Here is a 144,179-nt window from a genome sequence, read left to right as displayed (position 1 = left end):
CCTGACACTAAAAACGATGATCAGGTAAAAATACTGACTGAAAAATATGATGAATTGGCCAGTCGTATTGACGTTATTGAAAATAATAATGACAACAAATCAGACGATACTTCACCGATTTCGTTTAATCAAATACCTGAATTCCAAAATTTACAGCAGACGATCAGTGAGGTAGATTCGTCTAATGATACATTACGTAGAAAATTGTCAAGTTTACGGCAAGAGGTAACAGAGATAAAAAAATATTTCAGTTAATAACACGTCACAGCATACGGGGAATTCCGAACATTTCTCACACTCACACAGCCAGTATAATTTAGGTAATCTACAGAGAGTACGTGAGTTAGATACCGAACAGTCACAGTCAAACAGATTCTCATACAATCCTGAACCTGTTCCGTCATACAGAGACGATATTTTTGATTACAAACATTTTCTATCAGTGAGAAAATTTAAAGTATTTAAAAATGACAGAACAGAAATTAACCCCTTGGATTGGATACAACAATTTAGCTTTGATTTTCCACCGACTTGGCCTGTAACGCACAAACTTGAATTTAATTGCAGTTTTTTGGAAGGCGAACCGGCAACTCGTATGAGACCGATCGCGAGACAATGATATTCGGTAGAAGAGTTTCAGAATGCTTTTCTGCCAGCGTATTGGTCGAAGACGACACAGCGCGGAATTAAGGATCAACTAATTAGTTTACCGAATTATGAGAACTCAAATTTTCCCAGTGTCACGCAATTTTTTGAGCACATGGTCCAAAAAATCAGTACTTAAGTGAACCATACAGTGAATCTGCACTTATATAATTATGCATTTCTAAATTACATCGGTCATTAAGAGTGTCACTTTTAACGGGTCAGCAGAAGGAAAACATTTCGGCATTCAGAGATCTGTTACAGCTTCTGGAAGTGCAGCAAGTGTAACCTCCCCACAAAAATTAAAGAATAGAAATGCAAAATGGAGCCACACTTAAACTCCCCACAAAATTGATAAATGAAAATTGACCAAAAACCGCAATAATATCAATTAAATAGTGAACCACGAATGAAATGTAACCTCCTAACAGAAATAATAATATCTGGTAAATTTTATAAGGACAGCAGCGCTGACCTTCGGCCCTGTGAAATAATTAAACCTGATAAATTTTATAAGGACAGCAGCGCTGACCTTCGGTCCTGTATTCTGAATAAAAAAAGCAAAAATTCTTACCTCAATAAAAACTGCATCTATATCTGCTCTTCTCTATCGACACAGCTTCGTGCAATGCTGGGCTATATATTATTTGTATTATTGGAAGGAGTGATGATGCATTAAAAATGTTCTTTAAATTGAAATGACTGCTTTTCTTTAAAAGAGTTGCTTTATATTATAAAATTATTATTGGGGCATTTCTTTGAACAAATTAATTACAATTAACATTACGTCATTAGATGTGCGCAATGCTGCTTCATTACCTTCTACAACAATACTCATCGTCCACCAGAATCCTGACCAGAGTCACAAGAAGAGCACGCCGTCGACGCATGCCGACGCCCGCTCAGTACAACCGTCCACTCACTACTACTACTGCCGACTGACTACTACTACTACTGCCGACTCGCTACACACTACTGTACCAGACTGCTACTACTATCCAACTGTCGACTCGCGCGGTCAAGCGCAGACTAGGAACGATAAATAACTCTCTGGTCAGAGATTCTGTCATGCCTCACCATCGCTGGTAATGAATACAAACGTGTTTCATACATTTTACTTTTACATCTAGAGGATTCAGTCATCGCAAGATTGTTTTCTTGATAGACGAATCAGTCACCGATGAATTCTTTAATTAATAATTTAGTTCGATTTTCAATTGCTTCTTCCGAAAGCATAATGGGTCTATCAAAAACGCCATTTCAAGTTTGAAAACTCATGTATATTTATTTATTTAACTTAGAGGCATGGCTTTTTTTTAATTTTAAAGTACTTCAATTTTTTTTTATAATACCTGAACAGATCCAAAGTGACTTCCACTCGTTATGTGGCACTCATCCCAATAGAAGTCCATTTCCTGCCAAACTCATTGCAGCATGTCAGGCATGACTGGTTCTATAGGGAGGTAGATTACAGCTCTTAGCTCAGGTAGAGAAGGTTGGAACACACACGGTGGCGAATCCCCAAAGCAAAATATCAAGAGGCAGAAGGCCCAGTGAACGTGGGGAACATGGAATTGTATTATCTTGGCCCGTCCATTTGCCTGGAAAGTAAACATGCAGGAAATTCCGGACGTTAGAGAGGTACTGTGGTATTGCGTCATTTTGCATAAACTGCACCCTGCGATCTTGGTCAGCAACGTCAGTCTTCATCAATTCTGTAGGACTGTTCAGGAAGCTTTCTGTCACTTGCTCTACGACCCGCGTAATTGTTGCGTCTTACTGAACATCCAGTTTCAATAATACACTTACGCCACTCATAATTAATAGGCCTAATGGGAGGATTTTTACCATATTCCGTGCGAAAATTGTACTGAACAATTGTCACATACCTAACCTCTTCAAACCAAAACACACAGTGAGCACGCTCGGAACTGGTAAATGCAGCCATCTTTGCTGCAACTGCAGCTAGCGTTTGCAGTGGCGCCATTCTGTACTAGCGTACCACGTCAGTCAAAACTTGATATATTTTCCTTCAAGATGACACCAAGACTAAGTCCGTAGCTAGTATGAATAAGTTTGTAAGAATTTTCAGAGTCGTAAACTTCTTTATGATACACCTTATGTACTTTTTTGGCAATACACATCGACCTACTTATTGATAACTTTGTATCGAAATTTAATTTCGTTGTTTACCACCAGGAATAGTTAGTAAGGACTTGTTACTAGGCGTTTCAATGTGTGTTTCTATTGTACTTTAAATGGAAAATAATTTAGGTGCAAACGTTGTTAAACTTATGACCAAACTAGCGGATCTAGCACTGTTTCACAACTGATAAGTATGTATGGGAACTGGACATGCGTCCTAATCTAGGGTGTCCGGAGGAATTGTTTCAGGTCGTAAAGTTCGGCTCTCCATTCGAAATTCACTCACTTTGAAGGAACAGCACTAGAAATTACAATTAATATTAGAAAATGTGAATGACAGAGTCTCCCTGGTTTATGTATTTTTCATTGTTGTGTATAAGGTATTTTTTAAATTAAATTAGCTAAAAGAAACAATTTTTTAGCCTTGTTTCACAATATTTATTATTATTATTGTATTTTTATTATTACCATTATTACTATTTATTGTTAGTTTTTTGTACACCATACAATTATAGAAATTCAAAATATAGAACATTTTCGTTTTCTTGAATACTGTCTGTTAAGAGTATGAACTCCGAACTACTAGTTTCTGAATGAGCAACACACAATGGGTGGATAAAACAAGTGGAAAGAAGAGATACACAATACATTACCATGCCTAATATGATGTAGGACACCAGACGGCATTCAAAAAAAGGAATTTTATGTGCCTTTTCAATACAACTGTCCAAATTTGTCTCGTTTGACGTTCATGTCATCTGAATGTATTAACAGCGACAGTATGACATGAAGAACAGCCAGTACCACAGCAGCAACAGCACCGTCCTAACCTTTACTAACTGCCACCGCTATGCAGAAGCGGTGCAAAGTCGTATCTGAAATGTTGGTTATTCTTCATGTTTTACTGTCCGTGTTAATAGCTGCATATATTTAAAACGAATTATCACACGAGATAATTTTGGTACCACTCTGTCGAACTGCCACGTAATATTCTTCAAAAATCGCGGTATGTGCAACGGGAAACAGACCTACAATTTCTGTCGACACTTGGCGTTGCATGAAAGATTTGGTGACCAGTACATGTTTGACCTTAATCCATCTACACATTTCAAAAACGAAATTGCAAAACGCTATAGCAAAACCAGAGGAAATTCGTCTGTCAACTCTTCGGAGAGACAGCCCCTACATACACTGCGCAGCACAATTAAACTGTCACTTTTTCGAAATCCCGTAATTGTATCCCTTTCAAAGCGGAAGTTTGTACTCAACGACCCAAAGGATGGGGTGGTATCATCGACGTTCTGTATGCCACCCTCTGAGGCTCTTTCGTGTCGTTACCGAATGGCGGAGTATCTGAAATGTTTCCCTTAGGCACCCATAATAAAACCGTGTAATTTCCTCGCTTGGCGTCGTTGCCCTGGTCTCCGTTACAGAGGTGTCGAAAGAAGGGCTTAAATGTGGGTAATTAGGGGGTTTGATGACCTCCTCATCGTGTGACACAACCACTGTGGCTTTAATCAGAACTGTAGTGACGTTTTGTGCCAATGTGACGTCATTGACGCACCTTACACATCATATGAACTCCTGAGCTCTGACCTTTCTTTCAAGCGTCGCCGAGCGCGAGCCCGAAGGTGACCGCAGGAAGTCACACTATTGCGGTATTACAAAAATGGTTCAAATGGCTCTGAGCACTATGGGACTTAACTTCTGAGGTCATCAGCCCCCTAGACCTTAGAACTACTTAAACCTAACTAACCTAAGAACATCACACACATCCATGCCCGAGGCAGGATTCGAACCTGCGACCGTAGCGGTCGCGCGGTTCCAGACTCTAGCGCCTAAAATCGCTCGACCACCTCGGCCGGCGCGGTATGACAGAGGAGGGCTGTAGATACCTTTGAGACAAAATTCAAACTTTCGCGTCGCAACTAGATATAATGTAAGTAGGCTGTTTATGTTTTCTTATTGGCAACGATACGTAGCGCTCTGTATGAAAATCACTGGCTCTCCTGTGTGCAGTCTGTTGCTAGTTTGCATTGTTGTAGTGTTGGGCAGCTGGATGTTAACAGCGCGTAGCGTTGCGCAGTTGGAGGTGAGCCGCCAGCAGTGGTGGATGTGGGGAGAGAAATGGTGGAATTTTGAAATTTGTAGGACTGGATGTCATGAACTGCTATATATATTGTGACTTTTGATGACTATTAAAGTAAATACATTGTTTGTTCTCTATAAAAATCTTTCATTTGCTAACTATGCCTATCAGTGCCTTCCGTAGGTTGAATCTTTTATTTAGCTGGCAGTAGTGGCGCTCGCTGTATTGCAGTAGTTCGAGTAACCAAGATTTTTGTGAGGTAAGTGATTTGTGAAATGTATAGGTTAATGTTAGTCAGGGCCATTCTTTTGTAGGGATTTTTGAAAGTCAGATTGCGTTGCGCCATTCTTGTACAGTAAAACAGTTGTGGCATGCATGTAGATTTGCACCAAGTATTTCGCAGCTGCGCTTGCGATTAACTAGATATTATTTTCAGTGCTATGTTAATGTGTTTTCTTATTTTTCTCTTCAAATTGTGCTTTTCTGTGTTGTCATGTGAAATATTGTGACAATAATGGCGTGTGAAAAACGTAATACTAGGCTCCAAAGTAAACTGAGAAATGACAGTGAAGACGAAAGCAGTGTGTTAGCGCAACCGTGTAATGAATTATCTAATGTTCAAAGTAGTAATTTGGTAACTGTGCATAGGGCTGCAAATAATGGTGTAGGCAGTGAAACAATTAGTGAACAGGGAAGCATTATCGATCGATCGGTCGGCGACAGCTTGCGTCAGGAATCCGAAATGACAGGACACAATCCTGCAAATACTGTAGATTCAGGTTTTGCGTCCTCGCCGTTTTCTCAAATAAGTCAAGACACATTTCCTACTTTTCAAAATGCGAATACTGCCGGTTCAGATGCATTGTCGAATAGCACTGAGGAACATGTTTCAGACACCAGTGCGTTTTTATTACAATTAATGCAACAAATGGGACAAAAGCTTCAAAATTTAGACACAATGAAACAAAATCTTCAAAAGTTAGACACAATGGAACAAAATCAGAGACAAACACACCAAAAGCTTCAAAAATTAGACACAATGGAACAAAATCTTCGGAAGTTAGACACCACGCTTGAACAAACACGTGAAGATTTAACTACTGAGTTACATAACATTGAATCGAAATGTCAAAAAGTCTGTAATGACGTAAAAACACAAATTTGTGAGCATTTTCAAACTATTTTTTCGCGGCATGAAAATGCATTACAGAATCACGAAGCAGCCATAAAAACTGCAAACTATTGTTCATGAAAATCATGAGACCTTGCAAGCTAAAATTGACTCAGTTGCATCTACCGATCTGGTTACGCAACTTGCAAAAACTCATGAAAACTTAAAGGACACAGTAGATATTCTGAAAATTGGTTCAGAAAGACACATGGAGGAAATTAGTTCATTATCAGAGAAAGTAGCTGAACTTTCGGATTAGCTAAATAATTTATCTACGAAGGTAGATGATAATCTGAATGACACAAAACCAGTAGTCTTTAATGACACAGAAGAGTGCGAACAAATTAGGAAATTCAAACAAAATCAGAATCAAATTAATACGCAACACCAAAGAGAAATCCGGGAAGTACAAGATCAGTTGGCACAAGTAATACAAGAATTACATATTTCAGAGGACACTCGCGCTCCAACACGGGAAGAGGGACATAGAAATACGGAACAGCTACAAAATAATAACACAGGGCATTTCGGAAATTATGAAAGAAATTGGCAAGGTGAACCGAATTTTGAGATGGAACCGCCGACACGAAGTAACAGTGACCGATATGCGACTCGTCGACATGATGATTTTGACTATAAGCTGATTATTACTACACGTAAATTCAAAACATTTAAGAATTCCGGCAACGACATTCATCCACAAGCGTGGCTTCATCAATTCTCTCATTGTTTTCCTCCCAACTGGTCATTGGAGCACAGGTTAGAATTTATGTGTGGCTACTTGGAGAATGAACCAGATGTAAGAATGCGATCGGTCATTCACGATTGCCACAGTGAAGGAGAATTTTATCATGCCTTCCTCTCAGCATATTGGTCTCAAGCTACACAAGACCGAGTAAAACATAGCATCGTAATGATGAAACATTTCGAACAATCTGAATTTTCCAGTCTTGTGAAATATTTTGAAGACATGTTGCACAAGAATCAGTACCTATCAAACCCATACAGCCCCTCAGAACTCATCCGCATTTGCTTAATCAAATTACCTGAACATTTACGACATATTATTTTGGCAGGACGTTGCAAAGATGACATTGAAGCTTTGCAGGAACTGTTACAAGAACTGGAAATTGACACTGACAATCGCGGAACGCGAAAACAGGAGCACAAGAATTACACGTCACATCTGTCACAATTCCGTGATGACAGAAATAATACATGACAAGGCTATTCTTACAACGTAAATCGTGACCAAAACAGACACCACCCGTATGACAACCGTTGGCATAGTAGTAATAATTACAGGGAAAGATCACCTCTCCGCAATAATGACTATCACAGAGACAATCAGAGAAACAGACAATATGGGAACCAAAATAATTATTATCAAAGGAGACAGAATAACTTCAGATGCAACGGTCCAGCGCGCAGTTATGATTCAGGGAGAAATTCTCCACCACGTGACTGACAAGAAAGAAACTATGGAATCTACCGACATGACGACAGACGATATGATCGTAACGACAGACCTGAATTGCATCAGAACTGGCGGGATTCAAACAGAGCAGGGCCCTCTCGACAAGGTGAATTTGTAGAAGTTAGGTCTCCAAATCCCAATAACGATGCATGCCAACAAAGACACAATAGACAATGACTCGCACCGCAGGCAGCCACGTGCGCCGGCTGGCTCAGAGAAAAATAACATAGACGCTAACATTGAGAAAAATTCCAATATTCTTTACCGACGTAGACCGTATGATAATTGCGTTCAAGTTGAAACTCTGTGTACTAGGAAGAGTAAAGGTTTACACCACATTTCACATGTAAAATCGTTTATTGAAAGATAATCTGCTTTTTAACTTTGTCTTTGCCATAAAACGTTTCACTTCACATTTCTAGTATGCATTGTCAGACATAGAAACTGTTACCATGCAACAATGTTTGAAGTTAAATATCCAATCAAGAACCAAGGGAACTTATTTAAACAGAAAATACGAATACATTGTTATAGTGAACAGACGTCACAGTGTTATTGTGTGTGTACATTCTTGCTTGTTAGTTGCACGATTACGTAACGACTATAAAGCTTACATACTTAGAACATTTACCAGTACTGCTAATGAGATTTTAATGCAACATTTTGGTTTACTTGAAAATACATTCTGGATTTAAAGTACTTTCTGTGAGATACCAGATGACACAGTGGTTAGTTTATGTGACAGCTACACGATTTTATCACGACACTACTAATGAGTGACAATTTACAATGTTGCTTTTGCGTTGTTTCTGTTTTATATCTGCACAGTTTTTCTGATTTATTCTGGAAAGTAAAACATGTTTTAGTAGTAAATTTTGTGGTATAGCTACAATGAGACAGCCTTTTCCGTAGCACAACAATACGTTACAGCACAGTACTTTCTTCACCACGGCAATAAGCATAATAACTAAGACATCTATACGCAAAGCATTTCACTTTTGTTTATCATGAGGTAAGTACATTGACTTCTGCAGAACTTAGCATTCGGAGGACGATAACTACGACACTTCCACAGAGATTATCTTACAACAAGACGCATGGTTTAGCGCTATAGTACACGTATTTGAGTAATTAATTTTGTACTTAAAACATTTATTTTTGAAGATATTTGAAGTACAATGAGACAAAGAAAGTTTTCCGTGATAAATTTCATTCCATTGCTGTAATCTGTAACACCTGAGGGTATAATTACATTAATCCTCAGGGGGATACTCGCTTACTTTGTGTATCATGTGTTTGGCAAGCACAAGGAGCCCTAGCTAATATGGTATTTGCTTACACAACTTTACACATCGGTACCATACTCTTTAACACACAAATTACACAGCTATCTGATCATTTAACTGAGAGATAAACATTTTTTTTACTACATCAGTGACACATGTTTACGCAATTACACAGTTCGGTAACTTCACACTTACGAAATTGTATTTTGTCTGTACTTTGTGAACTGTTCATATTTTTTGGGACCCATTGTGGTATTTTGAGCGCTTTGAATGATATATTTGATATGGGATCACGATTTTTAAAGTACGTTTGAGGCAGATGACACTTTTGACATGAGCAGAGAATTTTTTTTAGGTTTTAAAATTATTGGAGGAAGCTACGACGATTTTGAGAGTTTACTGAGGTGTTATGATGTTATTATTACGATGACTATGTGTATTATGCTGTTGCGGTATGTTTATGATCAATAAGCTGATGCTATATGAGTTATTTGATTATGCTATGTATCTATTATGATGAAATATTGAAGAAATGTCGACGAATAAGGTAAGGAATAATGAGTAGTGGTTAGGGACTCTGGTTTGTGAAAAAGATTGTTGGAAACCAAGAATCGTACTTTAAGAGTTATTAAATGTATGTAAATGCGTGAATGTATTACAAAGCTGTCAAAAATTTTTTGGACACTGTTATATTTATAGGATTTTATTTTCTACACATTTGTAACGCAAATTCTCAACCTGTGAAAATATTTTTATATGAGACTGTCACTGTAGCGGAAACAGCTGTCGTAAATATTTCGGTAAGAAAGTTAAGTGACCACCTTCACGTAATGCGTCATGGGCACCCAGCTGCGTGACAGACGCCTGGAAAAAAGCCATTAGTGTGTGCCTTTCAGAGGCACAGGTGGAGAAGAGAAAAAAAAGAGGCCATTATCCTCGCTATTGACATTCCTTTGTAGAAAGCATCGTAAATACGACACCCTCAAACTTGAAAACATGATTACACTGTAAAGTTCTTAATTTATGATATTTACTGAAATGAAATGATGAGAAACATTTCATGTCTATTGTCTTGTTAGTTGACAGATTGTTTACTGCATTATGAAATGCCATATGGCTAGTGAATGACGTTTCACGCCTTGCTTTGCCTATTTTGTTTAATATCTAGTTCCTAGTTGCACTGCAGCATTGGTTAAAATAAAATTTTATAGATGTACTAATATAAATATTTTATGCCTACAGATCCAGTAACAAATAAATTTATGATTGATGTACTCCAAAAAAAAATGAGGGAGCACAAAAAGACATTTCCACTTCACAGGAATTGCATACATAATTTTTGTCAGTGACATGGTAACTTCTCTGCTAGAGCAAGTTACAGTGATGCATCACTCTAGTGTTAAGATGTGATATAGGTGTTAAACATGGCCATTTTTACTGTAATATTTTTTCTGCTTGAGCTTTGTCATATTTAGGTATAAGTTATTGCATTTGCTGCTGCTGTTTGCCAGGCAATGTGCTACTGAATTTCACTTTGTGTTACTCTGTTTAGCCAGTTTTACTACTGATTTATTTTTCTTGTTTGCTGCACATTGCCTTATATTAGTTGTAATATTGCAATTGCTTTGCTAATTTCTATAATGCTGCTTGCTTTGCAAATTTCCATTTTGTTGTCATTTCTGTTTGTGTTAATTGTTTTGTGCTGTGCATTGCCTCGTCCCTTAGTATAGCATCTGAGCTCAGTAGATTTAAGTTAGCTTAAGAGGGGGTAGACTATATAAGAGAATGAGTTGCGATGAATTGGAAGAAATGCATTGAGAAGTTATACGAAAAAAGTACAGGAAGCAGGTATAGGTAGGATTTTCTTGGAAGTAAATGATGAGGTAAGATAATGGAAAATAAATAATGACATAAGAAAAATGTGAACATATAAATATAGAAAGCATGCTTGGATAGGATTTTTTTGGTGTAATCAAATGTTGAAATAAGAGGAAAGATCTATGAAATGAAGTTTTGGGTTGGACTGCAGTACCAAATGTTACACTGAACACGAACCCTGTCTTCCCTTTTGTATTATTCCGCTATGTGTTTATGTACCCTTGTGTATTTGTCTTCTTCCTGTCTTTATGTGTTTAGCTAATAAGATTTACATTGTAGAATTTTTTTGATAATATGTTATTTACCTTGTAAAGATGCTTGGACATTATTTATTCTGTTTTGTTTTAATGCTCATGTGTAAAGTTTATGTTTCAAAACTTATTCTGTTCTTTTATGTATTTACTTACATCATAATTCCTATAACACTAATGTATATGTTAGTTCGATTCTTTTGTAAAGCCCATACTACTACAAATGTTACCTGTATTGTTATGTTCTTTAATGATATATTTTGTACCTTTGTCATTGTATTCTCGTGTTATAATATTGTAATTGACACCAGTTCAGCAAATTAAGTGACTTGTAAGTAACATTTCACTGCACACGTTTCTGTTGGTCATAGTATATGGACAATATGTGAGAAGTAGGGACTGACAGTATTTGCACGTGTGTTAATAATTCAGCAAGGGACTCGTTAACAGCATTGCTGGTTCTAAGGACAATTAGAAAAAAACTTTGTGAGTGCAAGAGTCGTGGTTTATGGACTTGCAATATTGTCCGCAAGACTCTTCGATGGTGATTGTGCACCTGCACAGTTGCTACAGATGTCTGCTGGCCGTCTCTACAAGGACTACAGTGGGTCTGCATCTTTGATGACCCCCCAATACCATTATTTCTACAAGGACTGCAGTGGTTCTGCACCTCTGGTGGCCCACCAATACCACAATCTCTACCAGGACTACAGTGGGTCTGCACCTCTGGTGGCCCACCAATACCGTAATTTCTACCAGGACTACAGTGGGTCTACTCTGTGATGACCTGCCTACCAATATTCTTCAAAACTTCTAATGACTCTGCTGTGGGTTGCTCTGTTGTGACCCATTACATGTCTGCATGTCGAGAGTCAGCTCTGTCTTTCCGTTGGAAGGACAACACTACTTGTTCAATACTGCATGGAAAGCCACTACTTCCGTGTGTATTTTCTTTTACTGCTCAGACTTTGAGAAAAACACTACAATTTTACTGAGATGAATGATCAGGACTGTCTTTATAGACTGTGCGAAAATTTTAGCTTATGACCAACATTGTATCAATAAGTGTGTGCATTTAATATCTTTGTTATTGTAATTATGAAAAATTTTATCAAATCATTATTGACCACTGCCCAAAACAATTTGTAAAATTTTTTGTGGGGAGCAGGGGGGCTATGTAAGTAGGCTGTTTATGTTTTCTTATTGGCAACGTTACGTAGCGCTCTGTATGAAAATCACTGGCTCTCCTGTGTGCAGTCTGTTGCTAGTTTGCATTGTTGTAGTGTTGTCAGCTGGATGTTAACAGCGCGTAGCGTTGCGCAGTTGGAGGTGAGCCGCCAGCAGTGGTGGATGTGGGGAGAGAAATGGTGGAATTTTGAAATTTGTAAGACTGGATGTCATGAACTGCTATATATATTATGACTTTTGATGACTATTAAGGTAAATACATTGTTTGTTCTCCATAAAAATCTTTCATTTGCTAACTATGCCTATCAGTGCCTTCCGTAGTTTGAATATTTTATTTAGCTGGCAGTAGTGGCGCTTGCTGTATTGCAGTAGTTCGAGTAACCAAGATTTTTGTGAGGTAAGTGATTTGTGAAATGTATAGGTTAATGTAAGTCAGGGCCATTCTTTTGTAGGGATTTTTGAAAGTCAGATTGTGTTGCGCTAAAAATATTGTGTGTCAGTTTAAGCACAGTCATGTACAATTTTTCAAAGGGGACGTTTCAATAGTTACGGGGTTTCGAAAAAGTGACCAAGTGACCCTTCGTGATGGTAAGTTCCTATGGGACCAAACTGGTGAGGTCGTCGTCTGACCTTTAGTGTTGCGCATATATATATATATATATATATATATATATATATATATATATATATATATATATATATATATATATATATATATATATATATATGCGCCCCCTCCCATGAACCATGGACCTTGCCGTTGGTGGGGAGGCTTGCGTGCCTCAACGATACACATAGTCATACCATAGGTGCAACCACAACGGAGGGGTATCTGTTGGGAGGCCAGAAAAACGTGTGGCTCCTGAAGAGGGGCAGCAGCCTTTTCAGTAGTTACAGGGGCAACAGTCCGGATGATTGACTGATCAGGCCCAGTAACACTAACCAAAACGGTCTTGCTGTTTTGGTACTGCGAATGGCTGAAAGCAAGGGGAAACAACAGTCGTAATTTTTCCCGAGGGCATGCAGCTTTACTGTATGATTAAATGATGACGGCGTCCTCTTGGGTAAAATATTCCGGAGGTAAAATACTACCCCATTCTGAATTCCAGGCGGGGACTACTCAAGAGGATGTTGTTGTCAGGAGAAAGAAAACTGGCGTTTTACGGATCGGAGCGTGGAATGTCAGATCCCTTAATTGGGCAGGTAGGTTAAAAAATTTATAAATGGAAATGGATAGGTTAAAGTTAGATATAGTGGGAATTAGTGAAGTTCGGTGGCAGGAGGAACAAGACTTTCGGTCAGGTGAATACAGGGTTATAAATACAAAAGCATATAGGGGTAATGCAGGAGTAGGTTTAATAATGAATAAAAAAATAGGAGTATGGGTAAGCTACTATAGACAGCTTAGTGAACGCATTATTGTGGCCAAGATAGACACGAAGCCCACGCCTACTACAGTAGTACAAGTTTGTATGCCAACTACCTCTGCAGATGACAAAGAAATTGATGAAATGTATGATGAGATAAAAGAAATTATTCAGGTAGTGAAGGGAGATGAAAATTTAATAGTCATGGGTGACTGGAATTCGACAGTAGGAAAAGGAAGAGAAGGAAACGTATTAGGTGAATATGGATTGGGGCTAAGAAATGAAAGAGGAAGCCGCCTGGTAGAGTTTTGCACAGAGCATAACTTAATCATAGCTAACAATTGGTTCAAGAATCATGAAAGAAGGCTATATACATGGAAGAATCCTGGAGATACTAGAAGGTATCAGATAGATTATATAATGGTAAGACAGAGATTTAGGAACCAGGTTTTAAATTGTAAGATATTTCCAGGGGCAGATGTGAACTCAGACCACAATCTAATGGTTATGAACTGTAGATTAAATTGAAGAAACTGCAAAAAGGTGGGAATTTAAGGAGATGGGACCTGGATAAACTGAAAGAATCAGAGGTTGTACAGAGTTTCAGGGAGAGCATAAGGGAACTATTGATAGGAATGGGGGAAAGAAATACAGTAGAAGAAGAATAGGTAGCTTTGAGGGATGAAATAGTGAAGGCAGCAGAGGATCAAATTGGTAAAAAGACGAGGAATAGTAGAAACCCTTGGGTAACGGAAGGAATACTGAATTTAACTGATGAAAGTAGAAAATATAAAAATGTAGTAAACGAAGCAGGCAAAAAGAAATACAAACGTCTCAAAAATGATATCGACAGGAAGTGCAAAATGCCTAAGCAGGGATGGCTAGAGGACAAATGTAAGGATGTAGAGGCTTATCTCACTAGGGGTAAGATAGATACCGCCTACAGGAAAATTAAAGAGACCTTTGGAGAAAAAGAACCAGTTGCATGAATATCAAGAGTATATAGAGGGCGATGTACTTGAGGACAATATTATAGAAATGGAAGAGGATGTAGATGAAGATGAAATGGGATATAAGATATTTTGTGCGGAGTTTGACAGAGCACTGAAAGACCTGAGTCGAAACAAGGCCCACTGGAGTAGACAACATTCCATTAGAACTACTGACAGCCTTGGGAGAGCCAGTCCTGGCGAAACTGTACCATCTGGTGAGCAAGATGGAGGAGACAGGTGAAATACCCTCAGCCTTCAAGAAAAAGATAATAATCCCAATCTCAAAGAAAACAAGTGTTGACAGATGTGAAAATTACCGAACTATCCGTTTAATGAGTCACAGCTGCAAAATACTAACTCGAATTCTTTACGGACGAATAGAAGAACTGATAGAAGCCGACCGCGGGGAAGATCAGTTTGGATTCCGTAGAAATGTTGGAACACGTGAGGAAATACTGACCCTACGACTTATCTTAGAAGACAGATTAAGGAAATGCAAACTTACGTTTCTAGCATTTGTAGACTTAGAGAAAGCTTTTGACAATGTTGATTGGAATACTCTCTTTCAAATTCTGAAGGTCGCAGGAGTAAAATACAGAGAGCGAAAGGCTATTTACAATTTGTACAGAAAGCAGATGGCAGTTATAAGAGTCGAGGGACATGAAAGGGAAGCAGTGGTTGCGAAGGGAGTGATACAGGACTGTAGCCTCTCTCTGATGGTATTCAATCTGCATATTGAGCAAGCAATAAAGGAAACAAAAGAAAAAGTTCGGAGTAGGTATTAAAATCCACGGAGAAGAAATAAAAACTTTGAGGCTCGCCGATGACATTGTAATTCTGTCAGAGACAGCAAAGGACTTGGAAGAGCAGTTGAACGGAATGGACAGTGTCTTGAAAGGAGGGTATAAGATGAACATCAACAAAAGAAAAACGAGGATAATGGAATGTAGTTAAATTAAATCTGGTGATGCTGAGGGAATTAGATTACGAAATGAGGCTCTTAAAGTAGTAAAGGAGTTTTGCTATTTGGGGAGCAAAATAACTGATGATGGACGAAGTAGAGAGGATATAAAATGTAGACTGGCAATGGCAAGGAAAGCGTTTCTGAAGAAGAAACGTTTGTTAAAATCGAATATAGGTTTAAATGTCAGGAAGTCGTTTCTGAAAGTATTTGAATGGAGTGTAGCCATGTATGGAAGTGAAACGAGTACGATAAATAGCTTAGACAAGAAGAGAATAGAAGCTTTCGAAATGTGGTGCTACAGAATAATGCTGAAGATTAGATGGGTAGATCACATAACTAATGGGGAGAAGAGGAGCTTGTGGCACAACTTGACTAGAAGAAGGGATCGGTTGGTAGGACATGTTCTGAGACATCAAGGGATCACCAATTTAGTATTGGAGGGCAGCATGGAGGGTAAATATCGTAGAGGGAGACCAAGAGATGAATACACTAAGCAGATTCAGAAGGATGTAGGCTGCTGTAGGTACTGCGAGATGAAGAAGCTTGCACAGGATAGAGTAGCATGGAGAGCTGCATCAAACCAGTCAAACCAGTCTCAGAACTGAAGACCACCACAACAATATATATATATATATATATATATATATATATATATATATATATATATATATATAGAGAGAGAGAGAGAGAGAGAGAGAGTTTAAGAGGCAACTGAGAGGAACTTTACTGAAGGCTTTGATCCCTTTAAGTGCTCTTGTTTTCTGCCATCTGAACCGCATGAAAAAATATTAAAACGAGTGTTTCAGACGAAAAGTGCTTGCAGATGACATATTGTGTCCCACTGAAGTGTCTTCGGTATCCTCTTATACAAACAAATATTGATCAGTGAAGATATGTTTATAGTTCAGTTCAAATATACTGTGAGAGAACCTATTCCTTTTTATTGGTCGTGTAGCGTGCTATGATGTTCCATCAAACAGCGATAAAATGAAGTTAGAAAAGTGGCCAGTTTTGCTGCATGTGTGAAACAGAAACTGAGCGCCAAAGGATTAGATCCAATGGCCTATCCTTCATAGACTGAACTGAGCTGATTTTCGTTTCAGATCTCATTTGTTCCATATAGCGTTAACTCCTTGCCTAGAGTTGATTTGAAAATTAAAAAAGAAAAGAAGAAGGAAGGAAGATTAGGGTCTAACGCCCCGTCCACATCGAGTTCATTGGAGATGGAGCACAATCTCGACGGGATTCAGAGATGAGGAGAAGAATGGTTACACCCTTTCAAAGGAACCATCCCGGCATTTGCCGGCCACTGTGGTCTGGAACCGCGCTGCTGCTAAGGTCGCAAGTTCGAATCCTGCTTCGGGTATGGATATGTGTGATGTCCTTTGGTTAGTTAGGTTTAAGTAGTCCTAAGTCTAGGTGACTGAAGACCTCAGATGTTAAGTCCCATAGTGCTTAGAGCCATTTGAACCATCCCGGAATTTGTTTGGAACGATTTGCGGAAATTACTGAAAACCCAAATCGGGATGGTCAGGAGGTGAATTTGAGCCATTGTACTACAGAATGCGTATTCATTGTGCTAAGTACTGCACCATATCGTTCGGTAAAAATGTATCCTCCGAATTACAAAGCTAAGTGCACGAATTAAATTTTTCATGCTCCTTAGTGTCTTAGTTATCAGCTGTGAGCCTACGGGCTTTGATGGCTCCCGGCTTAGACCGTGGGACCCGAGGTAGCAGCGAAAAGGAATATCACGAACCTGACAAGATCTGGGCAGCATTTACAGAAGACAGGGTGTGGTAGGTAACGGCCTAGCACTTCCAGAAAATGTGCCTCTGACCAAATCAGCCATGGATGCATGACCGGCTGCCAAGCTGTCTTTTTCAGCGGAGAAATGTTACACTTTTCAGAATTTCGCGTCTAGCCAACCCTGTAATAGAAGGTTAACATATTATCTAATTCAGTTTATGAATGACAGTATTCACTTCTTACGTATTGCAGTATTTTTCCGAAACTAAAGAAATTGCAGGGGGAAATAAAGGTGTTAATGGTATTTTAACGATGTCGAACCTTGTGAACACTCCAGCGCTTAATGGCGGTTGGTGAACGACGCGCACAGCCACAATCATTTTTTAAATGTTTTATTTTAGTGCCGCAACTGGTTTCGGGCTTCTATGCCCGCCTTCAGATGGCTAATATACACTCCTGGAAATGGAAAAAGAACACATTGACACCGGTGTGTCAGACCCACCATACTTGCTCCGAACACTGCGAGAGGGCTGTACAAGCAATGATCACACGCACGGCACAGCGGACACACCAGGAACCGCGGTGTTGGCCGTCGAATGGCGCTAGCTGCGCAGCATTTGTGCACCGCCGCCGTCAGTGTCAGCCAGTTTGCCGTGGCATACGGAGCTCCATCGCAGTCTTTAACACTGGTAGCATGCCGCGACAGCGTGGACGTGAACCGTATGTGCAGTTGACGGACTTTGAGCGAGGGCGTATAGTGGGCATGTGGGAGGCTGGGTGGACGTACCGCCGAATTGCTCAACACGTGGGGCGTGAGGTCTCCACAGTACATTGATGTTGTCGCCAATGATCGGCGGAAGGTGCACGTGCCTGTCGACCTGGGACCGGACCGCAGCGACGCACGGATGCACGCCAAGACCGTAGGATCCTACGCAGTGCCGTAGGGGACCGCACCGCCACTTCCCAGCAAATTAGGGACACTGTTGCTCCTGGGGTATCGGCGAGGACCATTCGCAACCGTCTCCATGAAGCTGGGCTACGGTCCCGCACACCGTTAGGCCGTCTTCCGCTCATGCCCCAACATCGTGCAGCCCGCCTCCAGTGGTGTCGTGACAGGCGTGAATGGAGGGACGAATGGAGACGTGTCGTCTTCAGCGATGAGAGTCGCTTCTGCCTTGGTGCCAATGATGGTCGTATGCGTGTTTGGCGCCGTGCAGGTGAGCGCCACAATCAGGACTGCATACGACCGAGGCACACAGGGCCAACACCCGGCATCATGGTGTGGGGAGCGATCTCCTACACTGGGCGTACACCACTGGTGATCGTCGAGGGGACACTGAATAGTGCACGGTACATCCAAACCGTCATCGAACCCATCGTTCTACCATTCCTAGACCGGCAAGGGAACCTGCTGTTCCAACAGGACAATGCACGTCCACATGTATCCCGTGCCACCCAACGTGCTCTAGAAGGTGTAAGTCAACTACCCTGGCCAGCAAGATCTCCGGATCTGTCCCCTATTGAGCATGTTTGGGACTGGATGAAGCGTCGTCTGCACGTCCAGCACGAACGCTGGTCCAACTGAGGCGCCAGGTGGAAATGGCATGGCAAGCCGTTCCACAGGACTACATCCAGCATCTCTACGATCGTCTCCATGGGAGAATAGCAGCCTGCATTGCTGCGAAAGGTGGATATACACTGTACTAGTGCCGACATTGTGCATGCTCTGTTGCCTGTGTCTATGTGCCTGTGGTTCTGTCAGTGTGATCATGTGATGTATCTGACCCCAGGAATGTGTCAATAAAGTTTCCCCTTCCTGGGACAATGAATTCACGGTGTTCTTATTTCAATTTCCAGGAGTGTATTTTGTTAAATAGATCTTTTGGATAACCACATGCCGTCTCGTGCTGCACAAGAATATTTGAATATTTAGTGTCATGTTGTAAGTTATTTCATTAATAAAAACATACTAAAGTGACCACACTTATTTAGATATAAAATTTGATAGTCGTATTTACTTGCGTAAGTTCCAGTAGATGGCGATCTGCTTTATTGTGGTCTGTATGGTTTTCCAGGTCGACATATATGCTGTTGAACTGCAAAGAGAACACATATTGTAAATAAATTTCTGTGGCACACTTCATAATACTCTTAATGCCAGTAGTCAGCGTCACACATATGCTAGACATTTGATGTTTTTGCTTACAATGTATTTGCCTGGAGCTATTTAAGTAACTCATGGAAACCCTAAATCTGGATGAACAAATATTTTTATGTTAAGTGTAACTGCTGGTAAAGTAATCCATAAATCAAAATTTTTATGGTTTTCATGGTCACTTTTTGACGCTTGCAGGGTGGCGAATAATATGTGGCTTGACACCTTTATATTGGGTTATTTCACACGACGCAATCGCTCTCGTCCATTCCAATTGGCCGCGCCATACGTCAAATACATCTCAGCCATTTCGCGGTACATGTAGCTAGCCGTATTAGTACCAACGCTTTCACGGTGTCAGTGGCGCGTTTTCCGTGCCCTCCGAGCGTGCTTGTATAGCAACGTCCTCTCGTTACCGTAGCGCCTTCTCCCGTTCCTGTGTGATAACTGAGCCTTGTGGTATGCCTGATGTGCCACGTCAGTTTGTATAAGTTTTTTAGAATCACTCTCTATGTAAGTATACATGCAGCTTGTCCTAAACAGTAAGTATGACAGTGATAACAGGACAACAGTATTAGGTTATCAAAAGAAAAACATCAGATTTGTTTCTGTACGGGGCCAGCTTTCTATGTTGTATCATTTAGTAGGGTAAGTCAGTGAGAGAACTTGAAAATATAAATACGTACGGATAACTTGCATACAGTGGAAATAAAGGAATTCGATGGCAGAAGGAAGAAGAATTCTATTCCAGTCAGTGAAAGTTATCAGATTAGGATAATGCTGCAGTAGGGTTAATAATAAATTACAAAATGGGAATGCTGGTGATCTACTATAATCAGTATAGCGAAAGCATTGCAATAGCTAAGACAGATGTGAAGCAAAGATTCAACACTTTAGTACAAGTGTATGTGCTTACTATGAACTAGAACTTGAAGAAACATATGTTGAGATGAAAGAAGTAAATCAATTGTAATCTGATTATAGGGAACTGGACTTTAACGGTAAGGAAAGGATGGAAAGGGAAAATAGTAATACGTGGACTGCGACAAACGAATGAAAGGATAAGTCACTTTGCAGAATTTCGCACAGAGGACAATGTAGCAAGAATCTTTTAAAGAAGTATACTCAGAAGAGACCTAGAGACACGGGAATGCCTCAAATTATATATTGGTAAGACAGATATCCGAAATTACATTTTGAACCGCGTAACGTTTCCAGGGTCGGATCTCGACTCTGATCATAATTTATTGGTTTTCACCTGCAGTTTAGAAAAGCAGAAGCGGCAGAAAGGTGGGAAATTAAAGATATGTGAGCTGGATAAATGGAAAGAAGCACAGATTTTTGAGAGTCTCAAAAGGCAAAATTGACTGTCTAGGTAAACAAATACGGTGGAAGACTAATGGGTAGCAGAGGATGAAATAGACCAAAAGACAAGGCCCAGTAGAAATTTTTGGATAACCCATGACGTAAGAATATAACTGTCGAATACAAAAATGCAGTAAACGTAGCAAGGTAAACGAAGTAATGACATCTAAAAATGACTTTTACTGGAAGTGTAAAATGGCAAAACAGGAACGTCAGAGAAGAAGTACGTAGCTGTACAAACATGACTGCCTGTGAGGAAGATAGATGCTGCGTACAGTGAAGTTAAATAATTCTCTGGCGAAAAGAGAAGCTTCTGTACGAAACTGAAAAGTTCACATGTCAAGCTTTGGTGAGCAAACGGAATGGGGACAGTGAGTAGAAAGGGAGATTTGATACAGGGAGAAGAACTGGATGGGGCATGACACCACAGTAAACGACATTCGCTTAAAAGTGCTGATATCCTTTGAAGGAACCTGGTATGCAAGAACTGCAGGGTGACCCAAGAGGAAGAGCCAGTACTCAGATATTTGACAGGAACAATCATTCGGGGCACAAATGTCTAGTAAATATGGGCTTGAAGTCCATACCTTAAGAGCTATTAGCACTTGTTCATTTTCTCTACTGTGAAATACATCAATTCAACTGAAAAAGTGCGCGGAACTCTTAAGTTATTTTAGAGCTCATGTTTACTAGACAATTATTTCTTCTGTTGGTCGGAACTACCTCTTCCCAAAATATTGAAGACAAAGAGCTTGCAGTAGAAGAGATTTGTTTCAAAGTATAGGAGATGAAGAAGTGCTCATAGTCCGTAGGCTATGCATTTTAGAATCCATGCTTAGTAGACTTTTATGTGGAACGGCCGTTCGTGTCATATCCCCGAATAGTGATCATTTCTCCTGGAAGACACTGTTTGAGACAGGCGTAATGCTGTCAGACTTCAGTGGTAATCTAATAATCCTAATTCAAATGAAGTCCGGTGCTCATATACGTGAATATGAGTTCTCATATTCGTGATTACTACCGAGCCGTTAGTCTGAAACGTCATGGTTACAAGATATTATCATGAATTACTAACGTATAAATGGAAAGATAACGTGGAATTACAAAAGTCGAAAGACATGAAAGTGAGGCAGTACTTCAGAAGATAATGTGGTATGATTGTAAGCCTCTCCGACATATTTTTCAGTATCTACACTGAGCGTGCAGTAAAGGAAAACAAAGAAAAGTTTGGAAAGGAAATTGAAGTTAATAGCGAATGTTTATAAATAGAGCTTTTCGTTGATATAGCAGTTCTTCCATAGAATGAAAATGACGTGGAGGATCATTTAAACGTAGCAGGCGACTTTCACTAACAAAATAACTAATGGTTGAAACAGAGCGCATGTGAAATGTAGTTTCAGGATGCAAGAAAATCTATTCCTGAAAAAGAGATAAGCTTTAATATCGAATATAAATTTAAATGTTAGGTTTCTCAGGCCTTGAATGGAAATGATATGTGGATGATAATGCATACAGACAGAAATAGAATAAATTTTCTTTTTTTTTTTTTTTTTAAATATGGTTACAGACAATATGCTCAAGATTAGACAGATCCTACTGTGAAATAATAGGTAATTATTTGAACTCAGGGGGAAACATTTATGGTACAACCTTACGAAAACAAGGGATCAGTTGATGAGATAAAACTTAAGGAATCATGGAATAGTCAAACTGGTAATGGGAGAACGTGAGAGGGTAAAAGATACTAGATCGCGGCCAGAGAGTACAGACTAGGGAGACTACATGTAACAGCTTCAAGCGCACATAGGCTGCGATATCAAGTATCCACTCTGACTCTGCGAATACTGTGATTTATTCAGAACTGAAACGGAGTTGCTGCACAATAAGTGAAAGAATTCATAACCCTTCCTCAGTGGCCAGTCAACGTACACTAGGGCCCAAAAAGTAACACGGCATAAATAATCCAGAACACATACGTATCCGAAGCCAAGTTACAGTATGCAAATAAGTCTTCTAATGTAACCTTCTGATAAGAATCAAAGTCCGATGGCGACGGCGAGCTTGATGTTAAGTCAGGCGTTCTGGCAAGCTGCTACACTATTCCGGAGAAACTGCACGGCCAGCTCTGGCCCGAAAACACTGAGAAAGTGTTGCCAGTCAGGACACACTGGACATGGTGCAAGAGCTTCCTGGCGCAGGAGGTGGGTTCGCCAGTTTAAAGGGTGGCGGGAAGTACTGACGTAAAGGAAATAACAGCAGAATGTGTCAGGAGAGTTCAGTGACTCCGAACGTGGACCAGTCACTGGATGTGAGCAGGGTAAGGGCTGGGACGCACGTAAGAGTTTTTGCTCTCAGACGTTTTGGAACTATTAGATAGTACTCCCAGAATTGTGAACTCTAGAGCCGAACTTTCACTGATACGAAATGTCTGATACTCAGCAGCGAGTTTTTCCGTAAATTCCTGAGAGTATTGCGACAGCAAATGTCCGAGGTGTTTACACGCAGGAGGCCGAGAGAGCCTCTGAGATCTGAGACCACTGAGCGAGATTTTACACACTAGATATGGGCGAGGAGGACGAGAATGCAATGGAAGACTTTCGGGCTGCAGCTGCACGTCTAACACTTTTAGTGGCAAAAGAAAAACGCAAACCACCGTGTTCGTGTTGGATAAGAGAGTGAATTAGGCTGCGGAATGATTTTGGAGCATGCAAGAATCACACTGTGTAAGTCGTAATGGAAGATCCATAAGAATATTAAAATCTTACGAGAATGACAGGGATGGAGATAAAAATATATTCCTTATAACTGGTCCCAAAATTGTCAACCTAGACACTATTATGAGTAAATCTCTTGATGTTAAAGACACTATCTGTAAGATTTTTAGTGAGGTACTCTTATTCTCTTTAATATTTGGTAAAGTAACAGTTACAGCAATTACGGTGAAATAACATTATACTATATTTTATCTTCGTATCCATTCGCATCCAAAAGCCAAATAGGGTGGATATCTGATACATAAAGCTTTTGCGGGCGTATATTTATTAGAATTGTTTCACTTTTACTGGCTTAAGAAATCACCTGAATTTCTGTTCGTCAACAGACAGTGTTATAAAAGAAACAATAAACACCTGTCATCAAAAATTATACCTACAGCTGTATCAGTTAAAATTAAATGGCAGTTTTTCGAGCTCCGAACTTATTAGTTTCAAATATAACTTCACTTTATTATCTATTTTAATTAATCTGTGTTATAAAACTACTTTACCTGATTCATTAAACTGTGGAATTGTTTTAAATTTCTTCTGTGGAACTTCATTCTTTTTGATTGGTTTTACTGATATGGGAAGCCCTTGATTCTAGGGGCCTTAATCTTAGATATGGACATGCAGACCGTTGCCGGTACATAATATGTGGAGATACACTGAAGAACCAAAGAAACTGGTACACCTGCCTTCTATCGTGTGGGGCCCCCGCGAAAATACAGAAGTGCCGCAACACGACGAGGATTGGACTGGACTAATGTCTGAAGTAGTGCTGGAGGGAACTGAAACCCTGAATCCTGCAGGGATGTCCATAAATTCACAAGAGCACATCTCATCTGAACAGCACGTGCAAGGCATCACAGATATGCTCAGTAATGTTCTTGTCTGGGGAGTTTGGTGGCCAGCGGAAGTGTTTGAAGTTTGAACTCAAAAGAGTGTTCCTGGAGCCACTCTGTACCAGTTCTGGAATTGTCCCCACACTTATTGCCTTGTATACTTGTTGCCGACCGCAGCGCCATATTGTGCCAGTTTACATATCTCTTTATTTGAATACGTATGTCTATACCAGTTTCTTTGCCGTTGCAGTGTACCGTTACTGACTATTTCTAATGTAAAGTTTGTTGTCTTTCTGAGGACGACGGGTTTAAATCCTTCGAAACCATGGTAAAGGCTGCTTGAAAACCACTTTTTATTGCAATTAGTTGGCTGCCTATTACATCTGCTGTTCTGCGGAAGTAGCCATTTCACACTACAAACTCTGCTTCGTATCTTGGTTCCTGCAGTTCGATAAGTGTACATTCTATAAAGTTGACCTTTCCTCGTACAAACGATGTTAGAATGATAAAAAGTAATGCCTCCGAATTTCTTAGGTGAAAACTCATAACGCTTTTGAAATGAAAAAGACGTTATTAACACTCTACATGTTTAACCTTCCTGTCTACATATTTAATTCTCAACGTAGTCAACCTGGCGACCAATACATTCCTCCCAACGGGAGACCAGTTAGTTCATACCGTCGCCATAGATCGTTTGAATTTTTTGACGGAGCAACAACGTCATGTCTGCTTTCCCCACTTCATGACAAACAAAGTGAAGTCCACGAAGGTGTTCTTTCAGTTTTGAAAGTTGGATGGTTCCAAGTCGAGAATGTATGGAGGATAATCGATGGCAGTGAACCCAAGGCGTCGGATTGTTGGAGATGCCACGGTGCTCGTCTGTTGTTTGGCATTGTCCTGCTGAAGGAGAGCGTGCTCCATGTGTGGACTAATTGTTCGAATTTGAAACTCGATTACAGGAGCTGTTTCTCACTTACCGTCGTGCGATTGGTTACGTTACACACTACCATTTTACACGTTACAAACCGTAGCCCTTCAGCGGTAGAGGGCTGCAAATACGTTTAGTCGGAGAATGAAGATGTATAATGTTAGTAACGTTTGTTATATTTAAAATTCTTTGAGGGTGCTTGATAGGTTCCCGGGAATTACGCCGGTAATATTGTAAAAACCGCACAATATTTCAACGAGACAACTGACCGCCATCTTCAGGTGCTACTGTCGCGTCGCTGAGAAGCTCGCCAATTTATATGTTGGCTTTCTAGAACAGCGCAGGCGCCAGGGGGGGCATAACGTCATCGAAGACCAATAGTAGACAGCGTCGAATACCGGAGCCCTCTGCTGGAGAAACGGGTCGCGGTCTTCGGAAGCGCGCCTCGGCGCGGGAAATTGCGGCCGGGAGCGACGGACCCCGTTCGCGCGCGCGAGGTGTTGGCGCGCGATTTAAGCATCTGCGCTAAGGTTTCCCATCTGCGTTGACTCGGTGCGGTTGCTAATCTGCGGCTGACGATTCCTTAGTGCCGCCAAGGCTGCCTCCCAGGCTTTATTAGGTCACTCCTTGTACGTATTTCGACCGCCTCTTTGATGATGGGAGTCCCAGTATGTGGAAGCATAAGAGAGGATTCTGGTTTCTTCATAGTTAATGCCGTGTCCCATGTCAAGGCAGTGTTCAGGAACCGCAGATTTCTCTGGCTGACCCAACCTCGTGTGACGTTTATGTTCGTCGCATCTGTCTTTAACCGTAGGACACGTCTGGCCACTTTCCACAGTGGCACGGGTTTTTATATATTCCTGGTCTCCTCAGGCCGAGGTTATCTTTAACAGAGCCCAGCATTTATTGCACTCGTGCTGGAGGTCGGAAAACACGTTTAATCCGGTATTTCTTGAAAATTCTGCCCATCTTAAAAGACACACCACCGACATACGGTAGAAAAACCAACCCCGTGGTGTTCTCTGCTTCTTCAGGCTGTTCTTGAGGTTTGGAGCGTGCTGGTCGAAATGCGTTCCGGATCCGCTTCTCAGAGTACCCGTTCTGGGCAACCACAGAGCGGAGATGGCTAAGCTCTGCCGATAAGCTGTCCTGATCTGAGATGGCTCTAGCCCTATGCACTAGCGTCCGTAATACACCGCTGCGCTTTGAGGCCTGGTGACAGCTCGTAGCTTGTAAATACAAATCTGTGTGCGTAGGCTTCCGGAACACACTGTGACCCAGGCAGCCGTCTCCTTTTCTACGAACCAAAACATCCAGAAACGGGAGCTCACCATCTTTCTCTACCTCGATGGTGAAACAGATGCTTGGATGGAGGGAGTTCAGATGTTCCTGAAAAGAAGGAAGCGTTGCTGCCCCATGCGGCCATACCACAATATCATCTACATATCCCCAGAAACATTTTGGTTTCAAAACCTCCGTCTGAAGTGCTTCGTCCTCGAAATCTTCCATAAAAAGATTAGCTACTACGGGAGACAGAGAGCAACACCATCAGTCTGCTCAAAATACTGGTAGTTGAATAAAAAGTAAGTCGAGGTAAGCACATGTTTAAAAAGGGTTTTCGTATAAAAAATTCTGAGGCATCACTTTCGGCTCCTAATTGAGGAAATGAACATGAAAATAGTATGACGGCTTACTTCGAGGATCGGTGCAATAACTGGCAATCAAATCTGTCTCTTTCTATGTACACGTTAATGGAATGTCAATAACTGGAAATGTGTTTGTATCTCACTCCGCGTTTACATATCTTATTTACTTCCTCAGTTGCTATGTGAGACCTGGAACTCTCACAGAAACACAAATAACGTTCAAGCAGAAGAGTACAGATATGCCAGGCAACTGTCTGACGCACTCTACGCAGATGTCTGTGTATAAATCCATACCGTGTGCAGTAACTGCAGTAACTGATCGGGTCAGTGGGTTATGTTCTGACTTCTGCAAAGATTGGCAGAAGATACTGGAGGAAGTCGGTCATCCTCAGAAGTTAGCTTTCAGTGGCGAAGCCATCTTTCGTGTGGCTGCAAAGTTGAATCGTCAGAACGTTCTTGTTTGAAGCATATAACAAGCAAGCGAGTTTGTGGAACACATTCCGGATTAACCTAAAGATAACGTCTCTTGAGTCATGGAAGTTTATATATAATTTTTATTTGCGGAGAAAGCTGTAACTGATTTTATGTACCTGGACATGCTGTAGCAATGACTTACGCTACAACTGCAACAAAACACTGAAGACTTCACCCGTCATAAATGCCTGTGCATTGGATTGGACATTTTTTCCATCGTGATTCCTCCCTTCTATGGGGTTATATGAAGTATCGTTTAGTGCTTCCTCTAATGCCACTTAATTTAAAAGAGTTGAAAGAAGGATAATAAATGCGTATGCCGATATGGAACATAAAGTGTTGGGACATGTATGGAAAGAGGATGACTATCGTACTGACGTATGTCATCGGGTCACAAATGTGCTCATATTGAACATTAGTAATGTGAGCTAAAAGCTAGGAGAGATATTTTAGCCAATGATAGGATTAAATTTTTGTATTTTTCGCACGTCATCTTTTGAAACCTGCCATGATTACTTACGAATAACCCTTCAATCAAGAAGGATTTTGTAATCTTGCGAGAACTGCCTCTTTCCTTCTTCTCAGAGTCACAAGGACGTATACACTTATTGTTCAAATGCAAATTGATACAAACTGGATTGCCTTGTGAGTACACCGATGTTATTTGCATACGTCCGTTCTCATTGCAGTTCCTGGTTTATAAGCAAGCCTTACGGAGCAAATAAATGCTATCCCCACTATTCCCCCCCCTCCCCCCAACCCTCTTTGGCAGCACAGGTGGGGAAGACAAGGGTGGATGAACTCGGGAACAAATGACTGTGTTAGCCATAAGGGATTGCAAACGGAATGAACCACACACGAAACGGCCTCATGAATATTCCTGCCGCAAGCTGTTGCCGAGACCGATTACGTGTCTCTCAGCCCCTATTAAGGGAAATTTCTCCACGAACGCAAGTTAATACCGCCGAGCAGGTACCAAATTAATCCCAGGCTGTTTGCATAATAGGCAGGAATAAGTTCTATATGAGCCCAGCATTTCGCAGCCAATGTGTATGCGCATTCTACTTCAGGGTTTAACAATGCTTCGATGGACAATTCCTCGGAATGTTATTCCTGTTTACCGCAAGGCAGGAACGTTGATGAAACGCCGACGATAACTGTGTGAAGCGTAGTTCTGCACGCGAGACGAGAGCATTAGATTGTGGATTAAGTTACTGAAAAAGCCACAGACATCCATATTTATGGCGGAAAATAACTGACGCTGCTGAAAGCAGCTCAGAAAACTCAAATCTCTTGTTCCTAGTGGAAGTAATAATATTTATTTAGAGTAGAATCATTCTGAGGTAGGACAGTAACATACTTTCCAGTGGAGAGATTTTTCATCCCACGATCGTAGTGCCAAATCTAAATATTTATCCATACACTTTGTAGGATCATTTGAAAAGAGAGAGAGACTCAAGGAGACTGAATCGTTTTAGTTGTTTTTTTGTTAGTCAAGTGTTCCCACATCCTAGTTTTCCTCCTTTGTCTCATTATCTCATGAGATTTGTTTAAGGCCTTATTGGTCAAATGCTTTTTGTAGGAAATGCAGCCACCATCTGCGAATCGTGTGGATGCATATAAGTATACTAACCTCTTCGTAGACTGTATCCATTTAGAAGAAAAACATTTCACAATATGAAATGCAGATATTGTAAATGATACCTGGTGGTATGTAATCATCATTTCTAATACTTACATCTCATTAAAGCACAATGTACTTATCTAGAAATGGCAAAAAGACAATGTTTGTTAACATGCATCAAATAACAAAATAGCACCAATTGGCATTTTCAGCAACCTATATTGGACATTTAACTATGTAAATCACAATATTCTCCTACATACACTGAGGATTTTTGGAATTCATATACTGTATAGCAAACTAATGGACAATGTCATATCTAACCAAAAGAATTCAGAAAATTGTACCTAGTAATTCAGCCAATGCAATAAGTAGAAATTCTTCTAACAGGAGAAATCAGATTTGGAGTTCCAAAAGGCTCAATTCTTAGGCACTTGCGTAAACGGTCTCCAGTCTAATGTACAACAATCAGAATTAATTCTTTTCAGCGGATGACATTTTTAATCAAACCAACCATAAATACAACAACAGAACCAGTAGTAAAGAATATTCTTAAATGTATCATTGACAATTTTCTGCGATTGATTTCATTCTCAATTTAAAAAAAAGAAACATTTTCAGTTCTGCACATCTAGAGGTAATACGCCAGTGATAAGTATAACACATGACGAGGCAATAATAAACCGTGTGGAAACTTGTGAATTCTTTGTGTGCACATTGACGGGAATTTTAATTGGAAAAAGCACATTCGGGAAAAACTAAAACAACTTATTTCAGCCATATTTGCACTTCGAATCATTGTAAATCTTGGAGAGAGGCAAATCAGTAAGTTGACATATTTTGAAAATTTTAATTCAATAATGTCATATGGGATAATGTTCTGGGGTAACTCATCTTTATGAGAGGAAGTCTTCAATGCCAAAAACCTTGCTGTAAGAATAATATGAGGTGCTCACCCACGATCATCTTGTAGACATCTGTTCAAGGAATTTGGCGTTTTGACTACTGCTTCACAGTATATTTATTCCCTCGCGATGTTTGTTGTAAATAATCCACTGCAGTTCAAAAGGTGCAATAACATACACAATTACAATGCCAGAAGAGAAATGACTTACATTACTGCACACTGAAGTTGCCCCTGGCACGAAAGGAGTGCACAATGCTGCAGCCCAAAATTCGGATCACTTACCCAGTGATATAAGGTCTCTGACAGGTAGCAATGTAGAATTTGAAAACAAACAGGAAAAGGTTCCCCTTGACGACTCCCTCTACCCCGTATAAGAATTACTATTATTGTAACGTGTAAAAGAAGGTGGGTAAAAATCACTTGTTAATGAGCAGCACGTAGAAGTATTTCCAGACTAATTTGTGATATGAATATAAAATGACTTTTCTCACATCGTTGCTATTTATTGGTAAATGGTCCACGGAACATGAAACTAACTAACTATCCGACTGGCTATTTAAGTAGATAAAAATGAAGTATAAATGTTTAAGGAATTACACAAATATTTGCAAATCGCGTTGAGACAACATCTTTTAAATTCCAGAAAACATACATCAAAATAAAATTATCCACAGTATCCTAAAAGATCTGATGGTCTACAACGTGTAACTGATATCGTATTGCACTGTCATATATTTTAGCGCGATGGATATGGAGTAGGAGAGGACGGTGGAGGGTAGTCTCTGACAACTGACAAAGTAAATGTTGCTGGGATTCGAAGAATGCAACAATATTAACTTTGAAAGTAAAAATATAATTTTGAGAAGTAAACAATTACTTTAATAGATAATATACACTATTAATAGTGTTCATCAAACGTTTAGTAAGCACCACTTCCTCTACGGGCTTCTGAGGTGTACGTTGTTCTTGGCCCGCAGTACTGACAAGGGTCCACGTACGAACTTACGCTCACTGCTTTGATGCATATTGACAGGGTGTATAGTGCACGACTAGGACTTCAAATTATGTAAACCGGAAGACACAACTCTCAACAGATTTCGAGAAAATCGAATTTAAAAACTTGAGACATGGTTCTATACTTCCTATGGTCGTTGGTATTTAAGGAGTCCGCAGCCAAGGGAATAATCGCTTGTCTCAAAAGCATAATGTCTCTGAATTAGATCCCACTGTCGGTACTCGCTGTTTTTCTTCTCACTCCCACGTAATTCTAGAAACAGATATGTGTGTGGTCACCACGAAATTATGTGATGAGCTAGGAACGTTTATAAATGTAAACGAAGTTTGTTTTGCAATAGTCGCATAAAAGGAAACATGCGTGCGCAAAAAGTAGGCGCTCTTTACATGTGCTGTACTACTGCTTTTCATGTTTCTGTGATGAGTATCGTGATTGCGCTACGTATTTAAAGTGACAAGATTCCAAGATGTGCTTCAATCGTCATTTAAATGTAAACAATGGTGGCATAAATCTGCAATTTTAATATTTGTTGTGGATTTTAACAGCTAACAAGCACGAAAGGAGTGCTACATATTTAGACATGGCAAGTTCCACGTGTCGCAATTTAGCTGTCTCCATTGTTACTGGTTACAACCCTGTTTGTAATTTTATTTTTGACAGACGTATGTGGAACGTACAATACACTCTTCACAACATGGCATAATTAATGAACGCACAATACAACACGAAGAAAATCAAAAAAGTTTCTAGAGATCTGAAGATGACATTTTACCTGTCGAAACCGGTCTTTAAAAAAACAGTTCTGAACGCGATCTTGGTTATATAATGTAAGTGGCCTGTTTATATTTTTGTCTGTTGGCAGCGCGATAGACTGCATCAATAACTGCCAGCGCAGTGCGCCCTGTGTAAGAGACTCTGCTTGGCTGGTCGGACTCGTAGTTGGAGGTAAACAGTCAGCAGTGATGGCAGTTGAGGTGAATAGCCAGCACTGATCGAGGTTGGAAGTTTATAGTTAGCAGTGATGGAGGTTAGAGGTCTGAACTGTTAGCGCGAGCGGAAGGTCTGCACGTGTCCGTCGTAGAGATTTGTCATTATCGACGATTATATAATTTTTTGGAGCTGGATGACACGGACGATTATGTAATTTTTAAACTGGTTGTCACATGATTAAGATAAAATTTGCTAAATACATTTTCTGCTCTGCACAAAATCTTTCCTTTGCTAACCACATGCCTATAAGTAGCTAGAGCCTACAGTAGTTATAATCTTTTATTTAGCTGGCTATAATGGTGCTTGCTGTATCTCTGTAGTTGATGTAATGAAGATTTTCTGTGAGGTGAGTGACTTATGAAATGTCTCCAAATTCAAGGTCATTCTTTTGTGTTAATTATTTGAGCAGTCACATTGCGTAGCGTTGTATATTGTGGATCATAAATGAACAGAATAATTTTGAGCTGAATTTTTCAGGGAAAATTCTGTAAGTCAAAGTTGAAACGATAAAGATAAGCAAAGAGACAGTACGATCAATTTCACTAAGCAGTTTCAGAATTAAATTTAGAAGTTTCACCTTCTCAGTTATTCCAGTCCAAATAAAAATGTATTAAGAAGTTTCAAAAAGTAGATACAGGTCGCTCCTTTTCAATTCCATTAATAAGAAACTCCAATCACATTTTTAACTATGCTCTAATTTAAAGCTAAGAATTTCGCTTTAGAAGGAGACCCACTAATACCCGCTGTGTTAATGATTATCTGTAGGTAGCTTTCCTGCCTGTTAACTGTTACTTCGAGCCAAACGGAATATTGGCTGGTCGACTTTTACTTGTGTATGTTTGTGTGTTCTACTAGTGGGCGATGCTTTGCTGGTGCGCAGACGCAGTTGGCGGGTAGACAAGGAACCTCATCATTGCGAGGTTGCAAAAGGCCAGTGATGTTTACGACATTCAACACCCCACATATTGTCTACCGTGCAACTACAATATTGGCTGTCAATGACAACAGGGGGTGAGACTGGAGGTACGCAACGGTGAGCACAGCATGAGGCTATGGAGCGTAGTTGAACTGACGAGTAACAACAGTGCTACAGTGGTAGTGGCGTTGGTACGAAGCAGAACAAACGCAACGATAAACAAAGCAAACATCGCATTATATCTTCAACAACAGTTGCCAGAGTTGACACATTGTCAGAGAAGAACGCAAGAACTTTCGCAAAATTGGGAAAGAAGTGGCAGATGAAATATTAGCGTTTCTTCAAGATGAGTCAGTGGAATGTGTGATGTCGTATATGATCGACTGTGCAGATAACGCACATTAGAAGTACAATGATGACGATACATGCTTAACAAGCGAAGATGATTCTGAAACAGGCATCGAGCCATGTAGTTCATCATCCTCATCTCACAGGGAGCCACAAATCCCGTGTCCACTGAAACGTAATAAAAGACTGCCGTTGTCCAAGAGGCGGGTACCATAGATAATTACGTACATAGAAGATCATCCGCACACAGTAAAAAAAAATTATGAACAGATTTCGAATAAGTCCGCGGTAAAATCGCCGTGTATAACATAAGATAAACTACTGACATTCAACGGAGGACAAGGTGAACTTGTTACAAAAACAGGTGGTTGCGCGTTTCAAGCACGCTCGATACAGTTTGATACAATTTACATGATGTGCATGCTAGTGACCTTGTTGCACGAGACGTAGATTACAGCTACTTCAAGAAAAGCAGTGGATGTCTGCGTAACCTCAAAGACGTAAATTATCAAAAGCTCAAACAAAGCGCCAGTCGGACGATGCACAGCACACTGCGGGATCGTCCCGAAAATTTGTAGAACTCTGGAAATTAAAGGTACCAAGAGAGTTCTATCAAGCTAACCTAACATCAATATATTACATTCGTATACCTTTAAAATGTGTGACATTTCAGTTCATTCCATTTGATACCACTGGAATATATCAGCCCTTAGATGTTTGTTTTGTAAGTGTTCTATCTGCAGCTACTCCTAAAGAATAGCGAGTTTCACGATAAACTGACGGAATGTGATGGCCAGTAAACGGACGCGAAACAGTCTATCGAGGTCCGTTTACTGGCCATCACATTCCGTCAGTTCTCATCATTCCGTTACACCAATATGATTCTGTACGCTTTTTGTAAGAGTGGATACCTAGCTGAAAGACCGACACGTTTTGTAACACACAATGAGATCGCCTTCGATCTTGATGGTGTGAACCTTTTTTATCATTGTGGTGCGCCATTTTTCATTCGGTGTTCATGCTGCAAGTTAATAGTTTATTTAGAACTTTTCTTGAATGTTGACGATGTCCATTTTGTGAAGTGTAATATATACATCCCTTAGAAGGTTGATCTCTGTACCTCCAGAACGATCGTTTACTGTCGCCCTCCTAATGGACATGGTGAGTCATTAGCAGCTAATATTATTCCTGTCGTCCGCCCCCGGTAGCTGAGTGGTCAGCGCGAGACTGTAAATCCTAAGGTCCCGGGTTTGATTCCCGGCTGGGTCGGAGATTTTCTCCGCTTCGCGACTGGGTGTTGTGTTGTCTCAATCATCATCATTTCATCCCCATCGACGCGCAAGTCGCCGAAGTGGCGTCAAATCGAAAGACTTGCACCAGGCAAGCGGTCTACCCCACGGGAGGCCCTCGTCACACGCTACCATCATCATTCCTATCATAGTTGTTAACACAACTCTTTCACCTGAGTCTTACTAAAGGTTCAGCTTGCGACCTCGCTCTCAAAGGGTAACTTGTCAGTCACCAAACAGTATATGTATGGAAAACTAGTAGGTATTACGAGGAGTGCATTATCAGCACTCACTGAAAATTATGCTCTTCACTTACGATCGTCATCAGAAACGCTTTATTCTGTCTGCAGGTAGCTTCGGGTCTCCTCATACAGAAATATTTCACTATATTCGTGTATGTAGTGGTGATGACTACAGCTGTATTACATAAGACCATTTCACAGTGTGTATATTTAGGTGTTGTTCCAGCTACTATTGAAATTACCTCGTCGGCCGCTGTGGCCAAACGGTTCTAGGAGCTTCAGTCTGGAAACCATAATACTTGGAGGCATTTGAACCATTTTTGAGATTACCTCGATATAGTCTATCACGCTTCAATTGGCAGATGTCCAAAGATGACCATCATAGTACCTTCTTAAATTATTCAGAGGATGGTTTGAAATTTATCGAATACAGTCCACACAGTATACACAACAAGAAGCACTCTTCACAAATTGAAATACAACGTTTGGGACTTTAATAGTGACAACTATTTATTTACAGCTCGTACAAAATAGATACGTGTTTCAAAGTCTTACTGACCTTCAAGGTAGTCACCAGCAATGTGTATAAACCATTGCCAGCGATGTGGAAGTCGTGGGATACTCTTAGCAGAACCAGTTGTGTTGACAGTTCGAGCGGCGCGGTGCAGTTCTGAAGCGAATGCCGTGAACATCTACATCTACATTTATATTCCGCAAGCCACCAAACGGTGTGTGGCGGAGGGCACTTTACGTGCCATTGTCATTACGTCCATTTCCTGTTCCAGTCGCGTATGGTTCGCGGGAAGAACGACTGCCGGAAAGACTCCGTGCGCGCTCGAATCTCTCTAATTTTACATTCGTGATCTCCTCGGGAGGTATAGGTAGGGGGAAGCAATATATTCGACACCTCATCGAGAAACGCACCCTCTCGAAACCTGGACAGCAAGCTACACCGCGATGCAGAGCGCCTCTCTTGCAGAGTCTGCCACTTGAGTTTGCTAAACATCTCCGTGACGCTATCACGCTTACCAAATAACCATGTGACGAAACGTGCCGCTCTTCATTGGATCTTCTCTATCTCCTCTGTCAACCCGACCTGGCACGGATCCCACACTGATGAGCAATACTCAAGTATAGGTCGAACGAGTGTTTTGTAAGCCACCTTCTTTGTTGATAGACTACATTTTCTAAGGACTCTCCCAATGAATCTCAACCTGGTACCCGCCTTACCAAAAATTAATTTTATATGATCATTCCACTTCAAATGGTCCCGCACGCATACTCCCAGATATTTTACAGAACTAACTGCTACCAGTGTTTGTTCCGCTATCATATAATCATGCAATAAAGGATCCTTCTTTCTATGATTCGCAATACATTACATTTGTCTATGTTAAGTGTCAGTTGCCACTCCCTGCACCAAGTGCCTATCCGCTGCACATCTTCTTGCATTTCGCTGCAATTTTCTAATGCTGCAACTTCTCTGTACACTACAGCATCATCCGCGAAAAGCCGCATGGAACTTCCGATACTATCTACTAGGTCATTTATGTATATTGTGAAAAGCAACGGTCCCATTACACTCCCCTGTGGCACGCCAGAGGTTACTTTAAGGTCTGTAGACGTCTCTCCATTGAGAACAACATGCTGTGTTCTGTTTGCTAAAAACTCTTCAATCCAACCACACAGCTGGTCTGATATTCCGTAGGCTCTTACTTTGTTTATCAGGCGGAACTGTATCGAACGCCTTCCGGAAGTCAAGGAAAATGGCATCTACCTGGGAGCCTGTATCTAAAATTTTCTGGGTCTCATGAACAAATTAAGCGAGTTGGGTCTCACACGATCGCTGTCTGCGGAATCCATGTTGATTCCTACAGAGCAGATTCTGGGTTTCCAGAAACGACATGATACGCGAGCAAAAAACATATTCTAAAATTCTATAACAGATCGACGTCAGAGATATAGGTCTATAGTTTTGCGCATCTGCTCGACGACCCTTCTTGAAGACTGGGACTACCTGTGCTCTTTTACAATCATTTGGAACCTTCCGTTCCTCTAGAGACTTGCGATACACGGCTGTTAGAAGGGGGGCAAGTTCTTTCGCGTACTCTGTGTGGAATCGAATTGGTATCCAGTCAGGTCCAGTGGACTTTCCTCTGTTGAGTGATTCCAGTTGCTTTTCTATACCTTGGACACTTATTTCGCTGTCAGCCATTTTTTCGTTTGTGCGAGGATTTAGAGAAGGAATTGCAGTGCGGTCTTCCTCTGTGAAACAGCTTTGGAAAAAGGTGTTTAGTATTTCAGCTTTACGCGTGTCAGCCTCTGTTTCAATGCCATCATCATCCCGGAGTGTCTGGATATGCTGTTTCGAGCCACTTACTGATTTAACGTAAGACAAGATCTTCCTAGGATTTTTTCTGTCAAGTCGGTACATAGAATTTTACTTTCGAATTCACTGAACGCTTTACGCATAGCCCTCCTTACGCTAACTTTGGCATAATTTAGCTTCTGTTTGTCTGAGAGGTTTTGGCTGCGTTTAAATTTGCAGTGAAGCTCTCTTTGCTTTCGCAGTAGTTTCGTAACTTTGTTGTTGAACCGCGGTGGGTTTTTCCCGTCCCTCACAATTTTATTCTAGTACCCTTCCAAAACGCATTTTACGATTGCCTTGAACTTTTTCCATAAACACTCAACATTTTCAGTGTCGGAACAGAAATTTTCGTTTTGATCTGTTAGGTAGTCTGAAATCTGCCTTCAATTACTCTTGCTAAACAGATAAACCTTCCTCCCTTTTTTAATATTCCTATTTACTTCCATATTCAGGGATGCTGCAACGGCCTTATGATCACTGATTTTCTGTTCTGCGCTTACAGAGTCGAAAAGTTTGGGTCTGTTTGTTATCAGTAGGTCCAAGATGTTATCTCCACGAGTCGGTTCTCTGTTTAGTTGCTCGAGGTATTTTTCGGATAGTGTACTCAGCATAATGTCACTCGATGCTCTGTCCCTACCTTCTACATCTACATCTACGTGATTACTCTGCAATTCACATTTAAGTGCTTGGCTGAGGGTTCATCGAACCACAATCATACTATCTCCGTACCATTCCACTCCCTAACAGCGCGCGGGAAAAACGAACACCTAAACCTTTCTGTTCGAGCTCTGATTTCTCTTATTTTATTTTGATGATCATTCCTACCTATGTAGGTTGGGCTCAATAAAATATTTTCGCATTCGGAAGAGAAAGTTGGTCACTGAAATTTCGTAAATAGACCTCGCTGTGACGAAAAACGTCTTTGCTTTAATGACTTCCATTCCAACTCGCGTATCATATCTGGCACTCTCTCTCCCCTATTACGTGATAATACAAAACGAGCTGCCCTCTTTTGCACCCTTTCGATGTCCTCCGTCAATCCCTCTTGGCTCTCACACATACTGTATATTACTCGTCTCTCCCCATAGCTTACCCCTATTTTTTTCATAATTTCGAACATCTTGCACCATTTTACATTGTCGAACGCTTTTTCCAGATCGACACGTCCTATGAACTTGTCTTGATTTTTCTTTAGCCTTGCATCCATCATCAATCGCAACGTCAGAATTACCTCCCTGGTGGCTTTGTCTTCGTAAAGACCAACTCATTGTCATCTAATACATCCTCAATTTTCTTTTCCATTCTTATGTATACTATTCTTGTCAGCTACAAGGACGAATAAGCTGTTAAGCTAATTGTGCGATAATTCACTCACTTGTCAGCTCTTTCAGTTTTCGGATTAGTGTGGATGATATTTTACCGAAAGTCAGATGGTATGTCGCCTGATTCATACATCCTACACACCATGTGAATAGTCGTTTTGTTGCTACTTTACCCAACGATTTTAGGAATTTTAACGGAATGTTATCTAACCATTCTGCCTTATTTGATCTTTGGTCCTCCAAAGCTCTCTTACATCGTGATTCTAATACTGGATCCCCCATCTCATCTAAATCGACTCCTGTTTCCTCTTCTATCGCTTCAGAAAAATCTTACACCTCATAGAGGCTTTAAACATACTCTTCCCATCTCTCCGCTCTCTCCTCTGAATTTAACTGTAGATTTAACATTGCGCTCTTAAAGTGCTTATAATTTCAACCAAAGGTTGTTTTAACTTTCCTATATGCTCCGTCAGTCCTTCCGACAGTTATTTCTTATTCGATTTCTTCACATTTTTTCCTGCAGCCATTTCGTCTTAGCTTCCCTACACCTCTTATTTATTTCATTCCCCTGCTACTTGTGTTTTTGTATTCCTGAGTTTCCCTGAATATTTTCGTACTTCCTTCTTTCAAAAATCAACTGAAGTACTTGTCCTGTTACCCATCGTTTCTTCGTAGTTCTTCTTTGTATCAAAGTTTTTCTTTCCAATCTCCGTAATTGCTCTGTTAGTGATGTCCACTCCTCTTCAACTATACTGCCTTCTGAGTTATTCCGTAATGCTCTATCTGTAACCTTAGAGAAATTCGTATCTCGTCATTCCCTAGCACTTGCGTATCCCACTTCTTCGCATATTGATTCTTTCCTACTAATCTCTTTAACTTCACCCAAATCTTCATCACTGCTGCATTGTGACCTGAGTCTATACCTTCTCCTGGGTATGCCTTACAATTGAGCATCTGATTTCGGAATCTCTGCCTGACCATGATGTAATTTAACTGAACTCTTCCCGTTTCACTCGGTATTTTACATGTGTACCTCTTCCCCTTTTGATTCTTGAACAGAGTATTCGCTATTGATAGCTGAAACTCATTCCTGAACTAAATCAGTCTTTCTCCTCTCTAATTCCTTGTCCCAAACTCATATTATCCTGTAACTTTTTCTTCTACTCCTTCCCCTACAACTGCGTTCTAATCGTCCATGACTAGCCGACCGCGGTGGTCTCGCGGTTCTAGGCGCGCAGTCCGGAACCGCGCGACTGCTACGGTCGCAGGTTCGAATCCTGCCTCGGGCATGGATGTGTGTGATGTCCTTAGGTTAGTTAGGTTTAAGTAGTTCCAAGTTCTAGGGGACTAATGACCACAGCAGTTGAGTCCCATAGTGCTCAGAGCCATTTGAACGTCCATGACTATTAGACTTTCATTTCCCTATGGGTATTGTAATACCCTTTCAGTATCTTCATACACTTTCTCTATCACTTCATCTTTAGCTTGCGACGTCGGCGTGTATACCTGAATTATCATTGTCGCATTTGGTTTGCTGTTGATTCTGATTGAAACAACCCTATTACTGAACTGTTCACAGTAACACACTCTTTGTTCTACCTTCCTATTTATATCTAATCCTACTCCCGTTATACCATTTTCTGCTGCTGTTGATATTACCCTATACTCATCTGACCAGAAATCTTTGTCTTCTTTCCATTTCACTTCGCTGACCCTACTATATTTAGATTGAGCCTTGGCATTTCCCTTTTCACATTTTCTAGATTCCCTACTGCGTTCGAGCTCCTGACATTCCACACCCCTGCTTGAACGTTATCCTTTCTTTGATTAATCAATCTCTTTCTCATTTGCACCTCCTCTTTGGTAGTCCCCTCCCGGACATCCGAATGGTGGCTATTACGGAATATTTTGCCAATGGAGAGACATTTTTTTCAATTAGAGGCCACATGTCCTGTGGATACACGCTATTTGTCTTTAATGCAGTGATTTCCACTGCCTTCTGCATCCTCGGGCCGCTGTCAGTGCTGATTATTCCGCCTTCCCACCCGAAGGACAACAGTGCCCTGAACCTCCGTTCGCTCCTCCGCCCTCTTGGACAAGGCCGTTGGCAGAATGAGGCTGACTTCTTATGCCGGAAGTCTTCGTCCGCCAATGCCGACTATTAATCAAAATTTATAACCCGGGACCGAGGACGTTTTGATTACTAATCAAGGACGCTACACATCTTCTACGTTGAATTGACGAAAAAGGCCACACGGCCACTTACTTTCGTGAAGTAATGCACTTCAGTGTTTCAGCACCTAGTGCTAAATACTAGTTTTGCTACTGATAGTTGATCAAAAGACGACAAGACACACCTGTAAAGGTAGAGCGAACCTGCGACACTGTTGAAACCTACAGTTACGTGAATAGCAGGTTCGACAGTGTGAGAAGAAAATACTTTTTTAAAAATAGTAGAAATCAGACAGAAAACTCGATGCAATAAATATTTCCGTTAAACTCAGCCTTACAACAAAATATAAGCAGGGGACGACATACAACAGATCTAGAGCATCTAATACAATAACATCAGGCCATGTGACGCTGTTTCTCCCTGATGTATCAGACGACGACCGTTCTTACGGAGGTATGGACGTCGATGTGTTGTTGAGAGAATCAGACTGTAAAGCAAGAAACCGTCCCTTCCTCCTCCGCTACCATCTCCCAACTAGGGAGGGACGACAGTAGAAGGGACAGAGGAGACCTTCAGCGCCATGATGGCGCCCAGTCTGCAGTGGATCGTAAATGAGTTCTGGTCACATCTGGATGATCTATGATTTCTAGTTCAGGGAAGACCGATGGTTATTCGCCTGCTCTAGACACATTTTATTCTACCTGCCACCTACGCGGTTACAGCCTGCAAAAGAAGGAGGGCCTCAGTGGCGAGAGAGGACAAGGAAGAGTGACTATTTCTGTATCGATATATTGCAGTCTATTATTTGTAAAGTGTATTTTCTTTACTTTTAGTTCACTCTCTGTTTTATTACGTCAATGAGTGAACAGTAACACAGTTGTTCTGGAAAAATAACATGGGAACTACAAAAAATGAATATGCATTTCAGTATTTCGTGAAGATCCGCTTAAACAGTGATAAAATCAGAGAAATGGATCACAATCTTTCTTTCTTTCACACGGTTTTCTGTTATTACAAGGCTCCACCAGTTGGACGGCGTGGCTATGGGAATCCCATTAGCTCTATCCATAGCCAACCTTTTTTACGGAAAAATTTGAAGACATCACCTTGGACACGGCTCCAGGTAAGGCAAGTTGCCTTTATCGTTACGTCGATAACACTTTTATCATCTGGCCCCATGGACGTGAAAAACTGGGAAAATTTTTAGAACACCTGAACAGCATTCACAGCCACATCAAGTTTACGATGGAAGTCGAGACAGATGGTGCATTGTCCTTCCCTGACGTCCTCGTTCGACGGAAAACCAATGGGCGCCTCAGCCACAGTGTCTACAGGAAAGCGACACATACAGATCGGTATCTGCACGCTCTCAGCCACCACCATCCGGCACAAAAACATGGCGTTCTGAATACCCTCGTCCATCGTGCTAAAGTCGTCTCAGACGCTGAAAGTCTGCCACTAGAACTGAGCCACCTCCGAAAAGTCTTCCGGGAAAACGGACAGGTGTCACAGGTTATATCTAGTGCGACACGCAAGAAACACACCAACAGAGAAGAGAACACCACCGAAGAAGAAACAAGAAACTTGTGTTTTTGCCTTCCTGTGGTACAGTGTCGGGAAAGATTAGCCGGCTCCAGAAGAGATATAACATTTCATCGGTGTTCAGGCCCCCAGCAAAAATTCGTCAGCTCATGAGGCCTGTGAAGGACGATCTAGCTCTTAGAACGCCTGGAGTGTACAAGATACCATGTCAGTGTGGCTGTTACTACGTCGGCTAAACGGTATGCACAGTGGAGCAACGCCGGACAGAACACGAGAGGTGATTACGCCTACTCTATCCAGGAAAATCAGCCGTGGCGAATACACCTTAGAAAATGGACACCGAATTCTATTCGACGAAACATCTGTCGTTATGAAGACGAAGGAATTTTGGGATATCGTCATAAAAGAAGCTGCTGAAATAAAAACCTCTGAAAACACCATCAAAAAGGACGGCAGTTTGCAGCTTAGTACAGCCTGGGACTCGGGTATCGCCATGTTAAAACGGGCGCGACGGACGCGGGATGAAAACATTACCGTATATGGCGAGGAAGAGAGCACTAGTGACGTCACAGCCAGCAGTGCGGCTATACAACGACGCGGCCACAGCGACACAGCAGTCAGTCTTGCCACTTGACAATGACCGGGGAGAGCTCGGTCGGAAGCTCGTGGGATTTTAACCACCTGACGCGGCTGGAAGCCCGAGAACATTTTATTAATTCATTTCGCCGCGAAACAATGCATTCATAAAAGGCTCGAGGAAGTCTGCTAGATCTTTGTAATAAATTTTAACCCCACCTCTTGCTGTCTATAAAGTTTGGATAACAAGCACTAAGAAATTCCTTCTAATTTTTTCAGATGAATTGTTTTGTGTTTTGGTTTCAGCGTTATGAAAACCTTTCCGTCACTTGCCTTACGGAAGCTCTGAAATTAAATTACGTAAGGAGTAATAATCTTTGATGTGTGACGTCACTAACAAAATTTCAAAGACTGACTATACTACATTTTATTGATAGATCTGCAACAAAAACGCTATCGTTTCTACCTCAACATCTGTTTTCGTTAGTGATAGTGACAGTCTTCACATGTGTACCCATCAAAACGAAAAATCTTCGAATATGGCAATTAAAAACCTATAATTAATATTAGTATGTCTCTGACCACGTCCCCCGGAAAATGGAAAGGTACTGGCACGTACATTTGTCTTTCAACCACGTCTCGTCTTCACTTAACATAGTGGACGATAGTGACAACAAATTTATAATAATTAGTGAAGTCATGCTATTCATTAAAAAGGCATGAATATTTAGTCTGATAATACAAATTGGAATTTAAAATCATTCTGTCTAGCATTACGACACCGAAACACAATGTACAAATTATGAAAGAGCTGTAAACAGCGCGAGGTTGTCAAATTAGTTGCTATACCATAAATGTGCAATACAGATATAACCTATAGTAGAATAAAATGCATCAAAATCTGAGATTATTGCACCACATTATAAACTTAGTTCAGGAGACTGAAATTACCTAAGATCATGAAAATTATAGAGTTCCAAATGTGTTACGTAAGTATGCATGTTGTGGTATTAAACAATGAACACATTTTGCTTTTAAAACTGTAATAGAGTAGACGAAGGTTCGGTAACATTACGGACGGTGGAAAGCGAGTTGTATTGGTAGAAGTAAGTGAGACTAAAGGAAGTCTTTGGGAGTTAATCAGTCGGAAGGAAAATAGCAACTTCAAAGGCCTCTGCATTAATTACTAGACAGTTAAGGAGAACCGAATTTCACGCACTGTCTCGATTTCTGGTACTTGTAGCGACAGAAAATCTCTTTGAAGCTTAATCACAGAGAGAATATTACTGTCACGATATCGCCTTCCGAATACACTTTTGTGAATGCTAATTAGAAGGCTTAGTGGATCAACGGATATACAAACACTGCGGTCTGTTAACTTCTTTATTACTGGTGAAAATGTAGCAGAAATCGACTGAGACCATCTGAACGTAGGAATTAATAGTAGCTTTTACACAGGTCACTGCGCATCGGAATTAATGTTATTTGTTTCAAAGAAAGCCAGCATAAAATTCTGACTACCCCTGTAGGGCGTAAAGAAAATTCTACACTATCTAATCCAGCTGTACGTTTTTTCTAGGGATAAAACTGTTAGTTGCATTTTCAGATGAACCTCACTGACATACGTATTACGGACACTATGGAAATAGTAAATTGTGACGGCCGCTCGGGGCCTGGGACTCCGATCATCCCGAACGCTAACCCAGTACCTTGCCTACTATGTGGACTGGTACAGAAATGTTAAAATTTAGAAATATGTTGTGACATGTGACCAAAGAATTATCTTGGGCGCTGCTGTCTGATAAAGGAGTTTCAAAAATACACTCAGAATGGATAGGTGATTGTAAAAACGGAGTATTTTTCAAAGTAGAAGAGAAACTGCACTCAAAAGTGTAGATTAATAATCAGGTTTTCCTTGTTGAAATTATTTTCCGTAAGGAATGAAAATACAAACGTTCCCCTCCGTCTTCTGGTCTTTTCTGATGTATCTCATATTCCTGTGAAATTCCATGGAAGTAACGATACTCAAGATAAACCAACTTTTACGCAAAACCTGAAACCATGCTATTGGCATATTTTGCTACTCCGATGATAAAGCTGTTACGAAATCACGCGATACGGAGTTCACAAATGTTCATTGGTTTTCCTGTTACTCTGAGAAGATGATCTCAGTACTCTCGTTGCTCTAGGCTTTGGAGTCCTATATGCATAAAGACACTCGGGCATTAATTAATATTTCACATTTTACACGTTGCCGCCGCTTTATTCTTGACCGGAAACGTCACGCCACTCTGCGCTGTGGGGCTAACACTTCACAACAAGAAAAATTCATTTGCGTCGTTACTCGTCACATTTATAAAATCACTTTGTTTATTCGAAGGACGATAACGGTATTTTTATAATGTTTGTATGTCGTCTAGCACTGGAACATATATATGCGTCCGTCTACTGCTACAACTGGAATCCCGGAGACAGATTTATTAGTCTACAAGCATCTTCGTCTGTTCACGAAACCAGTTAAGCGAGACATTTTTTAAACATCACCGTAAAATATTAGCAGAGCTTATAGTTGCTCCTGTCATATTCCTGCTTAGTATCACGGCATAAAATTTTATTAATTCTAAAAGATCCGTGTCTGGGCACATTTAAGGAAGTAGAGTTTTGTTTGCCAAAAGGAATACACTAAATACGCATTCAAGAACAGACTGCTGTGAATGTTCGCAGAGGTTATTCAGATGTTAGACAAACGACGGACCATTTGTCTCAGTATTTGTTAACGTTTATCTCATGCCATACTTCTTTTGTGGCATACAAAATATCAGCTGAATATATCATCGCATTGCTACCATTAAGAATATCTTCAACATCCGCAACGCACTCCCATCCGTTACCACGAAGAGCCTGTTAGATCTCTGGATCTCCAGCCCTTGCTGACACGCGATTCGCCGAGTTAACCACTCTTCTTTGAATGGCACAGAGGCGCTTCAAGCACACGAACTCGTAACTCAGGTAGTCTTTGAAGTCTGCGGAATATTGTTGCGAAAGTATGCTTTGAATATGGACGCCTATATGATAGCGAATATATTGCCGACACTTGGTATTCAGAAGTTCGGATGCTGCAGGCAACACTGAGTGCTTTTATAGGTCGCTTAACAGGACGACCAAACCAAGTCTGGATATGATTAGTGTATGAAATTTATCGTTACTTCATTTTCTTCGTCAGACTTCTCTTTCTGTGTTCCACAGTTTTGTGTCTCGTCAATATAGCTAAATGCGAACAAATTAACATTGTGCTCAAAAATTATTTTTAATAATATTCCTAGACATTATCTAAGATAGTGCCTACTTACCCCCATTAAAAGAGTGGACGTAACATACATTTTACTCGTTTGTTGTCAATGTTCATCTCCTCTTATACTGTCTTAGACATTTCATTTCTATGCAACGACTACACTCAAGAGTCGTTATATTCAGTTTAACATTTTTTAAAAATTTTTCTTGCCAATATATCCTAGCTACTTCGTCTTGTTGTCGTGGTCTTCAGTCCTGAGACTGGTTTGAGGCAGCTTTCCATGCTACTCTACCTTGTGCAAGCCTCTTTATCTCCCAGTACTTACTGCACCCCACATCCTTCTGAATCTGTTTAGTGTATTCATCTCATCGTCTCCCTCTACGATTTTTACCCTCCACGCTGCCCTCCAATACTAAATTGGTGATCCCGTAATGCCTCAGAACATGTCTTCTAGTCAAGTTGTGCCACAAACTCCTCTTCTCCCCAAGTCTATTCAATACCTCCTCATTAGGTACGTGATCTACCCATCTAATCTTCAGCATTCTCCTGTAGCTTATATTCTCTTCTTGTCCAAACTATTTATCGTCCTTGTTTAACTTCCATACATGGCTACACTCCATACAAATACTTTCAGAAACGACTTCCTGAAACTTAAATCTATACTCGATGTTAACAAATTTCTCTTCTTCAGAAACGCTTTCCTTGCCATTGCCAGTCTACATTTTCTATCCTCCCTATTGCTCCCCAAATAGCAAAACTCCTTTACTACTTTAAGTGTCTCATTTTCTAATCTAATTCCCTCAACATCAACCGGCTTAATTCGACTACATTTCATTATCCTCGTTTTGCTTTTGTTGATGTTCATCTTATATCCTCCTTTCAAGACACTGTCCATTCCGTTCAGCTGCTCTTCCAGGTCCTCTGCTGTCTCTGACAGAATTACAATGTCATCGGCGAACTTCAAAGTTTTTATTTCTTCTTCATGGATTTTAATACCTACTAAAATTTTTTCTTTAGTTTTCTTTACTGCTTGCTCAATATACAGATTTAATAACATCAGGGAGAGGCTACAACCCTGCCTCACTCCCTTCCCAACCGCTGCTTCCCTTTCATGCCCCTCCACTCTTATAACGGCCATCTGGTTTCTGTACAAATTGTAAATAGCCTTTCGCTCCCTGTATTTTACTCCTGCCACCTTCAGAATTTGAAAGAGAGTATTCCAGTCAACATTCTAAAAAGCTTTCTCTAAGTCTACAAATGCTAGAAACGCATGTTCCAACATTTCTACGGAATCCAAACTGATCTTCCCCGAGGTCGGCTTCTACCTGTTTTTCCAGTCGTCTGTAAAGAATTCGCGTTAGTATCTTGCAGCCATGACTTATTAAACTGATAGTTCGGTAATTTTCACATCTGTCAACACCTGATTTCTTTGGGATTGGAATTATTATATTCTTCCGGCCTGGGTGGCCGAGCGGTTCTAGGCGCTACAGTCTGGAAACGCGCGAGAGCTACGGTCGCAGGTTCGATTCCTGCCTTGGGCATGGATGTGTGTGATGTCCTTAGGTTAATTAGGTTTAAGTAGTTCTAAGTTCTAGGGGACTGATGACCTCAGAAGTTAAGTCCCATAGTGCTCAGAGCCATTTGAACCATGATTATAGTCTTCTTGACGTCTGAGGGTATTTCGCCTGTCTCATACATCTTGCTCACCAGATGGTAGAGTTCTGTCAGGAATGGTTCTCCCAAGGCTGTCAGTAGTTCTAATGGAATGTTGTCTACTCACGGGGTCTTGTTACGACTCAGGTCTTTCAGTGCTCTGTTAAACTCTTCACTCAGTATCATTTCTCCTATTTCATCTTCGTCTACATTCTCTCCCATTTCTACAATATTATCCTCAAGAACATCGCCCTTGTATAGACCCTCTATATACTCCTTCCACCTTTCTACTTTCCCTTCTTTGCTTAGAACTGGGTTTCCATCTGAGCTCTTGATGTTCATACTAATGGTTGTCTTTTATCCAAAGGTCTCTTTAATAATCCTGTAGGCAGTATCTATCTTACCCATAGTGAGATAAGCCTCTAAATCCTTACATTTGTCCTCTAGCCATCCCTGCTTAGCCATTTTCCACTTCCTCTTCATCTCATTTTTGAGACGTTTGTATTCCTTTTTGCGTGCTTCATTTATTGCATTTTTATATTTTCTCCTTTCATCAATTCAATTCAATATTTCTTCTGTTACCCAAGGATTTCTACTGGTCCTTGTCTTTATAGCTACTTGATCCTCTGCTGCGTTCACTATTTCATCCTTCAAAGCTACCCGTCCATCTTATTCTGTATTTCTTTCTCCCATTCCTGTCAATTGTTCCCTTATGCTCTCCCTGAAACTCTGTAAAACCTCTGGTTTAGTTAGTTTATCCGGGTCCCATCTCCTTATATTCCCATCTTTTTGCAGTTTCTTCAGTTTTAATCTACAGTTCATAACCAATAGATTGTGGTCAGAGTCCACATCTGCCCCTGGAAATGTCTTACAATTTAAAACCTGGTTTCTAAGTCTCTGTCTTACCATTATATAATCTATCTGATACTTTCGAGTGTCTACAGGCTTCGTCCATGTATACAACCTTCTTTCATGATTCTTGAACCAAGTGTTAGCTATGATTAAGTTATGCTCTGTGCAAAATTCTACCAGACGGCTTCCTCTTTCATTTCTCACCGCCAATCCATATTCACCTACTACGTTTCTTTCTCTTCCTTTTCCTACTATCCAATTTGAGTTACTTATGACTATTAAATTTTCGTCTCCCTTCACTATCTTAATAATTTCTTTTATCCCATTGCAATTTTCATCAATTTCTTCGTCATCTGCAGAGCTAGTTGGCATATAAACTTGTACTACTGTAGTAGGCGTGGGCTTCGTGTCTATCTTGCCCACAATAATGCATTCACTATGCTGTTTGTAGTACCTTACCCGCACTCCTATTTTTATTCATTATTAAACCTACTCCTGCATTACCCCTATTTGATTTTGCATTTACAACCCTGTATTCAGTGCGAACATTTTTCCATCAATCCAATAAATGTCTTTCCTGATAGTGGGATAAATGCGTTGATGAGATTTTCACTCTGTAGAGAAGTGAGCGCTGATAATAAACTTCCTGACAGTTTAAAACTGTGTGCTGGACCAATACTAGAACTCGGGATGTTTGCCTTTCGCGGGCGAGTGCTCTACCAACTGAGCTAACCAAGCACGACACATGACCCGCCCTCACCGTTTTCTTTTCGCCAGTTCCTCACCTCATACCTTCCTAACTTCACAGAAGCTCTCCTGCGAAACTTGCAAGATTAGACATCCTGAATGAAAGGATATTGTGGAGACATGGCTTAGCTTCAGCCTGGGGCACGTTTCCGGAATAAGATATTCACTCTGAAGCGGATTGTGCGTTGATATGAAACTTCCTACATATTAAATCGAGTCCCATACTCGAGACCTTTTCAAGGTGGAAGGTAGGAGGTGAGGTACTGGCGGATGTATGGCTGTGATTGTGGTCGCCCTGGCGACGAACAAATTTCTCCCAACGAGAGACTAATTTATTGATATCGTCATTGTGGAATGTTTGTCTTTATTGACGGAGTCACCACCTCACCTCTGCTTGTACATCTCACCACTATCAAAGTGAAGTCCTTGAAGGTTTTCCTTAAGTTTTGGAAACAGTTTAAAATCCGATGGTGCAAGTCCGGACTGTATAGAGGGTGGAGGAAGGCAGTGAACCCAAGGTATCAGATTGTTGCAGGTGTCGCAACACTTGTGTGTCACATGTCAGTGTCAAGCTGATGGACAAGGTGCTCTACGTGTGGACGAACTCTTCGATTTATTGCTTTCAGTTTTCGGAAGTACTCACAGTACCTTGCAGAGTTTATGGTTGTATCTTTAGGCATGAATTCCAAATGCACCTTGATCATCCCCGATCACTTGAGCATGACTGTTACAGATGATGCCATGAACTATTTCGTCTTCGGTGATTCTCTGTGGCATAATTCTATAGATGTTTTCTTGTTTTTTGGCACAAGACGGTGAACCTAGCTTTCGTCACCTGAAACAGTTACGCTAAAATAGTACACTGCTTTCATTATTTTGTGGATTTCATTTGAAGTCACGTTTTCTGCGGTTAGAAGCTCGCCCACAATACGCTGTTTCTCAAACACGGACATACTTATGTTACATAGCCCATTTTCTTCGCTATATGTCGGAGCCCTGTAGCGATAGTGCGTTGCAACTCGAGTCAGCGAAGCGGGGAAATCGACCGAGTAGCATGCTTGACATGTAACACTTCAACATTTATTGAGAAAAGAATGAAGTATTCGGAGAGGTTACTTTTTAACATGTCCTGTGCGGAAACACAAAATGAGAGAACATAAGGCTCGTGGACAATGTGACATATGGAGATTCCGGACAGTTCTAGAGGCGTGCTCCGATAGCCGAAGTAGTTACGCCGACCGCTCACGTTAATTGCGACGTTCAGGTTGGAGTTCTAGTCCCGCAAAAATTTTTTGTGTCATGAAACGTAAATACGTATTCGCAGATTGTGAATCAGTTTCCTAAGACTATATCCGTCTGGCCAAAAGTCGTTATCGTCTTTCCTTTTCAATTCACTGATCAACACTATATCTAGACTGAGCATTTGCGTTTCCCTTTGCAAATTTTCTAGCTTCCCTACCACGTCCAAGATTCTCATATTCCACACACCGACTCCTAGATTGTTGCCCTCTCGTTGATTATTCAGTCTTTTTCTCATGGTTACCGCCGCCTTGGCAGTCTTAATCCGAGATCCGAATGGGGACTAATCGGCAGTCTATTGCCAGTGGATAGATTATCTTGACCCTTTATCTACTCGTATTACCGGCCTCTCATTTTTATGTCATGCAGGGAATGTCTTTGCGTTCTGCATCCTCATGTTGCTGATAATAACTAATTACTTCATCTTTCGCAGGCAGTCTGCCAGCCCAAGGGCAAAAGCTTGCTCTGAAACTGTGTTCTCTGCTCTGCCCACTTTAACGCGACAGTCGGTAGAGCGAGGGTGACTCCTTATACCAGGATTCATCGACCGTAATTGCTGATGTTGCTACTGAAAATTTGAGCAGTGTCTGGGCTCGAACGGGTACGCATAACGTTTTGATTACCAGCCGAAGACTCTACACCTGAAATTGTGTGACAATTTGCATTCTGCTTTCGTAATCTTTGTCTTACTATTTTGTAGTTAATCTGAGACCTTACAGTGTTTTCAAGTCTCCTCCACGTAAACATTCTAAGGAGTAGCGGTATTCATCGCTCGTAATGAATCTGACAGAAGCTTTCTTGCCACGCGCAATGCGTCATTAACCCAGAGAACGGTTTCGGTCGCTAAGAGGAACATAAATTCGAACGTTAATCAGTAGCTTCCGCAAATCGTGCGCTTGCACTGAACAACGATCAAATATTACACACATTGCTGTAAATTATTAAAGACTGTTCTAATAACCAAACTGTTGTGGAACAAATTAACTGCACTGATCAGCAAGAACAATATGGCCACCTACATAATAGCCGACAGGCCGATCTTTGGCACGGATGATAGTGGCAACGCGTCGTGGCATGGAAGCAATGAGGTCTTGGTAGGACGCCGGAGGGACTTGGCACCACGGCTGCACAGACAAGTGACCTAACTCCACTAAATTCTGGGAAGGGTGGCGATGAGATCTGACGCCACGATGTCACATCGCAGATATAGGATTCATATCTGGCGGTTTGGGGGGGGGGGGGGGGGGGGGGGCAGCAGATCAATTGGAACTCATCACTGTGTTCCTCAAACCACTCAGTCACACTATGGCATTGTGATGTAGGGCATTATCTTGTTGGAAAATGCTACTGCCTTGGAGAAAAATGATCGTCATTCAATGAATGGCCACGTGAGTGTTCCCCAGGTCCGTAATGGAGCCGCCGCCAGCTTGTCTCTTTCCTGCAGTACAGGTGTTAAGGCGCTGTCCCCCTGGAATATGACGGATTCGCTCTCTCTCGTAGATGTAATGAAGAAGGTATATGGATTCATCGGACCACGCAACGCTCTGTCGCTACACCAACATTCTGTCCCAATGGTCAAGTTGCCATTTCAGTCATAGCTGCCGCATCGTGATGTTAACATTGCATATGCATGGGTCGTCAGCTTCGGAGGTCCATTGTTACGATTGTTCAGTGCACTGTGTGTTCAGACACACTTGCACTCTGCCCGCCATTAAAGCCCTATATTAGTTCCACCACAGTTCGCCGCCTGTCGTGTTTGACAAGTTCAAAATGGTTCAAATGGCTCTGAGCACTATGGGACTTAACATCTGTGGTCATCAGTCCCCTAGAACTTAGAACTACTTAAACCTAACTAACCTAAGGACATCACACACATCCATGCCCGAGGCAGGATTCGAACCTGCGACCGTAGCAGTCGCGCGGTTCCGGACTGAGCGCCTAGAACCGCGAGACCACCGCGGCCGGCCGTTTGACAAGTCCGCTCAGCCTATCACGTCTGACATCCGTAATGAGAAGTGGCCCCCGAACACCACGACGTCTGAACATGGTTTCATCTTTGTTTCACCACGTGTCGAAGACGCTCACCACAGCACTTCTCGAACACCCGACAAGTCATGTTGTTTCGGAAATGCTCGTGCCGAACCTCAGGGCCATTAGAATCTGCCCTCGGTCAAACTCAGAACACGAACCTTCCCCATTCTACACACAGAAAGTATGCCCAATGATACTACATGCACCATGCACGTGTCTAACTAGCAGTCATACCTCACCAGGTGATGCTGCTATCATCTGGACGAGTTTATAATGACAGTAGGTCAGTGATCATAATGTTCTGGCTGATCAGTGTATGTATCGTGTGCAAGTCAATGAAGAATGTTTAGTAAATAGTTGATCTTTAAATAACAGAGAAAATAATATTTTATGTAGACACTATTGAGCAGGGGTAAAAATTGCTGCTTTGAAGAGCGCGCCGCAGAGCGTAGTGTGAAGCAGTCGCCCTCCGTTTCTGGTGGTGGCGCCGCTGTGGCAATCGCAGCTTTGATGTCTCCCTCTGGTGGGAAAGGGGAAATGTTGACTGTTCACGTGCATTTAAGGGGTGCTATGAGCTCGCCAGGGAGGCAGTCTGAGTCAGTCTGGGTCGGTCTCTCTCGTTCGGATCAACCTTTAAAGCCGGCAAAATGAGAGTCTTTCCACTCCTCTAGCAAAAGAAAGCGAGTGGTCGCCCGGTCGGGGCTTACTTCCTGCATCTGAGTCTGCGCGTTAGGCCGCCAGTCTGCTCGAGTTTGGTCAGGCAATGGTCATTGGTGGTTGGAGCGATCGGTTGGTCGGTCACGCACTGAGACACAAGATGACTTGTCCGTCTTGAGCGTCGGGGCATGTGAGGTCGCCACGTGAGTCCAGTGGACCGCGGCGTATAGCGAGGGGTAGTGACTTCGCGGTCGACACGACAGCAACAGGAGTCAACCCACAACATCAGTCTGGCCGGTGCGAGCTGCGACGCCTTGAGACGGGAGATCGGCGCGCCTTCCTGCGTCCGTTGGAGCGGCTGGCAGCGGACGGTTCGGGAGAGCGATTTGGGGGTGCTGCGCCAGACCTTCTCGAGAAATTGCAGTTTATGAAAAGTTAAGTGATTGGTGATATGTTGTGTGATTTGCTCTTGTTAGATTCTACTTGTTTTCTTAGTCAGTCTCTCGTCCCTAGCTTGCTCGTCTGTCCCTCGTCCGCATTTGTTAGGCAATTGTGTCTGTCTGTCGTTCGGAGCTGCTCTGTCACGTTTGTCGGATTTAGTGTGTTAACGAATTTATTGCTTGGAGTGTAACGGCCTAATTCCTGAAATATGTTTTTATCTTGCCTATCATCTTGAGAGGCGGTACATGTGTACTGTAGAGCATGTTAACTCGTTTGGCCTACCTTATACAATTTTATATAAGGCTGCATTTCATGGGCTTTTATTTAAAGAGTCATTTTATATAAAGTTTCACCCTTCCACCGTAGGACTTTTCTTAGAGTTAAAATCAAGTTGCACCTTCGGTGGTAAGTTAATCTTTTAATTTTAGCGTTCTGTACCATTTCCATCCCTCCTACGGGGTGCATAGTTTGTGTGCTTGTGTGAATTGTTAAAACTTTTACTTTAAGGTAATCTGGTGTGTTGCTGATTTACAGCAGTGTAGTCTTTCAGAGGTTGTTGTGAGCAGTCGTGAGTACGGCCGTGTCAAAAGGGAGCGTCAAGGTTCTTACCCTGAAAATTCATACACTCAAAAATTTGTTTCTTTCTGCCTCTGAATAAATTGTAACTTGATATTTAGAGGGTGCTTTCTGCATATAATTTTAAATCTGTTACTTAAAAAAAACTTTTAAGGAATAAAATTCCCATTTGTTAAAAGCAATTTGATTTTGATATCATCAGTTAGTCCCTGGCAACTACTTCCACGCTCACATAGTGTGATTAAATGTGTTAATGTTTTCGATGAATCGCTAATAAGAAAATAAATTTTTAAGAATATTCTTTGAAATTAAATCCACGGTTCAGCTATAACTATACGTAACAATTTCCATTTCGTATTGCTATTGCATTTCTATTGGACGATAATAATTCCATTTGTTTTGTTATCTTTGTAAGTGAAAGTATGAAACACTGAAATTACGCATAACTGTGAGTTAGTGTGTGAATCGGATTTTGCAGCCTTTATTTGGGTAATGTGTAGAGAGAAAATGGTAATTGCACAGCATCTAGTTTTAGGCTTTTTGGAAAGCACATTATATTTCAGTCACTCAGACTATTAAAAGCTGAGTTCATTTGTTTTATTTCCTTTTTCTAATTTCATCTAGACTGATTTCTAATCAGGTTTCGATCCAAAGAGGGAGAGTACAAGTTTAAGCGACTCGATATATGACTGATTTGGTGCTGTGTCATTCGACCAATCAGAGAAAAAATGTTTCGCGCACTTTGGCACAGAGAGGAATGCGCTTGAGTTCGGGGAGTCTGCTGTCACCTCTTGTGGAGAGGTCATATGGCGCAGAGATTTAGACATTTTCACTGAAATTATTGATGGTTCTTTGGAGAATATATCAATAAGAGTTTAAGAACATCCGTTGATGATGTCTGCCAAAATTTCAGTTTTTCTAATGAGAACTCAGGCTTTAAATAAGAGTGTACAAGTACACTTTCTTTTTTGGTCGTCAGTCTACTGACTGGTTTGATGCCACCCGCCACGAATTCCTTTCCTGTGCTAACCTCTTCATCTCAGAGTAGCACTTGCAACCTATGTCCTCAATTATTTGCTTGACGTATTCCAATCTCTGTCTTCCTCTACAGTTTTTGCACTCTACAGCTCCCTCTAGTACCATGGAAGTCATTCCCTCATGTCTTAGCAGATGTCCTATCATCCTGTCCCTTCTCCTTATCAGTGATTTCCACATATTCCTCTCCTCTCCGATTCTACGTAGAACCTCCTCATTCGTTACCTTATCAGTCCACCTAATTTTCAACATTCGTCTATAGCACCACATCTCAAATGCTTCGATTCTATTCTGTTCCGGTTTTCCCACAGTCCATGTTTCACTACCATACAATGCTCTACTCCAGACGTACATCCTCAGAAATTTCTTCCTCAAATTAAGGCCGGTATTTGATATTAGTAGACTTCTCTTGGCCAGAAATGCCTTTTTTGCCGTAGCGAGTCTGCTTTTGATGTCCTCCTTGCTCCGTCCGTCATTGGTTATTTTACTGCCTAGGTAGCAGAATTCCTTAACTTCATTGACTTCGTGACCATCAATCCTGATGTTAAGTTTCTCGCTGTTCTCATTTCTACTACTTCTCATTACCTTCGTCTTTCTCCGATTTACTCTCAAACCATACTGTGTACTCATTCGACTGTTCATTCCGTTCAGCAGATCATTTAATTCTTCTTCACTTTCACTCAGGATAGCAATGTCATCAGCGAATCGTATCATTGATATCCTTTCACCTTGTATTTTAATTCCACTCCTGGACCTTTCTTTTATTTCCATCATTGCTTCCTCGAAGTACAGATTGAAGAGTACACTACTGACCATTAAAATTGCTACACCAACAAGAAATGCAGATGATAAACGTGTATTCTTTGGAGAAATATATTATACTAAAACTGACATGTGATTACATCTTCACCCAATTTAGTTGCATAGATCCTGAGAAATTAGTACCCAGAACACTCACCTCTGGCCGTAATAACGGCCTTGTTACGCCTGGGCATTGAGTCAAACAGAGCTTGGATGGCGAGTACAGGTACAGCTGCCCATGCAGCTTCAACGCGATACCACAGTTCATTAAGAGTAGTGACTGGCGTATTGTGACGAGCCAGTTGCTCGGCCACCATTGACCAGACGTTTTCAGTTGGTGAGAGATCTGCAGAATGTGCTGCCCAGACCAGCAGCCACGGGTTGTAACACATCTGAAATGTAACGTCCACTGTTCAAAGTGCCGTCAATGCGAACAAGAGGTGACCGAGACGTGTAACCAATGGCACCCCATACCATCACGCCGGGTGATACGCCAGTACGGCGATGACGAATACACGCTTCCAATGTGCATTCACCGCAATGTCGCCAAACACGGATGTGACCATCATGATGCTGTAAACAGAACCTGGATTCATCCGAATAAATGACGTTTTGGCATTCGTGCACCCAGGTTCGCGGTTGAGTACACCATCACAGGCGCTCCTGTCTGTGATGCAACATCATGGGTAACCGCAGCCATGGTCTCGGAGCTGATGGTTCATGCTGCTGTAAACGTCGTGCAGATGGTTGTTGTCTTGCAAACGTCCCCATCTCTTGACTCAGGGATGGAGACGTGGCTGCACGATCCGTTGCAGCCATGCGGATAAGATGCCTGTCATCTCCACTGCTAGTGATACGAGGCCGTTGGGATCCAGCACGACGTTTCGTATTACCCTCCTGAACCCACCGATTCCATATTCTGCTGACACTCATTGGATCTCGACCAACGCTAACACCATTGTCGCGATACGATAAACCGCACTCGCGATAGGCTACAATCCGACCTTTATCACAGTCGGAAACGTGATTGTACGTATTTCTCCTCCTTACACGAGGCATCACAACGTTTCACCAGGCAACGCCTGTCAACTGCTGTCTGTGTATGGGAAATCGGTTGGAAACTTTCGTCTTGTCAGCCCGTTGTAGGTGTCGCCACCGGCACCAACCTTGTGTGAATGCTCTGAAAAACTAATCATTTGCATATCACAGCATCTTCTTCCTGTCGGTTAAATTTCGCGTCTGTAGCACGTCATCTTCGTGGTGTAGCAATTTTAATGGCCAGTAGTGTAGTTCTGGCGTAATAACAAGCACCGGCACAACGATGAAAAGAAGAGAAGAGAGGAGTGTGAGACGACGTCAGTCAATGGTACTCTGAGTAGGACGTCACCACGACGGCAGCAGCATCCATACAAAGAGAATACAAGTGCCGCGCCGCCTATTGGCGGCCGCAGTAGATGATGTGCCGTGATACAAACGCTACAAGAGCGGTTTATGAGCTGAATTGTTTTGCTTGCATTGAAATTGTGCATACCGGAGGACATTGATTATTTGCCTGTCGCCATTTGCTTGCGGCACACCTTTGTGAATACGCAAAGTTAAGTACTGTCAATTTAACTTACTGTAATAAACTCCATTAACATTAATTGCTTGAATTGTTGTCTAGCGATCCGAGAATACAGCTTTCTCGACTCCCTCGTTGATAGAGTGGACAGGATACTACATTGGCGAAGAGTTATATATAAGAAGAACCCAGTGCCTCGCGGCCACGAAATTTTCTTTCGTCTTTTACTGGCGCCTTAATTTTGTCTTGTCTTTTCTTGGCAGGGGTGTTTACTTGCTTTGACAGTCTCTTATCGTGTTTTTGCTAATCAGCTTTCTCAGGTGGGCGTTGCAGATATTTTCTTTGCTTTTGTACTTATTTTTTTTTTTTGCTTCCCTCGTCCGTTTTTTGGATTTGTCTCTTCCAAACGTGCCCACTCCACCTATCCCGGCCCCTGCTCAGCCACCACAGATCCCAGCATTAGATGCAACGCAGCTAATGCAGATGTTTGTCTCAGAGCCAGCAAATATCCTCACTGCTAAACACAGTACAGCAGCTCCTGGTGAACCCAATTACTAATGCAGCACAAGCAGCAACTATTCACAGTGCTATACCGTCTTTTCGCCAGTTTCATGAACAAGAAGAGGAATGGCTCGAGTGGTTGCAGCAGTCTGAAGCCCACGTAATTGTTGACAATGTACCAGGTACTGTGAAAAGCCATTACTTTCTCTAAACATTAGGTTCAAAATGGTTCAAATGGCTCTGAGCACTATGGGACTTAACATCTGAGGTCATCAGGCCCCTACAACTTAAAACTACTTAAAACTAACTAACCTAAGGACATCACACACATTCATCCCCGAGGAAGGATTCGAACCTGCGACCGTAGCGGTCTCGCGGTTGTAGACTGAAGCGCCTAGAATCGCTCGGCCACACCGGCCTGCTGTGGGTGCGTGCAAGAGACGAAATCGAGTGAAGTGAAACAAAATATTTCCTTTGATATGTCGCAACAGAACACTTCAGTGACCAATTGTGTTTATACAGGGTGCCATAGGAAGAATGGTCGATGTCCAAGGATATGAGGGAACGATCACTCGAAACAAAAGAGTCCAGTAAATATCGGCTCTGAAATGGATACCTTAACAGCTATGAGCACTTGTTCAGTGGAAGAGATGTGTTTCACAGTAGGGAAGATGAACAACTGCTCATAGATCTTGATGTATGCATTTTAGACCACATGTACACTGGACATTTTTTTCTTCTTTTGGTCCATACTAGTACCTCTAAAAATATGGACAGCAAAGACATTGCAGTATCGAAAATAAAGAAGAGCTCATGACTCTCAAGAAATGCAGTTTAGAAGTCACGATAACTTTTTGCTTCAAATGATCTTTCCTGATATCTACATGAATTATAGGAAACTTGTGATAAATTAACGTACAAGATGTCCCATGTGAAATGGTCAATATTCCTATGGCACCCTGTATAAACACAATTGGTCACTGAAGTGTTCTGTTGCGACATATCAAAGGAAATATTTTGTTTCACTTCACTCGATTTCGTCTCTTGCACGCACCCACTATTTTAAGTGATTACAATTTACTTTTGCTACGATGAAATTATGATGGACTGCTAATACTCTGATGCTTTTTTTTGTTTGAAATGGATCCCAGATGGTTTCCCCGAATTAGAAGTAGATATATCAAAACTCGTGTACCACTGGCGCAGAGGGATTTTGACTGTTTCAAAACTCCCCGTAATAAACAAACTGATCTAACAAAATTCAGATCCAGACTAGACGAGACAAGTTGCAAGCAGGGAAAGGGCATGACAAATAAAAAGAGAGATGACTTTCAGCCACTATAAATGCAGAACTACTGTGCAAGAAGCATCAGCATCCAACAAGACCGATTCCAAAATCTACCCAAATTGATACAGCAGGTCACTGACGTCAGGTTACAGACAAAAGTTAAAGATGGAAAAGACCAAATAGCAAAGGACACACAGTTTCTTCTTTGGTTTTGACACAGATGAACGTTAGACCTATGATACACCAATACTGTTTCGAATAATTTCACGGATTAGGTTATACTGAGTGTCTTGAAAGGAGGATATAAGATGAACATCAACAAAAGCAAAACGAGGATAATGGAATGTAGTCAAATTAAATCGGGTGATGCTGAGGGAATTAGATTAGGAAATGAGACACTTAAAGTAGTAAAGGAGTTTTGCTATTTAGGGAGTAAAATAACTAATGATGTTCGAAGTAGAGTGGATATAAAATGTAGACTGGCAATGGCAAGGAAAGCGTTTCTGAAGAAGAGAAATTTGTTAACATCGAGTATAGATTTAAGTTTCAGGAAGTCGTTTCTGAAAGTATTTGTATGGAGTGTAGCCATGTGCGGAAGTGAAACATGGACGATAAATAGTTTGGACAAGAAGAGAATAGAAGCTTTCGAAATGTGGTGCTACAGAAGAATTCTGAAGATTAGATGGGTAGATCACATAACTAATGAGGGGGTGTTGAATAGGATTGGGGAGAAGAGAAGTTTGTGGCACAACTTGACTAGAAGAAGGAATCGGTTGGTAGGACATGTTTTGAGGCATCAAGGGATCACAAATTTAGCATTGGAGGGCAGCGTGGAGGGTAAAAATCGTAGAGGGAGACCAAGAGATGAATACACTAAGCAGATTCAGAAGGATGTAGGTTGCAGTAGGTACTGGGAGATGAAGAACCTTGCACAGGATAGAGTAGCATGGAGAGCTGCATCAAACCAGTCTCAGGACTGAAGACCACAACAACAGGTTATACTGAATTCGGAAGTGCTGCCTGTGTAAAATACGCATCATTAGTAGTTTACGTAACTTCGTGGGTGCGTTGAAATGGCTCTGAGCACTATGGGACTTAACATCGGAGGTCATCAGTCCCCTAGAACGTAGAACTACTTCAACCTAACTAACCTCAAGACATCATCACACACATCCATGTCCGAGGCAAGTTTCCAACCTGCGACCGTAGCGGTTGTGCGGTTCCAGACTGAAGTGCCTAGAACCGCTCGGCCACACCGGCCGGCTCTCAACATTAGGAAGCGCAGTGTTTACTTGAATTGTTCCCTAATGCCAATCCGAGTGAACTTTCGTATGAACAGGTTGTAGATTCGCTAACTATTATGATCAACAAGTGAATGTAGTATCGATTCTTTAACTGCAAAAGAGGGTCAGAACACAATTATCGTGAGGGGGTATCAGATTTGCAGGGAATGACGAGGAAATGCAAATTCAAACATCCCTGTGGTGCTCTATGTAGCGTGATGCGATCTTGTACAACGTAACTGACGTCAAACTCAGAGAACAGATTCTGAAACAATCCGATCCATCATTTCAGCAAGTAGTGAAACTACTAGATCAGTACGATTCAGGTGCCCTGTTGGCCAATAAATTTGAGCAGCCAACAATTCGTCGGGTTGAGTTCCTTGTTTACGAGTGACCCATTTGGCGGCGGCAGGTGGCGTTCGCCACACCACGTAAACAACCCTCCATGTCGTGTAAGCAGCTTGATAAACAGGTGGCTACACAGGCAAAAAGTTCATGCCCTTGGTGTTATTCATATCACAAACGCCAAGACTGCCCCTCCCAATAAGCACAGTGTTACACTTGTGGCAAGGAAGGACATGTACTATCCATATGTTTACAAAGGAACAAACGTAAGAATTCGGTCCATTCACAAAAACCTAGTCAAAAGGCCCATATCATTAATGCAGTATATTCAAAGTCTGCAACAGGCATTAGCAAAACTAGCAAGCGAGCAGTTTCTTCAATGCTACGCCAGTCCAACATACGTTTTGTTCATTTGCTTCTTTGTGGGAAATGTGTGATATTTCAGTTGGACACAGGTCCCTCTGTTACACTGCTGAATTGTCACACATATGAAATGTTAGGCTCCTCACACCTGCCTAAAACTAGCATGCACCTGATGGCTTATAATGTACTAGATATTCCCATTCTCAGAAAATGTACTTTGCCTGCCATGCATCGCTCACATATGCGAATAGTGACTTTTATGGAGCTACAATCAGATGATTGTGAGATCATATTTGGTCTTGATTCATTTGATTTGTTGGGCTTTAACAACCAAGACAATGTGTTCTCAGTGTCTGCATTCCATGCAAAAGACAGTGGAACTCTTTTCTGAAGGTTTAGACAAGGTTAACAATTTTGATGCACTTATTACTTTGAAAGGCAATGTTTAGCCAGAATTTTACCAGGCCAGAACTATTCCCATTGCATTACAGGACAAAGTCGCTGATCAATGTAAAGAATTGCAAGATAGCGGAGCTATAGCGGCCATACAAGTTAGTCAGTGGGCAAGTCCACTGGTTTTGCTCTCCAAACCTTCAGGTTGCATTTGCCTCTGTGTTGACTTTAAGTCTATGGTAAATCCACAAACTGTGATTGATACTTACTCATTGCCACTCCCATAGGATCTCATCAGCCGATTAGACGCTGGTCGCTACTTTTTAAAATTGATTTGCGCAATGCTTATCTTGTAATACCGCTCGATGAAGAATCTGTGTGTATAGTGAATACTCATTTGGGCTTGTTTAAATACCTGCGTTTCCCTTTTGGCAGTGCTTCTACACTTGCCATTCTTCCAACAGTATTTGGAACAGCTGACTGCTCAAGTGCCAAACTGTTCAAACTATTTGGACGATACTGTCATAGCCCATCGTGCCCCCGAAGCACATATTTCAAATTTGAGTACCTTTTTGGTGTGTTATCTGATGTGGGGCTAAAGTATAGAATGGACAAGCGTGATTTTCTTAAACCTGACTTGCAGTATCTTGATCATGTCATAAACAGACAAGGTATACATCCTCCACAGCCGCATTCGTTATCCATACGAGGTTTGCCAGTCCCTCACATGTCACAGAATTGCAGTCAGTCTTAGGGAAAATAAATTATTATATTCGGTTCATATAGAATGCAGCGCAAATCGCAGCGCCATTGCATCGCTTGTGTCGCAATAATGTCCCCTTTCTTTGGACAGATTAGTGCCAAGTAGGTTTTCAAAAACTTAAAGACGTATTGCTCAGTGATCCTGACAGACCAGTTGTATTGCAAGTTGACGCTTCATATTACTGAATCAGTACAGTGCTTTCGCACAGAATTGGTGATGAAGACAGACCTATCGCTTTCGCATCAAAAAGTGTTGTCCAGAGCTGAGTGTAACTATTCATAACTAGGGAGAGCGAATTGGGCTATTGTGCCTGGTGTCCCTAAATTCCACCACTATTTGTATGGCAGAAAATTCTACTTAGTGTCGGATCATAAGCCATTGCAGTCCTTGTTTCATCCAAGAAAACCGGTTTGTGTACAAACTGTCCAAAGATTGCAAAGAAGGGCTTAGTTGATGTCTCAATACCAGTACGAGATTGCGTATCGTCCGACAGCTAAACGTGGTAATGTGGACACAAATTAACTTCTTCCGATTGGTCCTGATACAGACTTTGATGCTTAGGCTGCACCTTGTTGTCACATCGATGCTCAGGGTTCTGAATTGCTTTAATTCTTTCCGATAAACTATAGGATAATGCCATCATTTTGATTTGCAGCTTCTTATATTGACCATGTTTGCAGTTAACAATTGTTGGATGTGAGGTCCGCCAGTTATGTGTTTTGCATAACTGGCAGATCTCACATCCCACAATTTATAGGAAAATTGCACAGGTCACAGAAACTAATTCAGATATGAACATTCTGCTAACGTACATTCTCACATCATGGCCTCGTTCCTTGCATAGTATAAAGAACTCTGTAGTGCACCGATACTTTGTACGTCGGCGTAGCCTCGCTATACAGCAAGGTGAGACTGTTGTTCAAAATGACAGTGGACAGTCACGTGTGTTGATCCCTAAAGCTTTGCAAAAATAAGTGTTCCAATTACTTCACCAAGGACACTTGGAGGTTGTTCGTACGAAACAGCTGGCGTGTGAGCACTTTTCTTGGCAGGGTATGGATAACCAAATAGAACAGATGACGTCACAGTGTCACGCTTGTGCGGAAAATTAGTGCTCTCCACCACAAAAATTCTCTGCTTGGCCTAAGTCGCAATCACCATGGCAAAGTGGGACCTTTTCGGAACACTCGTTGGTTGGTAGTGGTTCACTCACAGCAAGTTTCCTTTTACTGTTTCAATGAACTCGACAACGTCACGTAGCACAATTCAGGCGTTGTCCTCTATTTTTTATCTCGAAGGTTTACCTGAAGTCATAGTGTCCGACAATGGCCCTCAGTTAATGACAAATGGATTTGAAACATTCTGTGAAAGTAATGGCATACAGAATCTAACTAGTGCACCGTTCCATCCGCAGTTAAACGGCGAAGCGGAACGTTTTGTCAGAACCTTCAAGCAGCAGATGGCTAAACCTCAATCCGGACACGCCAGTGATCAGGCATTGCAGCTGTTTCTCGCCTCCTATCTTTAGCACCCACAAAATGGACCATCTCCGACGGAATTGCTTCACGGCCGCCGCCATCGGACACTGCTCCTACTGCTCCACCCTCTTCAGTATCTAGCGCCGAAGGACGGCCGCAAGTATCGCTTCGCGCCGCATGATCTTGTGTTTTACAGGGTTTCCAGCGGCAGCAAACGGTGGGCGCGAGGTGAGATCGTCCGTCGATGGCGCTTACATGTAACTCATTTTAGGTCCAGAAGGTTTGCAGCGCTGACGCCACAATCAACTTCTCATCTGTCAAGTGCACGGTTATCCTTCTGTGCCTCTTCCCACGATTCACGGATCCCACGGACACTGCGGCCACAGCAGCCCCCAGGGGGTATCATCACGACACCGCGGGACGACCACATGGAGACAGAGCATTGGCCTCCTCCGTCTCCTCTCGTTCTTCCGATGGTGCTGGACCCACAGACACTGCAGCAGCAGTTACTGGGCTCAGGAGGTGGACGCGTGCCCTTCTGGTGGTTTTCCGCGACAGCGAAGGCCAGATGGCAGGGTAGGACTGGAAGATTGACGTCCCCTGCAGCAACGGTTTCCCGTCCAGCGAAGCGTCCACCTTCCTGCCTTCCCCACCGTTGTCGCGCTCCCTCAGGACAACGGTCGGCGGTCGTTTTTTTTGGGGGGGGGAGGGGGGGGGGGAGAAATGTCCTGGCGTAATAACAAGCACCGGCACGCCGATGAAGAAAGGAAAAGCAGAGAGGGCTGTGAGACGACGTCAGCCAATAGTACGCTAACTAGGACGTCACCAAGATAGGAGAGGCATCTATACGAAGAGAATATAAGCGTTGCACCGCCTATCCACGGCCGCAGTAGATTACAGGCCGTCATACAAACGCTACAGCAGTGACTTATGAACTAAATTGTTTTGCTTACAATGAAATGGTATATACCGAAGGACATTGATTATTTGCCTGTTACCATTTGATTGCGACACCCTTTTGTGAATACGCAAAGTTAAATATTGTCGCCCACCCCATTAGCCGTGCAGTCTAACGCTCTGCTTTCCGGGCGGGAAGGTGTGCCGGTCCCCGGCACGAATCCGCCCGGTGGTTTGGTGTCGAGGTCCTGTGTGCCGGCCAGTCTGTGGATGGTCTTTAGACGGTTTTCCATCTGCATTGGCGAATGCGGGCTGGTTCCCCTTATTCCGCCTCAGCTGCACTATGTCGGCGATTGCTGCGCAAACAAGTTCTCCACGTATGCGTTCACCAAAATTTCCTTACACGCAATCATTGGGGTTACATTCGTCTCGTGTGAGACGTTCCCTGGCGTGTCCACTGGGGGGCGAACCGCCCAATAACACAGGGTTCGGTGTGGGGTGGCGGTGGGGTGAGAAGACTGCTGTAGCCTGTTGTGGGGTTATGTACCACAGCGGGCTACGGCGGAGACGAAGCCTCTCCGTCGTTTCTAGGTCCCCAGTTCCATAAATACAATAACCATTGTCAGTTTAACTTACTGTAACAAACACTTGAAGTGTTGTCTAGCGATCTGAGAAAACAGCCTCTTAGAAAACCTATATTGCAGGATACTACACAAATTACATGTGGCAAACTATAAACTCTCAGAATCAACGAGTGGTGACCTTCTACATAATATTTATGGACTTATGGAAAGTGTGGATCTTTGAGTTACAGGTCTGAGATGAAAGGTTAAACTGACTATTAGTGACATGGAGACTGTTGTTGAGTGTGAAAGGATGACCACAAAATGTGTTTATTTTATTTCTTTCATTTTTGGAATTGTATGTTAGGACTGAATTTTTACATAAAATGATTACAGTAAACCAATGTTCTAATTCAAGAATTTTTGTTCATTTTGTTGTAACAGTCAGGTGTGGTAGAAAAAAACGAGCTTCAACAGTATAATACAATAATACACACCTATGCACCCTGTCGAGCCGTGCCGGAAAGTTAATTTTCCTACAGATTTTCTTTTCTGAGGGACATTATACGTTACTTCTGGGAAGACCGTGCTTCTGAAGAAGTCATTATGGTTAGTAGTTTCTATATTAGTATGAAGGCAGTAAGATAAACCACGCCACCAACAACGTCCTTTCAAGTCTCTTAAACCATTAAATATGGTTCTTGTACATATTGTATATTACCCACGAGAATATGAATTTATTTTTGCAATTGTCCACATATTTTGATCAAACTAGATGTGAATGAAACATGTAAAGTATTTGACTGAAATGATAACCGATTTTACCAGTTGGTCCATACATGTATCTGAGACTGTCTGAGCGTTTGCCAGTAATTTGAGGATGTGTTACCGCAGCTGCTCTCTTCATTAAAAAAGCACGATGGCTGTAAATACTATACATCACTGGATCAAACTATACTCAAAGTTAATCAAGAACTGCATCAAGAATATAAAAGAAGCTGTTACTTTTGAGGAACAAAATGGATTTAAGTCAGGTCATTTATGGACAGACAATGTTTGTAGTCAAGAATATTACAGGAAATCGCAGAGAATTTAATTTATAAATTGATATTGCTTTTATCAAACTCCAAAATCTTTTGAAAATGTGAGCAGTGATAGATTATCGAAGATTATGTCTGAACGTAGATATCCTTATCACCTAACACAAATAGTGAGAAGTATATAAAAATTACACTTAATGTAATAAACACAAATAGGACACATTAGAAGCAATAATTATAATCCAGTGTGTAGATAAGTGTGCGTTGTCACGTCCTAATTTCAATATTTACCTTTTATTCGTCACAAATTTAAATGTAAAATAAAAAAGGAAGTAAGGTAGTGAATGTGAATAACTAGAAAGTGTTTTTGTTTACAGCTGATATCATTATTCTTCAAAAGAATGAAGATAGCCTCGAGAGATCAGTATACCAGCTGAATTAAATATGCCAGAAATGCAACTTACAAGTTCATAGCAAAATAAGGGAAAAAATGCCATTCGAGGAAAAGTAATCATTCCTGTCATAAAAAGTTTTAGATAAACCAGTTTCAAGACGATTCTCTCATATCTTATTTATGTTGTATTATAAGTTTTGAGTTTCACTCTGATATCAAAATTAAATATACAAATACCAAGTCGTATGTGGTACCATTACCAGGACGTTATGCCATAAAGTATAAAAAGAGATCATCATCAAATTCTATAAAGTGCTGTCGGATCCACTATTATCCCGTGGAAGCGAAAACTAGTAGCACTCGTGCACTAAGGGTTTCGTATGTGGATAGTTTACACATACCGGGAATAGACGATCAAGATGATTTTGGACTATTATGCCTCTCGATACTATCAAGATACGGGTCCCATGATTTCCGAGGCAGTATCAAATTCTCTACAGTAGTTCATGAGACTAGCCCACACATACAGAAAGAAGCCACCAATGGACTTTAGTTTATATATGTAAAGTGATAAGATTTGATTAAAGATTTTGATTTCTCACCAAAACATGACATCTTTCATTTTACGTTTACAAGCAGTAATATTTTCCTCTTATGCATTTTACGGATGAGGAATCAAAATTCTAATGGCAAAAAGATGTTTTTTATAAAATACAATTAAAATTTAACTATTTTTGGATATTTCTCCTTTACTTATACTGTGAAACCTTGCTTCTTGCGAATTTTCATGATTTTAGATCTTCAGCGAGTACTCTGTATATTACACATGTATGTTACGCAATATGTTACACAAATGGCCTTATCACTTAGCTGCATTCACTTAGAGCCTTAAATTTTCTACATGGCCAAGGGAGGACAGACCTTAGTATTTGATATAAGTTTCAGACTGATACGCCTATCCGTTCCTGAGTAAAATGGGTTTTCAAAGACAGACAGTCAGACAGTCGGATAACAGTAGACAAAAAATATTGTTTTGTTGGTTTTTAGTAAAAATAACAATTTCCGAATGGTTTCCTATACATGTACTTTGAAACCTTGCTGCTTGCCAAATTTCATGATTCTAGTTCAACGCAACGTACGCTACAGGTTTTGACGAGTGTGTTTTCGAGTATCAAAAAACGTTTCATTATATTTTGAGTCATATGTCTTCTGACTGGTTTGATGCGCCCGCCAGGAATTCTTTTCTTGTTCCTACTTCTTCTTCTCAGAATTGCACTTGCAACCTACGTCGTCAATTATTTGTTAGGTTCATTCAAACCTCTCTCTACAGGTTTTACCGTCTATAGCTCAATATAGTACCATGAAAGTCATTTCCTGATGTCTTAACAGATGTCTTATCATCCGATCCCATTTTCTTGTCAGTGTCCTCCACATATTACTTACCTCTACTACACTGCCCATAACCTCCTCATTCCTCACCTTATCAGTCCACCTAATTTTCAACATTCGTCTGCAACACATTATGTCAAATGCTTCCATTCCCTTCTGATCAGGTTCACTACCACAGAATGCTGTGCTCCAAACGTACGTTCTCAGAAGTGTTTCCTCAAATTAAGGCCTATGTATGATACTAGTAGACTTCTCTTGGCCAGGGTGCACTTCTTGCCAGTGCTAGTCTGCCTTTGATATCTTTCTTGCTCCGTCTGTCATTCGTTATTTTGGTGTCTAAGTAGTAGAATTCCGTAACTTCATCTATTTCTTGACCGTTAGGTGTGTCACTGGTTATTTTTCTGCCTAGGCAGATCAGTTCCTTAACTTCATCTACTGCGACACCCCCAATCATGATGTTTCCAGAAGGAGATTTTCACTCCGCAGCGGAGCGTGCGCTGATATTAAACTTCCTGGCAGATTAAAACTGTGTGCCCGACCGAGACTCGAACTCGGGACCTTTGCCTTTCGCGGGCCAGTGCTCTACCAACTGAGCTACCCAAACTCGACTCACGCCCCGTCCTCACAGGTTTACTTGTGCCAGTACCTCGTCTCCTACCTTCCAGACTTTACAGAAGCTCTCCTGCAATTCTGCAAGGTTCGCAGGAGAGCTTCCGTGAGCTTGGGTAGCTCAGTTGGTAGAGCACTTGCCCGCGAAAGGCAAAGGTCCTGAGTTCGAGTCTCGGTCCGGCACACAGTTTTAATCTGCCAGGAAGTTTCAATTATGATGTTATGTTTCTCGCTGTCTTCATTTCTGCTACTTCTCATTACTCTCGTCTTTCTTCGATTTACTCGCGTTCCATATTCTATATTCATTAGATTGTGCATTCCATTCAGCAGATCATGTAATTCTTCTTCGCTTTTTCTGAGTATAGCAATATTAGGGAATCGTATCATTAAAGTCCATTCACCTAAAATTTCAATCCCATTACTGAACCTTTTTTTTATTCCCATCATTGCTTCTTCGATGTACAGAGCGAGGGACTACGCGCCTGTCTTACACGGTTTTTAACATATTGAATATCATTTGTCTCTCCATTTAGCTTACCCCCATTTTTCTCAGAATTTCGAACATTTTGCACCATTCAATATTGTCGAACGCTTTTTCCAGGTCGACAAATCCTATGAACGTGTCTTGATTTTTCTTTAGTCTTGCTTCCATTATTAACTACAACGTCAGAATTGTCTCTGTCGCCCTTTACCTTTTCTAAAGCCAAACTGATCGTCATCTAGCACATCCCCAATTTTCTTTTCCATTCTTCGGTATGTTATTCTTGTTAGCAAATTCGGTGCATGAGCTGTTGAGCTGTTTGCGCGATAATTCTCGCACTTGTCAGTTCTTGCAGTCTTAGCAGTTGTGTTGATGATATTTTTATGAAAGTCAGATAGTATGTCGCCAGACTCATACATTCTACACACCAACGTGAATAGTCGTTTTGTTGCCACTTCCCACAATGACTTCAGAAATTCTGATGGAATGTTATCTATCACTTCTGCCTTACTTGATCATAAGTCCTCCAAAGCTCTTTTAAATTCTGATTCTAGTACTGGATCCCCTTTCTCTTCTAAATTGACTCCTGTTTCTTCTTCTGTCACAGACACATCTTCCCCCTCATAGATGCTTTCAATGCATTCTTTCCACCTATCCGCTCTCTCCTCTGTATTTAACAGTGTAATTTTCGTTGCGCTCTTAATGTTACCACCCTTGCTTTTAACGTCACCGAAGGTTGTTTTGACTTTCCTGTAAGCTGAGTCATTCCATCCAACTAACATTTCTTTTTCAGTTTCTCCAGATATTTCATGCAGCCCTTTCGTCTTAGCTTCCCTGCACTTCCTTGTATTCCCTGAATTTCCCTGATCATTTTTGTACTTTCTTCTTTTATCGATCACATGAAGTATTTCTTCTGTTACCCATCGTTGCTTTGAAGTTACCTTCTTTGTAAGTACGTTTTCCTTTCCAGGTTCTGTGATTGCCCTTTTTAGAGATTTACATTCCTCTTCAACTGTACTGCCTACTGATCTGTTCCTTAATTGTGTGTCGTTAGAGAACTTCAAGAGACTCTCGTCATTCCTTAGTAAATCTCTATCCCACTTCTTTGTGTACTGATTCTTCCTGACTAAAACTTTACCCTACTCTTCACCACTACTATACTGTGACGTGATTCTATATCTGCTTCGGGGTACGGCTTACAATTCAGTATCTGATTCTGAAATCTCCGTCTGACCATGATATAGTCTACCTGAAACCTTCTTGTTTCACTCGGCCTTTCCCAGACATACGTCCTCCTCGTGTGGTTCTTGAACAAGTACTCACTAGTACTAGCTGAAATTTATTACAGAACTCAATTAGTCTTTCTCCTGTCTCATTCCTTGTCTCAAGACCATATTCTCCTGTAACTATTTCTTCCGCTCCTTTCCCTACAACTGCAGTCCAATCGAGCATCACTAGAAGATTTTCATCTCCCTTTACGCACTGTATTAGCCTTTCAATATCCTTATATACTTTGTGTATATATTCATTGTAAGCTTGCATGTATACTCCAGCATCGTTGTCGGTGTTGGTTTGCTGTCGATTCTGATAAGAATAACCCCATCAGTTAACTGTTCACATTAACACACTGTCTGCCCTACCTTCCTATTGATAATGAATCCCACTGTATACCCATATGACCAGAAGTCGTTGTCTTCGATCCATTTCACTGAACTGACGCCTACTATACCTGGATTTAGCATCTGCATTTCCCCTTTTAGATTTTCTACCTTCCCTATCAATTCAAGGTTCCGGCATTCCACACGGCGACACACAGAACGTTATTCTTTCGTCCGTTATTCAATCTTTTTCTCATTGTCACCTTCCCCTTGGCACCCGCCTCCCAGAGACCCAAATGAGGGACTATTCCGGAATCTCTTGCCATTGGAGAGACCATTATGGCGTTTTTTCAATTATAGACCGCCTATCCGGTAGATTCACGTCATTTTCTCTGAATTCACTGGTTTCCTTTGCCTTCTTCATCCTCAAGCCGTCCATCATTGCGGATTCTTCCACCTTTAGGTGCAGTTTTCCAACCCAAGGACAAGAGAGTGCCCTTAACGTCTGTCTGCTCTTCCATCCTCTCTTACAAGACCGTTGGGAGAATGAGGGTGACTTCTTATGCCTGAAGCCACTAAAGCTAGTTATTAATCAGAATTTAACCAGGGGCGGATTTCGAACTCCGACGGAGGACCGTTTGATTAGCAATGAAAAAAAAAATGGTTCTGGGCACTATGGGACATAACTGGTCATCAATCCCCTAGAACTTATAACTACTTAAACCTAACTAACCTAAAGACATCACACACATCCATGCCAGAGGCAGGACTCGAAGCTGCGACCGTAGCGGTCGCGCGGTTCCAGACTGTAGCGCCTAGAACCGCTCGGCCACTTCGGCCGGCTTAGTAATGAAAGCCACCATCCCTAGACCACGGGGCCGTATCTCTTGATTGCATTGACTTAGATGCTTAAATGTTTTACACCACCAAGGAAACGTAGATCTTAGTATGTGAATGAGGTTTTAACATGATACGTCAATCTGTTCCTGAGAAAAACGTTACTTAACAGACGGACGGAAAGACTGACAGACAGGCAACAAAACGATGTTGTAAGTGTTCTGTTTTTACCGACTGAGCTACGGAATTCAAATAAAAACACGAAAATAAATTTGAAGCAGCAAAGATGAAGTTCGTATGTAGATGGAAGGACTGATGGTCAGAAATGAAAATATTAGAACAGAATTAAATATGTTCGACATGAATGAAAAAATTCAAAAGAATCTTGAGACTAGGAGATAATACCTCATTAGAACACCACGTCACAGAATTCCCAGGAAGATTGTGAACAGGCCGAGTAGGAAAAGCGATATAGGAATACTTCGGAAATGATGGGAATTATTTGATTTTTGTGTTCTAACAGGCAATAGCCTAATACTTTTAAGCCAGTTGATGATGACATAATAGCTGTTAGTAAAGATTAATATGATATGTCTCTTTGTCACATTGTGTGAGCGCATTCGATACTTTCCACGGATTGGATCTACACTCAGCAATCACAGTATTCTGCAAAGGAAGTGCACTAACCCGTTTCGTGCGGGGGCTGACCTACTCTGGCTGTGTGCATCTGTAAACAGGGCTCGGTAATTAAAAACAAAGGCCTGTGCTCTCATGCACCCACGTAGTGCCGTAATGGCGTGCCCCCCTCCACCCCCCCCCCCCCCTCCACCAGCTCACAGTACACTTTCAGCACGGAAGCTAATGAGGTACACAAGGATACACAGAACAGCCTTCCGTATTCTCTTGGGAGTGGGCTCGCTGCAGTTCTGTATCAGATTACCGGTCGACTCTCTGTGCATGTGTAAACAGCTGCATGCAGGCAGGCGCATGGTTAAGAGCGGTGGTGCGCACCACACTGCGACACTCCTGTCCCACCGGGCTGGTCGGTAGCTGCTGGTGTTGCTAGGACAAATTCGCCGTAAGCTCGCGCGGCGGTCACGCGCCGGAAGAAATGTTTCAAAGTCGATTTATGACCACGGTCACCCCGGCCGCCCACTCTCGCCGTGGACTTAATTTACCTCCCTGCCGACCGGCCAATTTAATTACTCCTGCATCGCTCAGTGGCCTAGGCCGGAAAAGAGCCCGTCCGATCTGCGGCCAGTTGAGAGGTAGTTGGGCTCACGGGGGGTAGGGGGGGGGATAGGGGGTCAGTGGTAGGAGAGGGAAAGGGGAACTCCCTCGAATACCAATTTACAAGGTTCTGGAAAATTAAACGCCGAGCTCCATTCCCACCGAGTCCGTGTAAACCCTGCTACCTGACAGAGCTCTTAATGAACCGGCTTAATTCGGTAACTATAACCTCGCGCAATTTATTCTACCGCCGATGGTTCGCCCGGACGTTTCAAGTTAATTCGGTTCACCAGACTTGTTCTCCGAGTTTTAAATGTGCCGAATGTAAATCACATCGGCACGGATTCCTTATCGGTTTAAATTTTATTGTTTCCCATCTCCCTCTCTTCCTGATATTGACAGAAGTTCGGAAAATTTAGCGACTTGCAAATGAACAGTGAAAAATCTGAGTTCAGTCCTGTCTTAAACAAAAGGTAGGTAAGTCACACTGGCGCTGAATAAATCGTTGAAAAATCGGCATTCTTATCTGCCTGCTACCACATAGGTACTGAAATATTTCTCGATGTTTCTTAATGTTTAAGCCGTTATAAATATTGTCTAACGCACATTTTTGTCCTCTGCCTGTAGTTATAACTTGCACTCAAATTCGCTCTACACTTTTATCTGTCATTTTGCCTCACATGAACACTTAAATATATTGTATTCCAGAATGAGCTTTTCACTCTGCAGCGGAGTGTGCGCTGATATGAAACTTACTCGAAGATTAAAACTGTGTGCCGAACCGAGACTGGAAGGCATATGTACAGAGTTCGAGTCTCGGTCCGGCACACAGTTTTAATCTGACTGGAAGTTTCACTTTATTATATTATTTACCTTATATTTCCCTTTAGGCAAATTTAGCGTCTCCAATGTCTTGAGCTTACTATTGAGGAATTAGGATCGTAACGAATATATCTGTACAAGGTTTTATTCTTTAATAATTCTCCAACGGTGTAGTGGGTGTAGGTTTCCTTACGTTATACTAAATTTCATGTTTATTATATAGAAAAAGGTTGTGAATAAAGGGAATATTTCTCCTTCATGCAGTGTGCACAAAGCATTAGTTTGGATAGAACTCTTGACTGAGACACACAAGAAACATGAGTGCAGCTTGAGCGTGGCGTTTCGTAGCCCCCCAAAGGTCCGAAAATGAGTCATGCTGCGACGTCTAAATATATGGGGCATCAAAGTCATTTATACAATAGTGGGTAACACGCTATAATTTTTCTGAAAACGTTGATGGCTTTGAAAAACATGGCTCAATCGGTAAACTGACTTCAAAGTCGGGAAACCCATGCCGAACACTGCGTCAAGCGCAAGCACAATTCACTTTCAAACAACTGTCAGTGCAAATTCCACGCAAGAAGGAAAACTTGGTTTCAAGCATGCCTCGTAGATTCCAAACAATTATCGACGCTGTTGGTGACAGTACGAATTATTTACTGCAATTGCATTTTTCTTTTGTTGGTATAATATGTACGTATATGTTTTAGTTTAATTTCAGTCACATTTTTTATTGATCAACCCGACCACAATCTTACTTAACAGACCGTATACTATTTACTTTAAAATACAACTCAGTGTTAGGTTGACAACAGAGTTCAAAAACTAGTGTGTCTATACTTGATGTTATCTTAGTATGGCCGGCCGTGGTGGCCGAGCGGTTCTAGGCGCTACAGCCTGGAACCGAGCGACCGCTACGGTCGCAGGTTCGAATCCTGCCTCGGACATGGATGTGTGTGATGTCCTCAGGTTAGTTCGGTTTAAGTAGTTCTAAGTTCTAGGGAACTGAAGACCTCAGAAGGTAAGTCCCATAGTTCTCAGAGCCATTTGAACCATTTTTTGAACCTTAGTATGAATCATAATTCCACATTAGAAACTATGCAAAGACTGTTTTGTAATGAGATCAACTTAAAGCAGTAATGAAATACAGAGCGTTAGAGCAATTATGGAAACGTTGTGGCAAAACGATTCTTGGATGACAGTATGAAATGAATAAGAGGGGAAATTAGTGTCAGATGTGATTTCAAAGGCAGGCCGCGGTGGTCTAGCGGTTCTAGGCGCTCAGTCCGGAACCGCGCGACTGCTACGGTCACAGGTTCGAATCCTGCCTCGGGTATGGATGTGTGTGATGTCCTTAGGATAGTTCGGTTTAAGTAGTTCTAAGTTCTAGGGGACTGAAGACCACAGATGTTAAGTCCCATAGTGCTCAGAGCCATTTGAACCATTTTTTGTGATTTCAAAAACATCGCTCTACGAGTTTTAATGCTGGAAAGCCGTAAAGCAGGTTACTCGTTTAAATAACGACCTTCACATACAATTGCAACGAGAGGCTTCAATTCTATTTTCACCTTTTTCATACCATGCCGATATTTTATTTCAGTACTATTACACGATTACTGTGCTAAGTGTTTTAGCAAATTGCAGCTCGTATCGAAACGTTTTCTACAATATTTTCTCCATTGACACATTACTTGCCGTAGCAGCTGCGACACTAATCCATATCTCCATTTCATGAGGTTATTCTTCTGTTCTTGTCTGTTCTTTCTAACGATTATTAAATTCGTGCTCTATTGTTCAGCACAGTATAGAATTACTGCGTTCCAAAGCTTCCAGCTGCAATCGTGTAACACATTCTACATGAAATATTTATTTTTTCAACTCAGGCCAGTGTTCGCATAACGGAGTGTGTCGTCTAACAATGTCAACATCTGGAATAGAGCGCCGCATACTGGCGGAACGGATGTACCATCGTCTGACAGAGGAAAGTTAATTATCAATACTGATTAATGAAATTTCTACGAAATACTGACAAAACATATTTATATACAAATGTTCTTTATCCATAATGTTTATGACATTGTTAGCCTCGACGTATCACAGTTTACTGCAATATTAACCACATACAACGCTGGAAGTTATAGCAATTGTTAGATGGTCCATGAGCTGTGCATTCTAAAACGCCGCAGCTCATGTGGAGCGGTCAGTAGGAGTCCATTTGCAAAAACAGTATGCAAACAATATGCTAGTGAATGATCCCTCAGGTGAATCCAAAAGTGTTTCCTTTCCGAAGATTTTTAATTTGGTTATCTCAGTCATATACCAGCTTGTTTCATGAAATGAGGTTATTTATGCTCAGTAATAATGATCACTATACTTGTCTTGACGATGACAGAAGGTCTTGGCTTAAACATTAAGTTTCTTTATTTCTTCGTATTCGGCAAAAACACAGGCCAAGGAAAATATATGCGAGGAGAATACTAAAAAGCAATTACTCTGAATTTTTTGTGTGAAAATTCTTAATTTTTTTAATGAAGCGAAGTTCATTAACGTTACACATCTTTATTCCTCATGTCTACATATGTATTTCTCATTACAGTCACGCTTGCGACGAACACATTTCTATCAACAAAAGACCAGTTTGTTGATACCGTTGCCGTAGAATGATTGACTTTTTGACGTAGTCACAACCTCACCCCTTCTTGCACCGCTTTATCACCATCGAAGTAAAGTCCTCGAAGGTGTTCACTGCGATCTGAAAACAGAAGGAAATCGTATGGTTGACGGTCAAATGACAGGCTTGCAATACTGCCAAATATATTTCTAACAGCGATGGGAGCTTCTCTGGCCCATCGATGCTTAAAAGAGTATGGACCGGTCATTTACGGATTATATTGGACCACTGCCTCGTATCAAAGGAGCGCATAAATATGTTTTGTAGCTGTGGACGCTTTAAATTCCCAGCAGCGTGGTAACTGCAGATGTCAGAACTGACGATTTGAGAAGAATTTTTTTCTGATTGAACCTCCCGAGGTATTTAGCTAGCGACAACGCTCTAGCGTTTGTGTCGAGGGTGTTCCGTAAATTTTTTTTCAACGTGCCGCCAACATACCATATTACACTAACCCATCTTTCGCTGAGAGGGTTAACTGTAACCTAAAGCCAATGTTGATTACCTTTCATGCCAAAGCACGCACCAAATGGGATCCCTTCTTTCCCTCGTCGTACTTAGCGCTCAACACCTTAACCACGATGGTCAGAAGTCAACTACAGCTGACCAAATGTTACCTTATTCCATACATTCACCACTGTCCGATCTCAGGTTGGTTAATGAGCTGTTGCCAGAAAAGGTTACTCTCAATGCTATGTAGGACAACCTGAGGAGGGCTTCGCGTGCCCACTGGAATGGAGCGGCACAATACAACAGAGGTCGGTGTACTGGGAACTTTAAGATTGGGGAATTGGTGTTCATTAAGGATTTCGGGTACTGTGCGAAGTTTGGGATACTGTCGTCCCGTTTTGTAGGGCACTAGCGGAAGATAGAGATGCTGACTCCAATCACTCTACTTTTGCAAATGGTTCAAATAGCTCTGATCACTATGGGACTTAACTGCTGAGGTCATCAGTCCCCTAGAACTTAGAACTACTTAAACCTAACTAACCTAAGGACATCACACACATCCACGCCCGAGGCAGCATTCGAACCTGCGACCGTAGTCATTCTACTAGTCATGAACGCTTCCATAGGGTGGAGTCACAGAGTACATCTGAGTGTGGTTCAAGCTGGTGACCCTGATTATAAGTAGTCGTTTTTGCAATTGTAAACCTCGCCCCGGAGAGCTTTGCCTCTTCGAAGAATGTCCGCCACTAGGAGGCATCAACGTCCCTCGCAGAGTCCTCTTAGCAGGTGGACAAGCGAATCATTGCCGAAATCTGGAGTGTGTCCTGACTCCTTGGGGGGGGGGGGGAAGAGTCTATCAGCGCCCAGGGTCATCCTGCTGTTTTTGAGTCCAGGGTGGACTGCGGCGAACAGTGTGACAAAGTGTAATGAGAGGACTCAGTCGAGCCGAGCCACACATGGGCAACCAGATGGAGTTAGTCGTCCGTCTCGAACAGCGCATACACGAAGTTTTTCGTGTGGGCAGCGGACATGCAGATGGAATCCGCACCATGGCGCGACCAGCGCACGGGCACAGAGAAGACAGCAGTTCAACCTCTTCCCGCGTTCCGAGGTGGATACGAAACCATATGGGGAAGAGCTCACACAAGAGGGAACCCTTTTTCATCGTACAAGAGCACTATACCTATATTTATCTACTAGCAGCAGCAGCAGACCCCTGCCAAAAGACTATACCGGGTGTTTGTGTTATCAATTCCTTACATTGTGACTGTGCTGCGGTAGTCTCTCAGTCACACTGAAATCATTGTATCACGGCATCTAGTTGCGTGGGCATGTACGTGATTAATGTCTGTTTATGTATTATGTATCATTGTCCTGGCCACATTCAGGATCCTTTTTTCCCAGTTGCATTCGCCGGCCGAAGTGGCCGTGCGGTTAAAGGCGCTGCAGTCTGGAACCACAAGACCGCTACGGTCGCAGGTTCGAATCCTGCCTCGGGCATGGATGTTTGTGATGTCCTTAGGTTAGTTAGGTTTAACTAGTTCTAAGTTCTAGGGGACTAATGACCTCAGAAGTTAAGTCCCATAGTGCTCAGAGCCATTTGAACCATTTGAACCCAGTTGCATTCGACAAAGTCTGTAAATTGGAAAAGTTCAAGAGGAAAAGCTTCTTTTCTGTGGTATTGCTCATAAGGAACTCCTTGAGTACGAGGTCACAAGTTCGGTCTTTAGTAAGGCTCATTTAAAGTGTTATTTTAACAATTACGACAGGAAAATGTTAGCTGTTAATGACTCACCATGGGCTGAAATCAGCCTTCTGTGGGATGTATACGTTACGCTTCAAAAATGGACGTCGCCTACATTCAAGAAATGTTCAAAACAAACCATTAACTTCCAGCATTAACACCGAATGAAAAATGGCGCGTCACAGAGATCACAAAGGTTTGCGCCATTAAGATCGAAGGTGAGCTCCTTAGGAGTTACAAACCGTTCAGGAGGTTCAGCTAGGTATCCCCTCCTAAAGACTGCATACAGAATCATGTTGGCGTAATGGGGCGATGAGAACTGCTGGAGCCGGCCGCGGTGGCCGAGCGGTTCTAGGCACTTCATTCCGGAACCGCGTGACTGCTACGGTCGCAGGTTCGAATCCTGCCTCGGGCATGGATGTGTGTGATGTCCTTAGGTTAGTTAGGTTTAAGTAGTTCATAGTTCTAGCGGACTGATGACCTCAGATGTTAAGTCCCATAGTGCTCAGAGCCATTTGAACCATTTGACCCAGAACTAATGGAATGTGATGGCATGCAATCGAATGCGAAACAGTATGTCGTGGAGTTTACCTTGAAAGTGACTACTCTATAAGGCGTAAATGCAGGCAGCGCGATAATATGTTTTGTAGACACGAGAAAAAAGATACATCCTAATGCCGAATCCATCCAGTGATTCCAGGTGGTATGAATTGAAATGGAACACACTTTTCAGGAGTGGTAGTTTGCTCTAAGTGAGTACGACCTATATACGCAGATCAGGAATCAAGCAAAAGCAAGTTATTTTGACCAGCTATTTGGTGAAAAGCAGTGCCCATACCATATTTGGAGTTCTTTTAAGCCCTATTTCACACTCTTGCTTGCTGTGACGTAAATATTCCCTACTGCCCTTCTAAGATCATGCGCCGAGAAGCAATCGTAGGGGGCAGAGCAAGTCCAACTTCTCAGAGCATTATAAATAGCTTTCCAGCCAACTCACCATCCAGATTAAAAGTCTGCATATTGTATAAGAATACGTTAAGGTATTGATGTTGACTGATCTTGATTCAACTCTCGTGGTACCTCTACTTTCCGTAGTTCCTTTCATATGCATTTCCTCTTAAAATTTGGATTGGTCTTAGTTGAAAATAAATTCTTCTCTGAACTATGGGATAAGTTTGTTTTCTCATCAACGAATATTCAGCACGAATCCGATGTTTGGTTGCATCGTCGAGCTGATGCTATGTTTGAAAGTTCGTTATCTCAAGCCTTCAAATTCTGTTCTACTGTTTGAAGTTAAGCAACCGTTCACTCATTCTACTGAAATCACTGTAATAGATGACTCCCGCAATTTCATGTGCGTAATGTAGTAGGTCACTATCATGCAAATCCTGTAAATCATATCAAACATGTTCGAAACTTGAAAACACCAGTTTTTGTAACAGGTACGCCATGTCCTCCCTTGAATATTTGTAAATGGTGTTATGCACTTCACAGTCAAATTGCTGCGAATTTACTCTAAATCTGTTCATAATTTACTGTGTTTCTACTGAGCTGCGGTTGATCTTCCATGAACATATTATGTTTAGTACACACTACTTGGACAACGACTGTCCGTTATTACGTTCCTCTGGAGACGGGATTTGTGGCAGGCTGTCCGGCAAGGACGATGAACAACATAGCTCGACACCTGTTGGAGTATCACTTTCACCTGTTAAGCACATATCGTCACCAGTTTGTTACTCATGTACGGTTTCCACACAGTCGAGATTATACAATGTCACACACTCCACTGACTCAGCTTGCAGAAACGTTAATATTTCGTCTGCCATTTCTTTCTCGCCCTGTGAAATTCCTTGGGTTCCTTTCTGACGAAATTTCTTCATCGGAAAATGTTGTTGAAGGTACAATGCAATGTTTGCTTTGTTTATCGTTGCCTTTGCTCTGCTTTGAATCAACACCAGTAGCACGGTAGCACTATTTGAGTTACATGTGGACTAAGCAGTTCAAATACGGTCCGTAGCCTCATGCTGTGTTCACCGTTCGATATCTTCAGTATCGCCCCATTGTTGCCATCAGCAGCCAATATTGTGGTTGCATGGTAGACAATACGTGTGGCGTAAAATGTCGTAAACATCATTGTCCTTTTGCGACATCGCACTCAAGGGATTCCTTATCCGTCTCTTGCTCTGGATACTGATTAACGCAACTTTTTTTATTTTTTCTGTGTTTAATAGTGAACTTAAGGAGATTATTTAAATTGTGTCATCGTTCGAAACTTTTCTGCCAGGTCAATATTACATTGTACCACATTCATAATTTGTTCTGCTAACAGCGCGCAGCTTGTTGGAAGACAAACCATCCTATACTGGAAGTCTGTCCTGTATTTGGAATTGTTACTGACGTTCTGTGTGGTTACTAGCAATGCTCAAATTTTAGAGGGGTTAGTTATTTAAAAGAAATGTTTGAAAATTTTATTATCTTAAAAATAGTCTACCTTCTCCTGAAACTGTTAACTGGGCAGGTCGGCCCGTAGTCTTAAATTTTTGGATTTATTTTCGAGATACCCTCTTCATGTGTTTTAGAAGCGTGCGTGTGAATAACGTGACAAGTGTGTACTGCGGAGGGTCCCGAGTAGTGGGCGACTTCAGGGTTTGTGTCCTGTTTCCCGAGGTGTCAGCCTGATTGTTTATAACTCGACATTATGCCGTTCGCCATTATGTTGTTGGGTCTCTTGTCTTGTTGAAATTGTGTACTACACCGGTAGATAAAATAAATTGTGTTGCAATTACGAATGATGTTCCGTTTCCTTTGCCAATTCGTTCCACTCCCCGAGCAACCACTGATAACTGGCAACATATCAGACTGTACCTCTTCAATATTTAGCTCCCGTTTCGTCGAAATAGCGTAAATTTTGGGTAGTTGGTTCAGAAAATTTACACTGGTCGTTTGTTTACATACAGCTGCGTGTAGACCTAATTTTTGTACAAGTGTTTTCTTATTCATCAGTAACTTAACTGACTTATTCTTACTAATGTATTATATTTATCACGAGTGAAATGTGACTTACTTAACATACAGTTATTAGATCTGAGCTTTGGTCTGATGGTTACTGTTGTTTTCTCAGTGTGGATGAGTGTAGTCACGTGTGAACTGAAGACTTAAATGAGGCTCATTTTTCTTTTTTTTTTTGGGGGGGGGGGGGATATACAGAGTGAAACACCTAAAACTTGCACCTCAGATATTTAGGAAATGCCAAGTGCTGTTTATGTGGGCTTTTCACAGAACGGGTTGGTAGCAGGGACTTGCAATGTTAGCCAATCAACGGATTGTAATAATGCTTAGAAAGTGTATTTTTAATGCAGAGATACACTTTTGTAAAGGGCACAATGCCTATTGACTTTCACAAACTAAAAGTAGGGTAAATTAGAACTTCTGTGGTGTTTGTTGTAGGATTCTAGTGCGGGTCGATATAGTATTTTGAAAACTTCCCACACCGATACTTGTGTTTCCGCTTCACCAACAGAAAAAAGTCTACAGAGATCAAATCCGACAAACAGGCTGTAAGGTGCAGGTCCTCTGTGTCCGCTCCAACGATTTGGAAGCAGTTCGTGAAGACATGCTGTAGTACTGGACAGCCATCACGTTGGTTCCACAGGTTCCTACTAGTCCGCAGAGGAACGTCTCCTGGCACCCGTAGAAGACAATCTGTTAGAAGGCTGCGATATTTGAGCTTGTTCAGTGTTCCCGCTACTAAAAACGATTTTTTGAGCTGATAATTCACTATCCCACACCAATCGCTTACACTCCATGGACGTTGATGTTCCACATGACAAAGCCAACTCGGTTTGTCGACAGACCAATAGTGCATGTTTGATAAATGTGGCTACAACACTAAACAATATACATGATACGTTTAGCATAACCTGTCTTAATGCCAAAGTACAGAAGTTAACACGATTCTCAAAATCGTTTACATTTAGCCCTTATGGAAAGATATATGATTGGAATGGAACCTAAGTCAATGGAGAATGTGTATGATTCCTGCTTAACTGCTTAACTCACTTTGTCGAGTGATTGCGCAGAAACTAACGGTCGCATCAACTGGAACAGCTGCAAGAACATTAATTTGCCCCTTTTTGTCGTGACTTGTGTCCTTCTGTTACGTTATCTATGTGTGATTATCTAAATGTAGCACCGCCACTTTCTCGTAACCCGTCGAAGAGGTTGATAAATAACTACCGAGATTGTTGACCTGTATTGGGATATCTTGCCGCATACACCGTATAAGAGCGAATGGCATTCTTTCAAAACTCACCGTAAACCACGAGCATGTTGACTTTTTCCACATTGGTAAATCCTATCGTCCACGCACGAACTACGGCTTGGACGGTCACACACTAACTGACTAGCAAGTCGCAATGCATTCCATGAACACAGAATCACACTATAACGAAACATAACAACGTTGTACCTATCAACTACGCAAACTGAGTAGCACAAAAGTGTCGGTATGGGAACTTTTCAAAGTACGGTATCTCGTGAACGACTTGCGCTATAATCCTGCAATAAACATAATCAAGGCAAGGCCAGGATAGATGTGGACACGTAAAGGAGGGAGACGGGTAAAGAGAGGTGGGAACTGGCAAAAGGCAACAGAACGAACAAGGTTAGAACTTCATCTGCCAACTTCGTGATGAACGCGAAAAATAAATTTGACCTGTTACTTCAGTTAGAAACTGATGAGCCTCAAGCAGTTGCAGGCGTAGAGAAGACGCAACAAACTTTAGCAGAAAACTGAAAAGGAAGAATATAGAGACGTTACTAAAAAGAGAAATAAAGTTTTTTTGGTAAAAAGTTCTGATGCTAGAGGTGTTGGCCAAAACTTGCACGTTCACTTAGGATCACAATACCAGGTTTCTGATTTTTTTTTTAAATCTGGTCCTGGTTTGCAACAGGTAACAGGGTACTCAGGATCACTTTGCAAAGACCTCACCAAGGCAGACACCTCGGTTATAGCAGACGGACCAGGTAACAGTACTGGCAGAGATCCTGGGTGCAGTGTTATAGGGTGTGACCTGACAAAGATTGCATCAGCACCAAGATATACCAATGCTGAGTCTGCATCTGTTCTTAAAAGCCGTAAGGGACCTCAACTGAGCTCTTTTGCCAGGAAAGTTAATTTGGAGTTGGAACGACAGCTTGTGCCGAATACGGGGTCACATATTGGTGAGGTTCCTAATGAGACTCTCAGCTGATGGGATTATACTAGGTAGTGAGTTTGCCTCAGCAGTAGAGGGAAGAATACTGTGAGCTGACAGCAGATAGCCAGCCGCTGGTGGCCGAGCGGCTCTAGGCAATTCTATCTGGAACCGCGCGACCGTTACGGTCGCAGGTTCGAATCCTGCCCCGGGCATGGATGTGTGTGATGTCCTTAGGTTCGTTAGGTTTAAGTAGTTCTAAGTTCTAGTGGACTGATGACCTGAGATAAGTCCCATAGCACTCATAGCCATTTTTGATAGCAGATAACTTGGGAGGGGGGACGCACTGTCATGAGTGGTAAAATTTTAGTGATTACATGGTTTAGAACATCACTATTTTAGAGTACAAGCTTTGAAAGAGGCTAGGATTGTATCAAACCTGCATTTTGCGAAGGAAACCAAACAACGTAGTTCTGGCATATTACATCAGCAAAAACAGCCGTTCGTTAAAATTTTTCAGCAACCAGCAGATATTTTATTTCCAACCGATTTCAACTCATTCAGTGTGAAATCCCAACCATCTTTATTACATTAAAATATTAGGGGACTGATAGGTACAATTAATGAACTGCATATTAGCATTGCTGAATCAGAGTCTCAAACACATTTAATATAAACTGCGTCCCTAAAAATCAGGCGACCAGTTGTACAGATGTGTTAAGTGTTACAGGATTTACATTCGCATCTCACTTTTGTAGAGCAGAAATGGAGGATAGGAGGAGCTCTCACAATGACTGGGAGTTGTCATAAAGTTAAGAACACAGGCCTTCATAAATTTTGTCAATATCAGCATGTGGAAGCATGTGCGACAGAAGTAGAATTTAATAATAAATCTTTCATAATATTAACTATATACCGAGTACTAGCAGGTAAATTAAATCTGTTCATAAACAACCTTGAAGCTCTAACGGCCTGTGTACCGACAAAATGAAACATAGAAATAGTGGTTTGCTTGTGACTCAACGCAGATTTTCTTAAAAAGGTTTGCAGTAATAATTTGTTATTCAATAACATTATCATTCAAATTAAGTCCTACAGTAAACTTGCCAACTAGGGCAGCTACATTCTCAGAGACAGCCTCTGCAAATACCTTTATAGATGTCTAACGAACATAATTATATCAGAAGCACAATGGACGACGGATTCTCAGACCACGACAATCTGAATTCAAGAGGCCACTTGTGTTGTTGTTGTTCTTCAGTCCTGAGACTGGTTTGTTGCAGCTCTCCGTGCTACTCTATCCTGTGCAAGCTTCTTCATCTCCCACTACTTACTGCAACCTACATCCTTTTCAATCTGCTTAGTGTATTCATCTCTTGGTCTCCCTCTACGATTTTTACCCTCCACGCTACCCTCCAATGCTAAATTTGTGATCTCTTGATGCCTCAGAACATGCCCTACCAACCGGTCCGTTCTTCTTGTCAAGTTGTGCCACAAATCCCTCTTCTCCCCAATTCTATTCAATACCTCCTCATTAGTTATGTGATATGCCCATCTAATCTTCAGCATTCTTCTGTAGCACCACATTTCGAAAGCTTCTATTCTCTTCTTGTCCGAACTATTTATCGTCCATGTTTCACTTCCATATATGGCTACACTCCATACAAATACTTTCAGAAATGACTTCCTGACACTTAAATCTATACTCGAGGTTAGCAAATTCCTCTTCTTCAGAAACGCTTTCCTTGCCATTCCCACTCTGTATTTTATATCCTCTCTACTTCGACCATCATCAGTTATTTTGCTCCCCAAATAGCAAAACTCCTTTACTATTTTAAGTGTCTCATTTCCTAATCTAATTCCCTCAGCAACACCCGACTTAATTTGACTACATTCCATTATGCTCGTTTTGCTTTTGTTGATGTTCATCTCATATCCTCCTTTCAAGACACTCCTTTCCGTTCAACTGCTCTTGCAAGTCCTTTGATGTCTCTGACAGAATTACAATGTCATCGTATAACCTCAAAGTTTTTATTTCTTCTCCATGGATTTTAATACCTACTCCGAATTTTTCTTTTGTTTCCTGCACTGCGTGCTCAATATACAGATTGAATAACACCGGGGAGAGGCTACAACCTTGTCTCACTCCCTTCCCAACCACTGCTTCCCTTTCATGTCCCTCGACTCTTATAACTGCCATCTGGTTTCAGTACAAATTGTAAATAGCTTTTCGGTCTCTGTATTTTACCCCTGCCTCCTTTAGAATTTGAAAAAGAGTATTCCAGTCAACATTGTGAAAAGCTTTCTCTAAGTCTACAAAACCTAGAAACGTAGGTTTGCCTTTCCTTAATCTATTTTCTAAGATAAGTTGTAGAGTCAGTATTGCCTCACGAGTTCCAACATTTCTACGGAATCCTAACTTATCTTCCCGAGGTCGGCTTCTACCAGTTTTTCCATTCGTCTGTAAAGAATTCGCGTTAGTATTTTGCATCTGTGACTTATTAAACTGATAGTTCGCTAATTTTCACATCTGTCAACACCTGCTCTCTTTGGGATTGGATTTTTTATATTCTACTTGAAGTCTGAGGGTATTTCACCTGTCTCATACATCTTGCTCACCAGATGGTAGAGTTTTGTCATGACTGGCTCTCCCAAGGCCGTCAGTAGTTCTAATGGAATGTTGTTTACTCCCGGGGCCTTGTTTCGACTCAGATCTTTCATTGCTCTGTCAAACTCTTCACGCAGTACTACTTAGTAAGCCAAAAACTGATTGTTTTAGAACACTCTGAAATGTGGTAAAAGGACATAGGAATTTCGGAGCGGTGCTACTGAGCTCACAGAAGCAAAAAACCGTTAACAAAATATGTTTCACGCACAATATAGCCTGTACACTCCAGTAATAAGTACACTTAACAATTAATACCATCAACAGTATGTATCTTCAATGAGTAAGCAGGAAACGTCTGTTTTACAACTCAGTAGACTGGTTTAATCAGTTCTGAAACAGTCTATTAATTTAAACAAGCCCGGAATAAGAATTTATTTAAAGGGGCTAATTAAGAATAGTATTTAAAAATTCTTCAAAGAAATACGATTTTAAGAAATTTTTTTTTAAAATTTCGAAAATTTTTAAAAAACGGAAGAAAAATCAGTAACCCTTACAAGATCCCGAAAACAAAGGCATCATCACCAATTAATATTTCATAAGCAGGGAACCTTTAAAGAAGCTTAATCAATTTAGACAAATTTAGAAATGACATGAATAATACCTGACATATACCGGCTCACCAACGACCACTAACAATCGGGATCCCCTTGGCCCCATCTTATGCTTCCATAAGGTGTTCGCTGTACATACATACAGCTACTCCACAGAACTGTCCTCGTGATAGTAGCTAAGTATAAACTTCCTAAAACAGGGAAAATCAGTGTCAAGCTTTTGACACTTTGCGAAAGTACCAGACACAACTTAACACCCACTGAAAGAAACTTGGCACTAACGGCATAAGCGCTAACCAGCCGACTTCGTAATGGTATCACCTGTAGAAGCCGGAATAACAGCTAAACAGTCGTCTCTATTAACCCTTGTCAAACGTAATTTTATCTTTAGGTAAATACTGAATGAAATAAGTAACCTTTACTGCATTGGATCACTGTAACGTGATATTACCGTGCCCAAGGAACCCCAAACACAAGATGGGACAAGGAGACTCACCGTCTACCAACTAATATCCGTATCGATACAGCCGGCTAGTCCACGAGCAGCAGGAAGCGGAAAGGCAGTCGCATTAACAAGGGCTTACTCACACAGAAAGAGGAACACTACTTTCGTGTGATACTCTGTCACATTTTGCCAGTGTACTGACTGGACACAAGCTCTTACACACGTCCATTTGTACTGCCCTCATCGCAACGGCGCACTTATGTCGTCGTCCGTGCAACATCAGTCTTAAACTCGACACCAAACTCCTCATGAGCGCCGGAAACTCCCTCTGATTCCGGAACGTAACGTCCTATAAAGGCATAATTAGGCTATGAATATCAATACGGGTGTATCGCACTCTTCCAAGATATGGACTAGAGTCATGTATACAGCACTCATGGCATGAATGATACAACACTTTTATTAATAATGTACTCCTTACATGTAAACTTTTTTCCCCCAAAATTAACCCAGCTTAGACCAAAGTCTGCAGTGAAAGTACAGATTATTCAACGAATAAAAGTATCTTGTAAAACAGGAGGTAAACTGTATCTCTCCATCGTAATGAGTTCTAACGTTGATGCTATAGCACATTAACAGACATAGTGCAAAACATTGTAGATTGTAACACCGATATCAAAGCAAATACGTGTCAGGGAAATGATAATCACGTCAGATAACAAAATGAAGACAATATGGGATTTAGCGAAGGAGGAAAGTCATAGAAACAGACATAAAGGGTGGCAGATAGCATTAAGTGTAAATGATAAATTGGCAACAGATGTATGGAGTGTTGCAAAACCTTTTAATAAGTATTTCATAACTATTACTGAGAAGATGGGTTTATCAGGTTCCGAAGATGCCCCCATGGAGGACCTCAGACTGGTCTTAGACACAGCTTCACTATAATTAATATCAGCCTTGCTACCCAAATAGAAGTAATGTCCGCCATAACATCTTTAAAATCAAAAAATTCAAAAAATTAAAGTGTGTGCTGCTCAGTTTACTAACATATTAAGCTATCGATGTAACCTGTCGTTTATCAGTGGAACATGGAACACATCCTGAGTGGTTGACATGTGCTGAAGTTAAGCCTTTGTTTAAGAAAATAAATAAATAAATACCATCAAATTTCCGGCCAGTTTCACTTTTGCCAGTATTCTCAAGAAACGTAGGCTGGGTTATACACAACCGGCTTCTCAATCATCTGAGAGCAAATAATATATTATCGAATTCGCATTTCGGATTTATAAACTGTTCTGATATAGTGAAGGCTATCTACTCATACATTGAAAATGTACTTAATTCACTAGACAATAAATTACAGGTTAGTGATATATTTTCTATCTCTCAAATGAATTTGACTTTGTAAATCACAATATTCTTTTAAGTAAATTGGATTATTGCAGTCTAACAGGAAATGCTGCAAAATGGTTCAAAATGCAATATCTCTGACAGAAAACAATAGGTGTAATAAGGAAAGAGACTTGTATCAAGCTATCACATATCATAAGCTGGCAACAAATTACATCTCGTGTCCAACAGTGTTTCATCTAATGGCCCTTACTCTTTCATATTTATATCAATGACCTGTAATCGGGAACATTACCAGATGCAAAGTTTATCTTACTTCCGGATGATACAAACATAACAACAAACAGGAAATCAAGTCTTGTCTCCAACAGATTGGCTACTGAAATTTTCATGGATGCTAATAAATGGTTTCTAGCAAATTCTTTTTCTCTAAACTTTGTATTTTAGAGCTTGTAAGAGGTTTCCCACCAGTATATGCCTAAAATATGGCAACAAACATATACAAGAAGTGGTCAATGTTAAATACTTATGTTTACAGCTTGATAAAAAACTCAACTGGGAGGCGCAAACCACAGAACTGCTGATCCACCTAAGGAAATCTTCATTTGCAATGCAAATATTGTCAGACATAGGTGATATATAAATGAAAAAGCTGTAATACTGTGGTTACTTTCATTATGTATTGTCATATGATATCATGCGTACACTGCTGCAGATAGCAGCTATAAATAGTGTCTTGGAAGAGATGCTAGGGTTCAGAATGGGATATGCTGCACTTCAGCAAATCAGGTGGAAGGGAAGCAGTGAGATTCAGATACAAAATTTCTCCCCATATTATTCTGGAACACATTAAACACAGTGGGAGCATGGGGATGGGTTTATAGTCTTAAAGGATATGCGTAGACCTGTTACTGCTTTCATTCTACATAATGAATGAATATGTACCCTGTGTATCAAAAGCAAATTGCACAGTGTGACGTTCGTGAATAAACACACGCCAACGGAAGAATCAAACGAAGATTACTACATGATTTCTATGATCAGCTACAGGAGGTTTGAGATATTATATCTACATATGACACCAAAATAGTCCTTAATTAATATAGTGCTAAACTGGGCATAAGTGCGTTTGGTAAGGAGAGTCTGCACCATGAACTCAAGTTGCTCAGTTTGCTTTTGCGTTCAAGTTGAAGACAGTATGTACCTGTTTCCCAAGCAAAAATATCTACAGAGAGACCTGGAAAATACCAGAAAAAGTGCAGTAAAAAAGTAGACTATTTATTGTCATATAACATGGACAATTTGCGCATCTACCGAGGAGCTAATTCTGATTCTGACCATAACCTAGGAAATAAATTGCCATGCCTTCTCGTGGAAGTAGTGCCAAAGTAAAGAAATGGAACACATAGCAACTGAAAAATAAGTTTGTTGTTTAAGATATCAGAACAGACAGAGACTGTGTAAGCTTTTTGTAAAAGATTGTCTATATGTGAGAGAAAACAGAATATACAGGGTGATTCAAAAAGAATACCACAACTTTAAAAATGTGTATTTAATGAAAGAAACATAATATAACCTTCTGTTATACATCATTACAAAGAGTATTTAAAAAGGCTTTTTTTTCACTCAAAAACAAGTTCAGAGATGTTCAATATGGCCCCCTCCAGACACACGAGCAATACCAACCCGATACTCCAACTCGTTCCACACTCTCTGTAGCATATCAGGCGTAACAGTTTGGATAGCTGCTGTTATTTCTCGTTTCAAATCATCAATGGTGGCTGGGAGAGGTGGCCGAAACACCATATCCTTAACATACCCCCATAAGAAAAAATCGCAGGGGGTAAGATCAGGGCTTCTTTTGCACAAACACCCATTCTCTGTAAACTGATTATACCAACGTTTAATACACCACCTATTAGGAGGTTTAACACCATACTTCGTTCGAAATGCACGCTGAACTACTGTCGTCGATTAACTTCTGCCGTACTCAATAACACAAAAAGCTTTCAGTTGAGCGGTCGCCATCTTAGCATCAACTGACGCTGACGCCTAGTCAACAGCGCCTCAAGCAAACAAATGTACAACTAAATGAAACTTTATAGCTCCCTTAATTCGCCAACAGATAGTGCTTAGCTCTGCCTTTTGTCGTTGCAGAGTTTTAAATTCCTAAAGTTGTGGTATTCTTTTTGAATCACCCTGTATATTGATTTCAAAAACTTTCGCCTCAAGTGATGTTAACTTTACATATTATATTCAATTGCTGAGCAAAAATGATTTTGGTTGGCCCTGTGTTGCACATGTGAATAGTTTGGTGAAATGTAACTTTAAACTTCATTAAATTAAAAATTTGAAACAAAGAAAATTAATCTCATTAAATGACAAAAGAAACTAATTGCTTGCCAAGTATAACCATATAGCCCAAACTCAGAACAGAAGCACATTATGAACTACGCGCAACATGGAATTCAGTGTTAGACTAAAAGAACCCACAAAATTATATTACTGCTCTACTCGGAAGAAAACAACTGTTTGAAATTACCAATACTGTTCACCGAAAATTATCCTACGTTCTAGCACGACACTTGTCAATCCCTACTACATGCTGTTTGTTCTAAAATGAAAGATGAGATCTGCCTGATATAAGAATTAATTACCACTTGCTCAGCATGTTTATGTTTCTGGAGTACTCACGTTATCGATACAAAATACAAATGAGCAGTTGCAGCAGCTAAAGATAAATAATCTACTCTAAGTTTTGTTGCTTGCCAGAAAGAATCTGTTTACTGCGTGTGGCGTGAGGTGCAATGCACTCACGACAGGATATTTAAAACATTACTTTGAATCATGGAGGTTGGTTTTACTTTAAAGAAAATCTTTTTTTTAAGAAATCAAACTACAATAATTGACAAAAAGACTACACAGCGTAAGAAGACTCTAACAATTACCAAATTCTCTCATTATAAAGAAACAAAATTCCTCCAAGGTCTTCTACAACAATATAAAGAGCAAAAAATATATTACTAAGTTTTCATCTCCATACTAAAGTATTTCAGATAGCTACTCCCAGATTCAGAGAAAAAACATGTCATTCTTGTCAAAATTCAGCTACTATGTCTCCAATAAGAACGCACCAGCGCTACACAACAAACAGATTAGCATGTCAGCCAGAGATAGAACTAAACACAGAGACACGGATCGTATTCACAACTCACGGAATATGCTCATTCATCTTTGTCCCAGTACAGTACAGGTAGATTATTTACAATGATAGAAAAATAAGAGAACTTTATAACAGGAATTACAAACAAAAGACAGTGAAGGCCATATAGACAAAGAACGGACCTCTGCTGGAAATACCATTTTCGCAACAGCACGTGAAATACTAAAAGGGGGAGGAACAAGGAGACGCAGAAATGAAGATTGGTATGATAGTGAATGTAGACAGGCAGTGGAACAGGAAAAGGAAACAAGACTGAAGAGCTTACAGATAAACAGAAGATCAAGTCAGGCATTTTGTAAAGAAAAGAAACTAGAGACAGCAACAGTATGGAGGAGAGAAAAAGAGTAAACCAAAAGGGGAAAGCTAGAGTGGATGGAAGAGAACTACAAAGGAATGAGAGCAATTAATTTTATAGGAATATTAAAGAAGGAACTCAAGAATGTGGACCGAAAATAACGGTATGTAATAAAGACGGAAATTTACTGACAGGCAAACAAGATGTTCTGGGTAGCTGGAGAGAATACTTCAAGGGAATTCTGAAAGGCAACCCATTCAGGAATGAGCAGCCATTCTATCACGCTGCAGATCCAGAGATAAAAAAAAAACCACGTCAGATGAAGGACAGAAGATAGCCAACAAAATTACAAAACACCAGGTGCTGATGGAATAACTACAGAACTGTTTAGAAATTGATCAATTTATTAAGTTGATATGGAAGCAAAAAAAGTCCCGAAAGAGAGGGCCTTAGATGTACTTCAACCAGTACATAAGAAAGAAGACGAGACTTGTCCGAATTACCGGGGAATTACTTTGTTGAATGTGACCTACGAGATTCTCTCCAGCATTATCTATGGCAGGTTAGCTCTACATGCAGATGAGATTCTGAAATTCTGTAAATTTCGGCCTAATGGATCAACAGTAGATCAGATGTTTGTGCTGAATCAAATAAAAGCCGTATGAGTATAATATTAAGCTTTATAAGCTCTACGTAGGCATCTCGCAGGCGTTCGAAAGTTTTTATATGGCACAGATGCTACTGGCTGGTGTGCCATCGAAGTACGTTTCCTTTACTCAAGCGACGTTAGCTGGTTCCAACTGTGCAGTGCGAGTGTATAGAGATCTGAGTACATGGTTTAGCTTTGATAAAAGAGTCAGGAGAGGGGACGTCGCCTCTACTAGCTTTTCAGTCTTACTACTAAAGCAGCCATTCGGAAGCTTCAAATATCTGGTTACACTGTCACAAAGTCAACTCAGATATGTGCTGATAATGTAGCAATTATTAGCAGAAGAAGACTCCACTAGAGAGAACCATATGTAAGCTGAAAAAAGCCCCACATCTCCTATCATTGAAATGAACACCAAGTACATGAATTTCACCAGGAAGGAAAATAATAACTTGGATAAACTATCAGCAGCAGGTTTCGATTCTGAACATGTGCAGAACTTGAACTATCTTGGATCTAATATTAACAGGACAAATTCGATGTGAACTGAAATAAATCTGAGCATCCTAAGCGGTACTGGATGCTTCCACATATTTAAGAAATTGTTTGCCTGCTGGTTACTAAATAGACAGCAGAAATTTCAAATTTATAGTGCCATTATCAGGCCAGTTGTAGCCTACGGATGTGAAACATGGACACAAACAAGTACTGACGAGCCGCAGATCAGGAAATTTGAACGCAGCGTTCTGCATAGGATCTATGGAGGAATTCAGGATAACAATAGTTTCTGAAGATCTAGAATAAACATTGAGCTGGGTCACCTCATATAAAGAGGAGGAGAATAGACTGACTTGGACATATTGTCAGAAAGATACTGGAAAAACAACCAGAAAGGTTTTTGAATGGAGGGCAATAGAAAGGGCTCGAAGGCTGCGGATTGATGATGTCCAAAAAATATAAAATCTCTCGGAGGATGACGGAGGAACGTGCTACAGTGCATGGCGTCGAGAAAACTTGTTAAAGAGGCTAATATGCAATCAGGGCTGTAACACCATGAGAAGAAGAAGGCCATATGGGATTATTTTTTAATTCGTTGGGCCAGTACTCTGGTTTCAAAAAACGTGTAATTTATTTATGGTGTGAAAGCAAGAACATCCTGCAGAGTCCTGTTTAAGGAACAGGGGTATAAACTATTGCATCCAAATATATTTCTTAATGAAATTTCTCGTTAAAAATATAATCTGTTTTTCAAACCAGCAGCTCACTTCATGAAATAAGTACCAGAAATAAGAACAATCTTCACAAAGATTAGAGTCATTTACTTTGACCCAAAAAAGTGTCCTTTATTCAGTAACACACATTTCCAATAACTTTAATTACCCCTGACGTATAGCTTAAGAGGAGACTAAGGCATTTATTGGTGGCCAAATCCTTCTACTCCACTGATGAATTTCTTAGTATAACTAGCTGGTAAGTGTGTGTTTTACTAATAATATCAAATAATAAATACAGTGTACAATCTGACTTCTGTGCAAATTCATTGCCGTAATGCGATCATTGTAAATAAGTGTCATAAAATGAGTTTTCAATTTAGTATTCATTACCTTTCAAATGAAAATATTTTTTAAATTTTTAACTCATTCCCTCTCCTCGGCGATTATTCCTCCTGGCGTCTGTTGAGTTACATTACCATATTTATATTTGATTGTAAATATCCATTATATATTCTTGTTTTTCTGAGATGATCTACATCCTGCAATATCTGCTCACTATGGACCAGTTGGAACGAAAAGTCCATTTAATCTAACCAAGTAATACACCTGCAGCTCTATAAAGCTTGGACCATACATAGAAAGAACTACTGTAATATACTGCATAAGGTAATTGAAATAAGTGCACAATGAGACGAATAGAAATGACACTTTCATTAAAAGACAATAATTGCACTGAAGTCATCGCCATTTATGATGGCTCCCTGGACATTACTAAAGGAAAGACGTGGTTCTTAATAGAGTGTGTGATCACAAAGTACGGATTCGCATGTTCTGCAGCGTGCTTCCTTGCTGACTAAAAGGTTGGTAACTTCTTGTGGAAGGGCATCCCATTTGTCCACCAGCGGGTTTGACAACTGCTAGATGGTTATTGGTGCATCTATGCGTGCTGCAAAGCTTCTCCCCAGCGCATATGACACGTGCTCAATGGGATTTAAATTGGGGGATTGGGCATGCCAGTAAATTTGTCGATCGTCGTCTCGTTCCGAGAACTCCTCCATCGGTGCATTTAGTGATCGCCGGGCATTGGCACCATAAAAATGAAGCTAGGGCCGAATGCATCCGTGAAAGGAGCACATGTGGAGGTAATAGAGTGTCACAATAACGTACCCCGGTTAGTGAACTGTGTTCAAAGAATTCGTGGTCAGTACGCCCATGCAACATCCTGCCTCCCCGCACCAGAACACTTGGACCACTAAAACGATCATGTTCTTCAATGCATCTGGGTACGTGTTCCCATCTCTCACCAAATGAAGGTGTGGAATGAACCCAAGAACGATGTCTAACATGATCGGTTTGGTGGTCCAGGTGTTGAGGGGTTGGGGAAAATAATGTTGCATGGAAGTTCCAATCTTTGTAGGAAAACCTAGAGATTTGCGTCTCAACGCTGATCGAGCTTAGATGGGACATCAAGTGCGCTGAAGTGTGAATAGGAATTGGGACTGAGGAGAAAGGTGTGCTGGGGATGTCCGCGTAATTATGAAAACCAACTAATTAGCGTATCTGTCTACTATGCAGGATACCCAAGTTCGAATCCCGGACTTTGAACCAATTTCCATTCGTCGCTCTGTCTGCATACACACATCATACATCCAAAGAACGAACACACAGACAACCAGTACACTCTTTTCTGTGTCCTATGTCTTTTTTATCTCGCCACAAGCAGCTATAAGCAATGAAATTGCAATCATAAATCATCTAGTGTAATGTTACTATGTGTATTAGCCAAGCGTCGGGAATTCGCATTGTACCAAAGCGACCCAAATAATTGGTAGTTTAGTGCCAGTGATTATAGGTGCTTATTCTATATCAAGCTGCCAACGCCTCTGATATGTGCTGCAATTTCCTGAATGTTTCGAATAACTCTAGAGCGACTTGCTCTTCCCACCTTTGTTCAAGACATACACACGAGAAGCTATCGTCATTCGTTGTACCACTGCAGCTAGTTATAGACGTAAGTACACTTGCGAAAATTAATCGCTTGTTGTATAGTATCTGTGACGTGACGCAAACAACATTTTGAGGTAACAAGCTAGATGCGCTTGGAAGTGAATTCGGAAACACTGTTTGTGTAAAATACGCATCATTAATTGTTTACGTAACTTTGTGGGTGCGTACGAGAGACGAAATCGAGTGAAGTAAAAGAAAATATTTCCGTTGATATATAGCATCAGAACACTTCAGTGACGAATTGTGTTTATTATTTACGTACAAAGGGTGTCACAGGAAGAATGGTCGATGTTCAAGGACATGACAGGAACGATCACTCGAAACAAAAACGTCCAGTAAATATGGGCTCTAAAATGAGTACCATAACAGCTACGAGCACTTGTTCAGTGGATCAGATGTGTTTGACACTAGCGAAGATGAACAAGTGCTCATAGATCTTGATGTATGAATTTTAGCGCACATGTACACTGGACATTTTTTCTTAGTTCGGTCCAAACTACCATCTCTAAAAATATGGAAAGCAAAGACATTGCAGTATCGAAGATAAAGAAGAGCTTGTAACTCTTAAGGAATGCATTTTAGAACCAAGGCTTACTTTTTGCTTCAAATGATCGTTCCTGTCTCATCCCTGATTTTGAACATTCCTCATGGGACTTCTTGTACGCTAATTTATTACAAGACTCATATAATTCATGTAGATATCAGACCTCAACACTATGGAAAGTGGAAATGCCATGTCGCTAGAGCCTCCCGTCGGGTAGACCGCTCGCCTGGTCCACGTCTTTCGAGTTGACGCCACTTCGGTGACTTGCGTGTCGATGGGGATGAAATGACGATAAAAAGGACAACACAACACCTCTCCCTCAGCGGAGAAAATCTCCGACCCAGCCGGGAATCGAACGCAGGACGTTAGGTATTACATTCCATCGTGCTGAAAACTCAGCTACCAGGGCCGGATGCTACGTTAAGTGATTACAATTCACTTTTACCACGATGAAATTCTAACGGACTGCTAATACTCTGATGCTTTTATTTTGTTTGAGATGGATCCCAGACTTTTTTTTTTTTTTTTTTTTTTTTTTTTTTTTTTTTTTTTTTGCGAATTCGAAATAGATATATCAAAGCTCGTGTACCACTAGCGCAGAGGGATTGTGACTGTTTCAAAATCCCCCGTAATAAACAATCTGATCTAACAAAATTCAGATCCAAAGTAGCAGAGACAAGATGCAAGCAGGGAAAAGACATGACAAATAAAAAGAGAGATGCTTTTCAGCCACTATAGAAGCAGAACTACTGTGCAAGAAGCATCAGGGTCCAACAAGACCGGTTACAAAGTCTACCCAAACTGATACAGCATGTCACTGTCGTCAGGTTACATACGAAAGTCAAAGATGAAAATGACCAAATCGGTAAGGACAGACAGTTTGTTCTTTTTTTTCGACACAGATGAACGTTAGACCTACTATACATCAATACTGTTTCGAATAATTTTCACGAATAAGGTTATATTGTATTATGTGCAATTATTTAAAGTGTGGGGTGGCCGAGCGGTTCTATGCGCTACAGTCTGGAACCGCGCGACCGCCTCGGGCATGGATATGTGTGATGTCCTTAGGTTACTTAGGTTTAAGTAGTTCTAAGTTCTAGGGGACTGACGACCTCAGAAGTTAAGTCCCATAGTGCTCAGAGCCAGCCATTTAAAATGTATGTCACCATGCGTTTTTAGTTTTTGCTCTTGTATATCGTATCAATATATGGTCAAAATATTAAATGAATATCTCTTACTAAACAAAGTGTGGTAAGTGCTCAATTTATCAAATGCCTGTGGTTGCAAACCGAGGCTTACCCTGTTATACCTGACGGGAGTAACATGTCTTAGAATTACCGAATATTTGTCGGGTCTTCAGTCGAATCAAACTGTCACCTGTATACAACATTTCCGGTCCACCTGGTCGCCATCATCAGTTGAGAAAAGCTAAGCCGCTCTCGCCGAAAACTTATTCAAACCGTGAACGACGGAACCTTTATAAGCAGTGAAAATGTAAAAGTGCATGCGCTGAGGTAATGCACAAGCGCTCAATCGTTGCTGAGTTGCAGCCCCTCCAATGGCGAATACTGTCGAAAAACGATATAACGTTAAAAATTATTACTCATAGCCGCCCGACTCAGATGCTGTTGTTTCTTCATATTTGACATAACAGGATTCCTAGAGTTACTTAACTGGTATTCATTATCACGCTTAATGATATTATCTGTTAGTCTAATTTCGACAGATTCTTTTAAAACACAATCCCAGTAACGCGAGGCGTTTGCTGCTACTTGTTTCACATTGCGTGGCATATGTCCCTCTGTAAGATAGTGCTCAGCCACCGCAAGTTTGTCAGCTTGTAATAATCGCGTATGGCGATGGTGTACAACACATCTCTCACTGACGGTACGAATAGTTTGGTCGACGTATATTTTACCGCATTCATGTAGTGTCGGAAGACTTGCCAACACTACGTACACTAATTGAAAGAGGCGGCCAAGATGCACGCGCTAACTCACGAAGGATGGAGTGAGGTCTGAAACAGGATTCGTAATGAATGTGATAAAGAAAAAGAACGTAGCTACTAGAACACTTAACTTTTATGTCGTCCTTTGGTATACAGCATTCTTGATGATACAAGTGAGACTATCTTGAGATACATGCAATGGTACAAATTGCGCCTTGCTAGGTCGTAGCCATTAACTTAGCTGAAGGCTATTCTAACTGTCTCTCGGCAAATGAGAGAAAGGCTTCGTCAGTGTAGTCGCTAGCAACGTCGTCGTACAACTGGGGCGAGTGCTAGTCAGTCTCTCGAGACCTGCCTTGTGGTGGCGCTCGGTATGCGATACTGACAGTGGCGACACGCGGGTCCGACATGTACTAATGGACCGCGGCCGATTTAAGCTACCACCTAGCAAGTGTGGTGTCTGGCGGTGACACCACATTCCTCCCCCGCAAATCGGCGAACCGTCGTGTGATAAGGCTTCCGCCCGCCGTGGGGAGGACCCCATGTTGACGTATGCGATGAGGTGGGGAGCCTAACAACAGGCGAGGCTGTGCCACCCTCACCCGGCCATTCGGTCCGAGGGGAGCTAGGAAACGCCTGGAAACCTAGTCCAGGGTGCACGTCAACATGCGGTGTATGCACCCGTAATGAGATAGGAGGGGCCGAAGGGTCGACCTCCATTGCGTCGGGGGATCCGACGCGCGATGACGACATGTGGGCCGGAGCGGGCAAGAGTTCCATGGCGGAGGACAGCTGGTCACGGGAAGCGATCGGCGGCGCGTGACCCAGGGAGGCGCTGGGCGGCTGCAGCGAAGCGTCCACTGTGGGCGGCGCCGGCGGGAGAACAGGCGGCGGCGGCGACGGCGGCGGCATGTCGCCATGAGGCAATAGGGAAGGCAGCGTCGATAACACCTGGGGATGAGGCGAGCCAGTAGATGGGTCCCCAGGGCGCTGACCAGACGGCACCGTCGCTGAAAGCAGACGGGGAGCGGCAGAACCCAGGCGACGACAGAGGCGCAGCTGATTGAGATGCCGACGCACCTCACCTGAGGCCCCCAAAACCAAATACATCGCGCGGCCGAGGCAGCGAAGAATGCGCCCTGCGAGCCAACGGCGTGAACCTCGATAGGTGCGATAGAAGACAACGTCGCCAGGAGCAAAAGCAGTTGTCTGCTGCTACACAGGAACCTGATGCGGCGGATGCAGCAAAGACATCAAGGTTCGATGAGGACGACTGTGGAGCAACTTAGCCAGCGAGCGACCATCGCGGGGCTGAGAGCGATACGAAGACAAAAAGAGCAATAACGCGTCCTCCCGAGAATGCGACTCTTCCAATTTCAACATCTGTGACTTGAAAGTCCGGACCAATCGTTCAGCGGCACCGTTTGACTGAGGCGAAAACGGCGTGGATGTCAGATGTTGAATACCATTGGCCTTGCAGAATGACTGAAAGTCTGCGGACATGAATTGTGGGCCATTGTCGGAAACAATAGTCTGCGGAAGACCTTCAATGCAAAAAATTGCGGATAACGCTTGGATGGTGGCAGAAGATGTCGTGGAAGACATCCGGACAACAAAAGGAAAATTACTGAAAGCATCGACCACAACCAACCATCGAGCATTCCAGAATGGACCGGCAAAATCTATGTGCAAGCGTTGCCAAGGGGAAGTGGCTTTCGGCCATGCAAAGAATTTCCGCGGCGGGGCGGATTGTTGTTCGGCACACGCCAGGCAAGAAGAGCACATATTCGTAATCGCAGCATCGATTCCGAACCAAGTACAGTGCTGACGAGCAAGTTGTTACATGCGCACTATACCCCAATATCCTTGGTGAAGAAGCCGTAAGACAGAGGGCTGTAACGAACGTGGGACCACGACTCTGGACTGGTAATTATCAGAACGCAACAGCAAAACACCACGTCGTACAAAAGGTCTCTCCTTGTGAGCAAAAAATCGGCGAACCAGCGGATCCTCGATCCGTGACTTCGACAAGGGCCACTGCGTAGCAACAAAACGCAAAACAGTAGCAAGGACAGGGTCAGCAGCTGTGGCTGTAGCTACACGACGAAAATCAATCGGAAACTATTCGACCACGTCATCGGTTTCCGAATCAATGAACATGCAAGCAAGTTCGGAAGAATCGAATGCTTTATCCTCAGCAACAGGCAAACGGGACAACGCAGAAGCGTTGCCGTGCTTAGCAGCGGACCGATACAAGATATTGTAGCGATTGGCGACCTCATCACGCAATGCGTGGGGAACATTGCGCGCTCTGAAAAATTGCGGTTGCGCGTTCACTTTCAGTTCCAAATGTGCTTCATAGTTCTTAGCGCAACCAAGGCCCGGTGCAAAAATGTCTGCAAATTCGTCACATACACTAGAAACACTGGCTGAAGGCACAGTCTGATCCACTGATAGGACCTGATTGACTATAGACAAGTTAAACAACTGAAATAAATCTAAACCAAACAAGTTCACTGCCGTAGAAGAACGAAGTACGTAAAAAGACACAAGTTTTGTTTGTTCCTTGTATGTGGCACTGTCCTAATACAGGGATAGCTTGTCCGGAATAACTCGTGAGCTGAACATTTGCGGCACGCAACGGAGGTGCGCCCAGTTGTTTGTACGTGGCGTGATTGAGCAATGAAACTGCAGCTCTGGTATCGAGCTGGAACGGTATCACTTGTCCGGCAAAGTCCAAATCTACAAAAAGTTTATTGTCCTGCTGACGACAAGAGCGACTGTTTTGTGCAACGTGAACAGACGCTGGTACAGAATCACGTGCGACGTGACGGGAGTTGCGTCGACGTCGACGCACACTTTTTGTGGGACGAACACAGTCACTGTTAACGAGAGGAACACTGGGCGGAGTGGCATTAACTACATGAATGTCCATGGGCGAAGGTTCCCGAGCCTGAATGTCCTTGGTTCGATTCCGGCGCGAAGCAAAGGGCCTGGAATGGTTGCGATTGTCTGATCTGAGCTTCTTCTGGCAAACACTTTGAACATGTCCTTTCTTATGACAGTAAAAGCAAATAGCTTGGCGTGACGGGCAATTCTCACGCAAATGTCTAGTTGCACACCGCGGGCATGATTTCACTGCATTTGCTTGCTTGCGCGGGACACGTGGCTGCGCGGACGTGCGCGAGAGCAGGTTAGCGTTCCGTGCAGCGGGCCCGGCGGGCCGGTTAATGTGACACACGGCTGGCGAAGTTGCAAATGAGTCCTGAGCAAAGTCAAGTGTGTCTTGCCTATCTAAAATGTCTATGACTTGTTGAAGGGAGGGATTAACTAGTTTCAAAATCTGTTCCCGTATGCGAACATCAGAAACGTTCTGTGCTATTGCATCACGCACCATAGTATCTGAATAGGGGAGTCCACAGTCACAGTCAAATGCACAATCCCTAGTAAGTCCTTGCAAAGTTGCAACCCACTCCCTATTAGTCTGACCGGCCGTACGTTTTGTACGAAAGAACGTATACCGTTTTGCAACGACATTGACTGTTTCCTTGAAATAGGCATCTAAAGCAGACAAAATTTCTTCGTAGGACAGAGTTGCTACGTCGCGTCGGGGAAACAATATCACTATCACACGGTAGGTGGACACACCTACACACGAAAGCAAAAACGGCTGCCGCTCATTACCTTGAATTCTGTAGGCGGCGAGATGAAATCCAAATTGTCGGGACCATTCCGTCCAGGTTTCGTTGGCTGCCCCAAAGCTACGAAATGGGGGTGCAACTGCATGATGTGGCTGCGGTAGCGATGAAGCGGCGGCGGCCGCATCGGTTTGCAGCGCACGTTGACCCTGGACGAGCTGTCCAAGGGCATCCAATAAGGCCTGCGTCTGCTGATTCTGCAAGCGATAAAATTCGGACAGTACATCTGGCGAAGCCATGACACAAGCAAATCAGAGCAAAGCAAGGAGAAAGAACACGTTTACACTCGTCGCCAAAATTGTAGTGTCGGCAGACTTGCCAACACTACGTACACTAATTGAAAGAGGCGGCCAAGATGCACGCGCTAACTCACGAAGGATGGAGTGAGGTCTGAAACAGGATTGGTAATGAATGTGATAAAGAAAAGAACGTAGCTACTAGAACACTTAACTTTTATATCGTCCTTTGGTATACAGCATTCTTGATGATACAAGTGAGACTATCTTGAGGTACATGCAATGGTACAAATTGCGCCTTGCTAGGTCGTTGCCGTTAACTTAGCTGAAGGCTATTCTAACTGTCTCTCGGCAAATGAGAGAAAGGCTTCGTCAGTGTAGTCGCTAGCAACGTCGTCGTACAACTGGGGCGAGTGCTAGTCAGTCTCTCGAGACCTGCCTTGTGGTGGCGCTCGGTCTGCGATCCTGACAGTGGCGACACGCGGGTCCGACATGTACTAATGGACCGCGGCCGATTTAAGCTACCACCTAGCAAGTGTGGTGTCTGGCGGTGACACCAGAATTCACAGGGTATTTTGTAAACGCCAGGCTTCCTCAAACCTAAATCATTCTCAACAGGGCCGAGCAGTGTTCTAATCTTAGCTGGCGGACGAAATACACATCTGATTTCATGTTTGTTAAAAACCCTACCTATCTAGGCAGATACGTTCTCAGCATGTGGAAGAAAAGCAACAGAACAAAAAGTGTCTTCAGCTGATTTAGGTAATGGTCCAAAATCAAAAGCACGTCAAATCGATCTGTCCGTATAGCCATTATCACTACATATGTCCTTAAGATGCTGCAGCTCTAGATCAAAAGAGATTATACTATTTCCGATGCTGAGAATTTATCACAAGAGCTGAAACATGATATGAAACACAGTTTCGAAAAAAGATCCAATTAGTGGCAAGGAAATGAAACTTAAATTATTTGAGTCTTTTTAATAGACCTTCAATGAATCAAAGGACAAGTAAGTAATTTAAAACGTGAAATATCGAAGAAACATATCAAATAAATGAAAAACGATGAACTTACAATTTCAGTTACCAATAAATATAATTTTGTCTCGAGTGCCATTTATTTTTGGTAGGATACGCGTTAAACTAACTCTACTGCCTTTTCTGTACGGCAAAAGATCAGTTGTTTTTTTAATTTCTGGACAGTTCTTATGGGACCAAGCTGCTGAAGTCATCGGTCGGTAGGCTTACACACTACTTAATCCAACTTAAACTAACTTACGCTAAGGACAACACACAAATCCATGCCTAAGGGAGGACTCGAACCTCCGACGGGCAAGAACCGCGCGAATCCTGGCAAGGCGCCTAAGACCGCGCGTCTACCCCGCCCGGCAGATCAGTTATTTGTAAAAATGTTAAACTGTCCGGAAAAAATCAGATTTCAGAGTGATGAATAGTAATTGTTACCAGTAATTCTTTTTTTGAAATATCGAATTATTTTTGTACAGCTATCAAACAAAATTCTCTCAGTAATAAGTACATCACATATTATGTAATAGTTTTTCTCTACGCAAAGATACGTCTTTACGTATCAACTGTTGCACTGACCGGATCAAGTTATAATCCTCTTCATTTTATCGAGCACTAGTGAGTAAAGACGGGAAGAGTAGCAGGGTTTGCCACTCCTGTTGCCGTTTATACTATTAGCCTACTAAATATACGCGACGAGAAATTTATTTTATTCTCTAAACTAAGGTATACAACGTTTTACTTTGAGAATGGTAACATATTTTCAGGTCAATAGTGCATAAATCACATCATTGCGTAAGGCAATAGAGACGGTTATGGTAACACTCCTACCGCAAGTGCATAAATTAATAAATGACAACGAAAACATTTTTTCCATTTGTGTACTGGATCAAGAGGAATAGGTTGAGAAATTCCCAAATCCAAAATTTTTGGTTGGTTGTGCTTTAGAAAATTTTCTTCATTCATACTAGTAAGCATGGTTTGGATTAGTTTCTAATATGGCGAGTGACAATGCCCTGTACTGAAACAAATGTTATCAAATGTGATGACTGGCTCGACAGAGACATGATAAACAGCTGCTTGAAATTCATTACATTGAGGAAACACAAGCAGAATTCTGCGAGTGGAGTGGCAGACTTTGTGTCCTGCACAGGACAAGAGGAATTTACGATTTTCAGCAATTTAGATTTGTGAACGCATGACTGGTATTTCTACTTAAAATAATGTCTTTGGGTGTAGATTGTGGTAGTCTGGAGTGGTGTGATAACTAGTTGACAGAGGGAACCAAAAGAATGGGTTTGTTAGCGTATAAATGGACTGTATTCATTTTGTGAAAAAATATGCTTCTTTACGACTCCTTCTAGTACTTTTACTACTGATCTAAAATCATCAGCTTACAACTTATGAAGAGGTCTGCAATGAACCAGTTGAGGAACGACTGTGTATAATTTCTGGTGCATAATTTCCTCGTCCAATAGGTGTATCAACTAAAAGTGTCATATCGCTGTCGCCTCATGAACAAATTAAGGAGTTAGCTTTGTGATTGGATTCAAGGTTTCTAGCAAATAAAACACAGCGTGTCATTTTTAACAGAGAGATATCTTCCGACTGTTTTACTTCGGATGGTCTTCGGACTACCCAAAGTGAGTGTTATAGGATCATTACTGAACTGGGGGATAACGTCAGAAACTCCAGGAAGGTTTTCTCGGATCACTCTGTAGTATCCATAGTCGTCAAAATGCTAGAAATTTGTTGTGTTGTGCAGGAAAATTAGTTTTAACAGGGACTGACAGTTAACTTACAACATAAATTGATGTATGGTACTATGTAAGAAACAGGTGGAACGTCCATATAAGATTACATATTCGCCAAACTATCACTGGAAGCAGACTCATCTATTACATGTTTCGAACCATAGGGTGCGAAATTATTTAAAGTGGAACGATCACGTATCATAAGTAGTGGGAAAAAAATGGTTCAAATGGCTCTGAGCACTATGGGACTTAACTTCTGAGGTCATCAGTCGCCTAGAAATTTGCCGGTCGTTGTGGCCGTGCGGTTCTAGGCGCTTCAGTCTGGAATCGCGTAAGTGCTACGGTCGCAGGTTCGAATCTTACCTCGGGAATGGATGTCTGTGATGTCCTTAGGTTAGTTAGGTTTAATTATTTCTAAGTTCTAGGCGACTGATGACCTCAGAAGTTAAGTCGCATAGTGCTCAGCGCCAACCCTAGAACTTTATTTATTATTTATTTATTGATCCGTGGGACCAAATTAAGGAGAAGTCTCCTTGGTCATGGAACGAGTCAATACATGAAATTATAACACGATAGTAGAAACAGATAAAATGAAATATAACAAACATATTCAGGCGACAATTCGTAAGTATAAATAAAGAAAATCAACAATGTAACACTGGAATTTGCTTAATTTTTCAGCTCTTCCAGGAGCTCCTCGACAGAATAGAAGAAGTGAACCATGAGGAAACTCTTCAGTTTAGACTTAAAAGCGTTTGGGCTACTGCTAAGATTTTTGAGTTCTTGTGGTAGCTTATTGAAAATGGATGCAGCACAATACTGGACTCCTTTCTGCAGAAGAGTCAAGGAAGTGCATTCCACATGCAGGTTTGATTTCTGCCTAGTATTAACTGAGTGAAAGCTGCTAACTCTTGGGAATAAGCCAATATTGCTAACAACAAACGACATAAAAGAAAATATATACTGTGAGGCAATGTCAGAATTCCCAGACTATTGAATAGGGGTCAACAAGAGGTTTTCGAACTTCCACCACATATAGGTCGAACAGCCCGTTTTTGAGCCAAAAATACCCTTTTTCAATGAGAAGAATCACCACAAAAAATAATACCATATGACATAAGTGTATGAAAATATCCGAAGTAGACTACTTTTCGTGTTGAACTGTCACTTATTTCAGATACTGTTCTAATGGTGAAAAAAGCAGCATTTAAAACATCCCCCAGGCTGTGGCTAAGCCATGGCTCCACAGTATCCTTTCTTTCAGGAGTGCTAGTTCTGCAAGGTTCGCAGGAGAGCTTCTGTAAAGCTTGGAAGGTAGAAGACGAGATACTGGCAGAAGTAAAGCTGCGAGTACCGGGCGTGAGTCGTGCTTCGGTAGCTCAGATGCTAGAGCACTTGCCCGCGAAAGGCAAAGGTCCCGAGTTCGAGTCTCGGTCGGGCACACAGTTTTAACCGGCCAGGAAGTTTCATATTAGCGCACACTCCGCTGCAGAGTGAAAATCTCATTCTGGGAAGCAGCATTTAGTTTCTGAACAAGATCCTGAACATGGGCTTTCCACAACAGCTTACTATCGGTCCGAACGCCTAGGAACTTGAACTGTTCCGTCTCGTTTATAATATGCCCATTCTGTCTGATCAAAATATCGGTTCTTGTTGAATTGTGAGTTAGAAACTGTAAAAACTGAGTCTTACTGTGATTTAGCATCAAATTATTTTCCACAAGCCACGAACTTATTTCGTGAACTACATTATTTGATACTGTTTCAATATTACACACAAGATCCTTCACTACCAAGCTGGTGTCATCAGCAAACATAAATATTTTTGAATCACCTTTAATACTAGAAGGCATGTCATTTATATAAATAAGAAACAGCAGTGGCCCCAGCACCGACCCTTGGGGAATGCCCCAGTTAACAGTGCCCCATTGGGACTGAACATCACTACCACTCTCAATATTGCGGAGAATTACCTTCTGCTTTCTGTTCTTAAAGTAAGAGGCGAACCAATTGTAAGCTACTCCCCTTACTCCATAATGGTCCAACTTCTGCAGCAATATTTTATGGTCAATACAGTCAAAGCCTTCATTTAAAAAAAAAAAAACACACGGCGTTCGCAACCTTTTATTTAATCCGTCAAAACCTCACAGAGAAAAGAGAATATAGCATTTTCAGTTGTTAAACCATTTCTAAAACAAACTGTATATTTGACAGCAAAATATGTGAATTTAAATTCTCCAGTAATCTTGTATATACAACCTTCTCGATAACTTTAGCAAACACCAAAGGCATAGAAATAGCTCTAAAATTGTCAACATTATCCCTGTTTCCCTTTTTATAAAGTGGCTTCACTACCGAGTGCTTTAATCGGTCTGGAAACCGACCACTCCTAAAGGAAAAGTTACAGATATGGCTAAGTACTGGGCTAACATACATAGAACAATACTTCAGTATTCTGCTAGATACCCCGTCATATCCTTGAGAGTTCTTGGTCTTTAGTGATTTAATTATTAACTCAATCTCCCTCTTGTCGGTATCATGGAGGAGCATTTCAGGTAACAGTCTCGGAACACTTTTTTCTAAGAGCGCTATATGATTTCCTGTTGAGACTAGGTTTCTATTTAGTTCACCTGCTATATTCAGAAAGTGATTATTAGATACTGTACATATATGCGACTTATCAGTAACACGGATATTCCCACTACGCTCTGACTGTATATCCTCGACCTGTTTCTGCAGACCAGCCACTTCCTTTACGACTGACCATATGGTTTTAATTTCATCTTGAGACTTAGCTATTCTATCTGCATACCACATACTTTTTGCCTTCCTAATAACATTTTTAAGCGCCTTACAATACTGTTTGTAATGGGCTGCTGCATTTAGATTTTGACTGTTTCTAACGTTTTGATATAATTGCCACTTTGTTCTAGAAGTTATTCTTATCCCTCTAGTCAGCCACCCAGGCTGCCTGTTTGTGCTAGTACCCTGTTTGGAACGTTCTAACGGAAAGCAACTTTCAAAGAGCACGAGAAAACTCTTGAGGAAAGCGTTATATTTATCGTCTACTGTATCAGCACTATAAACATCTTGCCACTCTTGTTCCTTGATAAGATTTACAAAGGTCTCTACACCAACTGGATCAGCTTTCCTGATAGTTGATAACTATATTTAACATGTGTTGCAGCACAAAAATCTTTTAGAGTTGAAATCTGTGCATCATGATCTGAAAGGCCATTCACCTTTTTGCTAACAGAATGCCCTTCTAGTAATGAGGAATGAACAAGTATCTACAAATAACAACAGTTAGAAGTTTAGCCCCACTAAATTTAATCACACCTGCACAACATTCAAACACCTTTCCAGTGCAGTACTTTGAAACATCAATTGACTCAAATGGGATGCCGTTTTTCACATACATGGCTACTCCCCTACACCGCAAAGAGCTGCTAGAAAAGCTGCCAACCAACCTGTATCCTGGTAAAGGAAGCCTCTGAATTATCTCCTTATTGAAGAAGTGTTCAGTTATACCAATAATTTCAGAGTCAACATCTATAAGCAGTTCACAAACTTTATCTCTAATACCTCGTATATTTTGATGAAATATACTGATTCCCTCATTACTCGGATACCTAAGCTTTGTCGAAAGTGGTCCCTTTGTTAGAGAGACTTCCCTTAAGCAGGAATACCTATCAGCTGACTTCAATCTAAAAAAAGGTGCAGCTCTAACCACCACTACTGCTGGAATTTTCCCATGAGTGATCCCACCACTCCCACCTACTTAGAACTACTTAAACCTAATTAACCTAAGGACATCAGACACATCCATGTCCGAGGCAGGATTCGAACCTGCGACCGTAGTGGCAGCGCTGTTCCAGACCGTAGCGCCTAGAACCGCTCGGCTACTCCGGTCGGCTAAGTCGTAGGAGAAGCAGATTCCAGACTGGGATCATTGAAATAATAGGACTGATAGAGGAAATAGAGAAGATCCACATCATGTTCTGTCATAGGTTCGTTTCATAAGAGCGAAGGCGTCACAGCTCATCGAGAACCAGTGGTTGAAACTAAACGAGATGTGTTGGACGTGACAAATAAACTTAGACTGAAAAATCAGAAGAATTTAACTTAAGATTATTCGACTAGGAAGGGAAAAGAAACAGAAGATAGGATAGAATATGCAAGATCCCACTACAAGTCCCATTAACAATGAGAAGACCTTTGTAGTAGATTTCGAGCCACTCACGTCTACGAGGGATACTGATTTCTAAACCTAGTGAATGACTGTAGGGAATCATCTCCGAATGTACGTAAAGTCGCTGCCTTAAGTCTTCTATTCTATTCCATTCTAATTGCTATTCTATTCTAATTTAATCTACGTCCTTGTAGCAGTCTATGTGCGTGGTTAGTGTATCTCATTCACATACGATCTCGTGATCTAGCGGTCCTACTAAACTCCAACTATTGCAGGTTTCATGTGCCTGTGTAGGACACACCCTGGCATAAATGATGATGATGATGATGGTTCGTGGGGCCCTCAGCATCATTGTCATCACCACTCCTGTAAGTTCCAAATCTTTCCATTTCCAGTCTCGGCGCTTGCCGAACGATGATGAGAGGTTGAGGACAACACAAACACCCCGTCCCTGGGCGGAGACCATGGAATAGGTATAACTAGTAGTAGTCTACAATTGTTATGTCTTGGTGTCTTCTGACTTAGGAGCTGCTAACCGTCAATAGGAGCTTATATAATATTAGAGAGTAGCTGTCAGGCCGCACCGCTAGGTTAATTAACATTGTTACTCAGAAATTCCGTGTGATCACGTGAGCTGAAACGAGCGCCGCCCTCTAGCAGGATCGTACGCCGACCCAGACACGTCTACTATCTCTGATCTGTATTTCGAATAGACGTCTGCACTGTACGATGCTAAACCTTCCTACTCACAAGTGTCGATCTACATACTACATCCTCCCCTGTGTCCCTTGCGAAAAGACCATAAAACTAAAATTAGAGAGATTCTAGCTGACACGCAGGAGCACTCACAATCTCTTTTCCCTCGTACCATTCACTAGTGTAACCGGAACGTGATAAGTGAAATAGGATCACAGAGTGACCACCGTCACACGGCACAAGGGGACTGCCCAATGTAAAGGCAACTATCTGTGGAAGAAATTAGTATAGGAGCTGTGACATATTAATTTCCTCTCAGAGAACAAAGAGAAAAAATAAATGGTTCAAATGACTCTGGGAACTATGGGACTTAACATCTGAGGTCAACAGTCCCCTAGAACTTAGAACTACTTAAACCTAACTAACCTAAGGACACCACACACACCCATGCCCGAGGCAGGATTCGAACCTGCGACCGTAGCGGTCGCGCGGTTCCAGACTGAAGCGCCTAGAACCGCTCGGCCACCACGGCCGGCTGGAACAAAGAGAGGCTCATAAAATTACAACTATAGTGGCAGAGAAAGTAGATTCCGTTCGGATGGTGAAAGTGGTCGTATCTTGATCGTGGCGTGATTACGTTAGCAAATGAACAATGGCGATGGAAATTTTTCCAGTTCAGAGCAGGATGTGGAAACTTCCAAGCAGGCTCATTGCTAGGACGATTCGACTGTTGATTTCATATGCGTTCCTCATAAATATACTACATGGTATAACAACTTCTGGACAGTTTGCACAAGCATTAATTATTGTGACGCCTAAGCCTCAAGGACTTCGTTCTTGCAACGCCATGTCTGCACTTGCTGTTCTACATTTCAAGTGTTTAGAAGAAACAGAGAAAACGGCAAGAAAATTCATAATCCTACAGCTCACTCATAGTTTCTTAGTAGAGGCCCTGACTCCTTCCGAACTGCTCTCAGCCTCATGTCTATCCTCTCGACACTCTGATGACGTACTGCTTCGACGCAGCGTTCGATATGTTTTAGTACCTACCTTTTATGCCCTAGTACACTTTCTTATAAATCATTTTTACTCGAAAGGCAAATGTGTATGCTGTAAAATCACAAAGAAACTATCAAAAGTCAATATTGCACACAAAAAGCAAGATTCGGAGCGAAAGGTATTTTTCGTTCACATATTGTCGGTTGCTGTCACCAAGCTAACGTAGTATGATTTTGAAATTCGTCTAACTATACTCAGACACGTACTGTCGTTGCTGGCACCAAGATAACGTGTTACTGTTAGACAGTACATGGGCCATCGCGGGGGGCGGAGGTAGACCGTTTCGGTTGATCCCATGCACTAGGGGCGAAGCTCAGTATTTTGGAGAACAATTTATTTTCGGGGTTTCGACTTTTTGTCTCATATTTTAGGAATTTGAAAGCACCTTTTAAGCCAGTAAACGAAAAATGTTTTTTTGAAAACTGTACGGTGGTGTTACCCGCGAGGTGAAATCGCTGACGTTCCAGTAGGATTCCGAGATTTCTCTGTATTACTTTCTTTTATGAATGAAGAAACCATGCCAGAGTTAACTGCTTTTCAATTCACGACAGCAAATATTGATTATACTGCGAAATCCCGACTTGCTTTCGGTTTAATACTACTACGCACCACGCAGAAACGCTTACGTGGCAGTTTCCCGGAACGAGCGTCGCATGTTGCCGTTTCTTCCTGAGGCAGTACTGTTTATCAGTTGACGCAGAGCAGGAAGATAATCGGACAGTGTTTGTCGTCGCGTCCGGCGCTGTCGGCAAACACTTCGCCCCACTATGTACTCGGCGCGCCTGCGCCGCCGATCAAACACTTTGCGCGGCCACGGTTTTCCATTTTTGTGTTATTTCGTCGATAACAAAAGCGGCATTGTCCCTCCCCTGCAGCGCTGAGAGGAAATTCAATCTCCAGATGCCGACATTGTATTTATTGATTGTATTTTCGGGAGCCTTGTTCGCTCTCCGATGAGAGAGCAAGTTGAATTGGAACGCAAGACAGATACTCGATACGCACTGCGTGCGGCGCATTGTAATGAACTTAACTCTCGGAACCTCCGCTGTATATGTAAATTCGTCGCGTCGCAACTACGTTTCACGCTTTAACGATTTAAAAACCACAAATACAATTTTCCTTACGAATTGCTCAGCTATTTCCCTCGATTTTCTCGCATCCAAGCAGTATGTTAGGCTTCACATATTACACTAACTGAACAAGTTCACCAACTTAATTTAGATGTTATATTCAGCGAAACAACTATAATGTACGTACCGAAACTGGTGTCGTTCATTTGCAGTGTTTCAGATACGCGACAATTTAAAACATTAATAAAAAGTAAACTATCGTCAGTAAACGAATTTTTTCGTACTTCAATCTGTCGAAAATGCCATCAGCACGAAGTAATGTGATGTGAAAAAAATGTTGTTACATTGTCATTGTTTGTTGAAGGACTGCAATGCTAATTTTTCAGTGAAAACGTAATAGCTGTATCAAGACTTTTTCAAAAACAGAAATGCTGTAAGGCGTGTAAAACAACATTTCTGTGTAACGAAGAAAGTCTTCGTCACTGATGGATTTATGTCAGATTACATTTCGGAGAAATTCCCAGCAAGGAATTTGTTAAAAAAACAATGAAACTGAGTTCTATCGTGCCATCTCCGAAGACGATGTATTTGCTGTAGATTTCGCGCTCGGGAAGACATCGATAGTAAGGTTCGCTGATGGCCTTCGTACACTCAGTGGAAGTGACGAAAAAGAACTACAGGAGATGTTGAATGGAATCGACAGTCCCACAAGTAGGGAACATGGAGTGAGAGTTAACCGAAGAAATACGGAAATAGTGAGGAATGTTAGAAAGGAGCTTAACAATAAACGTAGCATCAAAACTCAGGGCAACGAAGTTGTCGACGTTAAGGACTTCTGTTCTCATAGAAACAAAATAACAAATGACGATCGAAAATAAGAAGATCTAAAACCATACTGGAATGGTTGAAAAGTGCAATCCTTACCAAGAGAAGTCTGGTGATATCAAACATTGGCCTTAATTCGAGAAAGAAATTTAGAGAATTTGCCTTGTATGACAGCGTATGATGGCCTTTGGGAAAGGCATAAAAAAAGAAAATCGAAGCGTTTGAGAAGCGGTGCTACAGAGGAATTTTAAAAATCAGGTGGACCGATAAGATAAGGAATGGAGAGCTTCTCAACAAAATCAGCAAAGAAAGTAACACATGAAAAACTTTGGCAAGGCGAAGGGGCAGATTGATGGGACATGTGTTACGACATCAGGGAACAACCAGGAGCTGCAGGAGATGACCAAGGTTGGAATACATTCTACAAGTAGTTCAGGATGTAGAATGCAACTGCTGCTCTGACATAAAGATGACGCCGCAATAGAGGAGTTGGTGGGCGGGCGCATCAAACCAGTCAAAAGACAGATGACCAGAAAGAAAACGTGTATCAAAGGCTCAAATAAGTTCGTCTTCATGCCAAACGTCCTGAAGCGAATGTTTCCCTAATCGCCGTGAATGGACATGTCGTTTTTGATGTAGAGTGAGCGATGGGGGGATGGAGTTGAATCCATAGAGGAATGTTATCGCCAAGGGTGGGCAGCGGATCTGGTTAAGCAGAGCGTTACTTAAAGTTCGAGTAAAGGCCAGTGTAGAAGAGGGAAAATCATTTGCTGTATAGGTACCCAGCTCTACAGGAATGATGTTCAGACTGCAGGATTTGCGTTGTTCATATATTAGTGTCATGATTAGCCGCTAGGCGCCATTGCTGGTGCGGCGACGTAGGGTTAAAAAACAATCATCAGTGTACATTACAGTGGCAGACGGACAAATGGGTCTGGACAAGGTGAGCAGGGCTTTACTCTTCAGGCTTTTTTATTAAAACAACAGCAATAATGTTGCTGCTCTCCGTAGCAATGCATGAAGGTACACAGAGAGGTGCACTTTCCATAACGATGTTGAAGAACATGATTTGAAAGATCGAATTAACGGGCGAAATGGGAATCGCTCTTGGGAAAGACCGATGCGCAGCTGCGCTGGCGTTTATTGAAGGGGTTACTGTTCCCGTGGCTGAGAATGCTGGACAATGTGTGATCCTCAAGCAGCACACGAGCGGTTGTAAGGCATCCGGATTTTGACGGACCTTTATTGAAGGGGTTACTGTTCCCGTGGCTGAGAATGCTGGACAATGTGTGATCCTCAAGCAGCACACGAGCGGTTGTAAGGCATCCGGATTTTGACGGACCTTACATGAACTTTATTCATAAATACATTATGATACACTATCAGATCCTCAGGAAATAATAATTACATATATCAAGGAAAGGAAATTGCAGTTAACTTGACAATCTCTACCAATGTATGGTCAGTGGCGAGAAAACAAACAAATTAAAGCTAACGCATGTTGGAAACGAACCGAGCAAGTGGCTAATGATATCGTAAAACTCTCATTAGCAAGAGGACGGCGAGCTTCAGCGCAGAAAGGTATAAGACCTCAACAATAAATTATTCGTTTTAGCGTAAATAATGCCCCTGAAAGGAACAGTTGATAAATTATATGTAGAATAAAAAATAGAATAGTTGTTTTTTCTTTGTAGGATAGACCTCAAAGTTTCACTTTTATTAACTCGTGTGTTCTAGTTACTTGACAGCAGTATTTGTAAAGATTTTGTTACGATCTGCACCTGATATTAGCTGCCCTACTGGGCCAGGGTCATATTTATTTAGAATGTCAGTTTGACGCCCGGGGCTCCAGAAGACAGTTTAGAGATTTTGTCCATTTGTGCGCTAAATGGTAAGCTAAGTTTGCACACATTAGTACACTCACTGTGCAGATACAAAGGTCGGACCTACGACACCGTGTAACGACACCTGAACATTCCATGGTCCATCGTTGCTTCGGGAAGCAGTAGAGCAATCTCTAGCACGGTCCTCAATTATTTGCTGCATGTATTCCAACTTCTGTCTTCCTCTACAGTTTTAACCCACTACAGCTGTCTCTAGTACCATGGGAGTTATTTCCTGATGTCTCAACATATGTCTTTTCATCCTTCACCTTCTTCTTCTCTTTGATTTCTACATATTCCTTCTCTCGCCGTTTCATTGGGAAACCACCACATTTCTTACGTTATCAACCCATATAATTTTCTGCATACGTCTGTAGCACCCTATCAAATCCTTCGATCTTCTTGTGTTGCAGTGTTCTCACATTCCATGTTTCACATAGATTCAACGCTGTCCTCCAAAAATACATTCACAGAAATTTCTTCCTTAAATCAAGACCTTTGCTTGATACCAGTAGACTTCTCTTACCTGCGCTAGTCTGCTTTATATGTCCTTGCTTCTTTCGTCACGGGTTATTTTGTTTCCGAGGTAGCAGAATTTCTTTGTCTGCTTTGTGATCAAAAAATCTGATATTAAATTTCTCGCTTTCCCATTTCCGTTACATCTCATTACCTTTGCCTTTTTCCGATCCATACTTCGTACTCATTGACGGTTCATTCCATCCAATAGATCCTAAATTTCCTTTTCACTTTCACTGAGGATAGCAATATCATCAGCGATTCTTACCATTGATATCCTTTCAACCTGAACTTTAATCCCCCTTTTGAATCTTCTTTTGAATTCCATTACTGCGTCTTCGATGAACGGATTGAACAGTAGGGACGAAAGCTGCATCCATGTATTGCGCCCGTTTTAATTCGAGCATCTCGTTCCTAGTCTTCCCATCTTACTGTTCCCTCTTTGTTTCTTGTATATATTGTATATTATAAATCTTTCCCCATATGTTACTAATACTTTTCTCCGAATTTCGAACGTCTTGGGACATTTAGTATTGTCGGACGCTTTTTCCAGGTCGACAAATCCTGTTAGCTTGTCTCGATTTCCTTCAGCCTTGCTTCCGTTATCAAGCGCAACGTCAGAAATACCCCTCTCATGCATTCAACTTTCCTACAGTGTAAGTGATCCTCAATTTTTCTCTTCCATTATTCTGAATATTAGTCTTGGCCACAGCTTAGATGCATGGATTGCGCATTCGTTTTCGCATTTATCTGCCATTTTTATCGTTGGAATTGTGTAGATGATACTTTTTCGAAAGTCTGATAACATGAAGCCTGTCTCATAGATTCTACACAACAACCTGAATAGTCGTTAGGTTCCACTTACCCAATCATTAGAAATTCCGATGAAATGTTATCTACTCCTTCTGACTTATTTGATATCAGAACTTCCAATGATCTTTTAAATTCCGACTCTACTAGCGCATCCCTTCTGTTTTCCACATCGTCAAAAATGATTTATTCCGTCACGCCATCAGCCAAGTTATTCCCCCCCCCCCCCCCCATCCACGCCTCCACAGAGGCATTCTGTGTACTCTTTCCACCTATCCGCTCTCTCTTCTGCGTATAGCAGTGGAATTCCATACCACTCTTACTGCTAACTCCCGTGCCTTTAATTTCACCGAAGGTTGCTTTGACTTTTCTATATGCTGAGTCAGTCATCCCGACGATGACTGCTTTCTCGATTGCTTCACATATTTCCTGCGGCTGTTTCGCCTTGGTTGCCTTGCATTTCCTATTTATTTCATTCGTGTGGGATTTCCCCTGAACATTTTTGTATTTCCTCCTTTCGCCGATCTGTTGAAGTATTTGATCCGTTACCGAAGGTAAGAAGCGAAAGCAGAAAGGTGGAATGAGTATATAGATGGTCTATACAAGGGCAATGTTCTTGAGGACAATATTATAGAAGTGAAAGAGAATGTAGATGAAGATGAAATAGGAGATATGATACTGCGTGAAGAGTTTGACAGAGCACTGTAAGACCTAAGTCGAAACAAGGCCCCGGCAGTAGACAACATTCCATTAGAACTACTGACAGCCTCGAGAGAGCCAGGCCTAACAAAACTCTACCATCTGGTGAGCAAGATGTATGAGACAGGCGAAATACCCTCAGACTTCAAGAAGAATATAATAATTACAATCCCAAAGAAAGCAGGAGTTGACAGATGTGAAAATTACCAAGCTATCAGTTTAATAAGCCATGGCTGCAAAATACTAACACGAATTCTTTACAGACTAATGGAAAAACTGGTAGGAGCTGACCTCGGGAAGATAAGTTTGGATTCCATAGAAATGTTGGAACACGTGAGGCAATACTGACCCTACATCTTATCTTAGAAAATAGATTAAGGAAAGGCAAGCCTACGTTTCTAGCATTTGTAGACTTAGAGAAAGCTTTTTACAATGTTGACTGGAAAACTCTCTTTGAAATTCTGGAGGTGGCAGGGGTAAAATACAGGGAGCGAAAGGCTATTTACAATTTGTACTGAAACCAGATGGCAGTTATAAGCGTCGAGGGACATGAAAGGGAAGCAGTGGTTGGGAAGGGAGTGAGACAAGGTTGTAGCCTATCCCCGATGTTATTCAATCTGTATATTGAGCAAGCAATAAAGGAAACAAAAGAAAGATTCGGAGTTGGAATTAAAATCCATGGAGAAGAAATAAAAACTTTGAAGTTCGCCGATGACATTGTAATTCTGTCAGAGACAGAAAAGAACCCGGAAGAGCAGCTGAACGGAATGGACAGTGTCTGGAAAGGAGGATATAAGATGAACATCAACAAAAGCAAAACGAGAATAATGGAATGTAGTCGAATTAAATAGGTTGATGCTGCGGGAATTAGATTAGGAAATGAGACGCTTAAAGTAGTAAAGGAGTTTTTCTATTTGGGGAGAAAAATAACTGATGATGGTCGAAGTAGAGAGGATATAAAGTGTAGACTGGCAATGGCAAGGAAAGAGTTTCCGAAGAAGAGAATTTTATTAACTTCGAGTACAAATTTAAGTGTCAGGAAATCGTTTCTGAAAGTATTTGTATGGTGTGTAGCCATGTATGGAAGTGAAACATGGATGATAAATAGATTAGACAAGAAGAGAATAGAAGCTTTCGAAATGTGGTGCTACAGAAGAATGCTGAAGATTAGATGGATAGATCACATAACTAATGAGAAGGTATTAAAAAGAATTGGAGAGAAGAGAAATTTGTGGCACAACTTGACTAGAAGAAGGGATCGGTTGGTAGGATATATTCTGAGGCATCAAGGTATCACGAATTTAGTGTTGAATAGAATTGGAGAGAAGAGACATTTGTGGCACAACTTGACTAGAAGAAGGGATCGGTTGGTAGGGCATATTCTGAGGCATCAACGTATCACCAATTTAGTATTGGAGGGCAGCGTGGAGGGTAAAAATCGCAGAAGGCGACCAAGAGATGAATACACTAAACAGATTCAGAAGGATGTAAGTTGCAGTATGTACTGCGAGATGAAGAAGCTTGCACAGGATAGAGTAGCAAAGAGAGCTGCATCAAACCAGTCCCAGGATTCAAGACCACAACAACAACAACCGAAAGTCCCTTTGTAGATAATTTCCGTGTAGCTAAATTTGTCTGTCCAACTTCTGTGATTGCCCTTCCTAAAGACATTCTCTTCAACCGATCTGCCTACTCTGGTATTCATATCGCAGTATCCACATCCTTAACGGACTTCAAATGCGGCTCTTGAGTACTTCAGTATTCCACCTTCTTCCACATTGATTGTTCTGGACAATTCTCTTAAGCTTCAGTCTACTCTTCATCATTACTAAATTGTGATTTGGGTCTGCAGCTGCATTTGGGTACGCTCTACACTTCAATATCTGATTTCGAAATCTCTGACCACGACGTAATCCGTCTGGAACCATTCCGTGTCTATGGATCTTTTCCTAGTATACCTCCTCCTCTTATGATTCTTGAACAGAGTATTCGCTCTTACCGTATGAAATTTATTGCAGGACTCAATTAGCCTTTCTCGTCTCTCATTCCTACTGCTCAGCTCATACTCTCCCGTAACCTATATTTGTACTCCTTCCCCTACAACCGCGTTCCAATCCCCAGTGATTATTAGACAGTCATTTCTCTATACATACTGAAATACCCGATCAATACCTATATTTACTTTTTCCGGCTCTTTGTCTGCTGCTCGCGACGTAGTCATGTACACTACAACCAATGTTGTCGGCGTTGGTTTGCTGTCGAATCTGATGAGAACAACCCTGTCACTTCCTTCTTCTGCTATACCACTTTCTGCTGCTGTTAATATTGCCCTGTATTCACCTGACAATAAATTCTTATTTTCTTTCTATTTCACTTCACCAATCCCCATTAACCCTAGATTGAGGGTTTACGTTTTCCTTTTTAGGAACTACTCATTTTCCATTCTCGAATTTATAGGATGTTATCCATTTGTTGATTATTCCATTTTTTCTCCAGGTCACCTTCCTCTTGCAATTGCGGTACGAATATCCGAATGGGAAATTAATGCGGAATCCTTTGCCATTGAAGAGTTCATCACCACACTTTTTCATTTACAGACCCTATGTCCTGTGGATGCACACTATGTGTCTTTGAAGCAGTGTTTTCCATTGCCCTCTCCATCCTCATGCAGTTGACCATTGCTGTTACTGCCTCTTTTAGGGACAATTTACCACTCCAACGGCAAGAATGTGCTCTAAACATGTGTCAGTTCCTCCAATCTCTTTTTCACTTGTTAGGCTGGAAGTTTTCGGCAACCCTTGCTAATACTTTTATTGAAAAATTAAGCTGTGGTTGGGATTTTTTTTTTTTTTTGGGACATGTATAAGTTAGTGGGGTGGCGGAGGCAAGGTGGGCAGGGGGGTTTGAACCAGGGTCCCGGTTTTTTGTTATAGTAGTGGAAGACGCTACCCCGAGTCCATGCATGAAAACCTTGTGCCATTCCTGAAATAGTAGTGCAGAACTCCTTCATGTTGAATCTAATCAGTGATCAAATGCAATACAAGTGCAGGCAACATGCTACTCCATGAAGATACATTTAAGAATTCCTACATAAAGGCTAATACGCGAGGCAGAAATTACAATTTCTGAAAAAGGTATGAACCTATGGATTGAAGAAGCTGGAATGGCTCAGCTAATCAGTATAATTTACAAATAAATTGTGTACGCAGTTTTGACATGGCGGCTACGAGTAGACACCGAATCAGTGTATCTAACACTACTTATGAAGTACATAATTATGAGAATCACAAGAGAAATAGCATTACAAATTGCTACAAAACTTCGTCCCGCATGGCAAAACTTGCTTGCAAGTCACTTAAGTTACAGATCCCTAGCACAGGCGAGGATACATATCACCCTGTGTTCTAAAGCAATGCAAAGTGTGAGCAAGGTATTCTGCACGTGAAATCCGCATTTAGAAGACAATGCGAGAAACACACGATTCTACATAACTTGAATAATAACACGGAACTCAAACGTACAAATGTATGGTAACTCATACGCCTGCGGTTTGCTGCATCTCACCATTAGCCCGAAGCTTGCTGCTCGAATGCTTCCATATCAAACATATGACAAATACATGAAATACTTGGTGGTACAGCGTGTTGACCAGGAGGAGGACAAACCCAGAGAGTCTTATGTTTCAAAGCATGATAGAACCCAAACAAATTCTGTTGCCTAGCGTTCCAGTTGGTTGGCTGTACCGGCCGGTGTGGCCGAGCGGTTCTAGGCGCTACAGTCTGGAGCCGCGCGACCGCTCTGGTCGCAGGTTCGAATCCTGCCTCGGGCATGGATGTGTGTGATGTCCTTTAGTTATGTTTAAGTAGTTCTAAGGGACTGATGACCTCAGCAGTTAAGTCCCATAGTGCTCAGAGCCATTTGAGCCATTTTTGGTTGACTGTGTTCAAAGCGTTAACATAAACCCTCATATTGTCGGTTTAGGTGAGTCCCCTCGCAATCGTAGGCAGCTGGCGATTGGCTTTCTGTGGAACAAGTGACTCACTCATACTGAGCGTGGTGCAGTTCTGCGATGCATGAAAGGCGCTGGGTTGCGAAATGGACGCGTTTCACATGTCGAATTGCAATTATAGGTAGTCTAGTTCCTCCGATTGTCTGCAATGTTGTCAAAGCATCCGACGAGGAAATGGGTGATGTGGCTATTTGACAAAAGACTACAGACAGATTTTCTAATACAGTTTGCTTGTCGTACAGAGAATCAGATATTTTGAAGTTTTCGAAGATTCATGAATTCTTCTTGCTAAAGTACTTCGTCTGTTACTTTACTATAAAACTTTATAGCAAAATATCATTATCCACGGCCACGGAGCTCAACAGTCCAAATAAAATGGACAAATTGTTACTTTGTCTGTTTTTACTTATGTGAAAATGGACATCTGTATTGCAGAATTTTGGATGAACACGCCGTAAGTAAGTAGCAACATGTGGCTTGTGTTGGCGTTTCTATGTCACAGATTATGAAATATCTGATCTAGGCAATCATTTAAAGCGGTGCGACAAAAATGATTAAAATGAGAAAGAACCAAAACATAGGGAAGTCTCGAAGTAAAAAAAGGAAGTCATTTGAATGAAAATTTCTGAAGATAATTTTGCGCAAACGTATCGACGTCTTAGTGAGGTCACGGTCGTTGCATTTCGATCAATACGACAGCAAATCCGTGTGTGAGGTGTGAAACCTGCCGTTAAATTTTCGTCATTGTCCTGGGGTTTCAGATACGCCAGTCGATAAATTTCTCAACGTTGTCATGAGATGGCGCATAAATTGTACTTGAACACTTAAGTATCTTACTTTTACGAGCTTTAGTGGTGTTGTAGTTAACATCAGTTTAACGTCGTTGGTAAAGGAAGACAGTCGTGATTTCGTCGCTGGGGTTTATCAAAACCTACAACAAAGAAATCTCTCTGTTTTCACAAATATAGTTTGATGGTGTTATGTTACGCGCACGCTGTGAGTTGATTATATATGATACAGTTGTTCAGTTAATAGTTTTCTACTTTTATAACATCTCAGAAAATGTCTGACGCCGGAAATTTCCCTGGTGTAAGGAATTTTCATCTAAATCTTTAAATGGTACTAAAAAGAAAATGTAACGCACATTCCAACGAAACTGCCCCTGAAAACCATCATCACACAGCAGGTGCATGGTATATGCCAGATTCAAAGATCAGAAAACTGATCACCGGTGCCGTACATGCAGTAAATTATTGTGCCTAGAACACATTGTACCAACGTAAGAAAGGTTTTCCAGGAATGAAGAAAACACTGACCATCTATTTCCAAATATTACATGCAGCCAAACTATAGATTCCATTTCCAATTAGTGTGATATAAATATACTTATCATTTTCCTTATTTTACACTGTAACTATTGTCATTCAAAATTCAAGAATTTTTCAGAACTTTAGAAGTTGATGCCGTTATGAAAAAGTTAACATTTTTTACATTTGTTGTGGGTATGTTGTCGAAATTCGTTAATAATATTTACACAAATACTTAGAAGAAAGCTTCTTTCATTTCCAAATAAGAAATTTTAGATGGGATTTCTCACAACTAATCACACTAATAATGTAAAATTAATAAAGTGCAGTAACGAAGGGTTGTGCGCCTCTGGTTTCAACTCTGAGTTTAACGGTGGACTGTATTTTACGGTGTGGCGGTGTGACAGTCGTTAATGAGGAGCCTTCATATGTGATCGGTCGCGAATTTCATGTAGAGAGAGACAAGTAGACTACTGTATTTTAAGGCCGCGTGTCGGATGAACGTTGAATATTAATTCTCAGGTAGAGGATATCGTCCGAGAATAAAACATTTGTCAGACGTTTATTAGGATCTTGTGGCATGACTTTGTGGTTATGGTTCAGTAACAACTTTCGGCAAAGGGAGCCAATCCACTGTGCGTAATGAATACCACCCAACCGATCTTTAAATATTACAGGTGGAAAGTGCACCAGTGATCAGGGGAATAGCCATCATAAGTCTCACAACTTCTGACATACGACGTACACAGGGTGTAACAAAAATGTACATCAGAAATTTCAGGACACATTCCTCACACGTAGGCGAAGAATTTACGTCATATGAGCATGAGTCCGAAAAAAGCTTTGTTTCCATGTTACAATTCCTATTCCTCCAACTCATTAGTCATTGGAAACGCACACAAAGAGAACTTTAGATTCAAGGGGAAGATACGCTCTTGGTGACTCCTGGTTACGTTGTGCACCGCCAGTGTTTTGTTTTACATGTCCGTGTTGCAATGCGATGAACGTCACTGCTTGTTTACTGGTAACATCAATCGTTTCAGCAATAAGTACGACCGTTGTAAGAATACGAGTTATTACGTAGAGTTAACCATAGACTTGGCTCATTCAATGGCAGTATACACAAATGCAGAGATGTATGGATTAGCTGAGACAATGGCGCTCGCGCCCAACGTTTGTACCGAGACAGATTTCCAGGATGACGGTCCCTGACAGAAAACTTTTGAATCCACTGACATCGTCCTAGGGAACAGGGGGTATTTAAGCTTGATACTCGCCACCGAGGAAGGCCTAAAAGGGCGGGGACATCGCAACAGGAGACGACAATTCTCAGTGCAGCTGCCGACGACTCTAGTGTCCGTGCATGACATGTAGCTGAAACACTGAATGTGGACCACACAACCTAAACCCACTGGACTTTTATTTGTGGGGTTTCTGAAAGCCCTTGTGTACGGATCCCCAGAACAAGACATCCATGGTCTCCGTGCCCGTATTATGGAAGGATAGGAAACCATATGCAAACTACATGGAAGCATCAGCGCATCCGAGATTCACGACGACGGAGATTCATGTATGAGTGCTCACGGAAGGCATATTGAACGTCTCCTGTGAGAAAGAGTTGCTTGCGATGTGCTGGTGCGTTCTGTTGGTGTGTGTTTCCCACAGTTAATGAGTTGGATAAAATGAGTTACAACATGGAAATAAAGCGTTTCCACCGTTTGGCGATCATTACACGAGGACCAGCTGTATCCATGCCATTTACAGCGTGTGCAGGCACTAACAGCAGCTGAGTTTGCTCCACTAGCACTCTACTGTGAATGGTTTATTCAATAACGCGTCAACCCTAATTTTAGTGCAACGGTGCTATTCACAGATGAGGCGTCGTTCCAGCGAGATTAGATTGTAAACTTTCACGATCGATATGTGCGGGCAGACGTCAGTCTCCACGCAATTGTTGAAACAAGTCATAAACAAAGATTTTCCGTCAGTATTTGGGTCGACATTGTTGGTGACTGTTTAGTACGACCTCACTTTCTTCCACCCAGGATCAATGAACAAAGTTATCATAATTTAGTGGAGAACGTTCTACCTGATCTGTTAATGATGTACCTTCAGGTGTGCGACAAAACACGCTCTTCATTCATGAAGGAGCCCCTTCGGATTTTAGTGTCTGATGTCCGTTGACTTCTGAATAATAGAGTGGGTGACAGATGGCTAATTAGAGATTGACCAATGGCCTCCAAGCTCTCCGGACCTAAACTCACTGGAATTTCATTTTTGGGTGCATTTGAAACCTCTTTCTAAGACTGCGAAACCTTACGCAGTGCTCCAGCGATACATCAGTGCATCCTAGATTAGCTACGACTGCTGGTTGATGCATATATCGATGTACATGGACGGCATATGGAACATCTCCTGTGAGAAAGAGTTGCACGTGGTGTTCGTGTGTGTTTTGCATGATTAATGAGTTAGATAAAATGATATGTAACATGGAAATAAAGCGTTTCCAGACCCATGATCGGGTAACGTAATATCTTCGTCTCAGTGCGAGGGATGTGTACTGAAATTTGTGCCGTACGCACGACTATCTAGGTGAAGTCCTAAGCACCATTGGTGAGCATTACCATGCAGCAGCGCTACAGACGAGCTGATGCAGTCAGGCGGTTAGGCGATCGAGTGGCACAACCACTCGACAAGTATCAGACACGAGATCTGTCAGCTGACACAGCTACACACAGCCTGACAACGCATCTGATCCGACCAGACACGCCCAACCGCCTGACCAAATTAGGTCGTCTGTAGGCCGCTGTATACTGTCTGCTCCACTGCTGGGAGTTTGGCCTGTGGTTCGTCAGCTTCACCATTCGATTGCCCAGCGGACTAATATTGCACTGCAAATTTGACCCTCTGCAGTATCGACAAATGGCCTTTCCGGACATTGGTTCGCATCGTCTATTTTTTTTTTTTTCAAACGCCCTACACCACCACTCAAATTGAAATTATTTTGTTGATCCCTTATATGTACATAATTTAACGCTTGTCGAACAATAAAACGGTCAATTCAGATAGGATATGATATATAAGTTGCTTATTGCCTTTCTGAACTTTTGAATGAAGTGGTGGGATGAAAGCCTCCATTCATCATGTGTACTGCAATGTATTCAGAAATCAATTTTAATTTATGTTACGTACATTCATTGTATCCATTTTGGATAGTGAACTGCAACTTTGACTTAAATTAACATTTTGTGTGTATATTATATGTGAAAAATCGCTTTCTTCAACTGTGATATGTATACTCTGCATTCCACCAATGAAGCAGATGTATGTGACGAAATGAGCCTACTCAAATCTATTTTCAATGTAAGGGATACAATTCCTCCTTCATAAACACAATATTTTTACCTATTCAGAGTAAACGAAAGCAATCATCATCAGTAATACATGGTAAGAAAAAAGAATTCCTCCTTCATAAACACAATAGTTTGACGTATACAAAGTAAACGAAAGCAACCATCATCAGTAATACATGGTAAAAAAAAAAAAAAAAAGAATTCCTCCTTCATAAACACAATAGATTTACGTATTCAAAGCAAACGGAAGCAACCATCATCAGTAATACATGGTAAAAAAAAAAAAGAAATACCAAAATCTTCCAGTTTTCCATTGCTTGGGAACTTATAAATCTATTTAAACAACCAACTGTATAACTTTCCTTTAATAGAAACAATAGATTACAAAATTTAATTGGTCACGATAGTTAACCCAGCAGACTTTGGAATCAAAAGTCCGGCATATATTATCTGATGTTCTCTCGTATATGTGACAAACAGGATGAAACTTTGTTATAAAGATTATATGGATGTCATACGACTGGATGAAACAAATCCAGCTTCGTGTCACCCTGTCTGTGATATCAATGACAACTGTTCTTTGTTTCATGCTACTGACAAAGTGTTACAGATCGATCTCTTGGAATGGTAAGAGATTTACGCTCAAAAACTAAAATCAACCCAATAAATCCTTAACGAAGTAAATCAAAACAAAATATTTTCTTCAAGAAAATCCAAGACGTCCTTGCACCGAAAAAGACAACAATGAACGATATTCATCCTCCTTTATTTTCTCATATTCATCTGTCAGCTAAATCACTCTCTTTATTTGTAAATGTGTTGCTCTTTATTATTTCATTTTGCCATAGCTCTTCTGAAGAAAAGTGTAACGCATATGGCACTGACTCATCAATTCTTTGATTAGATAGTTAATATTTCGCTCCATATGCTTTTCTTTTCTGTAGCTTTGTGATCCATATTACATGTATATTTTCAACCTACGAACACAGCTGCAGCTTCTTCAGTGAGATGCATTACATGTACTTGTAAATGATTATTCAGTAATGAAATGAGTCATAAGTCCATAACCATTACAGGATGAAGTGTGATACGTAGGACCCTCATATTCTTTGTACTTACAGTCATTGTTTGTTTAGCGTGAATGAATTTGAAATGTAGTGCACCTACGCAACGTAAGTGAAACATTTACTACTATAATCGTGCCTGCTACAAACTGCTAGGTTAACTAAGGTGCTGGATTAAATCCAAGGAATGGATTTTTGCTGTTGAGGTAGTGATCTTCTTATATTTCCATATCTTAATACCAGCTAGATTTAATATTTCAATGTTTGAGTACACGATTTTTCAACTTGAGATATTTTATGTAAAGTACTGGCATGTAAGTACTCACTCTTGTGTTACTTTGTCTACATAGTCTATTTATATAGCATGCACTATTATATGGGCATTTTGTGAACTGACCTTTATGTGGCGAGTGTTGCCACTCTGCAAAAGTAGCTGCGCTACCTGATTTGCCTAATATAGAAGGTTAGTTTTCATCATTCTCTGTTGAAATGTGTTTTCGTAATAATAATGCATTTTTCAACAATCCGTATAGTTTACTATTGTACTGATGACTACCCAGATTTATCATCGGCAATGGACTACACGTCGGCTTCAGATAAGTAACTACATCACCCCTATATATAGTACAGGTATATTGGTACTGTGACTATTCCCATACTGATCGGAAGGTCATCCCTGATGTTTGCAAATATAAACACTGTTACCATGAGCGCCTCCTGCGGGTAGAGCACCGCACTCAAATGGACGCAGCATTTCAGTGGAAAGTAAATCACCAGCACGGACGTATTAGTGACGATGTGGAAAAATACAGTAAACTTCCTTCGTGCCACGAAGGACAATCGCGACTAGTCATCGGATCCACATCATCACGTTACGCGCAGATGTCTTGTCAACCAGGGGAAACTGCTCGACCTGGTCACCGGAGTCAAAGTGTTGTGGTGCACACATGGAATCGGTTCCAGTTGATCGGTAGTGTTGAGGGATTACGCCGAACAGGCCATTTATACGAGTTTTGAGACAAAGGAATCGCGAACTGAGTGCTCCTGAACTGAATTCGGCGTTCGAGGATGTAGCTGGAAGTTACGTATTGCATTAAAGTGTCGGGACATGACAACGTGATGCGAGTCTCCATTCCCGGCGAACATGGCGAGATTTACGTTGTCCACCACAACACCATGGATTCCGTTACTGATGGGCGAGGAAATATGCAAACGGACGCCCCAGGATTGGCGACAGGAGTTGTTAATGGAAGAAACTCGGATTTTTCTATACGTTGACAATCGTAGACAATGTATTTGGAGACAACCCGGAAATATCCATCTCCTAGATGTGCAACAGGATGTGGTGGAGTGTTGTTACAGGGGGCCGCCGTACACCTCTCGCGGTTTTTGACGGCAGTCTCACTGCTCTACTGTACGGAGAGGAGATTTTGCAACAAATAGTGGGACTGTGTCGCCAACATTGTGGTGGCAATTTCATCTTAATGCATGTTCATCTTGCTGTTCTCGTGTACGCGTTCCTTCAGCGTGCTAGGATCACTAGTATGGAATGGACTGCCTGTGCCCATGGCATAAACTCAATCGAACATGTGTGGGGTCGACTGAAGCGAACTGTTTTAGGACGTCGACAATGACCAGGGACTAAGTGAGATTTACGCCGACTCGTCATTGAAGACTGTGACAGTTAGGACAGGTCTGGCTGGTTGATCTCACGGATGACATGCCATGATGGATTCAAGCCTGCATCCTAGCAAGAGGTCTTCAACCACGTATAAATGTGGCCCAGAAATGCTGTTAAAAACGATTGCCTCGTTACACAAAGATTTATCTTCTTCATTTGGTAATCTGGACACACTGCAAGTGAATATAAACGTATGCCTTAGTGCCAGTTATTGTTTCCTTTGCCATAAATTTCGAAATAACTGGATGATGTAAGACTTTTTTTAATGTGTGTATAGAAGATTATTGCCTTTATTTACTTTATTCTGGCAGATACGGTCTAGTACAAAATAACTGCTGTGGTGTTGTATGAGTATTAAGACATATAAAACTGTCGTTTTTGAAATTATTCAGTTGCGACAGGGTGCGTAACCGTTATAAACTTTTCAAAAGACATACTTTCCTCAAGCAACAGCCATTTTATTTTGCGTACCACGTTGTTTTTGCCTGAGTAGCCATTCTAAAATCAAATGTCTCTGAGCACTATGGGACTTAACGTCTGAGGTCATAAGTCCCCTAGAACTTAGAACTACTTAAGCCTAACTAACCTAGGGACATCACACACATCCATGCCCGAGGCAGGATTCGAACCTTCGAACGTAGCGGTCGTGCGGTTGCAGAGTGAAACGCCTAGAACAGTTTGTCCGCTCCGGCCGGCTCCGAGTAGCCATTCTCAAGTAAATTATTTAACCCGTTAACTACATATGTCTCGGATAATAACCATTTTCATGGAGAATCCGTGGTTGGTACGACTTAAAATCTGTAGCTATGACATTCAGTACGCTACGAAGTGTAGTACAAAACTACGCCATTTACTATAGTCCATTAGCACTGAATTTAATCCAGCGACAGCTCTTGGCGTAAACTTCTGTTTGTACCGTACTGAATATCTTCGCTACTGCTTTCAAGCCCAGTAAATCGCAGACTGCTAATGAAAATGACTGTAGCGCAAAACATATGTAACTGAGGCGAAACAAACATGTGTAGTTCAGGCAAAACATTTTACTTGAGAATGGGTACACAGCCGAAAAGACGTACTATGTAAAATAAAATGGAACTAAATAAGCTGCGGTTGCTGGAATTTTATTTCTTTAAAATTTTCCTTTTTTGTATTGTTTGAAGCCATTTAATTGTCCTTCAGCATTTGGTTCTTCTCACCAAACAATGTACAAAGCTAGTACTGACTGGATAGTCTTTCACAATAACGTCAGATATATGACCAATCACTGAAATAAAGTACTTCTCTGCGTATTACTCACCCATAATAACCGCTTCTCTATTGTACCCCTGACATGATGTTTACAGTCATCTATTTTATCAGTTCTGCGTACTCATTACGAACAGTAATCACACGACTTTCTTATTGTCACTTCTGTCACCCCTTGTCCGTCGCCAGCTTTGGACTCCTTCTGACTGCGAACTTCGGGCTGCCACGCTGGTGTACCTTTAGTGCCATGTCTCTACATGAGTGTCAGTGCGTCATCAACTGAACACCAGACACTAGCAAAACATGCACTACTCACTTGATAGTCTGATTAAGACAATGCTTTTCTAAACGATTACTTTTTCCACATTACCTTTGTAACCAAAGAATTAAATCGAATCTCTGGGTTTGGAGCTCTTTCAAACAGTAATTTAAATATTAAAAGCAAAGAAAAACATCTGTTAATATACATGTGGGGAGGCATCTGAGGTGATTGGAGATATTTTTCTCCTAGAAGAGGATAGCATTTTCACTTCCCCTGAATATCTAGATAATCAGTATCCATAAAGTCTCATTTTTAATCTACATTGATCTAAACTTTATTCCACATTCTTTTTACTGAGGTAATTGCAGCCGAAACTTAATTGAATAACTGATTGCGATCCATCAATTTGATCATTTGTGATTGTAATACGAATAAATTACATTGATAACTGAAGAAAGGGTTTTTAAATGCAATCGAATTACATTATCACATATAAAGTAATGCTTTGAATGCTACGTTTCTTCGAACTGAATTCAGTACAGTACGTGAACGTGCTTGTATTTACTGTGACCTGATCCAGACACTGTTAGACACTAATACTTTTCATGCTAATTGGAAACAAATTGTAAATTAATATAGACACTGTTACTACTGAGTAAATAAGTCATGGGATGATTGCCTTTCGAGGGAAATTCTATCAGTGGTACACATCACAAAGCTACAAAAGCATTTTTGTGACGCTTATATTTTGCCTAGAGTTATTCTATTTTTCTGTTTTCTTTATTGTGTATAGTCGTATTTTATTCTGTACGAATGTTGTAGCAAATGTGATTAGTGCAAAGCATTTAGGTTTCCATGTTGCACGGACATCGTCAGTGTAGAACACGTTTAGTCTTCTTTCAGTAAATTAATGATGCAAGTAGCTTTTATAGTTAATCAGTATTCTTATTATAAAATTAACTATTTTAGTGGTCATTCGGCTTATTTTTGTCATATGAGCAGTGGAGTTGTTTTATGTATCATTCACGCTTCAGTTGATGACTAACAACACGATCGTGGATAGTCTGATCTCCAGATATCTAATAGAAATTCATTAGGAAACCCGCAGGAACGTATATTGGTGCAGACAAAGGGTACGGAGTGAGGTGAATGATTAGCAGAAACATGAGTAACGACACCCTTACACAGACACTGGTAATAACAAAACAGTGGAAGAAGTGAAAGAGTTATTCAGCAAAAATTATTTTATGTTGTTCTGGAAACAGTTCATGGAAGTTTTGGTCTGAAACACAGGGACGTATGAAAGCGAAATTGGGACCACCTGCAATTTGGGGAAGGAACGGCTGGAAGCATTTGAATGCTGAATCTACGAAACCATGTTAAAAATTAATTAGACAAATAAATTATATCGGAAGAGATGCTAAGAAAATAGATCAAAAACAATTGTTTGTCAAACTCATCCCATAGGATGAATGAGGCAAGCAGTCATTAATTGTGACATCCGAATACAGCTAAGTTTACACTGCAAGCAACGAAGATGGGTAAAATTTGTGGGAGTGAACAAAGAATAGGAAACGCCAAACGGACTATTAAAGATGTTAAGTGATCCTCAAAAGTTCCAAGACACGGAGAAGTGACTATTTTATAAAATCAAAAAAGTATATATATATATATAATAAAGAATATATATATATATATATATATATATACACTTGCTTCTGATGTAGCGTGACACGATCGTCATTTGAATTAGTTCTCGTTCCAAATCGTAATCGATATTCTCCATTACTGAACAAGTAATTAAGTTAACATTTTAGAGACGTCTGGTAACTACAGTACCAAACGTCTCTAAAATATTAACTTAATTACTTGTTCAGTAATGGAGAATATCGATTACGATTTGGAACGAGGACTAATTCAAATGACGATCATGTCTGGCTACATCAGAAGCAATTTAAAAAATCCTGAAAGCAACAGCAAGATTTCATTATATGTATTCGTCTTCTGTTAAACATTAGATATATTAAATAAATTGTGCAAAGAAATGACTGAAATAATGGAGACAGATGAGGTAAGCAGTGAAACATTCGAGACAAAAACCGACACCAGAATCAAGCCATTTTCTTAACGAAAGTTTCACCTCTAGTGGGAAGCAGATCGTTACATGCAGATTAACTTACCTTTTGTAACGAGGTCGTGGCGTTTCCCTAAGACATCGTCAGCAGTTAAAACACAAATCTCCTTTCAGATGGTTCTAATCAGAGACAAGAACGAAACACTCCACAATAAAATAAGGCTAAAGGAAAGTGGGGGTCAGGTAACTTTTTCGCATCACAATTAGCGAGGGAAAACTTTTGAGGTATGTGTCAAACAGTTGAAAGGAAAGAAAACAGCGATTACGAAACCTACTTATCATCAAAGCGAAAAAAAACAATAACATTAAAAAACTGATAACGCAAAGCACAGACTTATCTTTGACTAATAATTCTGTTCACAAAGTGTTACTGTATCGATGTTATGTTCATATTACTTAGGAGTATTCAAGAAATATTATTCAAATTTCTCGATTCTATGTACGATACCGCTCGTATGATTGTAATACGTGTTTTTCCATTGGCCTTTGAAGACACACCTCCCCGAATAAATACCGGATACTTTTCCTGAATAAAAACAAGTATCCCCTTTCGGGAATTGGATACAGTATGCACAAGAACAAAGACTGAAAAATAACAATGGATGAACCACAGAGACGTACTCGTATTTACTGACGACTGTATTGCTCTTTGTGGAAAAGAGTAGGAATAGAAGGACCTGTTGAATGGGACGACTGTTAACTCTGCTCAAAGTATGAATTGAGACTATGTAAAAGGAAGAAGAAAGTATTAAGCAAATAGAAAAGTATTAAGCAGCAGAAATAAGATTAACGACAAACTCAGTATCAAAATCGGAGGCCACTGAGCAGATAAAGTAAGGGGCTCCTACCTTGTCGCCAAAACACCGCATGGTGGACGAAGCATGGACAATATAAGAACCATATTAGTAAAAGCAAATAGAGAAATCCCAGGAGAAATGAATGTACTAATTATGTGAATTCTTTGTTGCAGTGGCAGTTCCAGCGGTATCTGCAGTCACTATAATGTGAAAATTTACAGAACAGTGCTGTAAAAGTGTCATCGATCTTTTCACTGACTTTTCCTCGTTCAGACCTTTTCAAGTTACGGAAAGAAATCGATCCTATACTTTGAAGCGCGGGCTCCATTAAAACATAAGCATGGCACAGCTATACGTGCCTGTCATCCGTCCCTAACTTTCTCAAGAATGATCTCCAGCACTACTGCCCACCGGTATCTCAAAAGTAGTTTCCGTTTGTCTCTCGATAAAGAAGATCATGGGTGGATTTCAAATTCCATATTCAGTTTTATACGGCAGAGCTGTTGTAGTAGACTCTGAAGAACGAAACAGTCCGTACATAACTATTAGCCCAACTGCATCAGTCGAAACAGACAGTATGACTTTGTGCTCCAAAAGAGAGGAAATAAACGCAAACTTTGAAGGTGGAAATGATGTCTCTGAGAAACTGGAAAAGACGTCGAATTTAATAACACTTATTTTTCGAAGTTTACAGCCTGTGTCTTTCACGAGGAGTGTTAATGACGATTATTTTTGTTGATATCCATCAGTACTTTCTCAACCATGTTGTCTGCTTTCTGCTGCAGATTTTTAATTTCCGTTTTTAATTTCCGTTTCATACCACATATGGGGCTAAAATACTTTTAGTAATATTATCTAGCTCTGTTTCGTAACTCGTTGGTTGGCCTGGAGAAGAAGTACACGAGGAATTTCGCGTGCAGTGGATGTTGCTCCCAACACTGTCTGCTATGTTCTGCTTGAACAACGACTACATCCATTCCAGCTCCAAAGGATACAGTTACTAATGCCAGCCGATTTTACACCACGCACTGAGTTCTGTATGCAGTTCATGTGCCGCTGCATCAAAGAGCTCGGAGTAGTCCCATGGCGCACTCTCTTTAGTGTTGAATGTAAATTTATTAGTGTTTGTCTTCTCAGTTCTCGAAGCGACATGTCTGGACGACAAAACCCACATGCCACGCATGTCCAGGGATCCCAGCACGGATTTGTTACCATTGTGTGGGCAGATATTCTGGATGATTATGTCACTGGAATGTAGACGCTTCCACCCAAGCTCAAGGGTCCCACATACCTGACCTTTCTACAACAACTACTGGACGGGTACTTGGATGCTGCGTAGCTGAACATTCGTAAGAACATGCGGTTTCTGCATGACGGCACATCTGCTCACTTTTCGTATTATGTTCGGGAACACCTGGACCAATGATTCTGACACAGATGGGTAGGCCAAGGTGGTCCAGTCGCATGGCCTTCGCAATAACCGCTTTAACTCCATTGCACTTTCTCCTCTGGGCTCGAATAAAGAGTTTGGTTTATAAGCCTCCTGCAGAGACAGAAGACTGGAGACACGAGTTGTGGTCGCTGAAAGACTGACTGCAGACACACCAGGTGTGATAGAGCTTGTGTAAATGAAATGGAAATGAAGTCCCATGCTTCTTTTACAGAGCGTAGGGGAACGATGCGGGAGACCCGCCCTCGTGGTCTCGCGGTAGCGTTCTCGCTTCCCGAGCACGGGGTCCCGGGTTCGATTCCCGGCGGGGTCACGGATTTTTCCTGCCTCGAGATGACTGGGTGTTGTTGTGTCGTCTTCATCATCTTCATTCATGCCCATTACGGTCGGAGGAAGGCAACGGCAAACCACCTCCATTAGGACGTAGCCTACCACAATATAAATAGTGGGTACACTGCTGGCCACCGTAAATGCAACACCAAGAAAGACAAGAGGTAGCACAACAAAATTTAATTTGTAGATAACATGTTGACCAAGTATCAAATGATTACGTTTACAGACGTCTGTGACATGTGGTTCCTGCCAGAATCAGTAGCCAGAGTACCCGCCATTGTTGGAGATCACCGCTGCCACACGTCTCGGCATTGAGTGAAAGAGACGTTGGATGTACTCCTGGGGTACAGCAGCCCAAGCAGCTTCCACACGTTGCCAAAGATCATCTGGTGTGGCAGCTGGGGATGTAATCTGCGTCACTCGTTGGACAACCATGGACCACATGTTTTCTATCGGCGAAAGATCCGGAGAGCGAGCCGGCCAGGGAAGCAATTCAATCTGGTTATTGACGAAGAACCTTTGGACAATGCGTGCCACGTGTGGTCGCGCATTATCCTGTTGAAATATGGCTGTGGCCGAGCCCTGAAGGTAAGGAAGGACAACTGGCTCCAGCACCTCGGATATGTAGCGCCGGCTATTTAAAGTACCGGCAATGCGTACTAGAGGCGTGCGAGAGTAATATCCAATACCGCCCCATACCATAATACCCGGTGCAAGACCAGTGTGGCGGTGCATAATGCAGCTGTCCAGCATCCTCTCTCCACGGTGTCTCCACACTCGAATCCGACCATCGTGGTGCTGCAGACAGAAGCGTGCCTCGTCAGTAAAGACAACGTCATTCCATTCTGCCGTTCACATCCGTCTGTCATCACACCATTGGCGACGGAGACGTCTGTGGTTCTGCGTCAATGGTAGACGAAGCAATGGACGTCTTGCGGACAGACCACTCTGCTGTAAACGGCGTCGAATGGTACGCGCAGACACTGGATGATGCGTTACAGACGCAATGTGCTGTGCTATGGTTCGGGATGTCACTGAGCGATCCGTCACTGCCATGTGCACAATTTGCCTATCAGCGCGTGCAGTGGTGCACCGAGGTGAATGCGATCGACCACGTCGGTCCGTCGTACCCTCCTGCATCCAACGGTCACATATCCGCATTACAGTTGTTTGGTTTCATCCAACACGACTAGCGATTTCTCTGTATGAAAATCCACAATCTCGGTAAGCCACTATCCTTCCTCTGTCGAACTCGGATACTTGATCAAAAGATGTTCGCTGTTGTCTACGAGGCATAACTGATCGTCTTGTGAAACAACCACAAGGTAAACATACGTGCCGAACGTACACTCGTCGAAATCGCCAAGCCTTAAATGGCGCTATGAGGTGGCGCCACAGGCGCGCGTGATGTGCGTCTGCGCTGAAATTCTAATCAGTTGCATATCTCATCGCTGCAAACTCATGGTGTAAATTTCACTCGATTCGGATGCTTCCTTCAGGGTGTTGCACTTACGGTGGCCAGCAGTGTACAATGTTTACACTTGACTTCGTGGTCGCCACATCGAACCTTACTAACAAGGAAACGGTACGTTGTTGGGCGTGGTTCCCAATTCAAAATATTATGTACTATGTTCCCTCTACAAGCCTTAGAAGTTTGAAATGGAAATTTTAGAGCACCCTGTGTATTGTCCACCATTGTGGACTTGCAGCAGTTATGACTCAGTACGGCGACGTTTTCTGTAGGACGACTAACTGGAGGAATCCTCGAGGGTTTACTGTCCACAACCGAATTGGTTTTCTGCAATAAAACTGCACCGCTATTTTCTTTCTGCTGGACGTAATAGAGTTTTATTTTGATAAGAACTATCCCATAAAAATTTTAAGTAGGTGAAAGGTATGGTTTTAGATATCAGTACCAAATTCCTGTAGGACTTCCACTGTTTCTGCAAAAAATAGTCAATTTTTATATGTACAAACATTTTGACAGTTTCGAACCATCATCAGTGCAGTTAAAAGCTCTTTCATGTTTTGAGGTACGAACAAATTACACTTATGATTACTTATGTGCAGCAAAAAGTAGAACTACGTCTTTTAAAATAATGTAAGGTAGGTGTGAAAATAACGCTATTGTCCCCAGGACGGCCCCCCGTTTTATTTTAGAAGGTTCTGTCAGATCCTTCAGAGGACATCCACGCCTGTTATTCACTGTCAATGATGAAATCCACTACACCTGTAACAATCTTTTATTTCTAAAATGAAAGCACTACACGTTTCCAGGACATACGTCACATCTTCAGCAGCACTTCAAAATATGAGCCCACAAAGGTTTAACTAAGGTTAAAGTAGGTTACAATATGTTATATTCTCTTGAAAGTTATGTATCAAGGATGAACTGTTCTAATGTGTTTTAACCTGTTTTAATCTTAGTTTTGTAACCTTTGTGGATCACATTTTAATACGCACCTGAAAATGCGACGTATGCCCTGAAACCGGGTAGTGCTTTCCTTTTTAGAAATAACTAATTTTTACAATTGTAGCCGATTTTGTCATTGACATAAGAAAAATTGGAAATTTGTGGTAAGGACTATGGGACCAAACTGCTGAGGTCATCAGTCCCTAGGCTTACGCACTACTTAAACTAACTTACGTTAAGGACAACACACACACACACATTCAGAGGGAGAACTCGAACCTCGGATGGGGGCTGGGGGCGCCATTGACATAAGAGACATTGTTGAGAAGTACTTGTGCTCCTGCTGTGAAACAGTATGGTTCAAGTGTCAATCTGAAAATCTGAATTTTTTCTTGTAGCTTTACTCTTCAGCAGTGATTAACTTCTTTGACTGTCTACTCAGCGTTTCACTATCTATCCAACCCATCAATTCTAGACATGGCCTTGTTGGAAGGAAGAATGGGTTTAACGTCTATTCGATATCGAGGTCACTGGAGACGGAGCGCAAGCTCGGATTGTGCCAAGGATGAGGAAGGAAATCGGCCGTGCCTTTTCAAAGCAACCATCCCTACGTTGACCTGGAACTGTTAAGAGAAATCACGGAAAACCTAAATCTGGATTGCCGGACGCGGGTTTGAACCGTCGTCCTCCCGAATACCCAGTGTGCTAACCACTGCCCACAGCGCCCCCCTCCCCCGGTGTGGACTGGCGTTATTGGGCACCCCGTGTTCTACAAAACGCCATTTACTACGTATCTGGAATTTCAATTTAGAATATACTACAGCTGTTTAAAGTGACCAGATATTTTTTCTTAGCAGCTCAAAAGACATTCTAAACCCGTGCGAATTTTCAAGTTAGTCACCTGAGAACTTCGTCCAAGTAGAGTCGTCATACCTTGAGGTTGCCTACTTGCAGCTACTTCCTTATAATCTATTGAATGAACTATTTCTGTGAACATCTGCAAGTAAGATTACTAAAACGTTTATGTTACTTATGGGATAGTCATTATTAACTACAAGAGGGACACAAAATTCCTAGTTCACCTAAAAATGTAATTATCTGAAGTGTGATGTTTATGCCTGTCCTAGGTCGCTTTTCCGAAATAGTTTCGTTCCGTTTCTCTGCGTTATCGCTCTGCCGGGCTCGATGGGGTCGTGTCGAGTGGAATGCAATTTCGGTAAATCTGTCCAGAAAGGGATTTGCGTCCGACCCAGCGATATCGTGTTGAATGTGCCGTGGCGCACATCCCGTTAAAAGCATCGAGCGGTACTTCATTTCCTCGATGAGGCCAGTATCAGCCATTGACACTAATTAAACGTATCCTCTTAATCCCACACAGTGGCGAAAAAATGTGTAATACCTTGTATATTGTTGTGGTCCAAACAAGTTAATGGTTATTTGACACCGGGCTTGTTACACGGCTATCAATTTTTATCTATTTTCATTTTTAAAGCCAGTTCAAATCGCTCGGGATTCACATGCAATATCGGAAACGGGATGCATTGATTGTGCTTTGTGACCCGTGTCACTGACTTTCATTACGCGGTGCTTCCGTTTAACGGTACGTCCACTACAGAAAAAAAAGAAAAATAGATAAAAATGAGAACTTTCAATTTGTTCAGGCATGAAAACAATAGTCAGCATGTAAAATCACGTGAAGATAGTCTTCATAATATCAAAGGAAAACAAGAAAGAAATAACTTTCTTGCATCCGTTAATACGTGTGTAGTTCTCACAAATCAAAATCCCAAGAACATATATTGTTAGGACTTCTTTCTTCCTTCTGTTATGGTTCAGTTATGTTTTATACATTATTATTTGTTAAATGCAACTGATAATTAAACGGCTCCCTATTCGATATTTCCATTTTTATATGTTTTACCAAAGAGCCTTTTGTCGCTGCTGAATATACAGCGACACAAATGTCTTCTTATGCCATATGGTACTCAAAATAAAACTTTATTTGACTCAATACGACTTTCTCTTCCATTTATTTTGTAGTAACGACAGTAGTTGAGTTACATCAACGTTGCAAATAGTAGGCTTTATATTACAGTATCTCTAAATCAAATGTTCATGCATGAAAATCACGTGACCTAATTTTTGGTCGAATGTAATTTTTCTACCATGTGAAAACTTTGTTGTTAATTATTTTGAAGGTGCTGTTCATTTAAGTCTAAAGTGGCTTATAGCAACTGCTGCATAACAGATGCAGCTACGAGCTGATCGTATATACACGATCATTAATGTACGTTCACTGTCTGTAATTCCTCTACAAATCATTCTGTGTAAAGCTCCGGAGTTTCGAATTAAATCTGATAGTTTGTATACTGATTTCGTCATACAATATTTTATTTACATCTGCATTACCTTATGTAATTGACTGTGATTTTTGGTTTAGGTTAGCGAACTGCTTAAATTATTAGTTACATGACTACTGACAACCTCCACAACATACTCCCAATTATATTCAAATACCTCTGCTCTCCTCTGCCAGTATTTTTCCTCCTGTTCCTCTCTCCCCCACCCCCTTTCCTTTTCCCTCCCCGTAGCGAGGCAGCGCAACACATATGGTTTGCGGTGTATTGGGCTTAAAATCATTGTCCTTACTTCTGACGGGGGATTTCCCTACATAATTTCACACGATTCCTAATCTAGCGGCACAGCCAATTACCTTCCCAATCTTTCTCCATTTAAAATGATCTCGTTGTTGATACAACGCTAAACTCCCTTCATTTCCTTACCTTATCAATCATATTTATCACATAAAGATTGTTTAATGTTGATTTCTGCACACTTACTATTTACGGTTTCTCAATGATACGTGTATCAACCCTCCCCCCCTCCCCCCCCCAGTGCCACCCCTCCCTACGTACCTCATAGACGGCTTCCTCAAGCATCATTGGAGTTTCTTTTGCTGTATTATATATTAGAATGAATAACGTCATCGCCGTAGACACTAAAGACAATACACTGAGATGAAAAATTATGTGAAATATCTCCTAATATCGTTTTGGACCTCCTTTGGTACTGCGTAGTGCAGCAACTCGGCTTGGTATGGACTTAACAAGCCGTCCCCTGCAGAAATGTTGAGCCTTGTTGCAGGTGCAGAATTCTCTGCAAGAAATGACCTCTCCTTTATTTCCCACAAATGTTCAATGGGATTCATATCGGGAGATGTGACTACCCACATCATTCGCTCGCATTGTCCAGAATGTTCTTCAAACCAATCGTGAACAGTTGTGGCCCAGTCACACAGGCATCCTTTAAAATTCCATCGATGTTTTGGAATGTGAAGTCTATGAATGGCTGAAAATGGTGTCCAAGTAGCGGAACATAAACATTTTCAGTCAATGGCTTGTTCAGTTGGGCCAGACGACCTATTCCATTCCAGGTAAACACAGCCCACACATTTATGGTGCCATCATCAGCTTGCAATGTGACTTGTTGACAACTTGGACCCATGGCTTCGTGGGGTCTGCGTCTCACTCCAAGCCAACCATCAGCTCTTACCATCTGAAGTCGGGTCTCTTCTGAACAGGCCACGGTTTTCCAATAGTCTACAGTCAAGAAATGCTGCAGGTGACGTGCTTTTAGCAATGACACTGAAGTCGGTCTGCTCCCAAAGCCCATTAACCAAATTTCATCGCACTGTCCTATTGAAAATTCATTCGTCGTACGTCCCACATTGATTTTTGCAGTTGTTTCATGCAGTGCTGCTTATCTGTTAGCACTGACAACTCTACACAAACTCCACTGCTGTCAGTCGTTAAGTCAACAAATCAATAATGCCTGAAATTTGGTATTCTCGCACACTCTTGATATTGTAGATTTCGGAATGCTGAATTCCCTAACAGTTTCCAAAATCCAATGTCCCATGCGTCTATCTCCAACTAGCATCCACGTTCAAAGTCTGTTAATTTTCGTCGGGCGACCACAATCACGTCGTAAACCTTTTCACATGAATCACCAGAGTACAAATGACAGCTCCACCAATGCAGTGCCCTTTTATACCTCGTGTACGTAATACTACCGCCATCGTGCATATCGCTATCTCATGACTTCTGTCATCTCAGTGTCTATCAGTTGCAGTGAGCTGTTTCCGTCCTGTACTGGTTAATCCAACTGCCTCTATCCACGACGCCTCAACTATGTGCAAATTTTCAGATTCTCTCACTTGCTACGTGAAAACTATTAAACCTACAGGGAAAATTAATAGGACACTTATGCGGGACATTTAACGTAGTTAACTTTTGTACTGTGAGACATTTTCGAGGCTATAGTTGTTGAATTATTCAAGAAAAGCGTAGAAAAGTTACCTGGAAACTCGTTTTTCTTTATTAAATCGAAGAACGTGGCCTCCAGCTAAAACATACAGAATTTAAGTACATTCAATTTCAAACAGAAAGCTCTGCTGATTTTTTCTATACGACCAATAGTTCACTTGTGGCGAATGAGAGAATATGAAAATCTCGTGTGTTGTGTTTGAAAGTGTTGCAGTCTGCTTAAAACCTGTGGGCAGCGAGAGCTGGATCACCCTGTACGTGGATATTAAATTCCGTGAATGAAAGAAACTACACTTTCGGCTTCTGTAGCGAATTCTGTCAGCGTAATTCTTAACTTCGCCCAGCACTCCATTCAAGAACATTTTAAGCGGAGAACTATGGTGATACTTATGAAGAGACATTAAATAGTAGTCACACCTACAGATGCCCTACTGATAACATTCTGATGGCCTGAAATTTGTGTCATCTGAACGCTGATGAGCCAAAACATGATGCAACACGCTTAGTAGCGTGTTGGGCCTCCTTTGGCATCCAGTACATCAGTATTTTAGGGTACCATGAATTCTACAAGTCCTAGGTAGGTTTCCTAAGGCATGTGGCCTCAGTTACTTACGTTAAGGTCACGTAGTTGCCGAAACTAACAAGGACTGGCGGTCTGTGAATGCAGAGTTAGCACCTAGTAGCATCCCATGTATTTCATAGCTTTCAGTTCAGGCGCATTTCGTGCCCAAGGCATCAACGTTTCACTGTCACGTTCCTCAAACCACTGGACCTCCAACTTACCTTAAAAGCACAGTCATTTATAATATTTGTAACGGTACGTTTCAGTGTCACCCAAATGAAATATAAATCCGCGGCATACCGAGCCATGTCAAAGGATATCTATTAAGTGCCTCTTTCTAGCGATGCTTAGACGGCTGAATATGAAGTTATATATGCCATATAGCGCATCAAAACAGTTGTGATGCATAATTTTTTCACACAATTGATAGAGAATCAGACGCAGGTCTATAAGTTTTTGAAGGAAATTTCCACTACCTGACAGTTAACTATACTTTTATTGTACACAATGATGATTTTTGCTTTGTAGCCATTCCCAAGTCCATACTAAAAGGTTAAAATGTGTCTGGCATATCACAGACATGTAAAACAAATGTTAATGTTTCACCATACACCTGAAATGGCAACAAAGCCTAAATCATGACTGTGTACTATAAAGGAACCATTATCAGTCAATTGGCGGAAATTTCTTTCAAAAAGTTCTAAATCACTGTTGTCCCCTACGAAGAAAAGATCTCATAAGTCTTAGAACAACCAATCAGACGAAGGAATACACTATTTTTAGGAGAATATCCTATTTGGGTGCACAAGGCGAAGAAATAGGCAAATATGTAAGACATAAAAACGTCGTTTCTGCGCATTTTACGTCTGCGCATCTATGTAGTAAACTCAGACATAAGATAAAAGCTATAGTAACTACATATGAGTCGGGTGTATATAGAGCAAACTGGTAGATCATTTCGGAAAAGAACACTTAACTTAACTAAAGCCCTATCTGTATAAACAGCAATCTTACACGGAGCAGTGCACACCCTCACAAGCCCTTCAGAAAAATGCTTCATAGAAAAGAAAAAAAGCTATATTTTAAAAATATTAGATGAAGTAGAAATTTTTAGAAAAAAAAAGAAAATGCACAGTTCACGTTGAATAATCAATTACAATTAAAGTACCATAGCATTCTGGCATGGAATGAACCCATGGTCTAGGGATAGCGTCTTAGTAATCAAAACGGGTCCTAAACACGCCACTGCTAAAATTTTGATTAATAATCAACATTGGCTGCCGAAAACTTCCGGCATAAGAAGTCACCCTCATTCTGCCAACGGCCTTGTCAAAGAGGTTGGAGGAGCGGACAGAGGTTCAGGGCACTCTCTTGTCCCAGTGGTGGGAAACTGTCTCTAAAGGCTTAAGAGTCAACAATTATCAACGGCAGGAGGATGTAGAAGGCAATGGGAACCACTGCATTAGAGACGCATAACGCGTATCCACAGGACGCGTGCCTGTAAGTGAGAAAGTGTCATGATGATGTCTCCATTGGCAAAAGATCTCGGAATACCTCCCATTCGGACGTCCGGGAGGGGAATGCCAAAGTGGAGGTGACCATGAGAAAAAGTTTTAATTAGCAACGAAAGGATAACGTTCTACGAGTCGGGGCGTGGAATGTCCGAAGCTTGAACGTGGTAGGGAAACCAGAAATGTTAAAAAGGGAAATGCAGAGGCTCAATGTAGATATAGTAAAGGGACATGGAAGTTAAATAGAAAGAAGATGAGGATTTCAGGTCAGATTAGTATAGTGTGAACAGCAGCAGAAAATGTTACAAAGGGAGTAGGATTCGTTACGAATAGAAGAGTGGGGCGGAGAGTCTGTTACCGTGAACAGTTCAGTAATAGGGATGTTTCTATCAGAATCGAAAGAAATCCAGCA

This window comes from Schistocerca nitens, chromosome 6 (assembly GCF_023898315.1).
Source record: "Schistocerca nitens isolate TAMUIC-IGC-003100 chromosome 6, iqSchNite1.1, whole genome shotgun sequence".
NCBI lineage: Eukaryota > Metazoa > Arthropoda > Insecta > Orthoptera > Acrididae > Schistocerca > Schistocerca nitens.
This window is presented reverse-complemented; position numbering follows the sequence as displayed.